At 43.4% G+C, this 130,566-nt stretch overlaps 2 protein-coding genes and 1 long non-coding RNA gene across 3 annotated transcripts; 1 reads left to right on the plus strand and 2 right to left on the minus strand.

The window, feature by feature from the left end:
• Positions 1-5,208: 5,208 nt before the first annotated feature.
• LOC130407056 (uncharacterized) lies at positions 5,209-7,487 on the minus strand. Its single transcript, XR_008904557.1, has 3 exons — positions 6,855-7,487; positions 5,811-5,889; positions 5,209-5,409 (listed from the first exon to the last, which is right to left on the minus strand). It is a non-coding gene; the product is annotated as an uncharacterized LOC130407056 (long non-coding RNA).
• Positions 7,488-18,135: 10,648 nt separating this feature from the next.
• Positions 18,136-115,599, minus strand: cacna2d3a (calcium channel, voltage-dependent, alpha 2/delta subunit 3a). Its single transcript, XM_056729754.1, is given in 36 exon segments — positions 18,136-19,304; positions 20,125-20,204; positions 20,985-21,100; positions 21,184-21,298; positions 27,951-28,006; positions 28,088-28,140; positions 28,248-28,323; positions 29,731-29,801; positions 29,936-29,998; positions 30,593-30,637; positions 30,721-30,782; positions 51,392-51,469; positions 51,616-51,737; positions 53,940-54,035; positions 54,132-54,225; positions 54,307-54,401; positions 54,480-54,525; positions 54,885-54,952; positions 55,248-55,468; positions 56,970-57,053; positions 60,156-60,230; positions 64,401-64,481; positions 64,611-64,682; positions 69,242-69,393; positions 69,638-69,716; positions 71,374-71,487; positions 71,628-71,717; positions 82,231-82,305; positions 82,613-82,763; positions 85,275-85,335; positions 86,255-86,386; positions 87,967-88,129; positions 97,861-97,920; positions 98,793-98,909; positions 115,124-115,205; positions 115,408-115,599. Coding segments are annotated over 36 exon segments (3,321 nt in total). The 5' UTR covers positions 115,491-115,599; the 3' UTR covers positions 18,136-19,211.
• On the plus strand, positions 43,983-48,081 carry LOC130407094 (leucine-rich repeat and transmembrane domain-containing protein 1). The gene is made up of 3 exons (XM_056729753.1): positions 43,983-44,110; positions 46,060-46,656; positions 47,606-48,081. Exons 1-3 carry the CDS (start codon positions 44,104-44,106, stop codon positions 48,079-48,081), a joined length of 1,080 nt encoding a protein of 359 aa, XP_056585731.1. The 5' UTR covers positions 43,983-44,103.
• Positions 115,600-130,566: the final 14,967 nt, after the last annotated feature.

Below are 130,566 nucleotides of genomic sequence, written 5' to 3' on the forward strand. Positions count from 1 at the left end.
AAAGTCCAAAACGCTGCTACATTATATACGAAAGTATTTCCCAAGACTCACAACGATAAATGTCTTATAATGTGATTAGATCGGTCTTTACAAAAAACGTAATTATTTACAATGTTATAATCGGTAATCCACAGCCCCAGGCAGTCGGTTTGCACACATGATAGTCGCATCTTGTGTCCTTTAAAGTAACCGAAGAGCAATACACCACATGAACTGTCATCTCAGATAAGGGGTGTTGTTTTTATTACTGCATTCATTATGTATGATTTAAACAGACACATTTACGAAGAAGATGTAATCATAGCGTTCAGTTTTTTGCACAGATTCGCTTTATAATGCGTCAGTTTAACGTCAAGGGGCAGAAATTACTTTTGTGATGAATGTGGTAGCGTTTTTAACTTTAATTAATTCAACCAAATATCGTCATAAACGACTATCTTCTTGAAAAACGATATATTTGATGGACTGGTGGTGAATACATTTTAGTAAACTAACGCTACAAGGATTAAAAAATAAAATTAAAAGACAATATCCGAGTCATTCTACGAAATGGGTGCCATTTGAGTCCGCAACATTTGATGAGATGCAAAAGGCACAAAAATGTCCCAAAATGTGCTTACAAAGCTTAAAGCTATTAATCTAAGTGTTCTTGTTAACATGATATATGATCAAAATATTTTTTTTAAAGAATAACATACTATTTTCTATAATTTTGCATTAGTACATAGCCATTTTCACATGTCCGTGTTGACCAACATGACATTTGCATCTAAAATAACACCAAATAAGTTGTGTATTTAAAAAAAATATATATATATTTTCAGGATATATTTGTGTCCCTTTTCACATAAGATATATTTTATTTAAAATAAATCTTCCATTCCATTTTCTACCGCTTATCCGAACTACCTCGGGTCACAGGGAGCCTGTGCCTATCTCAGGAGTCATCGCAGGATACACCCTGGATGGAGTGCCAACCCATCGCAGGGCACACGCACTCACTCATTCACTCACGCACTCACGCACTTATGATTTGTGTGCGTCCCTCAATTTGATTTACCACCCCGTCACACTAACTTGTTTTATCTATAAATAATGTACTGTGGCTTTAAATGACATCACAACGCGGAAGTGACATCATTGGAGCCTTTTTGCCGCCAAGAACAAAAACAGGTAAGTACTGTAATTCTTCTGCATTCTTTATATGTTGATTTATGATGTTAGGCAGGTTCTGTCAAGCTGAAACCAACCACCCCGGCACGCAAGATAGAGAGGGAAAACTAATTTTTATATAAATTTTTCCTTTATTAATGCAAATAAAATGATATTTCAGATAGAATACATGTATGCTAGGTGAGGAACTTGACCACATGGGAGATCTGCGGCCATTTTGGGATGATATTTACCACCCCGTCACATACCACCCCGTCACATGTTTTATTGTGACGTGGTGGTAAGGGATGTGACGGGGTGGTTCTGCTTCCCAGTTGAATGTGTGAAATCAAGGATTCTAAGATAGGCTAATCATTTTTTTTCTGTTAACTTAACCCTATTTTGTTTATTCATTCACTCACTATGACACTCAATCACTATATCACTAACTATCTCTTTCACTCACTGTCACCCACTCACTCACACATTTGCAGATAGATCTGTCTCCATCATGGCTCCATTGAGTGCTGCTGAGAAACAACGGGGATGCCGTTCACGTCGGGATGCTGATACTGAGATGAGGCAAAAATATCTAGAGAGTGAGCATCAGAGATGGAGACGGGATGTAGAGCAAGGAAAAAAGAAGAAGATTAGTGATCTAAGTGAGAGAGGCAAGCGTCAGCTGCGTAAAAAGTGGAGGAAGCAGAACAAGAAGAGAAAAGAGAGAGCAGAGACTAGGAAGCACAGTCTGAACACCTTTCCTCTGAGTCCAGATCCTGTCCAACAGCCAAAGCAGCAGTTAGGATTTTCAAGATCACGGTTGCGCTCAGTTAGGATTATAAATAAATGGACACATGTAGAGAATAAGAAGCAGCCCTATCATTGAGGAGTAAATGTTTTTATATTTGTTGTACATGACTTAAACCCCTAAGTTACCAGTAGATTTTTTTACTTTGTTTCAGGCAACATAAAGAAGGAAAGCGAATTTCGAGGAAGAACAGGGATACACTACGCAAAGAAATTGAAAAACTAAAGAAATCGCTAGAGAAGGAAAGAAAACGTGCTGACAAATACAGAAAAAGATATAAGCGCTTAAATAAGAATGACTCCCCTCGTTCAAAAATAAATGAATTAACTAAGACGGGCAGAGTAAGCTCCAAAATCAGAAAAACACTACTCTATCATGAAGCCTTGATTGAAGACATAAAGAATAAGTACAGAAGAGCAAGAAAAGAAAAAGAAAAACAACTAATAGCAAAGGTAACAGCGGGGAGGATTGTGAAGAAGTACAGGCTACAAGGTTTTGCCGAAAATGCCCTTGGATTTTCAAAGAAGCGTCGCAGTGTTCAGAGTGAAGACCTCTGTTCCACCAACAGAAATCCCACAAACAGGTTCACTGCTGCTTTCAAGTCCAAAGTCAAAACCTTCTTCACCCGAGATGACAACAGTCGGATAACGACTGGACGAAAACAAACAATTACCAAGAACAAGTTGAAGAAGCAGAAAAGGTTTCTGGCTGACACAATGAAAAATCTTCACAAAAAATTTCTCACTGAAAACACAAACAACATATCATACTCCCTTTTCTGTAAGCTTCGCCCATTTTGGGTTGTACATCCCACTCTCTCTGACCGGAACACGTGTCTGTGCAAAATCCATGAAAATCTCAGATTTGTCATTGAGAAGTTGCATAATTTGAGGCTCATAGATACTTCAGATCTCGAGAGTTTGATTAAAATGATAGCCTGTGAAACCTTCAGGAAAATGTATGTATGATGAGTGTGAGGAATGCAAAGACAAGACTGTTCAGCTCTCCAGATTTGATAGGTCAGCAAAGGTTGCATTCACTCAATGGGCAACAGAAGAGAAAGCAAGGGAAGATGCGAGGGAGGGTCCAACCACTGTCAAGATCACCGTGAAGAAAATAATGGAGGACACACAAGACAATCTTGTGGAGTTATTCCACACTCTTCTCCATAAATTTAAAAGACACACATTCAACATAAATCAACAATACTCATACTGCAGAGAGTTGAAGAAGAACCTGTCTAAAGAGGAAGCAGTGATCCACATTGACTTCTCTGAAAACTATACATGCAAATACAGCTCAGAGATCCAAGCTGTCCACTTTGGCTCCTCGCACCAACAAGCTACTCTGCACACTGGTGTTTTGTACATAGGTGGTGAAAAAGAGCCCATCTGTTTTAGCACAGTGTCACCCTCCAAACACAAAAGCCCCCCGGCTATATGGGAACACATGAATCCAGTGCTGAATTATCTACAAGGCACATACCCAGATGTGTCTGTTCTACACTTTCTGAGCGATGGACCTTGTACCCAATACAAACAGAAAGGGAATTTCTTCCTTTTCAGCACAGAGCTCGCAAGACGAGGTCTGAAAGGTGGAACGTGGAACTTTTTTGAGGCAAGCCATGGTAAGGGGGCCCCTGACGGTGTTGGGGGAACATTGAAACGAACAGCGGATAAGCTGGTGACCAACGGTCGCGACATACCCGATGCCCATGAGCTATATAAAGCGCTAAGTGAAACATCTACAACTGTTAAGTTGTTTTATGTAGCATCTGAAGCAGTTGAGCAGGCAATGGAAAAGATGCCAGGCCAGATTCCACCAGTGCCATCCACAATGAAAACCCACCAAGTGGTCACATTCACTCCAGGAGAAATCCTTTACCGGGAAATTAGCTGCATGTGTTCCACGCAAAAGCAGCTGAGATGTCAATGCTTCACCACACAGCATTTCACTTTTAATAAGCCAGCCCAAAAGGTGCCAACAGAAGCAATTGCTTGGGAAAGTCGAGATCTCATTGGGAAGTGGTGCGTGCTTAAGTATGACAGTGACCTTTATCCTGGGATCATCATGGAGACAGATGAAACGCATGCCCTGGTAAAGTGTATGCACCGTGTTGGTGTCAACAGGTTTATCTGGCCTCCAAGAGATGACTTCCTGTGGTATCTCTTTGATGATGTGCTCGAAATCATTCAAGCACCACAGCCTCCCACATAGCAGACGGACTCGGCCCGAATGTGGCCTCAGAATGGCACTGCTGGCGCACTGCTGGCACTGGCATGCAACAAGTCAGCCGAGTGTGGGCCATGTGCGGCAGTGATGGTACTGGATCCATGACGGCAAACAATAATTGGGCCGATTGTGGATGGAGGTGTTGGACCAATTGTTGATATTAGGTCTGTGGCCCAGATCAGTCTAGCAATTGTAGGCCACATTTGACATTGTGTAAATTCACAATTATTGCACGGTTACATTTAAACATGTTTTACCTTGTACATTTTGGCAACAGGTTACAGGCAGATTTGGTTAACTCCGCTCAGCCTGTTCTACTAAAATGTTGAAATATCAAGTAAAGCAGCACTCTGTCTATTAAAAGTACTTCAGGCTGATTCTTTTTTAAAGTAACCTGGCCTTAAAAAACACTTGCACATATTTTTGTCTATTTAATGCTTTGTCATACAACTAATTATTTTCGTAGGTTACATAGATTGTGGTTTTAATAGAAAAGGCTATTGGTTCATGATGGTATTTTAATGGAAACCTTAAGAATTTTTTTAGGTTCTATTGTTTTTCAGCAGGGAACAAGCTTGCAGTATAGCAGTGTGCTGAGCTATATTTAAGGTATCAGTTACAGAATAGGTTAATAAGGTATCAGTGAAGTGAAATATCATAATCAAAATAATTTCAAAATGAGTTAACGATTTAAATAAAGAGAAAAGTTTTTATTATGTTTTCACATTTTATTGTACTTTTTAGTTTTATGGCCTAAATCAAAATAAACCAACACTTGAAAATAAATCTAATTTTGGAGCAAATATATAATTAGCAAATATATAAGTATATTTGTGAAATACACATAACAATGAATAATACGCCCACAAAAATATGTTTAATAGCAAAAAAATTTTTTTACTTTGTATAACAAACATTGAGCCAATAAAAAAATATGCTAACACAATGTAAACACAAACTGCAAGACTTTGAAAAGGTAAAAGTGATGTTGTGAAAGACAAATAGAAAACAGCAGCTCATGACAAAACATTCAATTTATTGATAGACATGTGTGACTTTAAATTCAAACTCCACAAACTGTCACAGGTTCACGGTTTAGCTTAATGAAATGGTAGTAGTCAGTCTTTCAGGGAACATCAAAGAAGTCAGTGTAATGAACTGTAGGCCAACATCTGAGCTCTTGATATCTTCAGCTGGGTCTCACAGAAAAAAAAGACCTGCAAGAAAAATCAAACAATTCATACCCATTACAAATCCATTCACTCACAAACTCATGTGGCAATAATATTCAATTTATTGTACAACAACACAACAATTCTCTTTGTAAAATATTCCACCTGAATAAAATATCCAATCAGTGTGTATGGAACAAAACTGAACAACTAGTTGTTGATGACATCACGGTACACACATTGGGACATCTGGTAACATTAGCTTCTAATAATTTGAATTCCAATAGTTCCTGTAGTCACATATTGTTTTTCAGCAGCCATGTTAACAGATTAGAACATTTATACACAGCACATGTGCTAAAAAAACTTTTGAAACACACAACCGTGTCAGAGGGTTGTTGGCCAAACAACATTAGCATTTGAAGGATTTTTAATATCTTCCTCACCTACAGTGGTACAGGACAAGCACGGCATGCAAAGCAAGTGCACCAGAACACTCTGATAAAGGGGATGTTCAGACACAACCTGAAACCATTAAAGATTAGATAAGAACAATAATGTTTTTTACATTCAATCACAGTCAGAAATTATAAGAATTCAACAACACTCAAAAGACATATATGTTAAGCACAACAGTGACTGCCTCCGTTTATAGCAGTCTGAACATTTAATTACAGTGAATATAAAGTTCAACTCATGAACGCTTAAATAACTTTCAGATCTAGATATAACATACTGTTTACATCATTTGTCTCTGTTCTAATTATTTTTTGTTCTTATTTCATTACTTACTTTTTGCTGCTTGTAACGAACGAAACTGTATTACCATGCATCACATTATTGTGCGGTGTGCCCCTTTAAGAGACTGATCACGTCATTTCTGATGCGTGCTATGCGTGATAACGTTGATTGAGTTGAGCGTGAGTGAGATCCACCGTAGATGCTAAGCGTGCTCTACACTCTTTCTATACTTTTGTTTTGTTAGTTTTATTTTGTGACGCTGAGAAAGAGTAATCTCTCATGTGTGAGAGGATTGCGTTGCTTGTGTTACCTGCCATTAAATGTGCGTGATACAGCCTTTACGCCTCTAACCTCTTTCTTCCATTGACTTTGTGAGAGCTATCCTGGTCAAAGCGTTACATGCTTTTTAACAAATAAACGTTTTATTTACATATATGAGCTCATGTGTTGTTGTAAGTTTTAGTAAGATTTAGTAATTGTTTGCTATTTGCTGTAATAAACCATCGCATCTACCTCGAGCCTTGAAATAGCCAAACGCCTATCTTAAATTATGCTTTACACTTTATCGATGCTGCATGTGGCCTTTCAACATTTTCCACATCAGACAGACCGTGTGCTATCACGACAATAAATTACAAGATTATAATGCAAGAACGTTTCAAAACCCAGAACAGTATAAGAACAACAAGTTGGTTCTTATTTTATATTTTAGTATAAGGAACTGTGTAAACTCAAAACACATTGCTTACCTCAGACGAATCGGTGGCAGTTGGCAATTAAATCAAATGTGCAGTCTCTGCGCGTGCGCAGAACTCCGACTCCTCCCACCAAGTTTTCAACCAGTTTGCATCTGGATCAGTTCATCCATTGGCTGGTTAATTGTTTTGGCGCGATTTACATGATCACGACAGCTTCTCGCGTCATCTGATTGGTTGATTTGAGTCAGGTTCACGGGATACTTTGGATTCGAAAACTATATTCCCGCCCAGGATTCTTCTCGTCTCTTCTTCAACGGCTGTTTTTAGGTAAGTGTGGTCGGTGCTGTTGTTGTTAATTGGAACAATTTTCTTAAACGAGTAATTTTATCTGAATCCTCCATGTATTTTCAGAGCCAGAGTGTGTTATTTAGTGGGGTTTGAAGCAAAATTATTTGAGTAACGTAGGTTGACTGAGGATTTCTTAGAGGGTTTTGCATCTGATATTTTAATATGCAACAGGATCAATGTTTTTCTATTATTTATGCTTACAAATATTAAGATAATCAGCCTGCATAGGGGCATTTGGAACAACTAAATGTATTGATTTAAAACGTTTAACCTTTGTTTTACTATATAGTTTAAAAATGTATTACTTGTTTGTCAGGATTTATACAATATAATCATGATACATATTCATTTAAAAATGTATTCACGTGAAATAACACATACAATAATTTCAAAATGTATCTGATTATAAATGTATAAATCTCTTAATTTGTAACTGCTCAAGTGTCTGCATGTTATATACAAGTGAATGGCACTCATTAATGTCCTTTATTGTTTTAGACATCACTAATTAGGGATCCTTAAACACATTATATTCTGGAATGGCTAAACTGTTAATGAAAATCTACTTCTTAGATAATATGAGCTTTAAAATTTGTTTCCATCTTTATGATATACATCTTTGACATGGGATTATTCACTTAATATTTGACCTAATTTTTGAATTAATTTGGCAGAAGTCCTCCAATCCACCATCAGCGAGACCGAACTCCTCCAGTCCAGCTACAGATAAGCTGCTGACCCATTTCAGAGGAGGAACATTGGCCATGACCCAAAAGGACCACTAAATCCTCAACTTTTTCTTGACACTTGTAAGTGTATATTTATATCTCTAACAAAAAAAATCTTTAATAAATATGAGATTGTGTGCTTGGTTTTGTATGGATTTTAATAAGTTTTCAATAAAAAACTTATTTGCAGCTCTTCTGCTTAATATCATCAATAATCAAGAGCACTGTGCTCTGTACTAATTGTGTATAAATTGCATTAATCCTTTAAATTGTTTTTGTAAAACATGTGACCCTGCCTTTGAAAACCCAGCTGAAGTTGTTTTGGACCTAAAATCATAACATAATGTACATAACATTATGTGAAAATATAATGTTGATACATTAAATATTGACTGACTATGGCCATGTCAAAGATCTAAATCATATTGAAATGAATGACTGAAATCACACTTTGATACTCATTCTCTCAGAATTAGATTTCACAGACAGGGTCACAAATTGTTATGGACATTTAAAATGAAAGTTCTGTCTGATTTACTCACCCTCTAGTTGTTTCAAACATGTAAAAATGTCTTTATTCGGTTGAACACAAAGAGAGATATTTTGGAATAATGTTAACAACTAACAGTTCTGAAGCACCGTAGTAGGAAAAACATTTCATTTTTTGGTTCTGTTGAACACAAAAGAAGATATTTTGAGTAATTTAGGAAAACAAACAGTTCTGGGGAACTTTTGACTACATTTGACATTTTTCCTACTATGTCAGTCAATGGTGCTTCAGAACAGCTGGTTGCTAACATTATTCCAAAATATCTCTCTTTCTGTTCAACAGAACAAAGAAATGTATACATGCTTGGAACAACTACAGGCGGATTAATCCCTTTAATTATTTCTTAAGATTAAATAATGCTGTTTATAGGTTATGTTCATTTTAATTTTTATCTAAAAAAGTACATTAGGGATTGTTTAAAGTATTTAAATAATATGAATAAAAAATTGTTACACCTTTTATTGCATTTACTTAATGTGCATTATCCGTTATTTTATTTACACCATAGTTTCCACACTTAAACATTTTTTAAACGATGAACTGATTTTTTTTTTTTTAAATTACCAAAACTATATTTAATAATTATGTATGTCTTTCAGCTGCGGTGAGAAAAATTCCCTAACAAAAAAAACGGTCATATCCAGAGATGGCTTCAGCTTGCTCCGGATTGGGATGGAGGAAGAAGAGAACGGCTGAAGAGAAAGGAGATGATAAATAGCTGTGCCTCTCATTTAGAGCCTCAATAGCTTATGCGTGCGTACACATACGAAATACATTCATTTCCTTTTCATGTGCACACACGCAGTTATGTGTTATGTTGTTTATAAAGTTTAATTTTGTCTTTCTTTGGTTTATAACGTTTTCATTTAGTCCGTATTCGGTTTCATTTTTTCAGGTGTTAAGGTACTGTTCATTTAAAGTCTAAAGGTTTCCGTTTTACATAAAAATATGTTCAACACAATGTGTTCACTTTATTTTTATTTGTAAATAAAAAATGTTTATTGAAAAACAATTCAGGTATTGGAAGTTATTTTTTCACATGATTTTGGCAATCATAGGCTGTACTATGGCTAAATTTGGGGGTCTCTTTTTAAAAGCCGGCATTGATCTGGTTTACTTCTGGCTACGATACGGCACCCAGTATTAAAACCTACTCTGGGCCAGTTCAGGGCCAGTTATGGCTTATTAATTGGCGGAGGCTCGGACCAGTTGCGGCCCATATCTGGTCATGGTCTGTAATTTGGATCTGGGCCACCCTAGGGCCGTCATTCAATGTTGTATGTGGGCCGAGGGAAAAGTATTGGTGTGGGCCGGAGCTGGGCCAACACAAAATTGTTATGTGGGCTGTGACATCCCGCCACATGGAAATCCAGAGGGATGTGTGGATGCGACTCTCCCAATCACTGTAATGATGCTCTTTTTTTTAGTTTTTCAGAGCATGACCAAAGTTCTCCATTAAATGTCCAATGTTAATGTTTCCCCTCCCCCAGTTTTATAGTTTAAAGTTTAAAACAAACATATCATATAGTACCATACTTTGTCCATACCACCCTGTCACAGTGAACCACCCCGTGACATCAGTTACCACCCCGTCACGGGGTCATTTTGTTAAAAAATGTATGTAAAAGAAAAGACATTTTACATAATTTAATGTTGAATGATGTTCTTGTTGTGTGGACTAATCAAATAAATTTTACTTTATTTGTATTTTTTAAGTGTATTCGTTTTTTTAGTTCAAACAATGAGGCCATTGAAATGTCAAATTCATATTTCAAGATTAAAAAAGTAAGAATAATTATTTAAATTAAATTACAGACTTTCTATTGATGGTTTCCAAAAAAGGGACATTTTACTATTAGGAAAACGTAAGATTTTAAAAATATATTTCTTGTTTTACTACTCTAATGCCATACACATTATCTGTGACGGGGTGGTAAAAAAAGACTCTCTTGCCGGAATAAAATTGATAATATAAGGATAAGGATAAGGATTTTGTGCCTGAGGTGGGAAAATATGTTTTATTTGAGGATTAATATATATTTAAAGTTGTAAGTAAAAAAAAAAAGTTTGTCCTTAATGAAAATGTGGATAATTGCAAAGTGGAAATGGCACCCGTTTCGTAGAATGACTCATCCCTTTAAATTAAATATCACGAAAGGCCACATATGTGTGTGGATGTTTTAACATATGACCTATAAGTAACATGAAGAGAATGCAATAAATAACATCCGCATCCTATTTCTACTTTTGGAATCTGGCCCTCAAAGAAAAGCAGTTGCAGAGCCCTGATATACACATTATACACACTGATCTTGTCAATCAAACAGTACTTTATTTTTCATCGCTTCACCCAAACATCCACCAGAGGGCACAGAAACTCCAGTAATGTTCAAACAGTGTTCTGCAAAAACACAAATCAACTCAGTACTGCAGAACACATTCTGTATCTTTTATGTTTGTATTACAAATCCTTTATCTGTTTAAATGAATCTACCTGAATTTATGAACAAGTGTAGCGGGACGCAGAGATGAAAACACTGTTTGTTAATGTATTAAATGTCCACTGTAAAAGAATCAGAGCCAAACTCAAGAGTTTCTAGTGACTGATAACATCAATATTTTTACAAATGCCTCAGTTTGAGGTTTCATAAATATCTCTTTTTTAATTGTTATCAACTGACTATAAATTAAATTGAGTTATAAGGGCCACTGGTGCATTCAAAGCGCTCATGTGGTCAATTAAAAAGGACTTTCATTTTGACACTTAAAGTTAAATGCTTGAATGCGTAATGTTGTGTCTTTTTAAGTAAAACTGTGTTGGAACTCTAAGACTTTAAGACATGCTTGAATCATCCACATGTACAGCTGTATTTTCAGAATGTGTTCCTCCACACTGGTCATGAGTGTGAAATGTACTGCAGTGCCTTGAAGGAGTCATATGACTGAATTTACATCAAAAGTCTCAAAACTCAAAGTTTTGCACATGATGATTTACTCAAACTAAAAGAGAAGTCTGATCCTCGATCACGCCCCCACATCTCTACGTCAGTGTGTGGTAATGTTTGCATTACGCCACCCAAATGTACACGCAAAGCTGAAGACGTGGCTTCAGTTATCACAGCTGTGGTGCCGCTGCCACCATGTCACAGTGAAAATGCATAAGACAAAATAAAAACATAACAGTTACTTATGTAAAGCGTTCTTCTGGTCCACCCGTTGGTTTCCTTCACCTAAAAAGGTTTGAAGGCAAAACCGATGCTGGTTTTACTCTTTATGCACTAATTGTTTGTACTTGTATTTATCCTATTTATCCTATGGCATACACGCCATTCCCCTCCGACTGGGTGGTGAGGTGAACTGACAAAAGTTCCAGCCTGAGAGTTGCGTGCTCTGGGCTTTGGCACACTGTCTGGCCTCCTCTGCACTTGCATGATTTTTTTTGTCCGCTCATTTCATTATTGAATCTGACACTGCTGTTATCAGCATACTGTTTTTGTAACTGTTCAAGCGCAAAACGTCTCCGAGTGAGAGATGAACTGACAACCGGCCTCGTCCTGGAAAGTTATGGTAAGGGCCGTAACATTTCCGCCACACGCTTGAGGTATTCAGCCAATTACAACGCACTGCTCAACTGGCCAATCAGAGTACAATGCACTTTCCAAAGCGATGAGTATTGTACAAATCTATGTGTTTTAGAAGGTGGGGAATGGAGGAGCTACAATGATGTACGGTATGTGAAAAATATATTTTTTCAAACCTTAAAATGTATTACACCCAAAACACAAGTTAATCATGTTTTAATCATGTCATATGACTCCTTTAAACGTGCTGGCTTCTCATGCTTAACATGGTCAACTTGTGGAAAAACGAGTTAGACATATGACGTAGTATTTTTGATATGCTCCTCCAGGGTTCACACAGCTTTCGGAATGTTTTACCAAACATGAATTACCGTTAAGTAACAAGGGTTCTTAGTCCCTTATTGGACAATTCTCCTGGAAAAGAACGCCGACGCGTCAACAAGGGAGAGCGAAAGAAAGAACACACACACACTTCAACAAGTGAGAAAAAGAGCACACCGTCAATGTGCTTCATTTGTTACAGAAGTTCAGGTGTTTGTTTGTTCACTACATTTGAGTGATGAATTTGAGAGAAACTGTGGATACAATGCTGGTTTTGCAGATGGTTTGAAACTGATAGATGGAGCCGTCCCAGCGCTAAAAGATGCGGGACATGAACCACACACGTTAAGTCAAACTCAGTCAAATGTCTGTGTTTTGTTGGCAATCGGCGAGTACTTGCATAATGTAAAAACATGGACGTATAGTGACTCAACTGTTATGCAGGGATAATGCAATGAGATTGTGAGGAAAGAGAAGCAAGTCTCAACGCCTGGGAACCAAGCGATCTACAGGAATCTTACCCAGTGACATTGTTTCCTCACTGTTCTAATAAAATACCCTTCGGGGGTGGTAAATCATACTTTGGTGTACGTGTCGTTGCTTCGCCCGTCACAACTGGTGGAGAATGCGGGCATAGCACCGAGGCTACGAGACGTACAGAATTGAATAACCATCCTTCGTCTATTCCAGGAACCCTACCTGCTCTCTCTCTATCCCTCGTTTGGTTATCTACAACATCATGGAGGAAGTGGTCCGACGGTTGGCAGAAGTGGTGGTTAGACAGCAACGTTTCTCCGAGCAACTAGCCCAGCGGCAGGATAGTACTAATCAGGCCCTGGGAATGATGCAGGCGGCTGCCGCCGCCCAAGTGCCCTTACCGGATGCAAGAGTCGCGGCCCATAATCTGTTGACGAAACTGACGGCGCAGGATGACATCGAGGCCTACCTCCACACCTTCGAGGTGATAGCCGCGAGGGAACTGTGGAACAAGGTAGAGTGGGCGAGAATCCTGGCTCCATTTTTAACCGGCGAAGCCCATAGGCCTTACTATGCTCTATTACCACCGGCCAGCGACGATTATGAAGCCCTGAAACGGGAGATCCTCGCCAGAGTGGGATTGTCCCCGGTCAACGCAGCTCAGCAGTTCCAGCAGTGGACCTACGATGATCAAACACCCGTGAGGACCCAGGCCGCACAATTGACCCGGTTGGGACACTTATGGCTGTTGACGGGGGAACCCAACGCGCTCCAGGTGGCTGAAAGAGTAGTGGTGGATCGACCACTACGGGTGCTGCCTTGTCGATTCCGGACGGCCGTCAGTATGCGGGGTCCCACCAGCATACGGGATCTCATAGAGGCTGTAGAATTAGCCGAAGCATCAGCTGCCCGAGACGCCAAAGAGAGAGCGGTAGTGGGCCCCCGGAGGGTAATTCCAAATTGGCGACCTGCGGAGGGCACCTCGAGGCCTGTACACAGACCCAGAGCGCCAAGTCCAGTGGATGAGCCAATGCCTACAGAGCCTGGCTCCTCCGGGCCTCCGGCGTGGTTGGCCGGCTGTGCGGTGCACCAGGCGGTGCCGTCAGGAGCCACACGACGAAATGTCAGGGTGGATGGCCGCCTGGTGACAGCTACTCTAGATTCTGGCAGCTCGGTGACGCTGGTCCAACCCGGGGTAGTTCGACCCCGACCCGGAGTAAAGTCCTCCATCCCGATCACGTGTGTTCATGGGGATACCCGTCGGGTACCAGCCCAAAAAGTAACAGTGTCGGCTGGTCCTGGTTCATGGACATTGGAGATCGGGATCGTGGACGACCTACCGGTGCCAATGTTGTTGGGTCGGGACTGGCCCGGGTTCGACCAGTTGTTGGCGACCTCCGTGCAGACGGTTGGCCGTGGAGGTCGAGCCTGGAGGGGCAGGCCTCAGAGAGAGCGGAGACCCCGGCCCGTCCTAATGGCAACAGACAGTGAACCAGAGGGTGAGTGCCAGAATCCTAATGTGTTTGCTGATCTTTTTCAGCAGGTGACAAAAGGTGGCTCGTTCGGAAGGGAACAGCGGGAGGATGCCAGGCTAAGGAATTGTTGGAACCAAGTCCCAGTTGTGGATGAAGAAGAACGCCAGCCTGGCCCGCACCCACTCCCATCCCAAGCAGGGTCTGCTGTACTGTGCCGCCATGCGAAGGGGGGAGGAAAAACGGTTGCTGGTGGTACCCAAGAGCAAGACCGAGATGATCCTCGAGTTGGCACACACCCACCCCATAGCGGGTCATCTGGCGGCTGCAAACACGATACAACGGATTAGGGACCGGTTCCATTGGCCTGGCCTCGAAGCGGAGGTGAAGAGATTCTGCCAGTGTTGTCCGGTCTGCCAACAGAAATCTCCCAGCGCCCTCCCCCCAGCCCGCTGATTCCACTCCCAGTAATCGAGGTGCCCTTCGAGCGCATAGGGATGGACCTGGTAGGACCGCTGCCGAAGTCTGCCCGAGGTCACGAGTACATCTTGGTCGTCGTGGACTATGCTACAAGGTACTCAGAAGCCTTACCATTAAGGAAAGCTACAGCTAAAGCAATAGCCAAAGAACTTTTTTTGATGTACAGCCGCGTGGGTATCCCCACGGAAATACTGACTGATCAGGGAACTCCGTTTATGTCCCAGCTAATGGCGGACCTCTGCCACCTCTTCAAGGTGAAACAGCTGAGGACATCGGTGTATCATCCGCAAACGGATGGACTGGTTGAACGGTTCAACCATACCCTAAAGAGGATGCTACGTCGAGTGGTGGCAGAGGATGGGCGCGACTGGGACTTACTTCTCCCATATGTCCTGTTCGGGATCCGGGAAGTGCCCCAGGCGTCCACGGGTTTTACACCTTTTGAACACCTGTTCGGCCGACAACCACGCGGACTGTTGGATGTTGCCCGGGATGCCTGGGAACAACAGCCAGCACCACATCGTAGCATGGTAGAACATGTCCAGCAGATGCGATCCCGGATAGACAAAGTGATGCCCCTCGTGAAAGAACACCTAGTCGAGGCCCAGCGAGCCCAACAAAGGTGGTATGACCGGCCGGCCCAACCTAGAGAGTTCCAGCCAGGTGACCGGGTGTTAGTCCTGACTCCCACCGCCACATCGAAGTTCCTAGCGTCCTGGAAAGGACCATACACGGTGGTGGAAAAGGTAGGGCCGGTCAATTACCGCCTCCGCCAGCCGGGACGCAGACGGGAGGTACAGCTGTACCACATTAATCTCCTAAAACGATGGATTGCATCCCCAACTCAGATGGCGGCGTTTGCAGAGACAGAAACACCGGTGGTACAGATGGGAGAACAGCTGTCCCCGTCCAAAAACAAGACATCCAGTCCCTGGTCAGTCAGTTCAAAGATGTATTCTCAGGAAAACCCGGGCAGACTCGGATCATACAGCATGATATCGGCACACCTCCGGGGGTGGTGGTGAGACAGCGGCCTTACCGGGTACCAGAGACTCGTCGACTGGCTATAGAGGAGGAGATCAAACGGATGAAACTGCTTGGAGTTATAGAGCCCTCCCATAGCCCGTGGTCTAGCCCTATCGTAATGGTTCCCAAACCAGATGGCACTCTCCACTTCTGCAACGACTTCCGCAGGGTAAATGAAGTATCTACCTTTGACGGTTATCCAATGCCCCGGGTGGATGAGCTATTGGATCGACTCGGGAAGGCACGGTACATCACTACGTCAGACCTTACAAAAGGATATTGGCAGGTGCCCTTAAGTCCAGAAGCCCGAGAGAAGACGGCGTTCAGTACCCCCTCTGGACATTGGCAGTACACGGTATTACCGTTCGGGCTACATGGGGCACCTGCGACATTCCAGAGAATGATGGACATCTTGTTGCGACCTCACCAAGTTTATGCGGCAGCCTATATCGACGACCTTGTAATCCACTCGGGGACCTTGGACACCCATCTGGAGAGGTTGCGGAGAGTGCTAATGGATCTTAGGAAGGCCGGCTTAACGGCGAATCCTAAGAAATGTCACCTCGGACTCGCCGAAGCTAAGTACCTGGGATACAGAGTGGGCGGAGGGTTAATCCAGCCCCAGGCGACGAAGGTGGAAGCCGTCCGGAATGCTTCCCCACCCCACAACAAATCCCAGGTACGGGCCTTCCTGGGGCTACCGGGCTATTATAGGTGCTTTATACCCAACTTTTCGTCCATAGCCAGTCCCCTGACCGACCTGACACCGGATTGGGAGCAGTACTGTCCCAGATGAAGGATGGGATAGAACACCCAGTCGGATACATCAGCCGGAAGCTGACCCCAGCAGAGACACGGTACGCGACGGTGGAAAGGGAGGCCCTGGCCATTAAGTGGGCAGTCCTGGAGCTCAGATATTATCTCTTTGGGCGAAGTTTCACCTTGGTAACGGACCATGCCCCACTACAGTGGATGAGTAAGGCCAAAGATACCAACGCAAGGATTACGAGGTGGTTTCTTACGCTCCAGGACTACCACTTCACTGTGAAACATCGGGCCGGGTCCTCCCATGGCAATGCCGATGGTCTGTCGAGGATGTGGTCAGGAGGGACATCTCGATCAGGTGACAACCCCCCTCCCACCCAAAACATTTCTCCGTCTCCCCGCAGGACTAGGTCGACAATTTGGGGGGGGGAGTGTGACGAGTCACCCCTGGCGCTATCAGCGTCGCCATGGAGACGGAGGCAATCCGAGCGGCACAGCTGCCGCTCGTCACAATCAGACGCCAGCGGCTATAAAAGCCGCTGGTAGTCAAACAGAGGTGAGCAACGTCTCCATGAGGATTGGAATGCCACTGAGTCCCTATGTTCTTTTGTACCCCATAGGATCCGATATCTAGGGATTGGAAAGGAAGGATATCGCTAACCCGGAAGTAGAAGGACCCGGAAGTAAAGACTCGTAGTGCTTCAACAAGGGAGGAAAGAGAAGCAAGTCTCAACGCTTGGGAACCAAGCGATCTACAGGAATCTTACCCAGTGACATTGTTTCCTCACTGTTCTAATAAAATACCCTTCGGGGGTGGTAAATCATACTTTGGTGTACGTGTCGTTGCTTCGCCCGTCACACACCGTAAATCTTTTATAATTAATATTCATCAGTACCAATGCTTGTTTATATCTGCTATGCACTGCAATCTTAGATAGATGCCTTAAAGTGATCGATATTATACATGAAGATAGTCTGTGATATAAATTTGTCAACTGTATACTAAAAATCCATTTGTTTTAAATTCAAAATCATACAGCATTGGTCTATAATTCATTCAGCTAAAAACATCCAATTCAGCTTTAAAAATAGATAAATGTACTGTCTTCTTTCAGGAAAACAACAGCAAACTAAGTGTCCATCGGCACCTATCTTACAGAAGTAAAATTGCTGATAAGAAACATTCGTTTCGCCCTTGATGGTGAAAGCTTAGTTCACTGGTTATTCATTTAACTTTTCCGCATCACAGGCAGTGTGCACAGACCATAACAAGTAATATATTCTAGATATAGTAGCTGAATAGAAAGAATATAAAGTGAGAAAAGCAGGGGGCCTTAAATTGATCCCTGTGGCACTCCATGCCTTATGCTTTCACCTGACCACTTTATATGTAACAGGTTTTGCATTGATCCCACTGTTAGGATTTAAACATACCAGATTAACTCAGCCCATCTCATGGGTCTATTATAAAGTTCATTCTGAAATCAAGATTGTCTATTTTAACTTGTTCCTTCACTTTATTTCAAAACATATTTGTCCATTACAGGACAGCAGACAAAACAAATGACATGCAGACATACCGTGAGACAGTTTGTGAGGTTTACATATTTTCCTGTCTCGCTTTATAGAATATAGGAACACAACTGATCCAGAGAAAGAAAATCAAAGAAAATCATCTTTTGTTGCATTCTAGTCATATTTACTAAACAGTTGTTCTTTTCACGTTTCTCTGAAACACAGTTCCATTGGTTTTATAACAACTACAGTATGGTCTGCGTGTGAAGATCTGCCGTTTTTTTTGTTTGTTATAATAGAAGATATTTAATGTTTGTCATTGGTGTGCACCACTTGCATCCAGTGTACAAATGTCAGGTTGTCTTTATTCAAATATAATTCTGTGATAGTGTGCAAACAGCTATTTGACTATAGCTACACATAGAAGAAGTGGCTAATTATATTTAGAACATTATTCTGTTGAAGTAAGTTAAAATATTATTGAATATGATTTTGCTCATGCTGTCCACCTCTATCCGGATGAATAAAAATCTCAGTCAGGTGTAACATTGCGACATGTGGCCTAATGGACAGACACCTGCAATCTCTTTGTCATGTGCAGCTGGGATAAGGATATGAAAATTCCCCCTAAACTTATAGATATGCCATCACAAACATAAGAGCAAATATACAGAGAAATACAGACACACATATTGATGGTCCTGGAGCAACATTTCTATCAACGAAAGAGCTTCATTGCCTTCACTCTAACAACACAGATACACAAAAATAGAAAAATACATCATACAAATCACATTAAACCTACTTAGTTCTAAATTAATTTGCTCTCTTTGTATTTATAAAAGGAACTTTATTTCAAAAGTACACAAACTTGACTGACATCTGTACTTATAAGGCAAAGTTGTCTTAGCACATCATCCACTCACTATTTCATTGTTGCAAAATAATTAAATATTTATTATTAAAAGAATGTCATTTAATAACGAACTCACGCTTTATGAAATCTTAACATAACTAACAGAAGAAAAACAAATACTGTACGTCTTTCATTCACCAGGTGATTCTGAGTAGTCGCAGAAAAATATATACAAAAGACTTTTTGCAAGCTGCAGTCAGTCACACAGACGGGAGCAGAGATGCTTCTGTCACCTGGAGAAGATGGAGAGTATCAGGACAACAACTGTTGATGTGAGTGACGGAGTCACGGCCAGAGAACCTCCACATTCCATCGAGTTCTCCTGCAGACCAAACCAAACAAAACCATGTCCAAAATCTAAATCTAGACATGTCTGTAACATTCCGTCCAATGACATCACACACACACGTATATAAAAAATATATATCCCATAATCCAGTGCATGCAGCGTAAGGATTAGCAGAAGGAAGACAGATGAGTGTTATTTACAGAAACATTCACTGTTAACTGTCAGGTCTCGGGTCTATGCACCTGTCTGTCTCTCTCCTGCCGTTATGTACGTGACTGTTCCGAGCGGACCCTTCTGATGACGAAAAATTGCGTCATGCGGATGGCGTGTGGACAGACCATTCTTCTGCCTTTAGTCGGCGTGCGATAGCCATTTTGATGTTTCTTACCAACACGTCGTGTCTTGCCTTGTTGTCTTCGTGTTTAAAGGAATAACTCTTGTCTCATTTCTTTGGATTCCTACCTTATGTTCTGTGTTAAGACTGCTCTAGTTTAACTGCATTTTTTACTCTCGTTTTTTATTTTGCCCATGCTCGAGGTTTCTTTTATTTTGATAAGTGCCTGCTCGTGGTAGTTTCCCACCGTCTCTACGGCCCCCGTATCACCGGCCGCCAGCTCATTCACCCTTGGCCAATCCCGTTCCCTTCTCAGAGACTTCTTGCCTGTTGTTTCCCGCTACCAGCTCTCGAAACCTCACCTTGATACTGACTTTTTGTGTAGAGCACTAATAAACCTATGATTCCCTGTAGCAGAATCCCTGTTTATTCCCACCACTTGAAAGTAAACATTCATTTGAAATGATTTCCGTTGCATTAAAAACATAACCTGCTTTAAAAGGCCTGTGTGTTTCCTACCTCATGATGGAAGGGGTGGCACGTGTCCGGTCGCCTTCTGTCTTTTTGAAATATCAGTCGTTCACACTTCAGAGACTCATTATGTACAATGCAGTTAAGAAAGATCACTGACCAAGTGTCTAAATCAATCAAAAAACACACGAAAGGGTTACTACAGTACATACTGTATGTCTTAATGACATCTCATGTGTGCTTTCTCATTTAAGGGTCATGAGCTGGGCACTCAACATGACTGTGTTCTATAACATATACTGTAAAAAATTCAAAGTTTTCCAATTGTATGGTTTGTTGTTTCCTTATCATTCTGACGTCAGACGGATGAACACATGGGCACAAGACAGAGATAGCTGAAGGACTCATCCCTTTAGCCTAATCCCTTCTGAAAAAGACCAGAGGATGAGAGGTGTTCTTGCTCACGCAAAAAAGTACTGTAGTATACTATTTGAATATATATATGCTATAACAAACTTCGTCTACTTGAATGGGGAAAGGCAGATATTTCTAATATCATTGGCAAAAAACACAAATAAACAGCATACTTTCTGATTAATAATTACACATTACACGGAGCTTCCTTCGCTAGAGCGGCCATATTAAGCGTTGCATTACTCACCATTGTGACGGCAGAGGCGTGCGTTGATATTATTATCTTTGATTATAATGTTACTGCGCATCTTATGAATGTATAGGGTTCTCTTCCTGAACTAAACGCTCACAATAAAGAGACAGCCCAACCACGACAGACATTTGTATACTTCCAGAATAAAAATACTGTACTTGTTTTGTTATTGACACTTAGTTAAAATACATATATTGCTGATGTCCAGGACGTTGGCTAAATGTTTGTTTATAATAAAGGATATACATGATCTCAACGGGGTCCAGGGTGACGGGTCCAAACTCACTGCAGTCACATTCATTATCTATGACCACCATGAAAAGATTACTGCTGGGAATCTGCTGGATAACAAATGATCTGAGGGCAGTAGAGAAACAAACATCAGATCAACACAGACGCTAATGTGCGTATCCTCGTGTGTGAGTGAGTGCTGAACGTACCTAACACAGCCTTCACACTCAATGTTCCCCACAGTTTCTTTAATGGTGCGCTCGGACACGAATGCTGGATATTCCATATCGCAGGGAACCAGCATACTTCTGCCTCCTCTACGAGCTAAGAGACAGACAAACAGATAGAGAGAGATGTGTTTCCCTTTCTGTCGGTCTCTCGACGTTGTGTTGAGAACGACAGATGGGGTTCGCCCTTGAGAACCAATCAACTCTGACTACTATAGAAAAGGCCAATGAAATTTGGCGAATGCAATTTGCATGCCGGGCTCCGCCCCCGGAAATCCGGTATAAAAGGAGGCCGGCGTGCAGCATTCACTTACCTTTTGTTCTTCAGAGCCATCGCTCATCAGTACAACTCAGGATTCAATCCTCTACAACTACACGCTGGTGGTACGACGTGTTACAGCGGATCGTCCCTTCCTGCAGCGACCTTCCCCTGGGCGTCTCGGCGGTTCCGGAGGTGTTAGAGATTTTTTCTAAAAGTCCTTTTCAGGAATGACTGAGCATTCTCCAGCGCGGCATGTCCCGCTGTTCTCTTGGGTGCGGCACCCTCATCGAGGAGGGGGATGGACACGATCGCTGCATTAGGTGTCTGGGCGTCCGGCACACTGAAGCAGCGTTCGTTGACACATCTGCCTGCACTGCGGGCAGATTGTCATTCAGAAGTTGCGGTCACGGGTGGCTGTCTTCCTACGGGAACCAGCCACCATTTCGTCTGCTACCCGGGCTGTGACATCTGTGGCTACGGCCCCGATGACCACCCACGTTAGCAGCGTTAGTGATATGGGGAACTCTGCGAACGTAAACCCGCCAGCCAAGTGCTCACTGGCCGATCGCACCCCGATTCGCTCTTCTGAACGTTCCCCAACCGGCGGTGGCATACCGTCCGGATCCTCACGCACACACTCGGAAACGATGTGTGACGTAGATGAGATGTCGCTCGCAGCATCGGAGGGAGACTGGCATCCGACTCTGCCGAATCCAAACTCCACCCCCAGCGGTCGAGTTCAGAAGGAAGCAGAAGTGATGTCATCCGTGCTAACCCGGGGATACGTGGTTCCCGAGGTCGGTGCGCGGTGCAAACCGCGCCCACCCCAGGTGCCATGTTTTTCCCGGAGGTGCATGAGGAGTTGTGTAAAACTTGGAACGCTCCACTCACGGACCGTTCCAGTGAAACCAGCTCTGGCTCCCTTACTTCCCTCGATGGTGAGGCAGCCAAGGACTGCGTCGAGATCCCCCGGTTGGAACGTCCGCCTGCGGTGCACCTGTGCCGCGGACGGCTACCACCTGGGGGGGATCGACCACTCCTACCGTCCAAAGCACGTAAGACTTCGGCATCACTGGTGTCGAAAGCTTGCGATGTTGCGGGCCAGGCTGCCTCCTCTCTCTATGCCTTGGCCATCCTGCAGGTCCGCCAGGCCAGGGCGTTGAGAGGGCTCCACGAGGGTAAGGCCGACCCGGGTATAATGCAGGATCTCCGTGCCGCCGCTGACAGCGCTCTACGGGCGACTAAGGCGGCGGCACGGGCCCTGGGTCGGACGATGTCCACGGTAGTGGTCCAGGAGAGACACCCCCGGCTATACCTTGTGCAGAAGAGTGACAGCGAGGAAGTCCGCTTTCTTGATGCACTCATCTCGCAGGGTGGGTTGTTGGTAACACCGTCGAGGACTGCGCTCAGCAGTTTTTTGACGGCGAAGCAGACAGTGGCAATTAACCACATTTTTTTCACGCCGCGACTCGGCCGCCTACAGGCCTCCGAGATCTCACGTGACGTCTGCTTCCCTGCAACCCAGGACCCTTTCGACATCGGCTCCGGTTCCTGTGCCCCCACAGGTGGCACCCCGGAAGCAGAGGTCGAGGGGGAAACCTCCACCCCGTCAGCAACCTCCTCGCGAGAAGGGACACTGACGGGAAGACCCCAGGGAGAACAACATCGGGCCCGAACCTTCACAGCCACGGCTCTGATCGGTCGGTACGGGACGACTCCTGCCTCGTCACCAAAGCCGGGCCTTTGTTAGGGATTGGCGCCCACTTACTCACTGAGTTTTCTGTTCTCCCCGGGTTTACTTGCAGCCGATCGCACACTCCACTGGACTGTGCTCGGCGAACCGACCTCACACCCTGGCGAGGCGTGAGGTCGTACACATACGACAGCCGTCACCACTCTCAAACCGACAGTGCGTGCCATTGTCCCGCCAGGCAGGTAAGTAAGCGGAGCAAACCTTCCCTCCGGGGACTCCCCACGACATGGTTAGCTCCGCCAGCCGACGAACCACCCCCCGTGGGAAGGATGAAGCAGACCGTCCCCTTGGTCACCCTGTCACAGTCCCTGGGAGCTCGAGAGCTACCCACACTGTCTCGCTGGCTAATGAGGGCGGTCCGTCTTGGTTACTCGATCCAGTTCGCCAGAGACTCACCCAAGTTTCGGGGCATCATCTCTCCCTCTGTCAGAGGCAGGGACGCCTCCGTACTTCGGGTAGAGGTCACCACCCTTCTGGCAAAACAGGCATCGAGTTCGTCCCTCAAAACCAAGATGTTCAGTGGGTCACCACCCGCACTTCATCGTTCCCAAGAAAGACGGCGGGTTGCCCCCAAAGGCTGCGTACCCTGAACAGAGCACCTTCACAAGCTGCCATTCAGGGTGCTCACACAGAGGCGCGTCCTGACATCTATGAGGTGTCAGGATTGGTTCGTGGCAATCGACCTGAAGGACGCTTACTTTCATGTCTCGATCCTCCTCGACACCGGCCGTTCCCGCGGTTCGCGTGCGAGAGGCGGGCATATCAGTACAGAGTCCTCCCTTTCGGTCTGTCCCTGACCGCCCTTTCTCAATGAGAGGAGGAAGGCGAGCGGGTACTTAACTATCTCAGCGACTGGCCCATCTTGGCACACTCGCGAGATCTGTTATGTACACAAAGGGACCTGGTGCTCCGGCACCTAGGTCGATTGGGACTCCAGGTCAACCAAGAGAGGGGCAAGCTCTCCCCAGTGCAGAGCATCCTCTTTCTCGGTATGGAACTCAACTCTGTCACCATGTCGGCGCACCTGTCCGCAGTTGTGCCCAACCAGTGTTGAACTGTCTGAAATGAACATTTTAGGCAGACAGCGGTCCCCCTGAAACAATTCAGAGGCTCCTGGGACACATGGCATCCTCGCGGGTTAATACCCCTCGAGTTGATGCACATGAGACCGCTCCAACACTGGTTTCAGAGTCGAGTTCCGAGGAGAGCGTGGCACACCGGCAGCAGGCGCATGGTGATGCCGCCCTGCTGCCGACGCACCATAACCCCTAGTCTTTATGACTTTTTCGACGGACTCAGGTCCCTCTGAGCAGGTTATGAGGCAGGTCGTGGTGACGACTGAAGTCTCCCTGCAGGGGTGCGGTGTAGTGTGCAACGGGCACGCAGGTGGGGTGTTGGACGAACCCCCGCCTGCGCTGGCATATCAATTGCCAAGAGTTGTGGGCTATGCTACTTGCACTGAGCAGGCTATGGCCTCTCATGCGAGACATGCACGTGCTGTTCCGAGGACAGCACTATAGCTGTAGCGAATACAGATCGTCAGGGTGGCGTTCGCTCACAGCAGCTAAACACAACTTGCTCGACGCCTCCTCCGGTGGAGTCAACAGGTGACACTTCCCTGCAGGCCACACATCCCGGGCAAACTGAACTAGACAGCCGACGTGCTTTCTCGCCAGTTTATGCCTCGTGGAGAGTGGCGACTCCACCCCGTGCAGTCCAGCTCATTTGGAGGCTGTTCGGGTAGGCCCAGGTAAAACCTGTTCACCTCCCGTAACACCACCATTTGCCCGCTTGATAGTCCCTGCCCTCGGCACGGATATCCTTGCGCACAGCTGGCCGCGGGATGGGCGGAAGCACACCTTCCCCCCCCAGGAGCCTTCTTGTACAGACTCTGTGCAAGGTCAGGGAGCAGGAGCACCAAGTGTTATTGGTTACACCACACCGGTCTAACCGCACTTGGCTTCAGAGCCGATGCTCTGGACAGCGACTCCCCCTGAACCATTCCCCTGACAGAGGACCTGCTCTCTCAGGGGAAGGACACGTTCTGGCATCCCAGATCAGACCTCTGGAACACCCATGTCTGGTCTCTAGACGGGACGAGAAGATCCTAAGATGGCTACTCCCCCTATACGGCTGAGACCATCACCCAGGCTAGGGCCCCATCTACTAGGCGGTTACACGCCTCTAGAAGGCGCCTCTTCTCGTCCTGGTGTCTCTCTCAATGAGAAAGACCCACTGAGGTGCTAGATCAGGATTGTGTTTTCCTTCTTACGAGACTGGAGACTAACATCTCCCCTCCACACTGAATGTGTATGTAGTCGCTATTGCCACTCATCACGACTCAGTCGGTGGAAAGTTTCTAGGGCAACACGACCTGGTCACCAGGTTCCTAAGCAGCGAGAGGGCGGAATCCGCCTCATCTCCGCTCCGTACCCTCTTGGGACCCTAAGTGGTCCTGGGGAGCCTCAGGGCCCCCCAAAGAGCCCCTCGGAGGTTCCGATCTTCCTCATAGAGTAAGACGGCCCTCCTGACGGCGCTCACTTCCTTCAAGAGGGTAGGGGACCACCGAGCATCCTCCGTGTCCCCGGATTGCCTTAAACTCGGCCCTGGAAACTCTCACGTTATCTTGAGACCCAGGCCCGGATGCGTGCCCAAGAAGTTCCCACTACTCCCTCCGGGGCCAAGTGGTGAACTTGCAGGCGCTCCCCATAGGGGAGGAAGACCCAACCCGATTAGTGTTGTGTCCAGTACGTACTGGACCGCACGCAGAGCTCTGAAGCTCTGACCAGCTCCGTGTCTGTTGGAGGACAGCAGAAGGGGAAGGCTGTCTCCAAACAGAGGCTGGCGCACTGGGTCGTGGAAGGCGTTACGACGGCATTCCGATCTCAGAATCTCCCATGCCCATTGGCAGTGAGGGCTCACTCCACACGGAGTTTAGCCACCTCCTGGACACTGGCAGAAGCGCCTCTCTAGCAGACATCTGTAGAGCTGCGGGTTGGGCTATGCCCAAACACCTTCGCAAGGGTTAACAACCTTCGCGTAAACCCGGTGTCAGCCCACGTCCTGCGTGGCGACATGTAGGACTGGCATCCGGGGGGGCGTATGCCTGCGAAAGCACCTTTCCACCCTCTAACAGGTTGGGTCAGTGTGCTATTTACCTTTTCTTCTTACCCAATCACATGGCTAAGAAACTGGTACCTCACCAGCCTCCCTTCTTACCCAGACACTGGTTAAGAATAGGCATTCCATCCATCACCAAACAAGCACCCCCAGGGGGGCTGGCTGGGCAGAGCAGCCTTCCCCCTTAGGCCGGGATACCATGTGAGCTATCACAGATAGCTCTAACCGGACCTAGTGCTACCGGACGTCTGTAACACCCCCTCCGTGGGCTGTTCCGTCTGATGTATCCTCATGAGAATGGTTCCCACTCCTGGTAACCCATGAGCTTCCCCAGGTGGGCCTCCACCTCGCGGTTAACTACTCAGTCCGCACGTTCCATAGGTTCTCCTCCAAGGACGAGACCATACCTATATCCACCATATTCCTCCCCACGGGTAGGAGGTGGCCTCTGTAGCGCTTCTCTGATTAAGAGTCGCGCTTACCCGGTGTAAACTGATCCGGACGGCCTCTCGCCTATAGAGAGCTAAGGCCCCGTCCGTGAAAGTTACCGGTCAGGGCTGTACCCATCTTTCTCCAAGAAAGCTCTGGAACCCCCCGACCACCACACTGGAAGGTTACAGTCTCACAAAAGCTTCGAGATGACACGCCCAGGCTTGTTACCGTCGCTTCGCTAGAGATTGTGACGCGATACAGCGTTGTGGCGTTTTCCATAGGCAACCCCATCTGTCGTTCTCGACACAACGTCGAGAGACCGACAGAAAGGGAACGTCTTGGTTACGTATGTAACCTCAGTTCCCTGATGGAGGGAACGAGACGTTGTGTCCCTTATGCCACGAACACGTATCGTATTCTGCTGCAGTTTGAGAGGTCTCAGGCTCTTCAGAACAAAGGTAAGTGAATGCTGCACGCCGGCCTCCTTTTATACCGGATTTCCGGGGGCGGAGCCCGGCATGCAAATTGCATTCGCCAAATTTCATTGGCCTTTTCTATAGTAGTCAGAGTTGATTGGTTCTCAAGGGCGAACCCCATCTGTCGTTCTCGACACAACGTCTCGTTCCCTCCATCAGGGAACTGAGGTTACATACGTAACCAAGACGTTTTCTAACATTACTGCTAATATTGCTGTTTAAAGTGCAAAGTGGAGATTTTAGCCTCATCTAGCGGTGAGGTTGGGAATTGCAGCCAACGGCTCAGTCCACATCTCCCTTTCCAAGCACTACGGTGTCTGATTTACATATTTATGAAACACGTTCTGTAGAGTAGTATGTCTTTTAAAGGCTACTGTAGAAACAACATGAGGAATTCCATGCGAGGGGACCCGCGGTGTATGTAGTCAGAAATAGCTCATACGAAGGTCATAAAAACATAACGCTTCATTGTCTTAATTCACCTCCGAACACAGTTATTTCTGTCAATAAATGTTCCTAAAAATGACACACAGCACATTTAAGCCTGTCTCGCACTGAAGCCTGAATGACACTGGATCATGACACTGGATCCACACCGTTAGTCTGCACGCTTCTCCTCAAACGGCGAAGGCATATAGTCATTAGTTTGTAAGAGTTTGGTTATCTATTTAAATGCATCGTGAGCAGACACGTGCATGAAACAAACCTTCAGCGGTGAGGTCGGAACGCCACCAGCTGTACAGGTTGAATTCAATGAGAAGTCTGTCAAAACAACAGAAGACGGGACATGATGAACAACAGCAGGAGAAAGACGCTTGACCATTCATGACATTAGAGTCTTACATGACAAACTCTGCCAGCAGCTTCCGCACGGATGTGATGACAGCAAAGAACGGCTGCGCTCATAAGACAAGAAAAACAAATCAACAAGTGTCAATGAGAGAAAAATGTAGAAAGCAAAGTGAAATAGTTCATTGTTGACTATGAATATGAGTGCACTCACGTGTAGGAGCTTGTGTGCTGTGTCACTGATCTCACTGTGAACTCTACAGGTGGCCTGATAGTCGTACATATTCACCCTGAAAAATAACCACAACGCATACAGTCTCAACCACACCAGTCAGGATCGCCAAGAAGAAGAACCCAAGTGCAGGCAGCGGGTACAAACTCAAGACATTTTAATCAAATAAAAGACCCACCAGGGGGAAATCCAAACACTGAACAAAGACAAACTTCAAACAAATGCAAAACAAAGACTTCCCACGAGGGGGAAAAAAACGAAACTAGAAATAAGTCAGGAACAAGACAAGCTATACTGGCGATGAGTAACGCACATGACAAGACAAGCTAAACAAAACAGTATTAAATAGGGGAACTAACAGGGGGATAATAACAATAGGCATGTGTGGGGAATCAAACATTGGCGGGAAACTTAACGAGGAAACGAGATTGGCGGGGTCAAAATACGACAGGAGAGCACACGGCTATCATAACAAACAATGACTAGGCGCTTCCACACAAAACACGTGGGACTGTCATGATCCAGCCACAAGACTAGAGAACAGGGTCAGCCCGTGGCATAGGCAGTTGCCTTGGGCGCAAAATGATCACAGGGGCCCCAGACAAGAGCACAAAAGAGGCCACATGGAAACAGCCTCTTCCATCATGACGTCATTAGGATTAACTATGATTGATAATCTTAACACATTAATTATGCATGTGTAACAGAGACCAGCTAGTGTGGTCTGTGAAGGGAAACTTCACTCCCCAATTCAATAGATGTCCACAATACTTGTGTTAGATTGTGGCCTTGTGGTTAAAGAGCCTTATTCCTATTCAGAATTCATTGCATGTTTTAAGTTCAAATCCCACTCAGAGCAGCTTGCTTATGTAACCGGAACGCTCCGCACCACTCTCAGCGGGCCTCGAACCGGGTCAGTCCGGCACTCTAGAGAGGAGGCTAAAGACCGCAGTCTCTATGTCTGTCGCTAGAGAGTCCTTGAGGTCGGGAAGTGAGGTTTACATACTGCACAGCTCTACACTAGCTTGCCTCCGTTACACTTATTTAGAACCACTGATAACACTGACACATGTTGTTTTTAATTGTTTCAACTAAGTGAACTGCAAAAAGTGTTACTGTCACAGTGACTAGGTCATGTAGTTTGTAATTAGAAACATTTTTATTATAAATATTTTTTGTTATTTATTTACTTTCTATTTATGTTAATCACAAATCATGTTATATTAAAATAAATATCAATTTTGCTTAAAAAAAAAAAAAAATCTGATATTTTTATTGAAATAAAATGCTAAAAAAGCATGACAAGGTGAGGCAGGATCATGACAAACACCTTTTCACAATTACGTATTTGTATATAAACCTTCTCTCAATATCTCCAGGTCATTGAATACTACTGCTGAGGGTATTGTGCGGGTTCTGATATGATTTAGGAATAAATATTAAATGATAACTCTCATGTACCAACCTGGTAAACGATCCCATTGAAATGAGTTTGCTCATCACAGCCCCCTCGGCTTCCCCAAAGAACACCCCTGTCTGAAAGAAAGACACTAAGAACCACGAGGACACTATGCTGGACGTCCTTGAAAACAGCAAGTGTCCAACCCCTGTCAGTAAACATCACATGTATTAAACAACGCTGGGTGTTATTGCAGAAAAACATCTCTCACCAAAGACGAATCCTCACTAATGATAATGAAGCCGTTATTGTCTATTAAATAACAGCTGATGTCCTACAAAGAGGAAAAACATTTGCTTAGCATCCCTTTTACTTTCATAATCATTATTTATCTCCATTCATATTTATCAAAATAACTGCAAATTATCTTCAATAATTATAAATCTGAACTGTAATATGTGAGTTTTTAACATTACGTGTGTCATGACGTGTTAAAGGTCACATAGTCGACGGCCCTGATATATGAACAGTTTGGTTCCAATATAAGATAACTCATGTTTTTACTGTGTTCAATTGTGTTAGTTAGCTGTATTTTTTTAATTATTAAGGCTTAAATCAAAAAAGACCACCTGTACTTTGATTAATATTACTTGGAATGCACAATAAAAAACATGATTTAAGATTTTTTTTATAAAGAGGTTATCTCATTTTGGAACCAAACTCTATTTAGCATGTCAAATATCTCACAACATCGTGTTTTGTAGACGCACACTGCATGAACGAGACTAGATTTTCCTCAGATTTTGGGAATTTCTTCAAACCTGACAGGAAGTGAAATCTGATGTTCTGATAGGTTTATTTTATAATTGACATTGTTTGTGTCTGGTTTATTCCTGGTGTAAAGCAAATATACTGATACAACACTCACATCATTATCGCAGCTGATGGAACACTTGCCATCCAGAGCGGCACACTGCAACATAACCTCAACACTGTAAACATGAAGAACACAAAATCTACATTTCACATGATGATGAAGATGATGTGTGTATGAACCTGTCTGCTGGCAGTCCAGAACTTCCTCTGAAAGAACTCCATTTTCATCTGAATTCCCACAGCTGCAACACAATAAAACACAACCACAGGCTGTAGATTTGTACAGGTGTGTCCTGTTTGTGTGTTATTTACACATTTCTTTTAGGTGTCTTGGGATGTCTGTGTGCTGCTGTGCGTTAATCTGTGTGTAATAATCAGAATGTACGTGGTATATGGGTTCATATTTCTAACGCACTCTTAAAATAACCCCAAAAATATTGCGGCGCTGACTTAAGAGCAGGTTTCAGTCGGTCAGTGCCGCGGTCTTTTTCAGTAGCAACTCGCCAACAATGCGCCTGAACACACATCGCATTTTCAGACCAGCACGCCCACAGGTGCACAGATGCATGTGCTTTATCAAACAACGTGCCGCAGGATGTGAAAATGAAAAATGCGTGGGGCAGAAACTAGCAAAAATCAACATGTTTCTGTTTTTCATCTTGTTAACCAGAGCCATTGAGAGAGAGTTCTGTCAACTGAAGTCTAAAACACTGAAGCGTCACGTGATTCATGGAGCCTTCAGATAGATCCAGGAACTTATGTTTTCTCTTCAAATGCTTCATTTCTTTCATATTTTTATTCATTAAATGGCTTTCGTCTTTAAATTGGGTTGAAGTTGACCTCAGTCGGTCTGTTTAGTCGAAGCTCCATGAATAACTAGGAACATCTGGGAACTATTGAGAGGCTCCATGAACCGCCACTACTGTGAAAAAACTGTTCCATTTGAGTCAACGGAGTTGACGCGACGCTCGCTCTCAATAACTCTGTTGTAAACGTACTCTGACTCGGTCGAAAAAACAATCATTTAGTCATTTAGCAGGAGCTTTCATCCAATCTAAACTTCTAATTCAGCTAGGGCTCGTATACTCTCACTTTCATGCTCAGCCAGAGGCACAATCGAGACACAAACAAGACAAAAATGTTTAGTAAGAATGTCATTTTTTGCAGTGTGACTATTTCAATATTTTTTCGAGAAGACACAAAGGAGAACTCGATATGCTTCTCACAGACAGTTTAAGTTATTCAGCATCTCACACAACATACAAAATACTGAATTAAGTTCTCTTTCACGTCTTCTTACTCTTGAGCAGACATACCACACAAAATGATGCCAAAATGCCGATATTAGCAAGTGTCCTTGTAAAAGTAATCCATTTTGTCTTCAGTGAACGTAAAAAAAACGCACGTGTAACAGTATATTGTAGGGCAGTTGTTCTCAAACTTTTTCATTGTAAGGCCCACTTTGTGAAGAGTGCATTGCTTTGCGGCCCCCCAAATAATGACTTGTAATCTCAAATTTAGAATTTTTATTAAACCAAAAACATGTTCAGTTACACAATGCTGGAACATCAATTCTTTTGGTTGGTGTCAGGTCTCGGGTTTAACTTTCTTCTTTCTTCCTGGCAATCTCCACGCAGCTGTTTTCACTTACACTCTCGCGCACCTGTTTGTTATTTCCTCATTATCTTTCGACTCCTTATAGTCAGCCTCTGCTTTCCTTTCCATTGCCAGTGTGTTGATTCTTGCACGTTAACCACTAGTCCCCTTGTCTTGTTGTGTTTCTAATACTCTTCCCTCCAGTTGCATTGCTGGTGGTTTCTTGTACGCAGGCTGATCGTCTCGTCGCTGCCTTCCTTTTGGATTACCCGATTTGGATTACATCTGCTGTCCACTCTACTACGGTTCTGCTTAATTCCCTTGGATGACGTTCGCACCTCGCCTCGTTCAAACACTCCTACTTGGCGCGACTTCACAGAGCCTACCCTCCGAAAACCGGGTGAATAACCCACCGCTGTACGATGGTGAGCCAACACTCTGCAGAGCATTCATCACACAATGTGAGGTTATGTTTTCTCTTCAGCCCCGCACTTACGCCTCAGAGAAATCCAAGGTGGCATTCGTGGTATCTCTGCTGACGGGACGGACTCGCGAATGGGGAGCGGCCATGTGGGAGGCACAGGGTTGTTATCGGCATGACTTCCAGGACTTCAAGATGGAGATGATTAAGGTCTTCGACCGCTCAGTTTTCGGCACAGAGGCTTCTCGTCGCCTTGCGTCACTACGGCAGGGCAGAAGGTCAGTCACGGACTATTCCATTGAGTTTCGTACACTAGCTGCCACTTGCTCCTGGAATTCCGAGGCACTCATCACCTCCGGTAACCATAGGGAGGAGCTTACATTTTTTATTATTAAATCTTCTGTAGCTCCTATTATTTTGGGCCACCCGTGGCTCTCTTTAGACAATCCTGTCATCAACTGGACAGAGAACCTTATCACTGGGTGGAGCGTGTACTGTCACGCTCATTGTCTTGGTTCTGCTTATTCTGTAGTTTCTTCTTCTCTGTTGCAGGATGAAGAACTCGACCTGATTGGAGTTCCGGAGGTATATAACGGCCTGCAGGCGGTTTTTAGCAAGTCATGGGCCACGTCTCTTCCTCCTCATCGTCCTTATGACTGTGCCATTGAGCTTCTCCCAGGCACTTCTCCACGGCGTGGTCGGCTTTTCTCCTTGTCTGCCCCAGAGCGGACAGCCATGGAGAAATATTTGAGTGATTCTCTGGCCGCCGGTGTTATTCGTCCCTCCTCGTCTCCGGCCGGTGCGGGATTTTTCTTTGTGAAGAAAAAGGACGGCTCTTTGCGTCCCTGCATAGATTATCGAGGTCTGAACGACGTAACTGTTAAAAATCGGTATCCTTTGCCGCTTATGTCGTCTGCCTTTGAGTTATTGCAGGGCGCAAAGTTCTTCACAAAGCTGGATCTCCGCAACGCTTACCATCTGGTCCGGATAAGAGAGGGGGACGAATGGAAGACAGGGTTTAATACACCCACGGGGCATTTTGAATATCTGGTCATGCCTTTTGGACTTTCAAACGCCCCGGCTGTCTTCCAGGCACTCGTCAATGACGTGCTCCGTGATATGATCAATAAGTTCATATTTGTGTACCTGGATGACATTTTAATCTTCTCTTCTTCCCTCCAGGTACACATTCAGCATGTCAGACGGGTGCTTCACCGACTGCTAGAGAATCAGCTGTTCGTTAAAGCGGAGAAGTGTGAATTTCACCGCCAGTCAGTTTCGTTCTTGGGACACATCGTTTCGTCTGAGGGGATACTTATGGACCCAGAAAAGGTTAGAGCCGTCTCCAACTGGCCGACACCCGATTCCCGCAAGGCTTTACAACAGTTCCTGGGTTTCGCCAATTTTTATCGGCGTTTCATCAGGAACTTCGGGCGGGTGGCGGCCCCTCTCACTGCGTTAACTTCCACCAACGTTAAATTTGCCTGGTTGCCGGCTGCACAGGTAGCTTTTGAGGAGCTGAAGAGCAGCTTTGTTTCCTCACCCATTCTTGTTACTCCGGACCCGGCACGGCAGTTCGTGGTGGAGGTTGACGCATCTGAGGTGGGAATTGGGGCGGTTCTCTCCCAGGTTTCCCCTCATGACAATAAGTTGCATCCATGCGCTTTCTTTTCCCATCGATTGTCTCCCGCAGAACGAAACTATGATGTCGGCAATCGAGAGCTGCTGGCTGTACGCTTGGCTCTGGAGGAGTGGCGCCATTGGCTAGAGGCAACTACCATTCCTTTCATCGTGTGGACCGACCACAAGAACCTGGAATATATTCGGACCGCTAAACGGCTGAATTCCAGACAGGCTCGCTGGGCTCTCTTCTTCGGGCGCTTTGATTTCATTCTTTCCTATCGTCCGGGCTCCAAGAATGGATGCCTTGTCGCGGTGCTTTACTTCCCAGGGTGACTCATCTCCTCCCGATACCATCCTGCCTTCGGGGTGTGTGCTGGGGGGAGTCACCTGGGGAATCGAACACCGTGTCAGACGGGGCCTGAATGGAGTCGAGGTTCCCCGAGAGTGTCCGGCGAGCCTCCTTTTTGTTCATGAGTCGGTCCGCGCGGCCGTTCTCCGTTGGTGCCACTCATCCAGACTCACTTGCCATCCCGGTATCAGGAGGTCACTGGCTGTCGTCCGTCAGCGATTCTGGTGGCCGGGCATGGCGGAGGACGTCGACCGTTTCGTGAAGGCGTGCTCGGTCTGTGCCCAAAGCAAGTCACTCAACGTACCTCCTTCTGGGCTGCTCCAACCGCTTCCTGTCCCCTCCCACCCATGGTCCCATATTGCCCTGGATTTTGTGGTTGGTCTCCCTAATTCCAGTGGCAATACGGTAGTCCTTACGGTAGTGGACCGTTTATCCAAAGCGGTACACTTCCTGGCTCTCCCTAAACTTCCCTCAGCGAAGGAGACAGCCCAGACTGTCGTTGATCACGTCTTCCGGCTTCACGGTCTTCCGGAGGATGTGGTCTCTGATAGGGGGCCTCAGTTCGTTTCTTGCTTTTGGCGCGAATTCTGCCGACAGATTGGTGCTACCCCTAGTCTGTCATCGGGGTTTCACCCTCAGTCTAATGGCCAGTCTGAGCGCGCCAATCAGGAACTGGGTCGAATGCTCCGCTGCCTGGCTTCACACAACCCTTCTTCTTGGAGTCAGCAGCTTACGTGGGCTGAGTATGCTCACAACTCGTTGCCGGTATCATCTACTGGAATGTCTCCTTTTATGTGCTGCCTCGGTTACCAACCTCCTTTGTTTTCTTCCCAGGCTCCCGAAGCTGCGGTTCCCTCGGTCAAAGCGTTCATTCGCCGTTGCCGCCTTACCTGGAGAAGGGCCAGGGAGGCACTGCTACGGGCCAGGGACCGTACCAAGCGCATTGCTGACCGCCACCGGAGAGAGGCTACCAGGTACATCTGTGGACAACGGGTGTGGCTCTCTACGAGGGACCTCCCTTTGATCCAGAGGGGCTGCGGCCTGTAGCTTTTGCTAGCTGTAAGCAGACTCCTTAAGGTAGGCAATGTGCTTTTCTTTGACATGCTTCTTTCCTTTCTGTGTTGGTGCATATCCCTTGGTAAGCTCGGTCAATGGCCTTACAATAGCTGAATAATTGGCAATAAATCTGCGATAATATCCACAGAACTCAAGAAATGATCTCAGAGCCTTTAAGTTGGTTGGCTGGGGCCAATTAGTCACAGCTGCTACCTTCTCCGTTGCTACACCTTCTTTAGACACAATGTGTCCAACATACTTAACACGGGGCAAGCAGAACTGACACTTATCCAGTGACACCTTTAACCCAGCCTCTTCCAGACGATCCAAGACTTTAAGAAGTCTTTCTTCGTGTTCCTCCAACGACCTCCCAAAGACTATTACATCATCCAAATACACTAGGACTTGTAGCAGATTCATATCCCCAATGGCTTTCTCCATAAGTCGTTGAAAAGTTGCGGGAGCTCCCATGATTCCTTGTGGCATACGTTCAAATTGGTAAAAACCCAGTGGGCAGATGAAAGCAGTCTTTTCCTTGTCTTCATTGGCCATGGCTATCTGGTAATAACCACTACGCAAATCAAGGACAGAAAACCACTGACTACCTGCTAGACAGTCCAGAGCCTCATCAATCTTGGGAGTTGTGTATTGGTCTGGCACTGTTCTTGTATTAAGGGTCCTGTAATCGATACACATCCTAACAGCTCCGTTCTTCTTTCTTGCAATGACTATTGGGGATGCGTATGGACTGCGCGACTCACTGATAATACCTGCAGCATGCAGCTCTTGTAGATGCTTTCTTACATCATCTATGTCAGCGGGTGTGATCCTTCTAGAGCGCTCCCGAAAGGGTCTTGTATCAGAAAGGCGGATTGTATACTCTACTCCTTTAGCAAGTCCTACATCCCACTCATGACTGGAAAAAACATTTGTCCTTTTGCTCAGCCGTTCACGCAATCTTTCCTTCCACTCCTCTGAAATCGGCGAATCCCCGAAGTTAAACAAGCTGGGGTCAATTGTCTTGTCACACCCCTCATTCACAGACATGGGGTTTACTGGATCAGCAGGGAACAAGTGACCCATAACAGTTCCCACAGGTATGACCACCTCCTTCAGGGACTCATTCTGTACAGGCACAACAAAGTTATTGTTTTTCAGTATATCAGCTGGGACTACTACAGACTGCACCAGAACTCCTGCTGGCATTGAAGTTAGAGAGAAGGCATCCATCATCAGTATCTCATGTCCTAATGGCTCCGTTGCTTCCACTTCACCCTTTACACAGCAACTAGTCATAGGTGGGAGATGTAAAGGGTCTGAACCTGACAACTTCACAGATCCAACAGCATCATATTCCCCACCGGTGGCGTCAAGAGCCAGAGAGTAAGGTTTCACTTTAATACCCATCGTATGTGTGATATCAGTTCCAGTTGACTCTTTACACAATTGGGCCAAACGTGTGAACAAGCTGGCATTGGTGCCAAGGATCACAGGAGTCTGATCTGGGCTCTTTGGGCCAGGACAAATCAGGGCCAGTACAGAAATGGCCTCAGAGTTTCCAGTAATCTTCTCTGGGAATTCAACAGTAACCACAGCATATCCAAGGTATGGGTAGCTAGAGTCGCTCAGACCCCACACAGCTAACCCGGACACTGGGTGAATGGGGACCTCGGATAAATATTTATTGAACCAGTTTTTAAAGACTATGGTCACTTGAGAGCCACTATCTAGTAAGGCATTGCATGGATGGCCATTTATGCACAAATGTACAGTGTAGGGGGGACCTATAAGTCCTGCTGGAATCTGTTTTTCAACCTCAGCATGAACGGCACTCTTTTTTGCTGAACAGACAGTGGTGCTCGTTTCAGGCGCTGCGTGTGATCCTTTTTGTCCACTCTTCATTTTCCGATTTGACCGAATCAATTTCTGAATTACTAGATTCTTGTTTTCAGTGTTTTGGCATTTTGTTGCTATGTGCCCTTCTTCTCCACAGTGGTAACAAAAATACTCCTCGGTCTCGTTACATTGTTTGTTTTTACCAGCCGATGATTGTCTGGCAGTAGAGGCATTAAGTGTAAGGGTTGAGGTGTCAACTTTCCGACTTTCCTTGTGAGCAACTTTCTGCTGGAGACTTTTCACTTGTCTTTTCAAGGCAGCAATTTCTCCATCCCGTTGGGTGTCCCAGGAGGATCCTACAGTATCTTGATTGCTTTTATGATCTATCACTGTCTGCGATTGAGAATTGACCACCATTGTTGCAAACTGAGACTTTAACTCTTTTAATTCAGCTTTTAGGGTCAGAACTTCCTTATGCTTACCCTCCATATCCACATTAGTACAAGCCTTATGCACTCTTGCAGTCAACTTTGCACGAGAAGATTCGTATTCTTCTTCAGTACGAATTTCACTTAACAGATCCAAGAAGCTGGGTGGTTTGGTCTTCCTTTCTCGAAGTCTCAGCTGGAACAGCATCATGTCAGCATTAACCCCCCCTCGGAGCAGTTGTTCAAGACGGACTTTATCTCTGAAGTCACTGGGTATGCCCCCTCTCTGTACTACTTTATTCAGGGCATGTTCCAGCCTTCTTAGAAATTCCGATACTTTCTCCCCTGTCTGTTGCTGCAATAAACGGAAGGCAAAATAAAGATCATCACCTGACTCTGCAGATCCAAAAGCTTGCTCAAGAGCGTTTAAGTACTCTTCTGGAGTGACCTCAGCATCAGCACCACGCACAGCTTTGATTATTTCCAATGCAGGGCCTCGTACGCTTTCAATAACTCTCCTCTTCTTTTCTTTTGCAGGGTAGTCACTCTCCTCTACCATCAGCCAGGCCTGCTCTATCCAGTGTTCAAACGGTTCCTCACCAGCAGGAGTAGGTATAGTGCCAGAAAATACTCTCAATCGTCGTTAGCCTCCACTCTCACCGATTTTGCCTGTTTTTTGTAACAGATCTCCAACAGCCCGAATAATAGCATCAGGGGCGCTCCTTTCAGTAGGAGGAGGGGTCAACAAAGCTTGTACTTTTCTGCTGAATTCTCCTGAATCTGTTGCATCCACACTAGAAACAATAATGTGCCAGGGTGTTGTTCCGACAGCAGGTATTACCTCAGGGGGCAGTTGTTTGGGATCTTTTTTCTCTTTGCATTCACATAGAACTAAGAAGCTATTAAGTTTGTCTTTGTACATCCTGCCTCTTACACGCACACGTCCAAGACATTTTATGGACTCCATAGTGTCTTCAATATGTGCTGTCTCCAAATCATCAGGTATGACAATCATCAGAGCGTATTCTTCTTGTAGTGCTTCTCCCTTGCACCAACCCCTGAGCTCTTCTCTAAGCTGCTGCATTATGACCCTGTACTTTTGGTTCTCTCTATCAACTTTTCACAAGATTTTTATTTTTTACGATCCCAGCGGAGCCTCCATTTATGTAGCGCCCTACTCCCTTAATGTAAAATTGGAATGGGCCCTGGGTTCTTTAAATTTTAGATCTCTCTACTATCTGCTAGATATTAAGCTCTCTGTATTAACAAACCCTTTTTTTATTACTATGGGATACCCTCAAGTATAGCAACTGCAAATCTACAATTAAAACCACATACAATAGAATACCCAAACAGGATTTAATAAACAATGTATAACATAAATAATAAAGCAGATAAATTACAATACACGTACTTCAGCACAACCCTTGTAGTCAGTGAATACCAAAACAATACTTTGAAGGTGCACAACCCTCCTCTAACTGTTAGGAGGCTGTTAAATAAAAATAGTTATCCGTTTACATTAGCTCAGCAAGATTCAAAACCTTAATAACAGATATACACACACGTCTATTCTCTCAAATTCAACCTCATCAAGTTCCTGTAAATGTCCCAGTAGTCACTCAATGTTCAAAAAGGCAATAGAAATAATAAAGTAAATGTTGCAGGCCTGATTTGACGCTGGCGTGCGATGAGGCAGAAACAAAGTGCCGCTTCACTCCATGAGCAAACATAAACAAATGGTGGTTACCTTTGCCGAAGGAAGTGCAGGCCGTACACTTAACGAAGTATCCGCAGCACGAGAGCAACAAGGTCAAAACTCCCACAGCGGTTCCACACACATGTCCCGGAAGCCAGGGGAACCACGGAGAATCTCTGGTATATCCGGGCGCTATCTGGATAATTATCTCCCCAGAACATCCAGTAAGAGACCCGATACACTTTGGTTTTTCACTTCAGCGAACTCGAATGTCTCTCACTTCCTTCTCAGCTCCGTTTCGTAAGAAGCAGAGGCAATTACAAATGATGTTAAGATGACACGGGAGAAATTGCTATCTCCTACATCTTACATAAATGTTATACCAAAAGTTAAGCAGCTATCTTGTCGACAACCGTAAGATTGGCACCATTTTCATTACATTCCCGCATCTCTCTTGACCCCGCCCTCCAAACAGTTCAACCAATCCTGACATTCAACAGCAGGTACGTAAATTAAAGCAACAGTACAATGTCTTTATAAACTTACGCTAAACAAACTTTCTCTTCATTGTAACCACTCAAAGGAACATTGACATATTTAAACCTTGGAAACAAACAATGTATATTGAAAATAAAGGAAAATAAATAATTGTTTGTTAAAACCTCAAAGTATTAAAAGTATCGCCAAACTCAGGGCTGCATACATAAACATGTCCTATTCTCGAAAATAAAATAAATATGTTCTGGCTCTGTATTTGTTTAAAAAAGTGTGAAACGCCTCTGTGTGTCCTACTGTAACCACACATCAGGAGCAGCAGGTGACGCACATCACGCAATTAGGAAATCCTCCGGGAGGCTAGACCGACTTATTTCAGTTCGCTTCTTAGACTTTTGAGACTGCGTGCTTTGAACAACAAGTCCTCGTTTTTAAGTCCGCGACCTTAAAGGATGGAGCCCCTTAATTGGGACACAGTCGTTAAGAACGGTGTGTTTAAATGCACTTCCTCCTGAGATGCCAAATCTTAAAAAGTCCAAAATGTGCTACATTCAACACAAAAGTAATTTGGGCGGCCTATGATGAGTCTTATAATGCGATTTGATCGCTCAGTCCAAGAAACTTCATGTTATTTACAACGTTATAATCAGCAGTGCATTGCACAGCCACAGGTAATCGGTCTAGGCACGCGATAGGTCGCATTCTAAAACATGTTTTGTGCCCTTGAAAGGAGGCTAACTGTAGGAAGGGTACCAGGTGAGCAGTTGTCTCAGATAAGGGGAAAACTGTGTTTTTTCCCCCTGCATTCATTATGTATAACAGCTATATTTAGGAAAAACAGCTGTTCATCTCCCCCAGAATTAGCACTATACAAAGGATCTGCCCTATAAGTGCGTGTGACACATCAATGCGATTGGATTTACCCGATAATGTGATAATAGCGTTCAGTTTCTTGCACAGATCAATTGACTCGCTTTATAATACGCTAATTTAATGCCACAAGGGGCGGGATTACTTTTGTGTTCAATGTATTTGCATTTTTTACTTTTATTGATTTAACTTTAATTAATTCAATCAAATATCTTCATAAATATCTTCTCGAAAAAACAATAACACCCACATGTTGGGTGTACTGAAGGACTGTGGGTGAGTACATTTGTAGCAATTTTTTGGGTAAACTAGCGCATTAAGGAATATAAAATACAATTAAAAGACAAAATTACTTTTAATTTAATATCATGAAAAGTCACAAATACTGGAAACAATATTTGTGTGCATGTTTTAATACAAGGCCTATAAGTAACAGCAACAAAAACAGTAAAAAACGAAACACAATAGATAACAGAAATACAAAATAACTGAAGAAATGAGGATATGGTAAAAATAAACTGGCCAGCATCCTATTTATACTTTTGGAATCTGGCACTCAAAGTAAAGTAGTTGAAGAGCCCTGATGTAATGCAATGTACAAGTTACACCCCCCCCCTGTCGACAGTTTTGGTGGAGGACCAATGCCTTCAAACACTCCGCAGACCAGGAGTGACACCCTGGCACTCCAGACCAGACTGTGACAGACACGCGAACCAACAAAACATTACCAACAACAACCAGGGCAAACAAGCACACATAAAAATTTGGTTGGGATGAGAAAGTAAAAATAATAAACATGGAAGAGGGGATGGGGGAACAAACATGTCCATAGGGGGAAGTCCAAAGGGGGTTGGGGCTAGGTGGGGGAGTCTTAGCCCGGGGAGGCACTCGAGGGCGTGCAGTCCGGGGGGACTTGACAGGGGATGGGGAAGGCTTGTCTGCCGGCTGGACCAGACAGGGTTCCGGCTGGCACACTGGCTGAATCATTGACTGGATTGCCGGCTGCTGAACCAAATTGAATGCCGGCTGCACCGGACTGGACTCCTGCGGCTGGGCAGGACTGGATGCCGGATGAATCACCGGCTGGACTGCGGGCTGCTGAACCGGACTGGTCGCCGGCTGAAATGCCGGCTGGACTGGACTCCAGCTGCTAAAACGGACTGGACGCCAGCTGTAACGTCGGCTGAACTTGACTGGATGCCTGCTGCACCGGACTTGACGCCGGCTGGGCAGGACTGGATTCCGGCTGGAGTGCCAGCTTCCGTGCGCCCTCCATTGTCTCTTTTTTTCAGCCGGCCCACCGGGCTAGTGGCTGACTGCAAAGGGACGATGGGGGGCGTGACTAACTCCGCTCCGGAGGAGTCCAAAGGCATCCCCCAGGACACCCTCCTCCATCGCTTGGCACAGGGACTGGCAGAGCCAGAGACGGAAGGTGCTGAGTCCCCCAAGGTGAGGGTGCCCGCAACAGTTTCCAGACCGGAGAAAGTGTAGACCTGATGGCAGCCTGAAAGGAGCCTTTGGCCAGCTCCTCTCGAAGCTGCAGCCGGTACACCAACTGTGCAACAGCTGATAGACCTTCTCCTCCCACTCTGGAAAAGGTGGAGGGTCATCCATTCTGGCCACTGGGTAGGCAGGGACCAGTACCTTCGGGAATGAAAGCCTTCCTGGCCCCTGAGCCTAGTCCCACAGAGGATGATAGTGCTGGGCCGGGAACGAGCCACCTCCAGCTATTGCCTCCCACCATACCGGATTTGAGGTACACGGCCAACGGGTGGTTGGTGTGCTGTCCATTTTGCTGCCTGCAAAAAGAACCCAAGCGCAGGCAGCGATGCAAAAAACACGGCAGGATCATTATTTTCAAACTAAAATAATCTTGCTGTCAAATCACCCCCCCTAAAAAGGCGTTTAAGGACAGAAAGGTGGAGCGCAACGTTTCATATTGTCATTTTTTAACATAAACAATCGTGTTGTAAAACGGTTAGCTATATTAGCTAACATAAGCACTCGCAAACTCAACGACTGCATAGCATTCTGCTTGATCCCCATTCTAACAAGTTCCACAATGTCAAAATGCTACAGTTTACAGTTTACAGCTTAGTTTAGAGAAATGTCATATAAAAAACTGACATTTGACTAAATGATTACTGCACACATATCAGTCATTCAGTCATTCAGTGTGCCATGATCCTGCAATTGACTCATTCTACCTGCTGATGCTGAACGTCTTATGCTGAACATGTCCACTTTTGTCTAGCTTATAAAAACGTAGTTCAGATTTTTTATCCTGAACACCTTGTCAAACAGCAGTTTTAGGCATTGATTCATTGATTTATTGATTCTGATTCTGTTCTGTTTTTGTTGTAAGTCTTGTAAATCTGTAATGACAAGGAAGCAGCTTCCCACAAAAGAAAGTCAATGGAGAGGGTTGGATTGTTTTCCCCCTGGTGGTGGGCGTGGCCCAAATGCGATGTGTCTCTATTGGACAGTCAGTATAGTCCTTTCCCTTTTTTGTTGCTAATGTCATGTGGTGAGAGTTGTTGTTGTGAAGGGAAACGGAGCTTAATGTTTTTGATTACAGAAGTGCAAATGAACAAAAAAATAAGGATGTGCACGGATGAATCATATTTAATAATCCTGTGGAAAACACTTCGAATTTTTTCTCTTTGATTTCATGGGGACTTTAAGCCCGGTGTAAATCTGAGGATTGATATGACATCAGTGTTCTGTGACACGTTAAACACATGAGCTTGTGCACTGTACACAGCATTACATTTGGACTTTCAGAAGACACGATAGATGCGAGCAGCACAATGTGAGCTGCTGGAGAGGCTTAAGGCCTGTTCGTGTGTGTGTGTTCATGTGTGTGTTCGTGTGTGTGTGTTCATGTGTGTGTTCTTGTGTGTGTGGAAATGATAGGACATGCTCTGCCAGTTTTCTGCCTGCGGTCGCTCTGTGATGTCAGAGCAGTTCAAGACAACGCTGCCCATATGTGTGTGAGATGCCCTCCACAATGAGAGCGAGTGTGTATTTGTGAGCGGGTATGTGTGAGTGTGAAGATGATGAAGATATTTGCATACGTGCACACGAGTAGAGAAGGAAAACACGAGCGAAAGAGACACAGGAGAAGAAAGTGGATGTGCTGGACTCAGATCAGTAATGCTGGACGCAGTCTGCACACGCTGACACAATCATGACAGGTGAGTTTACAAACACACAAACAATACTGGGACATCCATTTGTGTTTCGTAAACAACAACAACAATAGTTTGTGCAACAGTCAATAGTCATGCAAACCATTCAGTCATGAAAGTGATGTTGTTTTCTGTGACCACATGACTACAGCAATCTTTGAGTGTTTTGATGTTGATAAACAACTGCGACAAAGTTCAAGCGGATTCATCATATGGTTTATAATTATATCCATATGTCTGTGTGATGTGTGACACTACATTAAATGTTTTTTCCACACGCTTGTGTTCATATCCAGAATAGCACTTGTTTGATGCTCAGAATGAGATGTACTTCTGATCTGTGTGCTTTACGGCAGTCGCGTGGGTCCACAATGACTGAATATAATAGAGAAGACATTCAGAGCACAGTTCTCATCAGCCTGACATTTATCTCCTTTATTTAGCAATCCTTTAGGTGTCGCCCGCACAAACATCACATTAAGAGAAGACAAATACCATAATATTCAAGTGCCATGTGCAAACCTCTTCTCTCGCTGTGATGATATGGAGAAAAAGACAGAAATGTCTGTTATCAGCCCTGCGGTGGAAATTGAAACCATATATGTACCAGCCTGCCCAAATCGGTACGGATAGGAACCATTAAACAATGAGAATGATTCTGCGCGATGGTGGAAGAGCACCTGTGATGCTTCAGCTGAACTAGAAATATTTTATTTTCATGATTTAGTGTCCGGCGCATCACAAATGTGTACAATTGGGTAGAAACATCAATTGTGATCATTATTTGTGATGTACGGGGCTCTGCAGATAACATGCAATTTTTCTTAACTGGATTGTTTCCACAATTTGTTTCAGTAATTCCTTCTCTAGTTTTAGGTGGAGACCCACCGATATATCGACCAATGATCGGTATCATGTGATAAAAGCAATTTAAACATCCTGCGAATCATAAGAGGACAGGAAAGTGCAATAAATTGTGTTCTGTATATTGGAAATCACCAGTTTGATGTTTAATATTAATAGTCATTATGTGAATTAATAACATTCAGAAAGTTAAGAAATGTTATTTTAATTTTCAGAATCATGATCACTATTGACCTAAAACAGGAAAACCAATTAGTAACACTTGATAAATTGTGGGAATGAAATGGCAAATTGTACAAATAAGGCATTATTAATGTCATGTAATGATCTTTATTCAAATGATCTTAAGACCTTTTCATTATTTTGTGCCGATTGTAAACAATAAACTTACAATAAATGTTGTAGAAAAGTAAAAAACAATTTCCTTGCAGGATTTGATATGATAACTCGTTCTATATGCCTCTAGACCCTAAACTGTCTGGTTCATACATTTGGCTGTGGTGTCTCGTCGGTGATAAGAACATCACAATCTGATCCATCTTTTCTAATCAAGTCTGAACAATGATAAAAGTCAGTCAACATCACTAACTAAAAGATCAAGATTCCCAAACTGAATGTGTTTAGGTAGGGAATGATTCCAGGTCACAGGTTCAAAGGCGCACACAGGCTGTCGATGCTTTGACTTCAATAACTCAACCACCACAAACTTTACGTTTACACATCTCATCAAATAACCCCTGAATCCCTCCAGTGTATTTATTTTACCCTCATAGATAAAGTACATGAATGTCATCTGATATGCACGACAGTGTCCAGACAACAGTCAACATCATAATGTGTTTAGCAGCTCTGCACTGACCAGTCTGAGCTTATCCACCACATGAAATATTCAAATCCTTCTGATATTACACAGACAGTTATGAAGCTGCAACCAAACACTGCTTCCAGAAACCCTTTGTACTCCTCTAAAAGAAAACAACAAGTAGCTGTGTAGACACCACAGGCATGAGTATGAAGCAGGGTGATCTGTTTGTCAAACAATGGAAGACATGGGGCGGTGGTTAACACCTACTTCTCTTACATTTCTTCAGCAGGAGTGATCTTTGTATTATTCTGCCTGGTATTACTCCAAGCCGTCTCCTCCTGTCCCAAAGAGTGCTCATGTGACGCTCACACCAAAGTGGCGGACTGCCGGGGGAAAAGTTTGTACGATGTTCCTCACAAACTCCACGAAGACACACTGGAGCTGTACCTCCAAAACAACCGCATCCGAGGCCTGGGCTCCATGTTCTTCCGAGAGACGCCGCAACTCCAGGTTCTGGACCTGGCCAACAATTCCATCTCAACACTTTCCCCCAGTGCCCTGCTGGGACTCAGAGGTCTTAAGATCCTCAGCTTGGCCAATAACTCCATCCGGGAGGTGGACCGACGTCTTCTGGTTTCCATTAGAAATCTAACTCTCTTGGACTTGTCCTATAATAGCATAGGAGGTTTACCCGCAGCATTCGCCGACAGTTTTCATCATCTCACACACCTGTCGCTCCATCACAACCGGCTGACCAAACTGGACCGCGTTCACCTGGAGGCTCTTGAAAATCTGAAAGTTCTTGGTCTGAAGGGCAATCCCTGGAGGTGTGACTGCCATCTGATAGGACTCAAGCTGTGGCTGGAAACATTTGCCTTCAAAGGTAACCACACTGCCCAATTCACAAAAGACACTGGTGACCACAAACAGGGTACTGATGATATCACACTAGTTTCATGAAAAAAAACGTTCAACACAAATATGTGTTTTGGTCCACTGGGATTCCAACCTCGAGACTCCATACAGCACTTGAGTCACAGCACATGTTACAGAGTTAAATTAAAGTGGCTTCGCTCATGTGAATATCAATTACTTTGTGGAACCCTTAGTCTTTTCATCTCATTAATCTTAGTGAGGAAAGCCTGTGGTTACACATTTGATTCAATTCTTTAATCATTATTTCATCTGGAGGTGAGGATTAAAATACACTAAATGAGGCCAGATGATGCCCCGTTGATTTTTTTGCATGAAGTTTTCCTTCAGCAAGTTTGCTTGTGCTTCAGTGATAGTGCTTTAGTTGACTCTTCAGAAAGCAAATCAAGATTTGAATGTGTGGGTCTAAATTGTGCTATCCATCAGCCCTGAACCCATACGCCAAAAACTATATTGGCCCCCAAACAACATGTGCAACAAAGATACATTTTTTACTTAGTTAAGTAGAATACAGTACAGTACACAACACTATTGAACGAGATAAGTTATCAACAGTAGAAAGGAAACAAAACCGACGATGAATAAATGTAGAAAAAACTTTGAGGAAAGCAGCCTCAGTTAGGAGGGTCAGTTCTCCTCTGACACATTACAGCTGGACTCACTGACTTTTGAGTAATAGTTCCTAATGTTTAAAATAACAGGGAGCTACTTGTATTTATTAAACAGTTAAATACCTAATTTCATGAAAACAGAACATGCAATAAAATCTTGCTGAAGAAAGATCAAAATTGGTTTTATTATAGTAAAAGTGTAATAACTGATTGATCATCATTTGTGTGATTTCTGTCACGTTCTTTACGTGGCACATTTCTTTACAATCTCAACTGTTTCTCTCTCAGGTGGAGTGGTTGACGGCATCACGTGCGTCCAGCCTCACCTCATGCAGGAGAGAGACCTCCGTCACATTCCCTACGAGGTCTTTCACGCCTGCATGATAACCAGCTACAGCTATCTGTTCGCCAACATCCACTATCTGGACAGTAAACACCGCAACCTCGGCGGACATCTTCACCCCAGCTCCAGAGCTCCGGCCGGCGGTGATTTCAACCCGCAGGGAGAGTACGCACTTCCCGACTGTGAGGCCAAGCAGAGACCCCGACCAGTCAACTACAGACACGCTATAGCCACGGTGGTCATCACGGGAGTGGTTTGTGGAATTGTGTTCCTGATGATGGTGGCGGCCGCCATCTACGGATGCGCATATGCAGCGATTAACGCGAGGTATCAGAGAGAGCTGAAGAGGAAAGCGACGGAGGCCGACAGAGAGGAGAGGAAGAGCTCTGAGAGAGATCAGGAGAAAACGCCGCCGGAGTGAACAGCGTGCAGGTCTGTTCAGCGCAGCCGCGCAGCTCTTTTAACTGCATCTACCTGACGACACATCTGGAGCTCCTGACCCATGTGTCACTCTGTCCCAGCACATGACTTTTCATAACCCATAAATAAATCAACTCACGAGAATCCGTCTTCTCCAGCGACTGCTTTGATACAGTCTTCTCTCAAAAGTAAAAGAAATATTTGTTGTTCACCACACTGACATCTAGTGTTGTTTCTGCACAGCTCTAGTCAGACCAAAGACACAAACCAACATACAAAGCGTCATGTGTGTGTTGGTGCTCAAGCTCTGAGGTATCAAATGCTTCTTTATTTTTGAAAGAAAGATAATCGCACACTGATTTATAAATGTGTGTCCATGTATGTTGTGAACACTGGTGTGTAGGTAACGGAGGCCGTTTACACTGTGATTTACAGACCTCACCTGAGCTGTGTTTAAACAAAAGCCAAAACACCCCTGCGTGTCCACATAGCCTCTATCATTCACTTCTATGTTCATGTCAGATTATATTGTCACACGCATATCTTCACAGAAGAGGATTAAACTGACCTTTCAAACACACACACACACACATACACAAAGTCCTGTTACACAACAGCGTGATGTCATCGGCGCGTCAGCCTGCATTACATCTCACACAAACGCACGTGCAGACTCACACGTGCTGTGCTGAACAGAAGACTTCCACAAGAGAGTCTTTAGTGAATTTACACAAAACCAGCGCAGAGCATTCAGGTACAGTATGAGTACAGTAGAATTATGTTCTGTATTTCTGCCGTATGTGTGTGTTCATATTCATATATAACAGTGTTTATTACTGCTCCGCATCTCAGACATAGACACCCTTTAATATATAAAATATATAAATACACAATTCAAAATATGTTGATTAGATTCAGATACATATCAAGAGATTGAGTTGATATAGTTGTGTATGTGTGACTGTGAATTATGTGCAGTAGAGGATGAAAATCTGCCTGTTCTGTTTCATTCCTCTGTCAGTTACACATGAATCATTTGTGCATGAGTGAACACGCGTGTGTGTGTGCGTCCTGGTTAACCCTGCGGTGTGTGGAGCAAATGTCCGCACAAAGACCGATATATGTTTGTAGAGTCAAAAAATCATTATTTCTATGAAAACACAAATTGTGTGTGTGTGGGTGCGTGTCCTGTGTTCATACAAACACTTCTCATATTTTCCTTCATCATTTGCTCCTGTTTTGGTTTGTTTAGTATTAGTGTGTTATTGTTTGGATAATAAAACACTTAAATATAAATATAAATATATAAATATCACGTTAATCGACCCGTCTAGTGCGATTATATCACAACGGTTTGGATTATGTGTGTATGTGTTTGTAAAGCCAGGCTCTTTAATCATTAGGATGTGCCGTTCCGTCTGAAATCAGTAACGTTACAGGTTTGAGTCGTTTATAATGTGCATTTAAAAAGCAATACCCGTCATCATTATAAATATATCTGTTATTATCATGAAAATACCTGAGAAGGCTTGAAGAACAGTGATAGAAAGATCCCCATGAGCATTTTCTGGAACTACGTGTGGAGTTGTACTTCTTCTGCAGGTCTGCAGCGCATATTCAGACTTTCTGTGCTAGAGCGCCCCCTGGCTTTCAGATGCAGCAGCATCAAACCATACTTCACTGAAGAACAGCGCAAAAATCGTAGAAATTCCAATAATTGCGTGCAGTTTATAAACGATTTATCGTGGAGCCTGTTGATATTATTAAACATTATTAAAATATTGCTCATGTTACGGTAACATTTGTTCAGTGCTGGTTTAAATACTTCACTTTTTAAAGAGTAAATATTTTGTGATTTTTTTGTGATGGTCCTTATTTGATTTGTGGAGTGTCCGAATACAAGTTTACATTCATACACGGTAAAAACACTTTCATTTTCTAATAATAGGCAGTTATTGTCACCTTACTTCTTGACTGACTCTCAGATGATTCATTCAGTGATTCATTCGTGTAATCCCCTCCTTTCTGTCAGCCTAATTTGATCTGATTGGTCAGATGGTCTAGTCTGCTGTGATTGGTCAACCGCGTGCATTGTCACAAATGGAGCATAGGTGGGCATTACACAGAGTGACGCACATCTGACCCGGAACTGAAATGAGAACGACAGACGACTCGTTCACATGATTCATGTGTTGACTCCTTTGTCCAAAGCCAATGGCTGCGTCCAAAATCACACACTGTGACAGTACATACTGAATTTGTAAAAGTTCCTACCTATCAGCCGTTAAACAGCACGTTCTTTATACTATGAGGGAGTGTAGTATGAATACATTTGGGACATACTGCGTCTGCCATGTTTTATGGTCATGACCTGTGACATTTTAACAACATCATACACGTGAGCGTTGATAAAAACATTGTTTAGTAACGAGAAATTCATTTATTGGCACTTACATTAAAAACGGATGTCCGCCTTAAAGCTTTCTGCTATATTTATTTAATTTACTTTTGAAATTTGACCGTTGCTCAGCTCCCGTGGCATCATGGGATAGAGAAGTGTCCATCCGATCCACACACATGAATCTCAGCGGAAGTAGTAAACTACTGTTTTTGGCAAACTGAGGTTTCGGACATACTATTCATGACTCATACTCATTATTACTCATATACAGTATGAAAGAAGGCGATTTAGGACACAGCCAATAAATTTGTTATTCGTTCACTTTTGGCTCAACTGCTCACTGCATGAATTGTCATTTTAAGGACCATGTAATAGTTAGTACTCTATTATATTTAAGATTAATTTACATGATTTAAGAACCTGTTTAAATAACTATGCATTTTATATTCATACTCTTATTGTATTATTGTTGTGAATATTATTTGATGTGTAAGACCGAAAAGCCTGAAAATCGACCAGCGCTGTGCGACAATAAAAGATTTTGAGAAGCAAATGAGTAGATTCATTTGGTCTTCAGCGTGTCACCGGTGGGATTTGACTGGTTTCTCACTGAAGAGAAGCAGGTTTGATCTTCAGACCTTCTGAGAAAACCAGCAGGGGGCGCCAAACCTGCAGTCTGTGTGAATCCAGATGCCTGGTTAAGTGAGGAGGAAACTATTCAGAAATAAACGTGCCGTTCTATGGATGAGATGTCAAATGAAGAAGACATGAAAATATCCCGTGTTCTACTACAGAAGTGTGTGAAAGCAGAATGACCCGTGGTAACTGTTGTGAGGTGTGTTGGTGCTCATGCTCTCTTCACAGAGACTCCACACACTCAGTGTGATTATTGTGTGTGTTGTGTAGATACCTGCGGAGATGGGTGACTCTCTCTCATCAAACAGATGAATGGCACTGCTGGCCAACAACACACTCTCATTCTCAGAACCTGAAACACACACACACTTAGAGTATAATAACAACATAGATAGAGCTATTACAGTAGTGTTTTACTGTAGTCACAATGTGTTCTTCTTGGCATTGGGTGTAACAGTGTCTTCAGGTCTGTGTTTTATTTGTTGTGTGTGTGTTCACCTGTGTTAAAGGGAAGGGAGTAGATGAAGGTCCCGGGCACCTGTTCAGCGGCTCGCTTGTACCACAATGGAAAATGATCAGCGCTGAACACCAGCTCCTTGTCCTCTGCTGTCAGCAAATCTCTTACCACACACACACACACACACACATCTGGTTTATTGTCCATAGGTGTAATGTTTTTTATACTGTACAAACTGCTCATTTTATTCCGTTACCCTAAAGATCATAGAAAACTTTTTGCATTTTTAGAGTCTTTTAAAAGTAATTATCTATAAGCTTAAATTGCGCATGGGAATCTCTATTTTAGTCCCTACAGTGACACGAGTCCCCCTGAGTTGGTGTTTATTCAGGTTTAGGTCTCCACCGGATATAAAAATTAGACCACACACACAGACACACACAGTTCACTACTGGGTGATTCTAACCAAATCTCGGTTTCAAGATGTCAAACATGACTTTCTTAAAAACAGTTGCATCAACAAATTCCCTTTATATTTATCTAAAGCAAGGTATGACATGTAAAATGCATTAAAGGCACAGTTTGTAAAATCCGCCAAAGATTTATTACTGACTGTTTAGTCAGTTGATCTGAAAACGAGTGCGTATTCTTTGTCGCGCAGCTCTCTCCATTTAGAAAATGCCACACCGATATAGATTCTAGTTTGATCTCGCTCGTTTATTTCTTCTTGTCCCAAACGCTTTACCCGTATGTCTCTGTTGACAGAACCAGCTGAAATCAGCAAAGAATAATTGTGCTCCATAACGACAAGATAGTTGCTTGATAGACGCTACAGACTAATAATTTCACATTTTTCCACAAGACTGTGTTGTAATGGTGTCTACAGCAGTTAAACTCAGTTTGGAAACTGAGAGTAACGCCAGAGACTGTGTTCTTACAGGCACAAATCATGTGAGGCACCTCAGCCTATCATATAACAGCCTCTTTCCTGCATTCCACTGAAGACCGCAGGCTGTCCGTCTAGTGTCTTTGGTTACGAGGATTTGACGCTATTGACAGGCGACTATCAGACACGATCTGTGTCACTGGATAAAATGGCGTTTTTCTCACGATTTACAAATAATTGGAAACATTTAAGATATTGAAAGTTCTCGACTGAACAAAATATATAACACTGGCCTAGTGGTTTTTGGATATTATTCTGCAAAAAAAGAAAAAAAATGTACCATTAATTTCCAGATTTTTCAAAAAAAACATCTCATCAATGTTATCATTTGAAAAAGGAATATTAGATAGCATGTTTTGTTTAAAAAAGCGAAGCCATAATGCCTAAACAAGTCTGTTTCCCTGCTTGTCATATTGGTAGATGTGTTTCTTCACATAAAATCAATCTTAATGTAAATCTTAATGTATCTTGTGCATTGTGAAATGTTATGAAGGATGAGAATATCAGTCATGGACACTTCTCATATCCACTTTTTCTTCATTTTTATTATAAATTAATATTCTGTCAATCATTTTTTTTTTGTCATTTGAGAACGTCTACTAGAACATCCAGTTGTTCTTTTTTCAGAATGTTTCATTTAAACCTGTTTACATGACAACATATGGGCAATTCCAGCGTTATGGATGTGACATAAAAAGGCTCAGAGAATGAATTTGTTGCGATTATTTTCATTATTATATCTGTTAATATTTTACTGAACCCTTGTTGATAGAGTCTAAACATCAAAAAATGTCAGTCTATGAAAATAAATTATATTTACAAAAAGGGAAATAAACACGCGTTATGGATGTGACAAAAAAAGGACGTGTTTTTTGGGAGACGATAAACTTTGTAGGATTTCTGTGAAATAAAGAGCACAATCCTGAAGCAATAATACCCAATGAATGGAGAAGAGATGCATCTTTATAGAACATCAAATAGTTTCTTTATATTCATTTTCATGTGTCCATTTATGAGGAATGGCGCTATGGATGTGACAATCCTGAAAATGGCTCTTACCTGACTATGAAGAATCATGCACTAAAAATAAAACAAATGCTTAACAAATGTGAAGAGAGATCTCACATGAGTATCTGAGCCACCAAATGTTCAAATCTGTGCTGTTAGCGGAGTAAAAACTGCTGGTAAAAACATAATTTTATTCGTGGTAAGGTCGACATTTTTATGGAATTGCCCATATAATGAACTCAGACAAATGAGGACGTGTTATGGGAATGAGAATGTCAGCAATAAAATACAGAAATAATGAATTTCTATGTTTCGTACACAATTATCTTTATAACGATCAATTTTTTTTTTCACTAGTGTATATTCATTATTGCGCTACGAGCCTGTAACTTGTGATTGTGACATACTTACTGATTGAACAGCTGGTCCGGCATCACAAAAAGGTTGACGCGTGATAGGCCGGTTCGAGTGCCAAGGAAAGCTATCTCCACCCCTTTATCAGAGTTTCTATAAGAAGCAAAGAAGACACGTGGTGAAGGAATGCTGAGGTTAAGACGTAAAAACCGATTTCACGTTGACTTCCACAGACGTCTGTTTGCTTACTCTGATTTATTGAGAGCGAGGCTGGTCCAGTAGGCCTCCAGCGGAGCGGTGACCACAGCATCAAACAGAACCTCCTGAACCAGATCCATATCACCTGTGACAACAGTCAGAAGACACACGTGACATCAAACACATGTCGCGCTGAAGCGTCGGCACGCGTCTGAGCTCAACTCACACTTGATATTCGCTTCTCCGCTAAAATATAGCTTTATGGCCTCGATCTGAGACAGATAATCATGGTCTGGATGTTCAGCCGTGCTACAGTACATCCTGAAAGTCACATACACGTGTTATATAGTGCGCCATTTCTAAAGCCACTCAGTGTGATGTCTTGAGATGATACTTCACCATTCATCTGCTAATACAACATCTGGATGCTCCAAATCATGAAGTCCTACAACAGAAGATGAAAACCATCATGATGTGATTAAAGGGACATCATTTATTCTCCTCATACGGTTGTAAACCTGACTCTTTCACATACTAAAGAAGGTATTTGGAGAAATGTCTCAGTGGTTTTGTGTTCAGACAATGAAAAGCAATGTTTGGTTCTCAACGTTATGCGTTGTTTGTGTTCTGTAGAAGAAGGTCAAACAGGGGGACGATCAATTGTCAAAACACTGGCCACAACATTTCATAGTCAACAAGAATCTAAACAAGAACAGCTCATTTCATCCATGATACCTTATTTTCTTTACAGTGCCATTCATGAGGAATTATGGGAAATAAAGAGCGAAGGTCATCCACAGTTACCTTCTTCAACAGAGATGTTTCCGCTGAAGGAATATTTGCCGTGACCTCTGGACAGTGCCACCCCTAAGCTGGACAGAAGAGAAAGAAATCACAGCGTGACCTTATACACACTAAGAGAACAATCGTGTCTGGTCAATCCTGGAGGTTTCTTTAGACAAGTATCAAATCCGGCAGCCTCATTGGTTCCAGATGACAAGACCAGTTTGTTTGATTGGTCTCACAATGACTGACGTGAATCATGACCTTTTCCACATACTAAACTCTGATGAGTGTTGGGTTGACAGCTATGACACACGTGTGCGATCTGGTATCTGACTGGGTATGACACACATGTTTGTGCAGTGACAGCTTGAGAAATCTCACCTGAAAGGAGTTCCTTTAATGTCTGTGTAGTAGTAATCGTTGTGTAAAACAAGCACGCGTTTCTGAGACACACACAAACACACAATCAGAAAAGAAGACAATGGTGCATTAAGGTGTGTTATTCGTGCGTGTGTGATGGAGTTTCTTGCCCCTTTTTCCACAGTCTTCTTCACATCCATAGAGAAGCTTCCAGTCTGTCTGTTCACCATGGCATTACGCAACTAAACAAACCAAAGCCATCAGGAATGAAAAACACTAGAGACAGTCACATAAATGACAGAAGCAGTCAAGGGAGCAGCTGATATGTTTTGATTCAAAGCCTATCCAAAAGTCTGAAGAGTAAAAGTGTGATTCAGCTGAGATGAAAATGGGCAGATTCAACCGATACGGTCTGCTTTTCAAGCCTGAATGGAAACATGAAATCACACTTATAATAAAGAACCTATTATATGGCCTCACAAACATCATCACTAAGAGACGCTCAGCTCAGTTTTTATCTGTGACCGAAGTAAAAAGAAAGCCATCGTGGAGACAAAACTGATTTTCACCTCTCTTTTATGACCAAGTCCACACGTACCTTCTTAGATAAAAAACTGCGTCTGCACAAAAATACACTATAAAGCGCTGTCAAAAGGATGCCAAACCAACAGGTGGCACTATAACCCTAACCATAAAGCCATGTTGGCCAATCAGAAGCCTGGAATCGGATGTCAAACAAAGGAGTTTGTTTGGAGTTTCTAAAAACTTCACCCTGGCAAGAGTTGGGTTTCAGTGTCCAGGTACTGCGTTTGCGTGTGAACGAACGGACAAACCGCCTAGAAAAAGCTGCAGTTTTGAAAATAGCCGTGTTGGTGTGAACAGAGCCTTCATTGAGAGAACACACTTCTTGCCATTAGAGTCACTGATGCAAACTGTTTAATGTATCCCCCCAAAAATGTGTGAGCTTTGCGTTCCAAACGGGATATATCGCCCTCCCATGAGCCCTTAAAAATGACGTTTATTGCTCCTTTTGCCATGTGAACTTTAAACTGACGCATACAATTGAGTTCTTCCCTCTAGAGTTTACACATCCAGAGCTTTCCTCCTCGAAGGGAGTTGGGCATAGGGACGATGGAACGCAGGGTTAGACATCTGACTTCCAAAATCTCAAACTGTTGGTGTGCGCAGCGCCCTCTGGTGGTACATGACAAGACAGGAAATTCACTATGGACCGTTTTGCAAGATAAAAACATCACTGGTACAGATGCACTTCCTGTTTCAGTCTTCATAAGATGCTTTTGTGTATACAGAAAATTAAAACCACTAAGATATGTACGATAAATATTAAACGTTGAAAATGTTTTTATACAGAATATGTTTTTCTAAATGTAAGTTGGTTTATTTATCATTGGTCAATAGAAACTCGCTTTACATAGCGTGAAAAGAGGGAACAGAAAAATATACAAAATAATATACGTGAAGTTTTATGATAGTACGCAGGTGATTTTCTATAGTGATGAGTAGTTGGTACAGCGTTTGTGAAGCACCAGTGCAGTCATCTTATAATTAATAAATAAACTCAAATATTGTGCGTTCAAAAACGTGTGTGTAACAAGTAAGTAACTGGGACAGTTTATGACATACTTCCCAAAAGTAAATGATTCACCGTTAACATCTAGAGTAAAAACATGGGATAACATTCTTAAACAATTGCTTTTGTACTGAATAATGAGAAAACTGTACCACGTCTTCTTTATCTTCCCACTCCACCTCTGATAGATCCACACTGCTGTAGCTGGACTTCTTCTTTTTCTTCCCGTCTTCATACTGAAAACACAAACACACACAGCAGAATAAACATATGAGCATGTGATCTGAATACAAATCATTTCTCAAACAATCTTTAAACGCTTACACACATTAATGGTCTGTAAGCTTCTTGAATGCATTCTATTTTCTGAGGAATCCACAAAAGCTAAATCCTTGCTTCTTCTTGACAGAAATCTGTGACTCATGTGTGTTAGTAAGTAAACATAACAGTCAATAAATGAATCAACTCAAGAGGATCAGTTCTGTGTCTAGTGCTTACAGTAACCAGAAATGTATCTGTGCACCTTAACAAAAGTACTGTTTGGATTACAGGGTCCATCCAATGCATACTGAGAATTCTCTACAGAAGCAGAAGACCACCAATGTTTTTCTATTATGTTTTTTTTTATACTATTATAGCTCTTACTGATTTAATGTGAAGCTAAACTCTTAATGTGGAGTGAAAAAGAAGAGTTGAAATGAACCACACATGAGAGTCAAGAGTCAGATAATGGCGCCCTCATGTGGTGTAGCTGTGATATTACCACTGAAAACACCTGATATCATTTCTTTCAAGAGGGGGGTAACATGCTATTTCATGCATTCTGACTTCTTTACAATGTTAAACGTGCTGACATCTCATGCTGAACATGGTCAACTTGTCAAAATACAACTTGAATGTATGAAGTAGTATTTCTTTGTGCGATACACTTCCCCATAACTCCTTGTTTGGAGTTCTAAAAGATGCCGGACATGAACCACACATGGTATGTCAAACTCTTTCATATGTGGTGTTTTGTTGGCAATCAGCATGTACATGCATAATGTAAAAACAGGAAGGGATCTGTCATCATTAAGTCACGCTCATGTCAGTTCATACCTGTATGAATTACTTTGTTCCGATGAACACAAAGAAAGATAATTGGAAGAATGTCATTTTCAGTTCCGGTACATCATTGACTACCATGGTGGGAAGAATTAAATGGTGGTCAAAGGTTAATTAATTCTTAAAAATATCATAATGTGTTCAAAAAAATAAAATCGTACTATTGTAGTGGATCCCAGAACAGAAAATTGCTAACATTCTTCCAAATATCCGTCTCTGTGTTCATTGGAACAAATACATGTTTACAGGTTTGAAACAACCTGAGGTTGAGCAAATGATAACAGATTTGCATTATTATGTGAAGTTCTGTCACTGTAATGTGATGATGTATTGTGTCCCGCTCCCCCTGCACACCTCCATCATCTCTCTTCTATAAATGTGATCAAACTAAACACTTTCTGAAGATACACCGTGTTCAATACTGCTCTATTGGCACTCAAGATTAATATGAGATTGACAGAAACTCTGTGTGTTACCTCATCTTTAAATAAACACTTGACTCCTCCCGTTAGCTTTAAAGACAAGCTGTTATTAACACACAGGTACACCTCCATCTTTCAATAGAAATGTCAACTGGACTTAACCGTTTGTGTGTTATGAGTTTGCTTACATTGTGTTTGTATTTTGGAAGTAAGTCAAACTGTGTATATGCAGTTTTTATAAAACTTTCCCCAAACATCACTTTTATTATCAGACCGTCCATGTGAAAGTTCTCTGCTGACGAGGGTTGGAAGTGCAAGAAGGACGACATTCAGATCTGGGTCTATTCAGTAACTATATGAGGAGCTCTGCAAACATGATCAGTCTTTGAAAATCTCAAGTAAAACCTTTTTCTCTTTCACGTTGTCAAGGCATTGTCATGACAGAATCTTCATCTAACGGCGTGACCGTTTTCTCTCTAATAAATCTGTGAAGTCAGCAGAGCAGACATGAGCTGAGACCCTGTTACCCGAGACCTGTTCTTCCAGAGGCTGAAAATAAACCTCCTTCAATCAATAGTGTGTCATGAAGTCACAGATGACATTGAGAACGACTCCAACCGGTTTAAACTCCTCTCTACGACTCGCAGGAAGAACTCTTGTTCCATCAATATGGATGTGATTATTGATATTGTGTGATATTGTCTAGTGAAAGTCTGATAACACGACAGCCGGGTTACTAATGTATAGCAGTGGTGGAACTATAAAGAGAATCTGCTGATATGAAAAAAGTATGGAAATAAATTGTTTGATAAAAAAATATTTAAACATTTAAATGAATGCACAAATAACAGATTTATTTTAAGTCCTAAACATTGAGCTTTAAAGTCCAAACATACACACAACTAAAAAACAAAAAATCATATATTGTAAATAAAGTGTGTCGGAATAAGATTATGTGAATAAATCAGTTTTGGCAAAAATGTCAGATACAAGTTTATAATTCCAAGGTAACGACCTCTATGGTTACTCTGATACTGTTATAATCAGATATATTCACTGTATATGTTCACAACACAACTGACATCGTGTAGCTTTTCATTGATCCAATGCACTGAGGACGAGCTGGACCGTCCATACCATCATCATTCTGAAGGTTTAGTTTACAGTCACATGAGACACAGAATGAGTCACGAGTGTTAAACAGCACATGAGCAAGAGCTCTGAACACTGATGAAAAATAAACGCACATGTCAACAATTATGCTTCTACATATGTTACAACTATTCACAATGTTTTGAATGGTCCACTGTGACAATATGAAACTGTCTATTTTCTATAATCATGTGTATATCGCTGCAGCTACATCTAACAGAGGTGAAGTTCAATAAACTCGACTGTAGTTCACCTATGTGTGTGTGGACTTGGTTTTTATGTGTTAGTGGAGACCTGAATGCACACCAACTCAAGGGGACCAAAATTGAGGTCCCCACGGGCACAAAAGCTTATTATTGAACAGAATGATCATTTTTAAATTCTAAAAATGCAAAATGTTTTCTCCGATCTTTAGGTTAAGGGGTTATGTTAGAGGATAACATCTACAGTTTGTACAGTATACAACTCATTACACCTATTGACTGTGTGTGTGCTTGTGTATGTGTGTGGTGTGTGTTAGGTTATTGTAAGGGTTGGGGATAATTATGTTTCTTTGAGAGGAATCCAGTGAGATCACAGGAATATTTTACAGCACAATGACACTGATTACAAGCATTCAGCCATCATCATCCTCATCATCATCATCATTCAACACATTACCAGAGGCTGCAGGTCCGGATGGGTTAGTATATATCCGTTGTTGGTGATGGCAAAAGCGTAACCGTGGATTCCCAGCTGTGAACACACAGAGAGAGAGACAGAGAGAGAGAGAGACAGAGAGAGAGAGAGAGAGAGAGAGAGAGAGAGAGAGAGAGAGAGAGAGAGAGAGAGAGAGAGAGAGAGAGAGAGAGACAGAGAGAGAGACAGAGAGAGAGACAGAGAGAGACAGAGAGACAGAGAGAGAGAGAGACAGAGAGAGAGAGAGAGAGAGAGAGAGAGAGAGAGAGAGAGAGAGAGAGAGAGAGAGAGACAGAGAGAGAGAGACAGAGAGAGAGACAGAGAGAGACAGAGAGAGAGAGAGAGACAGAGAGAGAGAGAGAGACAGAGAGAGAGAGACAGAGAGAGAGACAGAGAGAGACAGAGAGAGAGACAGAGAGAGACAGAGAGAGAGAGAGAGACAGAGAGAGAGAGAGACAGAGAGAGAGAGAGAGAGAGAGAGAGAGAGAGAGAGAGAGAGAGGTGAGAGACAGAGAGAGAGACAGAGAGAGAGAGAGACAGAGAGACAGAGAGAGAGAGAGAGAGAGAGAGAGAGAGAGAGAGAGAGAGAGAGAGAGAGAGAGAGAGAGAGAGAGAGAGAGAGAGAGAGAGAGAGAGAGAGAGAGAGAGAGAGAGAGAGAGAGAGAGAGAGAGAGAGAGAGAGAGAGAGAGAGAGAGAGAGAGAGAGAGAGAGAGAGAGAGAGAGAGAGAGAGAGAGAGAGAGAGAGAGAGCTGTGATGATAATCAGAGATAATGTCAGATATAGGTGGCACTCCATCAGTCTCTGCTTCACCAAACACAGATTTACACATTCTTGATTTTTTGATGGGCGATTCATAAGTGCATGTTTTAAAACAAACTGTTTGTCTTGATCATTTTTCAGCGCTCCACGTCTCTTTCAAATCACATCAACTTTATTATTGATTATCTATTTTAAACTTTAAACCGGTCATGTCTGAATATCCATAATTACTCTAAACTACACATCACAAGATAACAAACAACCAACAATATAAACCCTGACAGTCTTCCTCTCAGATCGTGAACCATCAGAGGCAGATTACTCAAAATGATTGTAGAAGGATGAGTTTTTATAAAAGCACGGAGACATGAGACTCTTTTTTAAAACACAATCTGATCTAACAGATTCCAGGGGTGTCATGATTCTGCTGTCATGTCATGTTAATTCTTGGTCTTGCAGCGGAGTCATGGCATAGCCTTAGGGTTTTGTGTGAGAAAGACATGGCTTTGTTTATATATTGGCTTGCCATGTGCTTTCTCGTGTCTCGTCGGTGTTTCCCCTCCTTTTGTCTCTTTAGCCTTACCTTGGTTTTTAACACCCGTCACCTGGTCCCTATTAATTATCCTGCGTGTGTTCCCCATAAATACTCCTCTTGTTTCATTGTCCTGTGTTCGGTCATTGTATGTGCGTGCGTGAGCGTGTGCGTGTTCGTGTGTGTGCGCGGGTGTGTGTGTGCATGTGTGTGTGTGTGTGCGCGTGTGCATGTGTGTGTGTGTGTGTGCGCGTGTGTGTGTGCGTGTGCGTGCGTGTGTTCGGTCATTGTATGTGCCTGTGTGCGTGCGTGCAACTGCACATTGTACTGCTGTGTATTAGATTCACTCCTTGTCAAGTAAGTCCAGTTATTGTTAGTTTACCGTTGTCTTGTCAAGTTTATATTTAGTGTCTGTTAGTTTAGTATAGTCTGTCTCTGTTCCTGTTTTTGCCTGTGTTTCCTGTTTTAACCCATCATGGATCTTTGTTCTGTGTTTTATTGTTTAATAAAATCTTCTTTTTTTACCACGTTATCCCCGCTGCCTGCATTTGGGTTCTCCCCACCATGTTTCATGACAAGGGGACTACCTCTCCTTGAACTGCCACCTTACCGTGGTGGAGGGGTTTGAGTACCCGAAAGACCCTAGGAGCTATGTTGTCTGGGGCTATATGCCCCTGGTAGGGTCTCCCAAGGCAAACAGGTCCTAGGCGACGGGTCAGACCACGAGCGGTTCAAAAAAAAAACCTATTGATGACTACAAATTCGAGGACCGTGACGTCGCCCGACATGGCGCAGCCGGGGCCCCACCCTGGAGCCAGGCCCGGGGTTGGGGCTCGTATGGGAGCGCCTGGTGGTCGGGCCTTCCCCCATGGGGTCCAGCCGGGCTCACCCCGAAGGAGAGACGTGGGGCCACCCTCCCGTGGACCCACCAACTACAGAAGGCGGCAATCCCCGAACCCGGTGGTGGACACCGGAAGTAAGGGATGCCGTCAAGCTGAAGAAGGAGTCCTATCGGGCCTGGCTGGCTCGTGGGACTCCCGAGGCAGCTGACAGGTACCGACAGGCCAAGTGGACTGCAGCCCGGATTGTTGGGGAGGCAAAACTCGGGCCTGGGAGGAGTTCGGTGAGGCCATGGAGAAAGACTATCGGTCGGCCTCGAAGAGATTCTGGCAAACCGTCAGGCGCCTCAGGAGGGGGAAGCAATGCCCTACCAAAGCTGTTTACAGTGGAGGGGGGCAGCTGTTAACCTCGACCGGGGATATCACCGGGCAGTGGAAGGAATACTTTGAGGATCTCCTCAATGTCGCCGTCACGTCTTCCATTGAGGAAGCAGAGGCTGAGGGCTCGGAGGCGGTCTCGCCCATCACCCGGGCTGAAGTCACAGAGGTAGTCAAGAAACTTCTCGGGGGCAGGGCACCGGGGGTGGATGAGATCCGCCCTGAGTACCTCAAGTCTCTGGATGTTGTGGGGCTGTCTTGGCTGACACGCCTCTGCAGCATCGCATGGCGGTCGGGGACAGTGCCCTTTGGACTGGCAGACCGGGGTGGTGGTCCCTCTTTTTAAGAAGGGGGACCGGAGGGTGTGCTCCAACTATCGGGGATCACACTTCTCAGCCTCCCCTGGAAAGTCTATGCCAGGGTACTGGAGAGGAGAATCCGGCCGATGGTAGAACCTCGGATTCAGGAGGAACAGTGTGGGTTCCGTCCTGGTTGTGGAACACTGGACCAGCTCTATACCCTCTCCAGGGTGCTGGAGGGTTCATGGGAGTTTGCCCAACCAATCCACATGTGTTTTGTGGATTTGGAGAAGACATTCGACTGTGTCCCTCGCGGCATCTTGTGGAGGGTGCTCCGGGAGTATGGGATTCAGGACCCTTTGCTAAGGGCTATCCGGTCCCTGTATGACCCGGAGCAGGAGCTTGGCAAGTCAGACTTGTTCCCGGTGCATGTTGGACTCCGGCAGGGCTGCCCTTTGTCGCCGGTTCTGTTCATAATTTTTATGGACAGAATTTCTAGGCGCAGCCAGGGGCCGGAGGGCGTCAGGTTTGGGGACCACACGATTTCATCTCTGCTCTTTGCGGATGATGTCATCGTGCTGGCCCCATCAGACCAGGACCTTCAGCATGCACTGGGACGGTTTGCAGCCGAGTGTGAAGCGGCTGGGATGAAAATCAGCACCTCCAAATCTGAGGCCATGGTTCTCAGTCGGAAAAGGGTGGCTTGCTCACTTCAGGTAGGTGGAGAGTTCCTGCCTCAAGTGGAGGAGTTCAAGTATCTGGGGGTCGAGTTCAAGTATCTGGGGGTCTTGTTCACGAGTGAGGGAAGGATGGAACGGGAGATTGACAGACGGATCGGTGCAGCTTCTGCAGTAATGCGGTCACTGTACCGGTCTGTCGTGGCGAAGAAGGAGCTGAGCCGCAAGGCGAAGCTCTCGATTTACCGGTCAATCTACGTTCTTACTCTCACCTATGGTCCTGAGCTGTGGGTCATGACCGAAAGGACAAGATCCCGGATACAGGCGGCCGAAATGAGCTTTCTCCGCAGGGTGGCCGGGCGATCCCTTAGAGATAGGGTGAGAAGCTCGGTCACTCGGGAGGAGCTCAGAGTAGATCCGCTGCTCCTCCACATCGAGAGGGGCCAGCTGAGGTGGCTCGGGCATCTTTTCCGGATGCCCCCTGGACGCCTTCCCGGGAAGGTGTTCAGGGCATGTCCCACCGGGAGAAGACCCCGGGGAAGACCTAGGACACGCTGGAGGGACTATGTCTCCCGGCTGGCCTGGGAACGCCTCAGTGTCCCCCCGGAAGAGCTGGAGGAAGTGTCTAGGGAGAGGCAAGTCTGGGCATCCCTGCTTTGACTGCTGCCCTCGCGACCCGGCCCCAGATAAGCGTAAGAAAATGGATGGATGGATGGGACTGAGAGATGTTGTGCTTGTGTACCTTGTATTTTGGGATGGCCTTCAGTATTTCAGACACTGGCACGTCTGTGCCCACCACTCCAAGAAGAATGCCCTTGTTTCTCTACAAACAATCAACATGTCAACATGTTAGACTCAAAAACAGGGCAAAAACAATCAGTGTCGTTTATGGTTCTATTGTTATATGTGTTCTTGTACAGAGTACACAATCATAAACACATCGCTCACTTACAGTCTCGTTTTTAGTGCTGAACACAGGCATGGCCACTGTTGTCATGAGGACAGGACCCTGCCTGCCCTGCAGCTGCACACTCGCATGAGAGAGAGAGATAGTATGAGAGAGTGAGATAGAGAGAGAGAGATAGTATGAGAGAGTGAGATAGAGAGAGAGAGATAGTATAAGAGAGTGAGATAGAGAGAGAGAGAGAGAGAGAGAGAGAGAGATAGAGAGAGAGAGAGAGAGAGAGAGACAGAGAGAGAGAGAGTATGAGAGAGAGAGAAAAAGAGAGAGAGAGAGAGAGAGAGAGAGAGTGAGATAGAGAGAGAGATAGTATAAGAGAGTGAGATAGAGAGAGAGAGAGATAGTATAAGAGAGTGAGATAGAGAGATAGATAGTATAAGAGAGTGAGATAGAGAGAGAGATAGTATGAGAGAGTGAGAGAGAGAGAGATAGCATGAGAGAGTGAGATAGAGAGAGAGAGATAGTATAAGAGAGTGAGATAGAGAGAGAGATAGTATGAGAGAGTGAGAGAGAGAGAGATAGCATGAGAGAGTGAGATAGAGAGAGAGAGATAGTATAAGAGAGTGAGATAGAGAGAGAGAGATAGTATGAGAGAGTGAGATAGAGAGAGAGAGATAGTATGAGAGAGTGAGAGAGAGAGAGAGAGAGAGAGATAGTATGAGAGAGTGAGATAGAGAGAGAGAGATAGTATAAGAGAGTGAGATAGAGAGAGAGAGATAGTATGAGAGAGTGAGATAGAGAGAGAGAGATAGTATGAGAGAGTGAGATAGAGAGAGAGAGATAGTATAAGAGAGTGAGAGAGAGATAGAGAGAGAGAGAGAGAGAGAGAGAGTATGAGAGAGAGAGAAAAAGAGAGAGAGAGAGAGAGAGAGAGAGTGAGATAGAGAGAGAGATAGTATAAGAGAGTGAGATAGAGAGAGAGAGATAGTATAAGAGAGTGAGATAGAGAGAGAGAGATAGTATAAGAGAGTGAGAGAAAGATAGTATAATAGAGTAAGATAGAGAGAGAGATAGTATGAGAGAGTGAGATAGAGAGATAGATAGTATAAGAGAGTGAGAGAAAGATAGTATAATAGAGTAAGATAGAGAGAGAGATAGTATGAGAGAGTGAGATGGAGAGAGATAGTATGAGAGAGAGAAATAGTATGAGAGAGTGAGAGAGAGAGAGAGAGAGGACGTAAATGGACACATGCCAGTAGATACTATGATAAGATCTGTACAGATGAAATAAATCAGAAATGATGATCCGTCTATAGCATGAACACACTCCTGCCCTGAGATGCTGCTCTATTCTGACCTCTTACTCAGTTTAAGACACACGTTCCCTTATGGTTATTATTTTCCCGACCAGAAAAGAACATTCCAGGAACATTGCAGGATGTTTTTTTATTAACTTAAATATAACATCAAGTTCAAAAGGGTTTGAAGATCATTTCATTCATGTGATCGGCAGTGAGAGTACATACACAACACAACGACATTAATAATCTACACTATGAACACGTAACATCTCAATGACATTACAGAACATATGATCATGGAAACAGTTCATAAAATCATGCACTTTTACCTTCTGAGTGTGTGGACGCTATAAAAACAAAACACAAACTGTGAGCAAACGTGTGTGTGTGTGTTAGTCAACATTATATTACATCTGAAACATCCAATTTTGTCAAGGCATTATTTATGAAGGCAATGAATTATAATCATACTGGATGAAATATACTCAAGGCTTGACAAAGCTTAGTTTAAAAGAATTTCATATGATTTTTAATAAATGTTTGCAAGTGTCTGTATCCACAATTTCAGTAAAATATACCTCAACATACTATGTGACTTTTGCAAGTTGTGGTTTGACCTTATAATATAATATAATATAATAAATTGGCGTCATTTTAATAACTTTTATAAATATAATGATTTACACTCTATTATTATTGCACATCAATTTAATGCACAACAATACTGAAGAGCAAATAGTAAAGTTAACTTCCACTATTTATAAGTATCACAAGCATCTAACTACTATTAATCTGAAAATAGCTGAATTTTCTTTGGATTGAGTAAAAAGTATTGCTGCCTTTGGCCGGCTATCAGTATAAATATAAAAAAATATATTTACATTTACATTAATGCATTTAGCAGACGCTTTTATCCAAAGCGACTTACATTGCATTATCCTATACATTTATACATAGGTATGTGCAATCCCCTGGGATCCAACCCACAACCTTGTGTTGTTAACAAACTGCTCTTACCACTGAGCTACAGGAAAGCTCAGCGGTATATTTTACTAATGTGACTATTCACTAATATCCAATGCAGGCAGCAGTAATGTGACAATTGTGGCTAATAGACCTACAGTCAGAATGTGTAACATTACAGTTGATCTCTATGTGCTGTCATATGCAGAATGTAGTTGTGTTTACTCGTGTGACTGCTTTGGTTTATTATAGGTTGATGTTTGGGGGTTAAACTGCCGCTGTGAAGCTAGTTTTGTACAACAGATTGTGCTTTGGCTATAGGCCTTCACATATAACATGTTATGGAAGCAAATAAGAGACATAATGTTTTGAAATTTAACAGCCTATGAATACTTGATTTTGAATTATTTTACTTTGGAAACCATGTATCTGAATTTATTTGTTTCGAAGTTACCTCTATGAAATTTAAATATGAAAATTCTTGATTTCCAATTTAAAAACCTGAATTTAATGCTCACAAATTCAGATACAAAAAACTTACAGAATTTCAGATAAAATACATTCAGATTGATCAAATTTGATTGCTCTTATTCAGATCTCAAATTTCAAGTTAATACTTTTCAAAGAAAACATATGTCTAATTCAACTGCTCACATTCAGATCGAAAAATTCAAGTTAAATATTCACATGGTAACATCCGGGCTACCCAGTATAGGAAAAACAGTTGAGCCCAGAGCCCGTCTGCAATTGAACCGAACCATTGAACCGAACTATTGAACCGATGTCGGGCGGCCTATCAGAGCACGTCAACCTGACTGTCTGTCATGATCCAAGAAGAGGTCAAGGCACGGATATTAAACCTGTTAAGAAGATGACATCTAGGGAAAACGAAGGCGCTCCGGTAAGTTAACTGTTTATGTACAATCAGACTCTACAGAACAAAAGTATGTTGTTGCTAATTATTTTTTGGAACTATTATTATTATTATTTTTCGACCGACGTCGGTTCGGTTCATTGGTTCGGTTCAATGGTTGGGTTCAATGGTTCGGTTCAATTGCAGACGGGCTCTGGGCTCAACTGTTTTTCCTATCCTGGGTAGCCCGGATGTCCCCATGTGAATATTTAACTTGAATTTTTCGATCTGAATTTGAGCAGTCGAATTAGACATATGTTTTCTTTGAAAAATATTAACTTGAAATTTGAGATCTGAATAAGAGCAATCAAATTTGATCAATCTGAATGTATTTTATCTGAAATTCTGTAAGTTGATTTTTTTTTGTATCTGAATTTGTGAGCATTAAATTCAGGTTTTTAAATTGGAAATCAAGAATTTTCATATTTAAATTTCATAGAGGTAAATTTGAAACAAATAAATTCAGATACATGGTTTCCAAAGTAAAATAATTCAAAATCAAGTATTCAAGTATTCAAAATATTCAAAACATTATGTCTCTTATTTGCTTCCATTCATGTGTTAATTTGTTTGCTTTTATGCTGCATCCTATAATCACACTGGCATCCTTCTTTAATACAAAATTTTGACTCTGCAAAAATTAAACTTAAGCGGCTGGCCCATGGCACAGTAAAAAAATACATTACCACCGGCCGCGGCTATGATCGCATGGTTTCTTTGGCTTATCTGCTGGTGAGTTTTATTACACGACTCGTTGAAATGCTTGATTCTGATTGGCCAGTCGCAACTTTGCAGGTTCGTTATTCCCAGTTAACAACCTCTCAAAACTAATAACACACGCTAACCCAGATGCAGCAAAGCATTTTGACGGGTTTTTTTGACAAAATAAATATTTATTTTAATAGCATATATTCCATACTTACAAATGATTAAATCAAATTGCCTGTTGGTGACATTTGAACATCGTTTCTTACCTTAAAACCAAAAGTTCTCAACAGAGTCTTCAGTAAAAATGAGCTGATAAAATTCACATTTCATGTCCAGTTTTTTTCTGATGTTGCAAGTAGCCGTGTAATAAGCAGGATAATGTTCGAGCAGCCGGATGTTATCGTGAAATAAGCCCCTTCAGTGTGAATATTTCTGCGTTAACAACCAGCTGCCGGTACATTATCCCTTACTTGCCAAATGCTTTTAAAGCTTCGCATTATATTGAAAAGTTTGTTTCCTTTTATTTGCTGACAAATGATGACAAGGTTTTGAACAGATGCTGATGTTAGGTGACCTGCTGAATGTTACTGTAGCTTGTAGAAATGTGTGTTGGTTACAGCAATGCAGATTAAACAACTCAAACCAAGCACAGGTACAGAACTCAGACAACCGCTTGCAAAGTCAAGAATAAATCACATTTCAAAGATAAATAGCCCTACAGGACAGGTTCACAGTTTTGAGCTTGATCTGCGAGCTCTGTGTGACAGAACAGATGATGTTATTTCTCTTCATCACACACATGATCACTGACTCACTGTGTTGTCGATGTAAGCCTCCGTCCACACCATGTCATGTTCTTGATCAATAACTTTGGGTCGACTGAGCACGTGCAGATACTCCATCACATTCTCCTGCACATCTGCCAGCGTGGAGATCTGCGTGAAATAACCTGCAGTAACAACACAAATGACAGCTTCAATAATACACGTGTGTGTGTGTGTGTGTGTGTGTGTGTGTTGAAGAGTAGATGAAAACAGAGGAAACATTACAAAGCATCTGACAGATCAAATCTGTGACCTCGTGCTCACTTCAGCCAATCTCCAGACTTCATCAAACAGACAACATGACACATCACAAGTGTGGATTTGGAGAGTTTGTGTTGTTCTGTGGATGAGTGTGGATGTGATATGAACCTTTGTTAGCACACGCCATCCATTTCAGATGATCAGCAAACGCAGACTCTCGTCCAATCAGGTAAGGGAATATACGCACCTGCAGCGACAGACTCCAGTTAACAGCGCATAACTGCTGACTTCACTTCATTCCCTTTCTGTTTAACCTTTAGCTTTGAGAAAATAGTGGCTACCTGAAGAACTGAAGGTATGTCGTAAAAAACAATTACATGTGGTGTGACAAAATAATACCTGATTATTGTAATAAAACAAGAAATGTTAACATATGTTAGCTGAAAGTCAGTGGTGTATAAAGTACCTAAAAGCACAGAAAATAAATAAATAGTGAAAAAGTTCAGCAAATTTGCAATTTTAAAATAGTTGTATGAATTATGGTTGTTTAATTCTCATTGGTGGATGTAACTCCTCACACACAGAGCGGGTGCAGACAGTTGTTTGTACTGTAAAGTGCTCATTTAACACATGTAAAGTGTAAGTCTCTGTGTGTCATACACAGCTGTTCTCTTGATGTTAAAGTACACGTGTATTTATTTCTCTTCTGTGTTAAATATTCTTTCCACAGTGTTTGTCTTTAATAGAAGTTTGTAGGCTTTCTGCAAGTCCCCACAAAGTTAATAAATGCCTCACAAGAGTAAGTTGACAGAGCGCCGTTTACAGTTCACTAAAGAAAAGTGTTTTGTGTCCACTTTGACTGCTGACTACCTTGAAAACATGCAAAAAGCATCTTGTTTAGTTTGAAAACAGCTGGTAAATAAAGTGTTTGTGTTATTAATAATACTTTAGAATTGGAGGACGAGGTGTCAAGAGAAAGATTCACATCTCTACTATTAATTGAAGTGTTTATTCATGTGATTTTCTATGACAGTGGTACTTGAAACAACTCATTATTAAAGGTGGTGCTTGATCTGAAGAGTTTGAGAACCACTGATATAGAACGTGCTGTTTAACGCCGATAGGTAGGAACTTATTCACTAATTCAGTACGTACTGTCACGGTGTTCCTGTCTTCCTTGTCTCGCCTTAAATGTGACTAGCTGTACTCCGATGTTATCTTGGCCATTTTTCTCAGTGTCAGTCTTTGATACATATTTTACGTGTTGGATTAGATATCTCTATGGCTGCAGCGTTCTGTTACAGGTATAGTTCACTTTTTATGCGTATGTGAGTACACTGCATGTGTAACGGAGGCAAGCTAGTGAAGAGACTGCGGTCTTTAGCCTCCTCGCTAGAGCACCCGACTCCCATGCCTGAGCGACCTGGTTCGAGGCCCGCTGAGAGCGGTGCGGAGCGTTCCGGTTACACATGTGACTCCAATTTCGTCATCAGAATAGTATGTAACCTGTATAGTCAGAATAGTATCATGTATGCTTTGTACACGCAGATCGAACATGTGCATTGAACTTCTTTGCAGTAATAACTTTAGCCACAAGGTGGCAACATTGTCCTGGAGGCATTGATTCTCAAGGCAGTCGAAGAAAAACTGCATTAACAACAGAACTTGTGCAAACTACAGCAACAATGGACTCAGTAAATGTCTGCGTTTGATGCGTTCCAGTCAAATTAAGTGTATTTGTGCAAGGCTGTGTGTCAACGAGTGTGTTAGTATAACACAAATACTTTCCACACAACAGAATGCCGGGTCTACCAAGGCTTGAGTTCACAAGGTTGAAAGTTCAACTGCACTGCAGCATGAGTTCAGCTCAGAGTTTACCAGCAGCAGAATTCTTGAATTTGTACCTTTCTGTCTGGCCAGTTGTACTTGGCAAAGACGTAATCATATGTGTCCACAGCTCCATCCGTCACTAACATGATGGCTTGACTGCATCCGCTGCCTCGGCCCGTCTCATTGAACTGAACACACGCACACAGATCAGTCATAAGGCAGAATGAGATGAAAATAACACTTGTCATTACATCATGATTAATGCTTCATCATGTAAAATAAATCTCTGAAAAGAGCTTGACTAAGCCGTGGTCACGTGTGTACTCACACTACTGAGAAGTTCAAAGGCTTCAGTCAGGGCCACATCCAGCAGACCTATACCTTTAGCAACCAGCTTATCCAGACGTCCACGGAGATGCTGTTGAGAAGCAGACACAGTGCTGATGTTAGGTGCGTGTGGACATGATTTTAGAGTAACTTCATCACCTTTAAACACCGTACACATGTCCACCATCAACAGTCTCATCCAGCGACTGCCATTACTCATCACCTACACTCATACAGAACTATCACTGGTGTGCACATTCAGTCACATAATTCAACAACCCCACACATTGGTCATTATTGTAGTAATACTTAAAGACATTTGTCATGTTTTTGGCCTTCAAATGCTCTTGTAAACAAATTGATCACATCTCAAACCTCTGTTGATACATTCTCACTCATGTTATGTTTACACATTGTGTAATAGTTGATGACGTGTTTTTGTCTTAAGTATGAAAATGTTCATCTCAACATCATGAAGTCACTGTCGAATAATACTACTATTACTTCCCATCTTACACAACTGCCTTGAGCAGAAATAAGCCTCCGAAAGACTTGTGTTTATTGTGTATTGTCTGTGTGGTCACGCAAAATATATAATGATTTAATCTGTGAACTTGTATGAGAAAACCAGGCTAAAGTCTCCAATTCTAATTTTGAGATCAGGAGCATCAAAGTTTGATCTCAAGCCTTAATTTTCTGACATGCAGAGCCGATCATGTTCTGCCTGGGACCCTCATCAAAATACTGCTAAGGGGCCCTCCTACCTGACCCATGAGCCATATAAACCTTCCCTCATCTCTCCTTTAAACAAAAAAGATTGCTCGTCTGTCAGTCAAAGAATAAGTAGAACAATACAAAACGGAATGAAGTATACACAAATATTTATTGAATGAAATAATTAACAAGTGAATATGAACATCAAAATGAATACGAAAAAATTATAAAATAAAAATATAAAAAAATAATATAAAGAATGGCTTTGGCTTTTGATTTCCTCTACAGCCTAGGAATTTCAACATCAGGGCACCAGTCTCTCTGGAACAAACTGAGAAAGTATATCAGTTAGGCAGTTATTTACAGAAATTATGAGGTTTAGAGTATGTTCTCCACATGGGTCGAACACGGCTCTAGGATCTGGCTTGTTCTCCATGGTGCTTGCCCTCGGCAATCTCCAAATGCAATCTTCAGCTGGTTCAACTTATCTAAGATGACAGTGGACAGGTTCAAGCCTGTTGTGACCTCAACATTCACAAAGCAGAAGAAGTCCTTGATCTCTGGCTTTCCCTTTAAAGCCACAATCTGCTGTCTAAGGTAATGAGCATATTTAGTTCAGCTGAGATTCTTTTTCCCTGTCAGTTATTTTTTAGGAGGTTTCCATGATCTGGCTGGCAGAGTTTGTCTGAGGTTTCTTTCAGCCGGAGACTGGGTGATTCTTCTTAAACGTGTAAGGACATGGCGCCATCTCTTTCTGTCTTCCACCAAAATAGTAATTTGTACCTGGTCAAGAGTCTATACCTGACTTAGGTGCATACCTGACTGAGTTCTCTCATATGCTGCTAACATAGGGCTGAAACATGTAAGGTGGTCCTAAGCTGGTCCGGAGCTGGTTTAGAGGACCAGTTTAGGACAAGCTTAAGACCAGCTCAAACCAGCTACCATGCTTCAGACCTACCTAAACAGCATATGCTGTTTTTTTTCAACAGGGGTTTAAGAATGCCGTTGATATTTGACGAGTCATTTACATCTTCATTCACTAGTTTGCATTCTTTTGTAGAAAAGAGCTTACAGCAAAAACATGATACAATATTCTGACATTCAGATTATGAAAGACAGCTCTTGGGAATCTTTTCCCCATTGGACAGCTGTCTCTGTAATAAGCCTGAATGAAACCCTCTTCTAGCACTACCTTACTCTATTAAGACTGGGGGCCAATCTGCTGGGTCATTTGTTGAGCAGCAACTGTTCTATTAGGGTCTGAGCTGCTTCATCATTTCATCACTTATGCATTTGACAGATGCCTTCATCCAAAGCGACTTTCATTGCATTATACTACACATTTGTTTCTAAGTATGTGCAACACCTGGGATCGAACCCATGACCTTGGTGTTGTTAATGCCATTCTCTAACCACTGAGCTACAGGAAAGCTTGTATCTGATGCTAGCTGTACATCCCTGGTAGTTCTAGTACTGACTGAGTTTCCTGTACTTCACATGGGTCTGTGTTAGTACTTGCTGTAGACAGCTGTACTGATTCTGTGCTAGTACTGTCTGATGATTTATCAGCAATGACTTAAGCATAGCACCTAATTATTATTATACCATGGTCTGTCTGAATATGTAACGGGAGGAGACACTGACTGTTTGACCATTTGTGAGGGTGGGTAAATGTCTGTCAGGTGTGAACGTGTATCCGTGAGGCTGTTACAGGTGTGGCCAATGTTACTGATGAGTCAGTGGTACAATGCGATTGGCAGATCTACTGAATATAAGGAGCAGCGTGAGGTCCTTACGAGGTGTTTTTTTTTTGTTCTGGACCGTGAGAGACGCCGTTACGAGACGAGCGTGACTGCCTCTGTGCCGGTTTCTCAGGGTATTCAACTCAACTCAACGCACGCAGTGACGACGATATCCATTGACCCCTGGTGCCGAGAGGTCCACGAGAACAATCAACGCGCGCTATCCATTTCTATTGAGGGAAGTGGGAATTCTTAATGTTCATGAAAGGCTGACGCTGATGTGTGTTATTTGGGACTGATTGGCCTTCCTTTGCCTGACAGTTTGGTATTCCAGTTCCGGGTTGCCTCGCTGATCCTCGTGTCCTGGAGATCGCCGGAGCCGGGACTTGTGCAGTTGCTGCTGTCGTCACCTCGCCGTGGGCGCTTCCCCTTTGCGCTACGAGCGACAGTGGGCTGGGTCGTGAGTGACGAGACTTTTGGTTGTGTGTGACGAAACTCTGCTTTTGAACTTAATACAACTGTGACGTTTTGCTTACGTAACCTTCTCTCGGTCTAGCGAGGTATTGGCTGCTCGCCTAGGATATATTTTCCATTGTCTTTTTATTCGAGTCTTTTTAAGGCCAACAGACTAATCAAACTAATTTGTCCTATCATGATTTCTAATGTGTGAAATTGAGGTTGAAGTGGTTACACCAGTACATTCTTAAATTTGTTTTTGAAGTGTAGATCTCACGTGTGATGGGGTGCTGTTGTATATGACTATTGGTCTGATTGGTGTGTTGATCGTTTCTTGATCGCTGTTTAGCCGGGGGGCGCCATAGTATACCATTACTCCTAGTCCTTGAATTGAAGCATCTATATCTGGGTTACCTTCAAAATGTATACAATGATATTTAGTTTTTAAACTGTTGTATAAATAAACTTTGTATTTTTATAAGACGTTGGTGTAGCCTGTTACTTGTGTATTACAAGGGTGGAATTCCTGCGTGCGCCTGAGTTGGCACTTTACATTTTTGGCGTAAGTCGGCAGGGTTTTCAATATCCCCGGTCACAGCAGGGCCAGTGAACCGGGAGGGGCCCTCAATCGCGCCCCCACAAAGGCCCTCTATGGTGGGTAAGTGCCCAGAGGTTGAAGTGTTGGTCCAGGGGCGACGGATCCCATGTATAATAGATACTGGCTCTCAAGTTACACTTTTTAGCCAATCCTTGTTCCAGCGTCATTTTAGGGAAGAATGTATTCAAGATCCCAGTCAAATATCGTGGTTGGCCTTGAGAGCTGCGAATGGCCTTCAGATTCCTTACGTGGGTTATGCAGTACTGAATTTTGACATTGGGGGTGTGGAAGTGCGTGGGAAGGGGGTAGTTATCGTAAGAGACGATTGCATTAACACGGAATATGGACTTTTAGGTATGAATGTCGTAGCAGACTGTTGGGCGGGCATCTTACAGGGTAGACACCCTGGTATGGCAGCTTTTAAATCGGTATTCTCCCCTTCTGCAGAGAAAGCATGGGATGCAGCCTTCGCCGCCTGCCAAAGGGTAAACACCTCCATGCCTGAGGTAGAGCTCCAAGGTGTGGCTAAACTCCAGCGACAACCACCTGTAGTTTTACCCCCGGGAAGTGAGATGATCGTCTGGGCCCATGTCCCACAAGCTACTAACCAGTCTAATTGCGCTGTTTTAGTTGAAGATTTGGATCACCAAGGACAGGAGTGGTGTGTGGCCAGATCGTTGAGCTGGTTGCAAGGTGGGAAGGTCCCTCTCCGCGTCTGCAATCCTAATCCATTTTCCCTAGAGTTACCACAACGGCGCCCGCTGGCTTCAGTGACCCAGGTAGATCCAAAGGATGTAAAAGGACGTTCCAGACTAGTGTTACGAAACATCGAACCCCAGTTGGTGGAAATTGATGTTATGCAGGTGGAAGACACACAGACTGAGGATCACCCAGCCCTTGCCTTGTGTGGTGAGGACCTGACCAAAAGCCAGCAAGCCCAATTGACAGCACTCTTGCGGAAGTGGTCTCACGTGTTTGCGTCCCATGACGACGACTTTGGGAAGACGGCAGTTGTTACACATCAAATCCCCACAGGCACAGCTCCACCGATTCGAGAAAGGTATCGACCGGTTCCTCCTAACCTTTACCCCGATTTGAGGACACTACTACAAGGCATGCTAGAGAGTGGCGTTGTAAAAGAGAGCTCAAGCCCATGGGCTGCCCCTGTTGTTCTAGCGAAGAAAAAGGATGGGTCGTGGAGATTCTGCGTTGATTATCGCAAGCTTAACGCAGTGACTCACAAAGACTCTTTCCCGTTGCCGCGGATAGAAGAATCCCTTACAAGCCTCACCAGGGCCCAGTGGTACTCGACTCTGGATCTGGCAAGTGGATACTGGCAGGTGGAAGTGTCACCTGCAGATCAAGAAAAGACTGCCTTTACCACCCCCTTTGGTCTATACCAGTTTGAACGCATGCCTTTTGGCCTCTGCAATGCTCCAGCCACGTTTCAGAGGTTAATGCAACGCTGTCTGGGTGCTCAGGTTTACGATTCTCTTCTCATTTACCTCGATGACGTTATTGTGTACTCTCCCAACTTCAACACCCACTTACATCATCTGGAGCAGGTTTTCGGTTGCCTCCAGGAGCATGGCCTAAAACTGCAACCTCGTAAATGCCATCTGTTCCAGAAAAAGGTGACCTACCTGGGACACGTGGTCAGTGGCCAGGGCGTAGCAACAGACCCAGAGAAAACTGCAGTCATTCGCAATTGGGCTATACCAGCAACAGTGAAACAGGTGCGTTCGTTCCTGGGGTTTGCAGGCTATTACCGGAGATTTATCCCTGCTTTCTCCAAGGTAGCTGCCCCCCTCAACCAGCTCCTGCAGGGAAATGCCCACCGCCCCTCCTCAGCCATCCAATGGACCCCTGAATGCCAGATCGCTTTTGAGTCACTTAAACAGGCTCTCCTAAGTGCTCCTATACTAGCCTATGCTGATTTTCAACTTCCATTTAAGCTATACACAGACGCAAGTTTGAATGGCCTTGGAGCTGTCCTTGCCCAAGTCCAGGAGGGCAGGGAGAGGGTTATAGCCTATGCCAGCCGTAGCCTTCATCCCTCAGAGCGCAATGACCAAAACTATAGCTCCTTTAAGTTAGAGCGGCTGGCTTTGAAATGGGCCATCACCGAGAAGTTTAAGGACTATTTGTGGGGGGCTCAGGTTACAGTGTTCACTGATAACAACCCTTTAGTCCATCTGGACACTGCAAAACTGGGGGCGACGGAACAGAGATGGGTAGCTCAGCTAGCCAATTATTCCTACGAAGTCCGTTACCGACCCGGAACCGCTAATAGGAATGCAGATGTGCTTTCTCGAATACCAGGGGAGACAGCTGAGATTGTAGTGCATGCAGCACGGAGCGCTACAACCCCACAGTCACCCGAGAGAGTGGGACGATGGGAGCGCCAGCAGAAGGATGACCCTGACCTGCAGCAGTTACACACATGGAAAACACAAGGTGAGCCCCCGCTAATAAATAATCCTTCTACTTTGTCTCTACAGCTCCGTTGCTTGCTGAGGGAGTGGGACCGGCTGGAATTTCACAATGGGGCCCTTGTCAGACTTGTCACTGAGCCGGACACTGGAGTCCCAGTGCGACAAATCATTGTGCCAGTGGTTCAAGCCCGACAAGTGTGGGAAGAATACCACAAAGCTGCAGGTCATGCAGGTGACGACAAAATGATCTCGCTATTGCGGAGGAGGTTCTTCTGGGTGGGGATGAGCACAAATGCCAGAACGTGGGCGGCCGAATGTCTTAATTGTGTAGTAAGCAAACGAGGAGGAGCACCAAGTGCACCATTGTGCCCCATATCGCCCAGTTACCCCTTTGAAATCGTGGCAATAGATTATCTGTCCCTTGGAAGGCCTTTTGACACTTTCCCATATATCCTGGTGGTTACAGATTTGTTCTCCCGCTATGCGTTGGCCGTCCCCACTAGAGACCAGTCTGCTCCCATTACCGCAAAGGCTCTATGGACAGCACTTATTCTTCCATTTGGCTGCCCAGAGCGTATTCTTAGTGACCAAGGGGGAGCTTTTGAGTCAGATCTGATGAACCAGCTTTGCGCAGTGTATGGCTGCAAGAAAAGTCGCACTACGCCATACCATCCACAAGGAAATGGAGCATGTGAACGGTTTAACCGTACCCTCCTTTCCCTCCTGAGCACCATGGATGCGGACTTGCACGCTAAATGGCCTAGCCAGTTGCCAGCTCTGCTGCAAGCATATAATAACACTACTCACTCAAGCACCGGGATGACCCCTCATTATGTGCTTTTTGGCCGCCATGCCAGACTGCCAGTGGACGTACTCCATGAAGTCGCAACGCCACAATACCGGGATAATGTAGAAGGTTGGGTTGCGAATCACCATCGAACTCTCCTGCAAGCCTATGCCACCGTACGTAACAACGTTGAACGTCGCCAGCAGTGGAACCAAACTAGCTACAATAGGCGTGCTAGAACCTTGCCACTGTTACCGGGGGAAAGAGTACTCCTAAGGAACTTCCGCCGTAGAGCCAAAGGGAAACTAGCTCCTCAATGGCTCCCTACACCCTTTGTGGTGGTGGCCCAGCCACGCAAGGATCAACCCGTCTTTAGCATTCGGCCCGAGACAAAGGAGGGTCCCATCCGAACGATTCACCGCAATAACTTGCGGCCATGCCCTGGGGACCAACAAGCGACCTACCGCAAGGAAGAGGGTCGTTCTAGTGAGAATCGGTGCCCCAACCGAAGTAGCCTCGGACAACACTGGCCCTTTGTTTCTCTAGCTCGACTCCCTCTTGTCCCTCAACACCAGACTGACACTCCAAGTCCTCATTGTGAGCCAGTGGACTTAGCAACTAGTACTTCCCTTACTCGTGCACCAGCCACACAAGCCCATGAAGCCCCGGGGCCTGACCCAGAAATGTTGCCTCTGGCTGAGCCTGACCCAGTAATGTTACTCCCGGTAGTTATAGGCCACGACCCAGCCCTGGAGTGTGGTGCAGCTATTAACAACCAGGGTTCTCGTCGGTATCCCCTACGTGCTAATCGTGGCACAATACCTGCGCGCTACAAACCCTAAATGCCTGGCTACTCAATGGCATTGTCCGCTTGACTCTTAAGGACTATGTTCGGGACGACCATTATTAAAGGCGGGGGGAAATGTAACGGGAGGAGACACTGACTGTTTGACCATTTGTGAGGGTGGGTAAATGTCTGTCAGGTGTGAACGTGTATCCGTGAGGCTGTTACAGGTGTGGCCAATGTTACTGATGAGTCAGTGGTACAATGCGATTGGCAGATCTACTGAATATAAGGAGCAGCGTGAGGTCCTTACGAGGTGTTTTTTTTTTGTTCTGGACCGTGAGAGACGCCGTTACGAGACGAGCGTGACTGCCTCTGTGCCGGTTTCTCAGGGTATTCAACTCAACTCAACGCACGCAGTGACGACGATATCCATTGACCCCTGGTGCCGAGAGGTCCACGAGAACAATCAACGCGCGCTATCCATTTCTATTGAGGGAAGTGGGAATTCTTAATGTTCATGAAAGGCTGACGCTGATGTGTGTTATTTGGGACTGATTGGCCTTCCTTTGCCTGACAGTTTGGTATTCCAGTTCCGGGTTGCCTCGCTGATCCTCGTGTCCTGGAGATCGCCGGAGCCGGGACTTGTGCAGTTGCTGCTGTCGTCACCTCGCCGTGGGCGCTTCCCCTTTGCGCTACGAGCGACAGTGGGCTGGGTCGTGAGTGACGAGACTTTTGGTTGTGTGTGACGAAACTCTGCTTTTGAACTTAATACAACTGTGACGTTTTGCTTACGTAACCTTCTCTCGGTCTAGCGAGGTATTGGCTGCTCGCCTAGGATATATTTTCCATTGTCTTTTTATTCGAGTCTTTTTAAGGCCAACAGACTAATCAAACTAATTTGTCCTATCATGATTTCTAATGTGTGAAATTGAGGTTGAAGTGGTTACACCAGTACATTCTTAAATTTGTTTTTGAAGTGTAGATCTCACGTGTGATGGGGTGCTGTTGTATATGACTATTGGTCTGATTGGTGTGTTGATCGTTTCTTGATCGCTGTTTAGCCGGGGGGCGCCATAGTATACCATTACTCCTAGTCCTTGAATTGAAGCATCTATATCTGGGTTACCTTCAAAATGTATACAATGATATTTAGTTTTTAAACTGTTGTATAAATAAACTTTGTATTTTTATAAGACGTTGGTGTAGCCTGTTACTTGTGTATTACAAGGGTGGAATTCCTGCGTGCGCCTGAGTTGGCACTTTACAAATACTCAGTTCAGTTAGTTTGATTACATTTGAAATGAAAAGACAAAATAACTCTAATTTTCACGTGTTTAATCAAAAATTACACTGTAAACATCCATAAAAGCGGGTCAATCCACAGGGATATCCCTTACTTAATGCACAGTCAGTTTGATCCCAATTTGAAATGAATGCGCTGCCTATATTGTAGTCTAGTCTAATCATAAAACACAGACGTATACTGTACGCACAGACCGGACATTTATTACGCTGCCAGTGCTCACTGAAACAGCAGTGAAAATGTTGTTAACGTTGCCCAGGACTGAGACTAAAAAACGTCTCTCAGCAATCTGTCAGTCTCATCCGTTGGCGATTGTGTTCCGGACAGATCCCCTTACGTTCATTCTTCTTCTTTCTTTTGAATGGCAGATTGTTGTCCTGAGCACATCCTGCCACCTACAGTACTGCTCTTCATATATCCATTAAAGAATCGCTTTACTCTTCAGCAATGAAGGAGTTCATCATGATTTTTGTTTTTGACCTGGACTCTCGCAGCTTAACTAGGCAGAGACACGCACAGTGCAGGTGATTCACACACATCTCTCTGGCTCTAAAATAAATGCTATAATTCACTCAAATGAATGCAATCCTATGGCTCTACTTTATCACTGTGTTGCATTTAAAGAGGATGGAGTGCTAGAACTAATCAGGATTTGGTGTCACTAGTTACTAAATTACTAAACAGGAAAACTGAGCTACAGCTTGGTAAGAGCATTGCGTTAACAGCACAAGGTTGTGGGTTCGATCCCAGGGGATTGCAAATACCTATGTAAAATGTATAGGATAAAGCAATGTAAGTCCCTTTGGATAAAAGCATCTGCCAAATGTCTAAATGTAAATATAAATGTAAATGATTTGTTACTGTAATGGCATTACTTTTCCCTTGAAAAAGTAAAGCAAGAGATTACTCTAATTTTTTCTGTACTATAATAACAGTTATTTCTAATGTAATTAAATTAAATACCATGTGTAATATATGTGTGTGCAATAGTGGAATTGACATCGAAATTCAGAGTCTAACTTTAAAATCTGTGCTTTAATCTGTAATTCTCACATTTGTAATATTTTGATCAGTTAATGAAACTACTTTAAATATAATTTATTTGAATGAATTAAAAGAGTTAAAAGAGAGTTTCATGTCTATCCTTGAATCAATTCTACTCAAGGTTGATGTAGGATATAGAAAGTCATTAAATACTTTTTGGAGAGAGTCATTTGTACAGTAATCTAATTACACTATTGAATATGTTATTAGTAACTAGTAACTCATTACTTTTTCAGAGTATCTTGCCCAACACTGGAACCAAATAGCTGTAAATAATGAAAATAACTGTTAATTTAACCCGTCTGATCAAAAATTGTACTGTTAACATCAATAACAGCTTTAACTTGTTTTAAACTTGGCAAATGTCCATGGTATTAGCAGGATAATCCATGGCTAGCCATGCATTAAAGGATTTGAATTCACGACGTGGAGGCGAAGAACTGGTGATGCCTCTGCGAACTGTGATTTTGTGTAGAAAACAACAAAGACTGGCTTTAGCTGGGTTTTCACAGACTGGGTGACATATTATTTATTAAAAAGGCAACTTCCAGTTCTCCTACGGCAGACACTTCCCTTTTCCTTCTTCGCCGCCAGTTTATCTGAAAGTTACGGTTTTGCCTGTTTGACACACTGTATGGAAACACATTTATTCACAAATGTTTTATGTGATACATAACAGGACGTTAGTTAACTTCGTAAAGAGAAATTCATACACTTCCAAACATGATGTGCACTTACATTTTTGTTGCCGATGTCGGCTTGAACCAGAGTTCCATTCAGACAGGGTTCCACATACTGCAGCTCTTCATTATACTGTCACACAAACACACAAACATCTGCAGTCATACATGTTAAGATGGCAGACATACACCAGTCTGGTGAGAAGTTAAACTCAAAACATGAGTCAAAAGTTTAGCTTTATACTAGTGCAGACGTTCACATGACCTGCTTTCTGAAACACGTGAACAATAAACACTTCCTAGCAACAACCCTGTAGTGCAGTGCTTCTGAATTCAGTCCTGAACATCACTTTCTCATGTATTTTCTGCCTGACTGTTTAGTGCTTACAGTCACGAAATGTTGCCGACTTCTGGCTTTATATAAACAGTGATGAACTTACAGCAATAATGTTAAAGAAGTCATCATCGCCCAGTGTATCCAGTATGGAGGAGACAGTCTGCCTGGCTATAGTCAGTCTCAGACCCTTCATACTGCCGCTCACATCCACTAAAATCACCACATCTTTAGGTGATGTCGCAGCCTGGATATACCTGTACACAATCACATACAGAACTGGATCTTCAGAAATGATCATATACTCACTCTCATGCCATTCCAACCAGATCTGACTCACAAATGTATTAAATAATAATATCCTTATCATTTGATTGAACAAATAGTCATTTTCTTCTTTAAAGAGAGATGATGTAAATGTCAAGTGCTACATGCCTTATATCCAGGGCCGCGTTATCCTAATGGGCAACATGGGGTGTATCCCAGGGCCCTGAACACTAGGGGGCCCCCGAGACCATTCTCTTTTGAGTTTGAAAACATAGTTTTGATCGAGGCAATTATGTGAACGCTACGTAGAGAGAGCATCGTTGTCACACACCCAAATTAAGAGTCAAAGCGGACACGCAGTACATAAAGGACATCCTCGTCACCTGTCGAATGAATATATGACAGCATTTGAAGAAATCTGGGGTACTGGGTACTGGGGCTTTTTAACCCATTTAAAAGGCATTCCCTATGAAGTGATGCACACAGCCTGTCAGAGTCCTGTTAGAAAATATATTCGATGATAAACATTTTTAGCTTATTGCATTTTGCGGCTCAGTGACCAATGACCTCTCGCCTATAAATGTAATGCTTATCCTTAAAGAACTCAAGACTGAACTGTTTGACCGAAACGTCAAGTGAGAACGACATTTTGAATCTGATTGATTTTAAGGATCTAATTGAGGAATTCTATTTGAAGAAGAGCAGAAAGAAGCTATTTTAGTGGTGAGTGATATGCAATTCATTTTACTTGCTGAGCTGTTTCTGATTTGTACGAATATTACTCGACAATTATGTTTAATTTATGTACATCATTTTTAGTTATTTAGGCGATTATGACGTGTTTGCTTTGTGTTTGTTTATTTTAATTTCACGAGTGTAACGAGCGCGTCTTTACATGATGTTTGTTTGATAGCACATTTGGTTGATCTGGTTGGTCCTCTGTTTTCTGGGGCCTGCACGGTTTTCAGCGAGTGGGACTTTCTGGGTTGCAGATGCAGAGCTCTCCCTCTTCCTCGTGGTTGTTTGCCCGGTGGCTTTTGGTCGGGGTCACTGAGTGCAGCTATGACACGTCAGAGGGGATCTGGCCCTCCCTGCTGAGTCTGGTTTCTCCCTAGGTTTTCTCCATTAATCAATCATTGGAGTTTGGGTTTCTCGCCACAGAAGGGCAGTGTTGGCCTGCTCACCAGGAGACTGCATTTATTTAATTATTATAATGATCTTGCTCGTTCTATAAACATCATGCACTGTGCTGTGTTTTACCTTTTCTGTTTTTCCTGTTTGCTCCTGTAAAGCTGCTTTGGAACAATGCACATTGTGAAAAGCGCTATATAAATAAACTTGAATTGAATTGAATCTATCCTTTGTATATTACCGGCATATACAGTAACTGGGGAGGGGGCCCAAAGCTGCGTTAGCCCAGGGCCCTGAGAAGGCTTAACACGACACTGCTCATATCTCAACCCAGTCTCAGGCAGAAATTTGTAATGGTGTTCATGGACACAAATTTCCTCCTTTTTTTGTGTCAGTCAGAACAACTTTTAATACACAGTCTGCGCTTATAAAGTATGTACATTTATTTATATTTATAACCTGGTATTAAAAGAGGTCGTACATTTTATAGGTGGTGGCTTAGCAACTCCTTACCTCACCATCATGCTGATTGACACAAAAAAGGGGGAAATTCGTGTCTGTGAACGCAAATGAATAGATTGCAGTTCATGACACTGAGCATGTTTAAATGCACAGTCTTACAAAGATTATGCTTAATAAGCTGATATATGTAATGTTATTTAAACAAGTAAAATGGTTTTCTTTTATCAGGGAAAGGTCATAAACGGTTTAAGCAAAAAAATTGATTGTCAGAGGTAGTTTTTTGCCCATTACTCTGATTTCACGTTGCATGTAAACGCCTTTACCAGTTTTCTCTCAGTTGTGTTTATGTGTGCATGTCTGAAAGCACAGTATTAAAAGTCCCAAAGGGAAGTAATAATAAAATAAACGAATAAAAGTCCCCCCTGGGATCATGCAGTTGATGTAGAAATGTCAAAATGAAGAAATATTGTTGCATATGCAGGTACTGTGGACATGAGAAGAGATATAAAATACAGCTTCTGAATGTTTTCCGATCCATTTTTAATGACTAAACAGACTATCGACCATGACGTCACTACATGCCAGAAACCTGTCAATCTCAGACTTCCATGTAAAGGCGGTTTTCTGTGTAGCCAGTTTATTACTATGCATGTAAACACATGAGAACATCTTTCTTCTTAAGCTGATTTTTGATAGATATCTGTTTATTTTGTGCATGCTTACCCACTCAATGTCACAAATTCCCTTGAGACTTTGTTGTAAATCTGTCATTTTTTAATTTGCAGATGAACCCCCCATTTTGATTTCATTTAAACAACAGGCCAAACCCCTCAAGTCATTTTAGTTGATGTTACACACCCTCCTACAGCTTAAGAGTTAAATTTATTTTCTGTAGACCAAACACTTACCATTTCCGATTTCGACAGTCGAATTCTATAACCCCGTGATCATCTGGTGTCCATTTTATTCCTGTGAGGTTACAGAAGATATATATGTAATAATGTTATGCGTAGTTAGGCACATTTTTTACAAATGTTCTTTCAATTAAGTATTTTGTAAGAGTTTATTTCATTTTTATTAAAAAAGCAGTGGCCCTTCTATGGTTATAGTCATTAATGTTCAACTGTCAATGTTTTACATTTGTCTCTCAGTTTAGATATTTGGTTAAAATAGCTTTAAATGTACTATTTAGCCTTAACCATGGACATTTCAATGTTTTATAGATAACACACATAATAAATATGACTAAAATGATTAAAAAAACGTAAGTAAATGACTAAGTGCATTTCTCCAGATCTTCCCTTACAGAAAACCCACATGAATTTCCCACATGACAATAACCCAAGTCAAATTATTGGACAGACTCATCAACAACAACACAGGGATATTTCAGGGATGCCTCACACAAAAATATAAATTCTGTCATCATTTACTCAGCCTTGAGTTATTCTATATCTATGTCATTTTTTTGTTTGAACACAGAGAAAGATATTTGCAAGAATGCTTGTTACCAAACAGTTTTTGGCCGCCATTGACTCCCATAGTTGGAAAAAATACAACTGTGGTCAAAAGTGCTCCAGAAAGGTTTGCTGTCCTACATTCTTTAAAAGATCTTCTTTTGTGTTCAACAGAACAAAGACATTTTTAAAGCAATTCTTCCTACTATGGGAGTCAATGATATCCCAGAACTGTTAGTTATAAGCATTCTTCTAAATATCTTTCTCTGTGTTCGTCAGAATAAAGACATTTATACCGATTTTGAACAAGTCAAAGGCGAGTAAATGATGTCAGAATTTACATTTTTGGGTGAACTGTCCCTTTAATGCACACACCAGAGTAACTATTGACCCACACTCCACACGGGACGGGTATTGATTTAATATCTTACCTGGATACTGTCTGAAGAAACCCTTTGCGCTACCAAAGTACTGCCAAATAAGAGATGGGTCTTGCTGAAAGTTGTCAACAAACACTTCATTGAGTGCCTCTGACCAGTACACACCATTCACAATCGCTGAGTCTGCAACAGAAAAACACAAACATGCTTCTGATGAACTTCTTCACACTGATCCCAGATCTGATCATTGTTCACAAGCTCCTTGTGATGTTTCTTCAGTATTAAGTTGCCCTGGATCATCTGTCTGCCAAAATAAATACATGTTCATGTAAGACGGAGGTTATTTACAGAGTTTTTCAGTCTGTAGAGCGGAGCAAAGCAGAGGATAAGATATGTAGGTAAGGTATGATCTAAGACACTTTCCCATCAGCTGTAGAATGTTATGTCGATGTTCTCCGTGCATCACACTCCAGAGAAAATATGCAACTTTAAATCCATGAACATTCATGATGCTGATGTCATTAAAATTTGTATTGTAATCTAAGACATGTTAAGATTGTGGATGCAATCAGAAGTGACAGACGGCAAGAGAACGTCAAATAAAATAATTATTTGTCAAATTAGTCCTTATCTGATTGGCACATTTATCAGAGGTATCTGTGGTTATTAATGTCACTTTCAATTGTAAAGGCTGTAAAATGATTCATTAATGTGCTGTGGTTTTTAATAGAAAGCAAAATATAATTGAATAGACATTAAACATGTTCTCAGTGTTTATTAAGTAATATAAGTTTTGTCTAAATATTCTTTATTATTCAGACATTTCCTTTAGTAACAGATTGAAAGGTAAATGATTCCTCCCAAACACATTTTCCCAACTCAGGAATAAAATCATTATTCATTTTGCTCATTCTCCAGGCAAGAGAGCCTTTCTTGTAACACCCTGTTATGGACAATATGTACTTCTTTAAAGGGGTCACATGGCATGAACACGTGTTTTTCTGTGTCTTTGGGGTGTAATAAGTTGCCCATGTGTGTATTTGACATTTATTAAATGAAATTACAAATGAAAGTGTGTGAACAAGAGTCATTTTATGTAAAAGTGAATGCTCACACAGACCTGTCTGTAACCACACCCCCACAAATCTACATCAGTTGGTGGTCTGATGTGACTAAGACCGCCCAAATGTGTACTCAAGTAAGGTGGTGTACCTGTCAGTACAATTGAAGAGGAACCTGATGTTCCTAATATGGTCAGAGGCGTTACATTTCCCTCACACGCTTGCAGTTTTCCACCAATCACTACACACTGGTGAACTGGCCAATTAGAGCACACCTCGCTTTCATGTCATGAGCTTTGTTAAAAATCTGTGTGTTTCAGAGAAGCGGAGCAAAGAGGAGATACAAACATGCACGGGATGTGGAAAATACAGCGTTTATGAACCTTTAATCCTGTTTACACATTGAGTTACATCTAAAAACTAAATAAGACCCCTTTAAAGTAGGACCCTTTTATTACATTGATTTTTTAATTTAATCTATTTTTATTCTTTGATTAATTTTTTTAATTTGTGGTAGAATGCGGTGGTGACTCCTGTAAATGAGTGAAGTGTGTGTACAGAACAGGATTAAGCACTAAAGTGAAGTAACAACCGAATTGAGCTGCAGTGTGTACATGGCCACAGAGTGAGCATTTTATTATTTATTATTTGTGACAAACACATTCACAAAGTTAACATGAGGTGATGTGAAGCCGTTTGTACCTTTGTTGTACATGTTTGTGGGCACCTGCACAACACTGAGACTGAGATTGACTGACAGATTATTGAAATGTTCGTTGGGCTGCAGGATGAATTCTCCACCCAAATCCACACTGTTGCCCTCCTCATCCAGCTCATTGATCAACACAGCATTGAAGTATTCGTACTGTAAGGAAAAAAGACAGAAAATGTTATAGTGAACGGCCCACAACATGATTTGTTTATTAGAAAACAAGATTCAGATGTTTGGTGCAAGATAACATCGTAACAATCGTGACAATCCAGATGAGGAATAAATGAGCGCGGCAGCACAGACTGAAAGAGAAGAGAAACTGCAGGAGTCTGAGGAGAACAGCAGGAGGAAAAACTCTCTCGGGATCAGTAGGCCTACGGACAATTTACTGTATGCACAAACACAAACACACAACCACAGGGATTTAAAAAATGCATTATACACACTTCAGCATTGACACAGACGACACTGTTAATGTGGCTTTATATTTTTAGATCTGTGCTGTTAATAAATCATTCATCTGTATTATATTTAGATCTGCGTCGTCCTCTGTGAGATTCCTCTCTGTAGGCGTTTTAAAAGCATCTGTGGACGGAGACCCACAACTAAACTGAACCGCTTCATTTCTATGTAAGTAATAGCCATGAATACGCTGAAATAAATCAGCTTGTGTTCATCGATACAAAGTGAAGTGTAATGTTGTGTAAAGGATCTGAGGATGCTCAGGTGACTGTGGCCCGGTGGACATGATGTGCTCAGGAAACACTCTTCAGCAGATCTGTAGACAGTGAAACAAGGCCTGATCTTTCTGATATCTTTTCATGTGAGTGGACATGATGTCTGTGATGAACTCAGAGAAAGTCAGCTGGCAGTTAACGGTGTTACATGTGTAGCGTCTGATGTCGTGTCCAAACTCATGTGTGTCACATGGATGAAAAGAGAAGAATCTGAGTGTCGTCGACATAATAGCGGTCCAACACTCTTAAAAATAGAGGTGCATCAAAATGCCATAAAAAGATAACCTTTTTTGTCTACATGGTTCCATAAGAAACCTTTAACATCCGAAGAACCTTTATGTTCCACAAATAATGCCAGGCCTCATCCCGCTGCGCAGAGCATATTGTTTATATTGTGTTTATGGTTCCCTTTCTGTCGGTCTCTCAGTGTTGTGTCGAGAACGACAGATGGGGTTCGCCCTTGAGAACCAATCAACTCTGACTACTATAGAAAAGGCCAATGAAATTTGGCGAATGAAATTTGCATGCCGGGCTCCGCCCCCGGATATCCGGTATAAAGGGAAGCCGGCGTGCAGCATTCATTTACCTTTTGTTCTTCAGAGCCTTCGCTCATGACTACGAACAGAACGAATTCAATGAATTCTTCTTCTACATTGCCGGATCTAGGACGTGTTAAAGCGAATCCTCCCTACCTGCAGCGACCTTCCCCTGGGCGTCTCGCCGGTTCCGGAGGTGTTAAGAGATTTTTTCTCAAAAAGTCCTTTTCAGGACTGACTGAGCATTGTCCAGCGCAGCATGTCCCGCTGTTCTCTTGGGTGCGGCACCCTCACCGAGGAGGGGGATGGACACGATCGCTCTGTTAGGCGTCTGGGTGCTGTGCTGTGGGCCAGGCTGCCTCCTCTCTCCACGCCATGGCCATCCTGCAGGTCCACCAGGCCAAGGCGTTGAGAGAGCTCCACGAGGGTAAGGCAGACCCAGGTATAATGCAGGATCTCTGTGCCGCCATTGACCTTGCTCTACGGGCGTCCAAGATGACGGCATGGGCCCTGGGTCAGACGATGTCCACACTGGTGGTCCAGGAGAGACACCTCTAGCTCAACCTTGCGAAGATGAGTGACACCGAGAAAGTTCGCTTTCTCGATGCACCCATCTCGCAGGGTGGGCTGTTTGGTGACACCGTCGAGAACTTCGCACAGCAGACGGAGGCTATAAGCCATATCCTACCGCGCCTCGACTCGGCCGCCCACAGGCCTCAGAGTTCTCGCGCAACGTCTGCTTCCCAGCAGCCCAGGGCCCCTTCGACATCCACTCCGGTTCCTGTGCACCCCCAGGCTACACCCCAGAAGAGGAAGTTGAAAGGGAAACCTTTTCACCCCGTCAGCAACCTTCCAGGACGAAGTGACCCTGACGGGAAGACCCCGGGAGAAATACAGCAGGCCCTCACAGATCCACCTCTGACCGGTCGGTATGGGACAGTTCCTGCTGATGACGCCCTGCTGCAGACGCACCATAACCCCCTGGTCTTCCATGACCTTTCGACAAACTAAGGTCCCTCTGGGCAGGTTACGAGGCAAGTCGTGGTGACGACGGATGCCTCCCTGTAGGGGTGCGGTGCAGTGTGTAACGAGCACGCATTCGCGTGGCGTTGGACGAACCCCCGCCTGCGCTGGCATATCAATTGTCAAGAGTTGTGGGCTGTCTTACTTGCACCGAGCAGGCTGCGGCCTCTCGTGCAGGACAAGCACGTGCTGGTCCGAGGACAGCACTGCAGCTGTGGCGTACATCAAATCGTCAGGGTGACGTACGCTCACGGCAGCTTACACGACTTGCTCAAAGCCTCCTCCGGTGGAGTCAACAGGTGACCCGATCCCTGCGGGCCACACACATCCCGGGTAAACTGAACCAGACAGCCGACCCGCTTTCTCGTCAGTATATGCCTCGCGGAGAGGGGCGACTCGACCCCCGCGCAGTCCAGCTAATTTGGATGCTGTTCGGGTAGGCCCAGGTAAACCTGTTCGCCTCCCACAACACCACCATTGCCGCTTTCACTAAACTCAACTTTATTTATATAGCGCTTTTTACAATTTTCTTTGTTACAAAGCAGCTGTACATGAGACACATTGAATACAAGAAAAACAACTAAAGTCATATACCTGTAAAAACAAGAAAAAGGTGAAAACACAAAAGACAGACATACAAATGCTCCACACACACAATATGCATACATTCTTACACACATTGACATAGACACACACACACACACACACACACACTCGCACAGTGAAAGCACACATTTGAAATAAAGGGGAGAGAACCACAGGTCAAATATTAAATGGACTATACAGTAAATTCTTATATTTGCAATATTAATTATGTCTAAATTCTAAAGCAGCCCCCCCGGCCAGGCAAACAGTGCAAAACAATATGCAAATGATGGCGAGGAACCCAAAACTCCAATCGAGAAAAAAACCCTCAGAAGAACCCAGGCCCAACCAGGGGATTCCAGTTCCTCTCTGGCAAAAGCTGCTGCCTCTGCACAAGCTCAACAGTGCTTGCACAACAAGGCTAAATATAAAATACATAAATTTACTAATAAGGTAAATTATAGATTTAAGATTATCATTAACAATCTAATAGCATTTGAAGTGTTGTAGAAAAATCGTGTCAAGTTGCCGCGTCCTTTATCCAGCTCTATCATCTCAGCTCTTGTCAGGTCACCGCTTCCCATTCTCATGTCTGCCATCAAGTCTGGGCATGAACTGCATCCTGCGGTAACCTTGGAACAAAAAAGCCAAGACTGGCTGAGAGTAGAGTACTGTTCTGCACTCTTTGATGGAACAAGTACATCATTTGTTGTTGGATGTGTTCCTGGTTCCGGTTGATCTAACTAATGCAGCCTAAATCCTCTGAGGATTAATATTATGGAAGTGTAGTGTATGCAAGATTAAAAAGATGAGTCTTTAGTCTAGATTTAAACTGACAGAGTGTGTCTGCCTCCCGGACAGTGCAGGGAAGAATATTCCAAAGTTTAGGCGCTAGATAAGAAAAGGATCTACCACCTGCACTTGATTTTGAAATTCTAGGTATTACCAACTGACAGGACGCCTGAGAGCGTAATGTACGTGGAGGTCTATAATACAATAGAAGTTCATTCAAATACTGCGGCACTAGACCATGTAGGGCTTTATAGGTAATAAGCAGGATCTTAAAGTTAATGCGATGCTTTATAGGTAACCAGTGCAAGGTTGACAGAACCGGGGTTATATGCTCATACTTTTTTGTACGTGTAAGAACTAGTGCTGCCGCATTTTGAACCAGTTACAGTTTTTGTAATAGGCCTGCAGGGCAACCACCTAGAAGTGCATTACAGTAATCTAGTCTTGATATCACGAATGCATGAATTAATTTCTCTGCATCTGACAGTGACTGCATATGACGTACTTTAGATATATTCTTAAAATGGAAAAATGCAATTTTACAGGTGGCTCTCAAATGACAGATTACTATCGAATACAACGCCAAGATTCTTAGCTAACGACGAGGATTTTATGGAGTATCCGTCAATAGTTAAGCAGTATTCTTGGTTGTCACGTATGGCGGTTTTTTGTCATGGGCTTTCAGGTAAGACATGGTAGGAGAACCCAATTGCAGGCACAGGACAGACGTGAAGGGGTTAAACGGATATTTATTATACAAAAAACAAGTTGAGCCTTTAAAATAGCATAATGAACAACGCGCCACGCGCCACTGACTTTAGACTAGGTTTTTTCTGGTCAGTGGCGCAATTGTTTAATGGAACAGCAAAATAGCACCAGGGATTGTTTGCGCCGGAACACGCCTCCTTTTTTGCGCTGAACCGCCCAGGGAGCGCAAGTTCATTCACTAGTTTAGCGATGTGATTCTGTGGAGGGAAAAGCACGCTTTGCGCGGGTGCAAAATAGGAATGACACATGCGTCGGTGTACAAAGTCAATTGCGCTGGGTGCAAGATAGGGCCCACAGTGTGTTAAGTTCAAATACGGGAAGTGGTCTCATATTATTTATTACTTTCTGTTTAAAGAAAAAGATAAAGAGAGATCTTAATCCAAAACAATTTAATGAGGTTTAGAGAGGCATTGACGCAGTGGAAAACTCTAAGTATTAATGCAGTCTAACAAATATTCTGAGGAAAGTAACAAGCGAACTGAAGAATTTCAGAAATGAGGAAATCAGAAATTAACATTAAAGACACTTGAATCCAGTAAGTCAATAACTTATAACATTAATACTTTTCCTAAGAAGAACACATTACTATTCAAAGGTATATAGAAAGAGTACATTTATCAATGTAGGGGAAGGTAAGTAGTTCATAATGCTGTATTATATAGCACTGGTAAATGGCGGCCACATGAAAATAAAAGACAATCAAGTGAATCAACAGTTGAAATTAGAAAACATCAAAAACACAAATGTTCAAATGTGTTGAAATCGATGCTTCGTTTGAAATGATTCCATAAAATGGTAAAATATGGTAAAATATTCCTTTGCTTCAGGACAGCGACAGAGGAACATAAGATGTTACTGCAGAAACACAAACCAGCTTTGAAGACAAAAACATAAAACTACAATATCAAAGCATTACAAGACAGAAAGAGCACTGCCCTACAGGACAGAAACACAACAACATAATTTCATCAGAAAGCACAAGCAGGAAGAAACTAAAGAGACTTTTAATGTGTGAGCTGTTAAACACTGTGTAGAGCCATCAAAACACTAAACCCCACAACCTACGAATCCCAGCCGAACAAAATATATCAACAGTTTATAAAGCCATGTAAATTGCGTATTTTGCGAGTCCGACTCTCTAAACATTAGGCCACGACTCCCCCAAAGATGTCCCAATTTGTAGGCATCCATTTAATAATTTTATTAAATATAAATATTTACACTCTACAATGTACAACAATACTTTATTTACCTCGCTGTGTGGAAACGGAAAGGAGTTTAATTTATACAGATGGAATTGAATAATTTAGGGATTCCTCCAGTGGAATGGATTTGACTAACAGCGCTCTGAAAAGTGAACCACATATTGTATGCGCTAAATGAGAGATGTCTCCAGTATCATTGGTCCCACTGACATACAATGGTTCTGGAGTCCATGCTTATAATGATGTTATTATTATAATGGAATTATCATTTGCAAAGCCGGCTTCTCAGCTGTTCCATGGCCAGGTGTGTGTTATTCCCTTACTATCCCAATTACAATGAGCAGATAAAAGGTCCTGAGATCATTTCAAGTGTGCTATTTGCATTTGGAATCTGTTGCTGTCAACTGTCAAGATGAGATCCAAAGAGCTGTCACTATCAATGAAGTCATTAGGCTGAAAAAACAAAACAAACCCATCAGAGAGATAGAAAAAACATTAGGCGTGGCCAAAACAACTGTTTGGAACATTCTTAAAAAGAAGGAACGCACCGATGAGCTCTGCAACACCAAAAGACCCCGAAGACCACAGAAAACAACTGTGGTGGATGACTGAAGAATTCTTTCCCTGGTGAAGAAGACGAACTTCACAACAGTTGGGCAGATCAAGAACACTCTCCAGGAGGAAGGTGTATGTGTGTCAAAGTCAACAATCAAGAGAAGACTTCACCAGAGTGAATACAGAGGGTTCACCACAAGATGTAAACCATTGGTGAGCCTCAAAAACAGGAAGGCCGGATTAGAGTTTGCCTAGCGACATCTAAAAAAGCCTTCACAGTTCTGGAACAACATCCTATGGACAGATGAGACCAAGATCAACTTGTACCAGAGTGATGGGAAGAGAAGAGTATGAAGAAGGAAAGAAACTGCTCATGATCCTAAGCATACCACCTCATCAGTGAAGCATGGTGGTGGTAGTGTCATGGCGTGGGCATGTTTGGCTGCCAGAGGAACTGGTTCTCTTGTATTTATTGATGATGTGACTGCTGACAAAAGCAGCAGGATGAATTCTGAAGTGTTTCTGCCAATATTATCTGCTCATATTCAGCCAAATGCTTCAGAACTCATTGGACGGCGCTTCACAGTGCAGATGGACAATAACCCAAAGCATACTGCAAAAGCAACCAAAGAGTTTTTGAAGGGAAAGAAGTGGACTGTTATGCAATGGCCAAGTCAATAACCTGACCTGAATCCGATTGAGCATGCATTGCACTTGCTGAAGACAAAACTGAAGTGAAAATGCCCCAAGAACAAGCAGGAACTGAAGACGGTTGCAGTAGAGGCCTGGCAGAGCATCACCAGGGATGAAACCAGCGTCTGGTGATGTCTATGTGTTCCAGACTTCAGACTGTAATTGACTGCAAAGGATTTGCAACCAAGTATTAAAAAGTGAAAGTTTAATTTATGATTATTATTCTGTCCCATTACTTTTGGTCCATTAACAAGTGGGAGGCACATATGTGTAACCCCAACATCTAATTAGGGATGAGGAGTACTCAACAAAGCACAATCCACAGTCTGTTTCTCTGCACAAATGTATTTATTCAACAATAATAAGAATAACTCAAGGATAAATGTAATGGGCAAAGAAACTGAGTTAAACAAAAACGACAAGACACTTTTGAACACCTACAGAGCATGGGGCCCACCAGTTATATCACATAGAGAATACTCCACCAATAAGTGCACACTCACACTACATCACAAGAGAAAGCAAAGGTTCACTTCAAATTCCAGACAACGGTAATCACCCAAAATCAAAATCACAACACCTATATACGTTCACCTTGGCGGAGTAATTCACATGGCATACACAAGCGAGAACCCCACAGTTCGTGGGTCCACAATGGATAGAAAACAAACAAACAAAACAAAACAAACAAAGTAAGAAAGTAAAGATCCAAAAATAACTCAAATCACGTTGCCATAAAGGACCCGGTTTAACATTTGGATCATACCAAGATACCCATTAAGCCATCATAATCTCTGGTAAAGAAAACAAGAAAAGTAAACGGCAATCATGCATTCTCTGCAAAAGAAGAAACACAATGTATAATTGCCATATAAAAAGTTACTATAATTAAAAGCATTTACAATCAAGTATAAAACAAATTAAACTATCAAACGTTTAAACTTAATCCACGAATTTAGTACGGATTAATACCTGCATTTACATGCTTAAATCTCTGAGGCACCCAAAGTATGCTGATCCAAACAGGCACTAAAACAAGAGGCAGATATAAATATAAAAACCAAGCAAACTCGCAATAGCAAAAAGGATTGGACTAAAATTACCATTGATGCTCTAAAATAGGTCTGCTTTATTCTTTGAAGCAACAAACAACATTTTCTGATGGGGCACTCACCAATTCAGTTCTGTTAATCGATGATTTTATCATCAGCTCTTACACAGCCTTAAGTACCCACACCACATGGTGCTTCAAAGAGGAAGTCCCTAAAATTGGACTTTTATAATAATCTGACCTGTGGGATTTGTAGTTCATCTCATTTGTAGTCCCTATATCTTTTACCCCATTACATATGCAAACTGTTGTAATTCCCACACCATTCACCTGATTTGGATGTAAATACCCTCAAATTAAAGCTGACAGTCTGCAGTTAAAGCACACCTTGTTCGTTTCATTTAAAATCCATTGTGGTGGTGTATAGAGCCTAAAATGTTAGAATTGTGTCGATGTCCCAATATTTATGGACCTGACTGTACATCATCTCAATTGTTTTCTTCAAGACTGGTCCTCACTTCTTCAAATCAGTTACATATGAAGCTAGACTGGTCTCACTGAAATCTGAAAGTAAGACTGATTACTTCTCACTTATTGCTAGTCAGAGTGATTAGTCTTTGAGACGCTGTTTTAATTTAGTGACTATGTTTATGCGACTGGGCCCAGATGACTTCACAAAACAGAGACTACACTGAACTAACAGATGTTAACATACACTTACTGACTGTGATCTGTACCTGCCGTCAGAAATAAGACAAATCTGACCCACAATCCTCTCTACCTCACGGCACAGTCGTGAAAATCACGTTCACTGTCTGGAAACACAGAATTCATCTGTAACTCGTCAGTTAAAGAGAAAACCCCCATCAGGACTTCTCCAAAGTTTATATTTATGGGTGAAACAAGAACTAGTTTTGTATTTTTTCTAAATGAAGGACGAGATATGTTGATCTCTGTAGACAGCATTTCACATGTTTCTCTGTGATATCTCACATTTAATGTTACAAACTCTGTCCATCTGAAAAGAAAAACATGTAGAGGTTTAGTGGACAGTCAGTCTGTGTATTATGTTTCCACTGTCCGGATCACGCTTGATGGCAATATCAAAAGGGTTGAATGTACGGTTTTAATCTGTACACGAGTATAAACGCCCTATAGGACCACGTGAAGATCAGTCCAAGAGTGCATAGCATAGCCCTAACAGACCTTTATTTGACTTGACACTTTGTAAATAATAAAGGAGGTTTGAGGGTTTCTCTGTGAAATGAGCAAACAATTTTAGTAAATAGAGTCTGGAATAAACTCTAAATTCATTTCTTCAAATCCCGTCCTGTCCTCTCTGAGATGCTTCTGCTTAACTTCTAGTTTCCGTACATTTGTGAGTGTGAAATCAAGCGGCTACGATCCGCTGCATGTCATTTTTCTGCACGCTTATTCCCATCCGGATTGGCGAGAGCGACAGCGGCAGGCGCAGAGAAAGAGCCGGAACAGATTATGAAGGCGAGGAAGAGCTCTGTTATGAGCAGATAAGAACACGCCGAGTCTCTCTCTCTCTCTTTCTCTCTTCTGTGAGCCAAAACCCAACAAACAGCCGGAAAGCAGGAGAGCGAGCACACCCTCCCTGAGGACTGCACTCCTTATTTCCTTCTAAATGTTTGACTTCACCGTATCATCTCCACAGAAAAACTGACTTCTGAAGACACGTTCAGAGCTAACTCACAATATTTCCTTCACACTACAATCCCCTGCAGGATCTTCAGAGCTCAGATGAGTAAACTCATACACTTTAACAATTTAAATCTGTCATCTGTATAATATGAGCAGTGGCGTCGCTAAGGTTTCTGGGTCCCCCGCTAGATGTTACTGATCATCATCGATGAAATCACTGTTGCCCTTGTGACCAGATGTGGTTACTACGGTAACTGATGTTGCTTCTCACCTGTAGCTCAGGATCCTCTTCATGATTCAGGTGAGCCTCCTCCGCTGCCTCCACCAGCCGCTGATGACAGAAACAGACAGAGAGCTTTTTAAGGATTTACTTGACATCTGATGCTTTGGAAAGGAAAGCGGGCAATGATTTATCACTCGTCGTCTGAACACAGAAGGAAAGTTTGCTCTTCGGTTTATTAAAACATTCGAGGTGGCACGTTCAATTCATCTCCATTAAAGTTTAATTGAATCGATTTAAAACTCCAATGTAATGCTTCATTGCGTCATCATTCAGAGGTGTTTTCAGTGTGTGCTATTCCATCTGTCACACGTATTTTAATTTTTAATTAAATGTTCTTTATGACTATTGACGCATTGAAAAGAAAATTACGAAAATCTGCTAATCCTCAAATCCTTATTAGGTCGCAGTTCATGACTTCTTTGTACGTTGGGCACAACAACACCGCCATTATTCAAAAGAGGACACATGGGAGATTAAAGTGAAAAGCCAGAATTAAAACGATAAGCAAAACTAGTTGCAAAGACTTAAGTCTAGGTAAATACATTGGGATTTCTTTGCATGAAGTATTTTAATGAAGTAAACATGTCGCAGGCCATGCTGAGGTCTGAAGACACAATTCAGCAGCTAGTCTGACGGTGATCTAACTATATAACTTTAGTTTGACATAAAGTGATCACATCCCAAAACAATCTAGTAAAGAATACAGTCTAACACGGTTTATCTGTCAGAACATAAAATAAGAGATCTTTGTGTTCTTTTTGTGTTTGTCGTCACACATGGATGGTGTGGCGAGGCTGAGTTCAGTTTTATTCTGTGTGCTCATTTGTTTGGAGATGAGTGAGGCTGGTGTGATCGCAGGAAATATTTCCTTCTTGAAGTGATCGCGTCATGAATTGAATAGTAGGAAATAAGACAGTTACCTGAATGGCTTGGGACTTTTTGTTGAACATGTCCTCCATGTCCTCAGCGAGTCTCTTCACAAGCTTCAGTCCATCAATCTCTTCCACCCTCACTGACTTCTCAAACTCTTTATACTTCTGCAGAATTAAAAAATAATCAGACAATGACAATGCTTCTCTGTCACTTTATTTACTGTGATGAAAATACAGACATCAGTGTTGCGATGAAATTGTGAAATGTGCAAACACCCTGTGAGTCAGATCTCTGTTATTAACTCCAAAGAGGGTGAGTAATGATGACATATTTTTCATTTTTGGATGAACTATCCCTTAAAGAATTGAATTTATTTACAAAAATAACATCATTAGACTTAAGAATAAGTGTGAGGCTCTACGGTGTTTCTCAGGTCTTGATGATTTAAGAGTGTTAGATATAAATCCTCCAGCAGTAACAGAGGCAGTAGAGAGAATACACACTACAATAAACACACAGTGTGTTGATAAAATAATACACACTTGATCATCAGGATATTCTGATTGAATCAGTGTTTGCAACATTAGTCTTTTCTTTTTTCACAGCTGCGAGTGCAATACTGTGAATGCATGCACTTATTTGTAATTTTATTTTTGCACATAATGCATAGTGAATCTCGCCATCTGTTTTGAAGATAAATTGCAGGTTATTTACATTTACATACAGTGGTATGCAAAAGTTTACACACGCCTTGCAGAATCCGGAAAAGCTGAAAACTTTTGGAAAAATAAGAGGATGTTGGAAAATGAATGTTTAATTTTAATTTAGTCCTGCCCTGAGCAAATTATTTCACTAAAGAAATGTTAACATAAAGTTCACACTAAAGAATAATAACAGAATTACAAAAAATAGCCCAGTGCAAATGTTTAGATGCCCTTGATTCTTAATACTGTGTGAAGTTACCTAAAGAATCAATGACAGTTTTTATGTTTACCATTTCAGAGGTTTGAATGGTGTTGACTTCATGAGCAGCACTGAATGTTTCTATCTATTGTAATAGTTGTGTTTGAGTCTCTTGATGGTCCTCAATGTAAACAGATGAATCTCTACATCATACAGTTACTGCTGGACATGAGTCAAATATACAGAAATGCTGAGAAAGCAAAGATTGTGGAGGACCTGGGTGATTGTTTTGAAGATCAGTGGACAGTCATGTAAACTTTTGCACTGGGGTATTTTGAGAAATTCTGTTATTATTCTTTAGTGTGAACTTTATGTTAACATTTCTTTAGTGAAATAACTTGCTCAGGGCAGAACTAAATTAAAAATAAAGCTTCATTTTCAAAAATCCTCTTATTTTCCAAAAGTTTCAGCTTTTTCCTCATTCTGCAAGGGGTGTGTAAACTTTTGGATACCACTGTACTTATCTTTACATGGACTGAAGTCAAATGATGTTAAACTGTGTAAATTGTGTTTCCCAACAAATCAAACAGCTTCACTTATAATTAATCATTATCAAAATCATCCTGTTGTGAATCAAGGGGAGGGAAGCAGAGTTTTCAACACTGATTTTAGGTAAAAAAATAAATGAAGAGTTTGCTTCCACAATGACATAACTTTAAAATTTTTTTAAAAAACATGTTTTTTATTGTGCATTCCAATTAATATCAGTCAAACTGCAGTTGGTTTATTATATCCATAATAACTAAAAAATACAGCAAAATTTTTAAAACACAATATCATAAATAACATGATTTTCTTTATTTTTTAACTCATTTTGGAACCAAACTCTTCATTTATAGATAGATAGATAGATAGATAGATAGATAGATAGATAGATCACGTTAAAAGCATTAAAAATCATTGCAATACTGTCTATATCCAGTCATAAAAGAATAGTGCTACATTGCTAAGCGCTTCACCTGTGCAGGGTCACTACTTGGCTGAGAGATTGACATCATTGTAAACACTTTAGTAAAACATTTATTCATCCTTAACAGCATCTTTCAGATGTGGACTCAGTTTTCAGCCTGTTGAGAAATGTGGATTTGTAAAACATGTCTCGGATTTGCTAGAGTTTCATAATGAAGTGCTTATCATCCAAATCATTTGTTACGTTAACTCTAAACAAATAAAAAAGAAATGTTTACTCTACAACTTCTCACGCCTGATTGGTTGATTTTGAAAGGCCTGCAGCAACTATTTGTCATGATTTGCGTGGCAAGACATGGCGTGGGAACCCAATTGCAGGCAGACACAGACGGTAAAGGTGGTAACAAAGATTTATTTAACAATAAACAAGACTAAACAAACACGCAAAACAAAACCCACGAGGGGGTAAAACAAGACAGGAATATATATACTTTAACAACAAACACTGACTAACTAAACTATAAAACAAACACTGGACTAACAACACACTTACACTGACTAAACTAGACTTACTTAGAACCAACAGCAACAACAGCGAACAACTTCATACAAGGAACGAGGTATCAACAGGTACAAGGACATGAACATGTACAGCATACAATGCACGAGCACAGGAGAAAGGAAACATGAGGACTCTTCATAGGGGAGACAGACAAAGGATCGTTAACGAGAAACAGGTGCTGGGGATTAGCACTAAGGAGAGGCTGACGAGGAACGGGATGTAGGGAACAATGACGAGACACGAGAAAGAATCATTCAATCTCACATAAAACCATAGGTTATGCCATGACTCCACCTAAATAACACAAATAAACATGACATGATAGTGGAATCATGACACTATTTAACAACCATTAGCCAACACTCAAAGTGTTCATGTTATATGCCATCAAACATCTGCTTGACAGTAACAGCTGTCCTGACACTCAATCCAAAGCCCTTAGGCCATCGGTAAATCATGATACTTTTGATTATTCATTGCATTCATATTTCATACCAATTCACGAGTTCACCTATGCAGATAATAAAGGTTAGCAGAAGTGTAAAAGGTATGCGTGTTTGGCGTGCTGTCTCGGGAGCGGGCTCCGAGCTCGCCGGTTCCTTCCGAACCCGGAACACTCCCCCCGCTAGGGTGAGTGTCCCAAGCTCGGAAACGGCCCGAACCCAGAGTAAACCCCCCAAGGGCGTAGAATTAAACAGCAGACGGACAGCGCATACCCCCCAAAGGCGAGGCTAGACGCTGCGTGGTGTGACTGCTGCGGCGGAGCACGAGGAAGAAGCACGGGCCCCTGTGGGGGCGGTCGCTACTGAGATACTGGCTTCGGAAATGTGACTTGGAGGAATTGGATAGTGGTTGTGACGACTGCGGCAGAGCACAGGAGGAAGCACGGGCCTCTGCGGGGGCGGTCGCTGCGGCGATACTGGCTTCGGGAAGGTGACTTGGAAGAATTGGATAGTGGTTGTGACTGCTGCGGCAGAGCACGAGGAAGAAGCACGGGCCTCTGCGGGGGCGGTCGCTGCGGCGATACTGGCTTCGGGAAGGTGGCTGGGAGGAATTGGATAGAGGTTGTGACTGCTGCGGCAGAGCACGAGGAAGAAGCACGGGCCTCTGCGGGGGCGGTCGCTGCGGCGATACTGGCTTCGGGAAGGTGGCTGGGAGGAATTGGATAGAGGTTGTGACTGCTGCGGCAGAGCACGAGGAAGAAGCACGGGCCCCTGCGAGGGCGGTCGCTGCGGCGATACTGGCTTCGGGAAGGTGACTGGGAGGGATTGGAAAGTGGTTGTGACTGCTGCGGCAGAGCACGAGGAAGAAGCACGGGCCCCTGCGAGGGCGGTCGCTGCGGCGATACTGGCTTCGGGAAGGTGACTGGGAGGGATTGGAAAGTGGTTGTGACTGCTGCGGCAGGGCACAGGAGGAAGCACGGGCCTCTGCGGGGGCGGTCGCTGCGGCGATACTGGCTTCGGGAAGGTGACTTGGAAGAATTGGATAGTGGTTGTGACTGCTGCGGCAGAGCACGAGGAAGAAGCACGGGCCTCTGCGGGGGCGGTCACTGCGGCGATACTGGCTTCAGGAAGGTGGCTGGGAGGAATTGGATAGAGATTGTGACTGCTGTGGCAGAGCACGAGGAAGAAGCACGGGCCTCTGCGGGGGCGGTCGCTGCGGCGATACTGGCTTCGGGAAGGTGGCTGGGAGGAATTGGATAGAGGTTGTGACTGCTGCGGCAGAGCACGAGGAAGAAGCACGGGCCTCTGCGGGGGTGGTCGCTGCGGCGATACTGGCTTCGGGAAGGTGGCTGGGAGGAATTGGATAGAGGTTGTGACTGCTGCGGCAGAGCACGAGGAAGAAGCACGGGCCTCTGCGGGGGCGGTCGCTGCGGCGATACTGGCTTCGGGAAGGTGGCTGGGAGGAATTGGATAGAGGTTGTGACTGCTGCGGCAGAGCACGAGGAAGAAGCACGGGCCCCTGCGAGGGCGGTCGCTGCGGCGATACTGGCTTCGGGAAGGTGACTTGGAAGAATTGGATAGTGGTTGTGACTGCTGCGGCAGAGCACGAGGAAGAAGCACGGGCCTCTGCGGGGGCGGTCACTGCGGCGATACTGGCTTCAGGAAGGTGGCTGGGAGGAATTGGATAGAGATTGTGACTGCTGCGGCAGAGCACGAGGAAGAAGCACGGGCCTCTGCGGGGGCGGTCGCTGCGGCGATACTGGCTTCGGGAAGGTGGCTGGGAGGAATTGGATAGAGGTTGTGACTGCTGCGGCAGAGCACGAGGAAGAAGCACGGGCCTCTGCGGGGGTGGTCGCTGCGGCGATACTGGCTTCGGGAAGGTGGCTGGGAGGAATTGGATAGAGGTTGTGACTGCTGCGGCAGAGCACGAGGAAGAAGCACGGGCCCCTGCGAGGGCGGTCGCTGCGGCGATACTGGCTTCGGGAAGGTGACTGGGAGGGATTGGAAAGTGGTTGTGACTGCTGCGGCAGGGCACAGGAGGAAGCACGTGCCCCTGAGGGGGCGGTCGCTGCGGCGATACTGGCTTCTGTAGAATTGGTGTCTGCGGCGGCAGAGCATGAGTTGGCTGCGGGAGAGTATTAGAAAGCATTGGCCCCTGAGGCTTCTGATGAAATGCATTTGCTGCGTTGGATCGTTGGGGGGAAACAGGGCTCTGGCCGAACTGAGGGTGGCTGGGGATTTCTTAGTTGATATTTAAATGAGTCTGGTGATGAGTGACCGGTGGGCTTCTCTGATGAGGGCACGGTCAGACCTGATGTAAGTCTTGAATGCTTCAGATGACCAGCGTCCGAGCGCTTGAATCTGACGTTGTGAAAGGCCCTTTTGTGCGGCTGTAGTAGCTGCGCCAATGCGGAAGGAATGACTGGAGAAATGATCTGCTGGGATGCCGGAGTGGAGCAAAACTGACTTCAGGTGTTTTGGGAACCAGAAGCATGTGGCGGGTAGGTTTGAATCGTCTACAAAGAGCGGTTCGGATGGTGATTTGACTTGAGATCTTCTAAAACAGAGGTAGGCTACGAGGGTTTGGTATGGCTGGAGTGGAGTTTGAAGATTGAAGATGTAGATAAAATGTCCTCTTCTGGCTCGATCTTTCTTGCTTTGCTTGATGAGTCGAGCGCTGATAGATCTGAAAAGTTGGGATGGATTGTGGGATCGTAATTTGCCGTGGTGGGGATTTCAGAACATCTGAGAAATCCAAAGAAAGCCATGAACATGAACATGGCATCTAGCGTGCGTGCTGTATGTTTGGAGTGGTATCCTCTGCGAAGGGTTGTAATACATTTGCTCAAAATTTCTAGAGTGATGGGTTGTCTAGCATCTGGGAGAGCGGGTCGGGTTCTCTGGATGCCTTTTATGAGCATGGAAGCTTGAGAGCTGGCTATGACTGGGGAAGGGGCATTGAAAATTAATTTATGGAAAAATTGGATTCCGCTCAAGTATCCTTTGATTGAGCTTGCTTGGAGATTTTTGATGGTACTTAGGAAGGAGATAAATGATGTGATGGAGAGGAGAGAGAAATCTGGGAAGGGGAGGTTATAGATGTGGTGAAATACTTTGAAGTTTCTCCAGGCTTTGAGATAATGCTGTATGGTCCTGGGGGAGACAGCTTGAATGATGGCGTCGAGTGAAACGTCCAGCATGGCTTTTAAAGGGTGATTTAGATGAAGATCAATTCTGAATATGGAGGTACAGGTGTTGGATAGAGGTCCGCATCCGGCGCCAGCTGCCTGAATTTCTGCTAGAATCTGTGTCCTGATGTTGCTGGACACTGGAGGCGGTTCCAGGACGGGGGCATTGATGGGCACCGGCATAGGGGCTGCTGAGGCCAATGAAAATTGAGGGCGGGCCTGAGGCAGAGCGAGGAGGGAGGGAATTGCGGCCGCTGGAGCAGCTGATGGAGGCTGCCTCACGTTAGCGGCGCCATCCGGGCGGTGGCTTTAAGGAGGGAGGGAAGACCGAAGCCCTGGGGGAGGTAAGGAACACTTTGAGTCGGGGTCTGTATCGCTAATGGAGGCAGCCTCACAATCGTGGTTGACATTGGCGCCGCTACTCAACCTGTTAGAGGGTGGAAAGGTGCTTTCGCAGGCATACGCCCCCCCCGGATGCCAGTCCTACATGTCGCCACGCAGGACGTGGGCTGACACCGGGTTTACGCGAAGGTTGTTAACCCTTGCGAAGGTGTTTGGGCGTAGCCCAACCCGCAGCTCTACAGATGTCTGATAGAGAGGCGCTTCTGCCAGTGCCCAGGAGGTGGCAAAACTACATGTGGAGTGAGCCCTCTCTGCCAATGGGCATGCGAGATTCCGAGATCGGAATGCCGTCGTAACGGCGTTCACGACCCAGTGTGCCAGCCTCTGTTTTGAGACAGCCTTCCCCTTCTGCTGTCCTCCAACAGACACTGAGCTGGTCAGAGCTTCAGAGCTCTGCGTGCGGTCCAGCACGTCCTGGACACAACACTGATCGGGTTGGGTCTTCCTCCCCTATGGGGAGCGTCTGCAAGTTCACCACTTGGCCCCGGAGGGAGTAGTGGGAACCTCTTGGGCACGCATCCGGGCCTGGGTCTCAAGATAACGTGAGAGTTTCCAGGGCCGAATTTAAGGCAATCCGGAGACACGGAGGATGCTCGGTGGTCCCCTACCCTCTTGAAGGAATTGAGCGCCGTCAGGAGGGCCGTCTTACACTGTTAGGAAGATCGGAACCTCCGAGGGGCTCTTGGGGGGCACTGAGGCTCCCCAGGACCAGTTAGGGTCCCAAGAGGGTATGGAGCGGAGATGAGGCGGATTCCGCCCTCTCGCGCCCCTTAGAAACCTGGTGACCAGGTCGTGTTGCCCTAGAAACTTTCCACCGACTGAGTCGTGATGAGTGGCAATAGCGACTACATACACATTCAGTGTGGAGGGGAGATGTTAGTCTCCAGTCTCGTAAGAAGGAAAACACAATCCTGATCTAGCACCTCAGTGGGTCTTTCTCATTGAGAGAGACACCAGGACGAGAAGAGGCGCCTTCTAGAGGCGTGTAACCGCCTAGTAGATGGGGCCCTAGCCTGGGTGATGGTCTCTGCCATAGAGAGGGAGTAGCCATCTCAGGATCTTCTCGTCCCATCTAGAGACCAGACATGGGTGTTCCAGAGGTCTGATCTGGGATGCCAGAACGTGTCCCTCCCCTGACAGAGCAATGGTTCAGGGGGAGTCGCTGTCCAGAGCATCAGCTCTGAAGCCATGTGCGGTTAGACCGGTGTGGTGTAACCAATAACACTTGGTGCTCCTGCTCCCTGACCTTGCACAGCGTCTGTCCCGGGGTGTGTGTGGCCCGCAGGGAACGGGTCACCTGTTGACTCCACCGGAGGAGGCGTCGAGCAAGTTGTGTTAGCTGCTGTGAGCGAACGCCACCCTGACGATCTGTGTACGCTATAGCTGTAGTGCTGTCCTTGGACCAGCACATGTTTGTCTTGCACGAGAGGCCGTAGCCTGCTCAGTGCAAGTAGCACAGCCCACAACTCTTGGCAATTGATATGCCAGCGCAGGCGTGGGTTCGTCCAACGCCCCTCCTGCGTGCCCGTTACACACTGCACCGCACCCCTGCAGGGAGACGTCAGTCGTCACCACGACCTGTCTCATAACCTGCCCAGAGGGACCTGAGTCCGTTGAAAAAGTCATGGAAGACTTGGGGTTATGGTGTGTCGGAAGCAGGGCGTCATCACCATGCGCCTGCTGCCGGTGTGCCACGCTCTCCTCGGAACTCGACTCTGAAACCAGTGTTGGAGCGGTCTCATGTGCATCAACCCGAGGGGTATTAACCCGCGAGGACGCCATGTGTCCCAGGAGCCTCTGAATTATTTCAGGGGGACAGCTGTCTGCCTAAAATGTTCATTTCAGACAGTTCAACACTGGTTGGGTGCATACTGGGGACCTGGAGTCCCAATCGATCTAGTTGCCGGAGCACCAGGTCCCTTTGTGTGCATAACAGATCTCACGAGTGTGCCAAGATAGCCATAATTTGGCTAATTGCCACGGTCTGCTTCACCGTCAAAAACTGCTGAGCGCAGTCCTCGACTATGTTACCAATAACCCACCCTTCGAGATGAGTGCATCAAGAAAGCGGACTTCCTTGGTGTCACTCTTCTGCACAAGGTATAGCCGGGGGTGTCTCTCCTGGACCACTACCGTGGACATTGTCCGACCCAGGGCCCGCGCCGCCACCTTAGTCGCCCGTAGAGCGCTGTCAGTGGCGGCACGGAGATCCTGCATTATACCAGGGTCGGCCTTACGCTCGTGAAGCTCTCTCCACGCCCTGGCCTGGCGGACCTGCAGGATGGCCATGGCATAGAGAGAGGAGGCAGCCTGGCCCGCGGCAGTGTAAGGCTTCGACACCAGTGATGCCGAAGTCCTATACGCTTTGGACGGTAGGCGTGGCCGATTCCCCCAAAGAGGTAGCCGCCCGCGGCACAGGTGCACCGCAGGCGCCTGTTCCACCCGGGGGATCTCGACGTAGCCTTTGGCTGCCCCACCAACGAGGGAAGTAAGGGAGCCGGAGCTGGTTTCACTGGAACGGTCCGTGAGTGGAGCGCTCCAAGTATTACACAGCTCCTGATGCACCTCCGGGAAAAACATGGCACTCCGACCTCAGGAACCACGCATCCCCGGGTTAGCATGGATGACATCACTTCTGCTTCCTCCTGAACTCGACCGCTGGGGGTGGAGCTTGGATTCGTCAGAGTCGGGTGCCAGTCTCCCTCCGATGCTGCGAGCGGCATCTCATCTACGTCACACATTGTTTCCGAGTATGTGCATGAGGATCCGGACGGTATGCCACCGCCGGTTGGGGAACGTTTAGAAGAGCGATCAGGGTGCAATCGGCCCGTGAGCACTTAGCTGGCGGGTTTACGTTCGCAGAGTTCCCCATATCACTAACGCTCCTACGTGGGTGGTCATCAGGGCCGTAGCCACAGATGTCACAGCCCAGGTAGCAGACGAAATGGTGGCTGGTTCCCGTAGGAAGACAGCCTCCCGTGACCGCAACTTCTGAATGACAATGAATGACTGTCCGCAGTGCGGGCAGATGTGTAAACGAACGCTGCTTCAGCGTGCTGGACGCCCAGACGCCTAACGCAGCAATCGTGTCCATCCCCCTTCTCGATGAGGGTGCCGCACCCAAGAGAACAGCGGGACATGCCGCGCTGTAGAATGCTCAGTCAGTCCTGAAAATTACTTTTTTAGAAAAAATCTCTAACACCTCCGGAATCGCCGAGACGCCCAGGGGAAGGTCGCTGCAGGTAAGGACGATCCGCTGCAACACGTCGTAGATCCGGCAATGTAGAAGAAGAAGAATTCATTGAATTCGTTCTGTTCGTAGTCATGAGCGAAGGCTCTGAAGAACAAAAGGTAAATGAATGCTGCACGCCGGCATACTTTTATACCGGATATCCGGGGCGGAGCCCGGCATGCAAATTCAACGTCGAGAGACCGACAGAAAGGGAACTAAGATTTCATCAGCAGTTTGTCTGGGTCCACAGTAGAAACAACACCATGAATTCAATGCGAGGGGACCCACATTGTGTGTAGATAGAAATATCTCATTCTAAGGTAATAAAAACATAACGCTTCTTTGTGTAAGCTCTTTACTGAAGACATTGTTATATATACTATATTGCATTTCTGTCAAAAGATCCTCCAAAAAATTACACACTGGACCTTTAAATCTACCTCAGAAAGATTTTTTCCACACCAATGAGTTCCACCTGAGGTTTTCTTGCTGGCTTATTTCTTGCAGAAGTTTTTAAGAACATTTCATACATATGGTGAATTATGTTTGATTATAAACGGTATATTATCTATCTGTGACCGAATAAAAATGCTTAAAAATGGTTTCGTAGTCCATAGTCCTATAATGTAGTTAGAAGAATGTTTCTATCTGTATACTGGTACTGTATACTGTCATGATCCTGCCTCACTTTGTAAAGCTTTTCTAGCCTTGTGGCTGGATCATGACAGTCCCACATGTTTTGTGTGGAAGCGCATGGTATTGTTTGCTATTATGGCCATGTACTCTCCTGTCATGTTTTGACCCCACTCGTTTCCTCGTTTAGCTTCTCGCCAGTGTTTGATTCCCCACACCCGCCTTTGTAGATGTTCTTACTGTACATCATGTCCTGGTTCCCGAATCTCTAGTTTTGTCAAGTTTTTGAAGAGTGATTAGTTAAGTTGATCCTGTCTCTCTTGTTTTTACCCCCTTTGTTTTGAAGTTCTCTGTTCTGTTCTCGTTTGCCCCATCATGGGTATTTATGTTTTGATTGTGTTTTGTACCCGCTGCCTGCATTTGGGTTCTCCTTCCTAGAGTCCGTGACAGTATACTGTATGGTCATCCAGTGATAAAGAGATAAAGTGTTCTAACATGATCTAAAAAAGCATCAATGAAACAGAGGTGGACTCTGAATCTCATTTTGAAATGACACTAAATACTGAAATATTAATATTCCTCTTCTTCCTCCATGTTTTTAGTCTGGGTTCTGTGGAGCATAAGTTGACTTATGAAACTGTGGCTTGCTTTTGTTTTTTTTTTCAAAGTCACTTTGGGTGCTAAATGGTTTCTGAATGATGTCATGGTTGTTACAGTTAATGACCTCTTATTGAAGCTGTTTCAGCTCAGAAAACTGAATGAGTTCACTTGAATGTAATTGTTATTTGTGTATTGTGCTCTTGACAGAGAATACAGGCTGGGTGAGATTGGGAACTGATAATAGAGGATACTGATACAGCAGAGCACAGGGGTACGTTTCATTAGCTGAACTATTTTTAACTGGGCACAACATCTCTAAAATACAACCCTTGTGACACCAGACACTTTAAATACAGTGGGACCACAGACATCCATGACTCATGTGTGCATAGACAAACAGTTGAACATGTATTATGTTTGGTGTTTTCAGTTCAACATTCAATAATATATGAGAAACACATTTTTGCCCATATGCATAAAACCTCATCAAGAGAATCTGAAAGTGGACTGAAACATTTAGAATCAAACACTTTTTTGCATAATTCCTCCTTGCATCTCATAAGCCCATTCTTGTATTCAGCAAGAAACCAATAATTAAAAGATAATTGCTATGCGAAACTTCTGTACATAAGAGAAATATTCCCACAACATACCCCGATATACACAGATGGACCTGAATCTGAAAAGCAGGCAGCAGCAGCTTGTGTGTGAGGATATACGCATGCATCCCTGACCAAAGGTCACTTTTCACTGCAGACGTAATGTTCTCTTCTGACAATCGCTGGGATCAAGTCATGAATACATCCGAATACAATGTTTGTTAAACTCCTGTCTCCTGAGATCAGATTTTGAAGGAAGCATAGACGTATCATTTAGCAGTAGCTGCTAGCGCCTTTGCTGCCACTAGCATGACGACAAGTAAACAAATGAATAAATATTTTTTTAACCAGTTAACCATTACAGAATTGCTAGTTTGTATGGTGTTTAGGGTATTATTCCAACAGGATTTAATGAGGTTCTATTGGTTCCCATCTGCCAGAGAACATCCCACCAATAGAATCCATCACACACCAGTAGACCAACCCAGTCTAAAGGCAGTTTGTGGCATAGACACGAAATTTGGAATCTATTCATTTGTATTCGTGGACACGAATATTGCTATTTTAATGTTGTGTTAGTGAGCACAACATTTTTTTGATGTCACTGAGCACGACTTTCAAAACACAGACTGCGGAACCTGATATCAAAAGAATTTTGTCTAACCAACACCTTACTTCACCCCAAACCCTAAGACCACAGCCGCGAAGGCTAAATTAGCTAAAAACGTGAGTTTCACGAGGTGGTAAAGCGATGATAATTGACTCCCCTAACCCCACCCCTAAACCTGATGTCACAGAGGAAAAGTCAAAACATACCAATGAGATCGTAGGAACAAGAAATTTGCACGAATGAGCCACCTTATAAATAGCTATGAATTCCACATATTCATTACACATATGAAAGATATTGCATATTAAAATACTTAAATTAGATTGAAAGTCGTGCTGGGTGACATGAAAAAAGGGGAAAATGTGTGTCAGTGAACACAAATGAATAGACTGTGTTGAGTAGACATCATTATAGTTTCCATTTAAACCAATATAATTCCCATTACAACCATTAAATTAATGAAATATTCTATTGTTTTTGGGAGAGCTCAATTGTTTTTTTCTCCAGCATATTGCTTTAAATCACATTGTGTTGCATCGATTGGAAATTGGAGCGCATCGTAGTAGGGGTGAATGGTATTAGATCGCATCAGGAGCTGCCTCATACGTCTTTTGTATGTATCTTATTGTTGCCTTTACATCGAGATGCGTATCCAATCGGCCTCAGTCAAGGAGATGCACATCTCTAGTCATTATGAATCATTGACTCAAACTGTTAAAAAAGCAGATCCAATCAGGAACTCATCACCGCTGTGTGCAGTTCTGCTCTGTTTACAATGATTTTAATTTGCAAAGTAGAAAACGATTGACAACATGCCATTTATTAATATCCCTAAAGTTTTTTTGCTCCTTTCAAACATAAACTTGATTGTTTTCTTAACTTTCATAAAATCTTTTCAAGTTTTCCTGTGTCTCAGTGGTTAAGAGCAGGGCGTTAGCATCTCCAAGGTCATGGGTTTGATTCCAGGACATTGCACATAATCAGTAACAGATGTATGGTATAATGCACTGTAAGTGTCTTAAGCCACTTTTAAGCCACATTTATATGTTTATATGAGGATATTTCGATTAGTGGTGGGCCGTTAACGGCGTTGCTGCCGTTAATCTATTCTCAAAGTTGGGTTGGGAGCTGGGTCTATACTACGCAAGCTATGATGACTTTCACTTTGATATTTTAGCGCGGATGTATATCTAGCTGAATTGCGTTGTACCGGGCGAGAATGAGATTTTTCAACCCGCCTGATTCGCGCAATTCGCGTCATTCGCACCTCCTCATCATCTCATGACCAGGGCTTCATTTGCGCCGCAAGTAGGTCTATCGCGTCTTTGCATTGACTTAACATGTAAATCACTCGCGCTTGACGCGCCATTCGCGTTTGGTCTGAACACAACATAACGTTGCTGTGAAATTACCACATCAAACGTGACGTGCTAAGATGGATGCAGCTATGAAGCCGCCGGGTTTGCTTCAGGGAAACACATTTTTTAAGAAGCTTCCCAATGGAAACATCGACAAGACTAAGGTTGTTTGCACCTTGTGCAATGCGGAATTGGTTTAAAAAAACACTTTCTCTCAACAGGTAGTGGTCTAGCTTTAGTTGAAACCAGTAACTTTGTATTGAGATCTAATGTATTATGGCTCCTGTATGACATATCGCTTGTTGCTCCCTCACTCTTTGTAAGTCGCTTTGGATAAAAGCGTCTGCTAAATGACTAAATGTAAATGTACTGTAGGAGCTCTTCCAGTCTCAAGTACCACCTAAACGCAAATCATCCCTTAGCTAATGCGGAAGTAAACACAAGTACATCTTATGGAACATAATTTATTTTCATCACCAATTATCATAGTAGAACAGCTTTCTCAAGCAGTTTGTGATGCATTTTGGAAACAGGAGATGAGCCCCTGGTCTAATGCGCCACCTGGCTTGAGAAACCCGTTCTCAAAGACTTACTTTTAGTCATTATTTGGGTAGCACACATATTCTGAATGCCTTCGGAATTCAAATGAGCCATTTTAATCTAGATTAATCTATGCCCACCACTAATTTCGATATTTGTACAAGAATGCAATACAAAAATGTTTTACATTTGAAATATCACTCCTATTGTTCAATTCTTCCCCATGTAGTAAACTATAATGTCATTCACCATATGGACAAGGTTTGTCAAAGCATCTCGCTCTCTGTCCCACTCACAGCAGGAGTCTGATCTGTATGAAGCTTTAGAAGGTCCTAAACACATGACACGTTCCACACTGTACACACCGCACACCCGCTTTCTATCACATCAAACACAAATATCACCTCCTGAACTCACTGACTCACATTCAGACATGCCTTTGATTGACATGAAGATTATCACAGTGGCTAATATTTCATTTCCACACACAAACAGTCAAGATTTATTATCTAAAATAAAGGTATTGTGTAAAATATAAGAGAATGTGTGTATTGATCAGTGGAGAGCTCTCTCTCTCTCTCTCTCTCTCTCTCATTCCCAGTAACATACTGAAGAGTCTCCGCTGATTTAACCTTGAAATGGGAGATATTTCCAATACATTGACAGCGTGAGCTTCAAGAGAAGAGAAAGTGAAGAGGGGGAGGCAGAAGCTGAAACACATTATGAAACGTAAAAATCCAGCGTATGTTGAACATAGAATATGGACATGAGAGTAGACGGGTCCAGAAGAACATTAATGAAGACACGAGTGGGACCGGATGAAGAACACAGACAGACACACTGAGACGTTGCTTGTGTGGAAATGATCTGATGTGTGTTTAATTTTTCCTTAGTTTCCTCCAGTTTCTGATCTCTGCTCTGTCAAAGCAGTATTGTGTCTCAACATAAACATTTGATCTAGCAATGAGGAAAATCTTCACAGTTAACAGACAAAAAAAATATTTGGAGGAATGTTAGCGACTGACATTTCTGGTACTGTTTGCTTTTCTAAATTCTTAAAAATATCTATTTTGTGTTCAAAAGAACAAATAAAATGATACAATATTTTTCTACTTTGGTGGTCAACGATGTCACAGAAATGTCACTTGGTAAAAATCTTTATATATCTTTCTCTGTGTTCATCAGAACAAAGACTTTCATACAGATTGTGAACGACGTGAGGGTGAGTAAATGATGACAGAATTCTCATTTTTTGGTGAACTGTCCCTTTAACAAATAAACTGTGTGATTCAATAACTGTAGAACTGTACATGAAGCTTGTAAACGTGTTTGTTAATTGTTGCAGATATATTTATTTCTTTACTAATTTATAACGTATGCAGATACAGTTCACCCCCAAAAAAGTATTTATTTTCTAACACGCATTTGTAAATCTGTATGTTACTCTTTATTTTCAAAAGAAGATAATTTGAGAAATGTCTCAGTGGCTTTATGTTCATACAACGGATGTCAACGGGGTTTAGTGTTGTCTGATTATCCACATTCTACAAAATAACTTCTTTTGTGTTCTGAAAATGAAAAAGTGATATACGGGTGAAGCATTTCTTTAAATTCATATTCAAATATATTCTAGATTGTTTTATTTCAGGTAAAGTGACCGCACAAGCCAAACGCCTCTGAAATGTGACTAAGTGCTGTTTCACAATTGATAATGGCCACTTCACTCTCAGATCCAAAGCACAAGTGTTTCTCTCTCTGCACACATTTACTACACACACACACAACACTCTTATTCTGCAGTATTCTCTACACAAACACACACGCAACCATCTTGTTCAATGTTTTACACGACTAGTTGGAGTCTTTTCACATAAAAGTTAGAATGAGGCAAAGATATAACTGATTTTATACAATACACACATCTCATCTCTTCAGAAATCCACTGCTCAGAGAGTTTTCATGTCCCGTGGCTCTTAAAGCACTTCTGATGGGATGAGGTCACAACACAATGGAGAAGCGAGCCAGTACATCTGTGGTGTAGCCGGAGGGCACACTTACACCCGTTCACCCTATTACTCTACATCCCCATCTCTAACCTCTCAGCAGGCAGACAGAGGGTCTTTCTTCTCTTAATCGGACCCTCGGGCTCTCTCATCCTCTTAACATGCCAACACATGCCACATCACCATCCACCGCGTCCCATCACAGCATGAAATCACGGATGTGTTAGACAGCGGTAATGTGAAATACTGCCACAGTTTCATGCTTCAAAGCTGACGGCACAGTCAGGTGAAGTTTAGTTGTAGTGCTGTTGATTGTTAAAGCAGATGTGAGTTTACCTTCTGAAGCAATTGAGAGCCAGAATACTTGGCTGCGATGGACTTGATCTCACCACCAAACGCTGAAGACCAAAGTTTTACACTGGAAAAGAAGAAAGGATTCCAAAATGTACAATTCCTCACCATACATGGCTGTTTTGATGACATTATCATTTTTACTCTTTCTAAACAAGAATTTCAGCGATTGTAAATAGTTCTGTGTGAACTAGTATGAAAAGGTTATGTATAAGCACATGAGAAATGAGAGGATGATGATGTTTGTATAAAGCGAAAGATCTACTCACAGAGACGGAGGAATGCCTGAATGAGATCCAGAGGTGTTGTGTGTAATCCACAGCAGAAGATAATAACCCAAAACACTCTTCATGTTTCTAATGATGACGAGATGATGATCCTCAAACTCACCTCACATGTATTCACACAGCACCAGCTGTATTCTCCGCTTATACTGCAGCTTTACTCCATCACATGAAATAAGCTGTCTCCTCTCTTCTCTCTCTCTCTCTCTCTCTCTCTCTCTCTCTCTCTCTCTCTGTATCGTGTCGATGAGAGGATGCTGCTGTGAAATGGAGTACAAGCACATGCTTCTACAGAGAACAGCTCCACATGATTTCACAAAAAAACCTAAAAAAACACATCCCATGTGTTAATCAACATGTCTGAATTGTTTTTAATAAAGCTATGTTTGATTTATGTGAAATGTTAAAAGAACTATGATTTGACCATATTAATGCATGATGATCATTGTGCCGCACATTTATTTCATGTCCTCTTTATAAAAAACTATATTCATCAGTTACTTTTTGAGCCAAAAAAAGAAGTCTCCGGACTGCAGGGACCAGAGAGAAAAGTGCAAGTTTAGCAAATCCACAGCCAGAGATGAATTATTTATAGACTGGATCACAGAACTTCAAAAATGCATGAAGAGTGAGGGAGATTTAGGAGATGCAAGGTTAAACTTATCATGTTGAAGCAAATGAACTTTCACTCAATTTCACACGTTACATGCAAACAACACCATTACTACTTACAAATGACTGACGTGAAAGACCACACAAGAAGACTGAATACTTTTATTTGCATAAATTAATTCTGTTTCCTAATGAATGCTGTAGCAAATATGATATTTTGTGGGATTTATGCATGTTTAACCCTATTACATGTGTACAATGAAAAATGTCAAACTTATTACAGAGATATCTATACATTTCTTAATTTGTGGCTCCATCTAGTGGACATGATTCTTACTTCATCTCATTGACATGATATCTGCATGATCATTTTGATTTGCTGAGGAAATATTTTTTTCAAACCCTTACCCAAATGACGCGAGGGACTCTTCAGTGAATAATCAAGCCGTGGTGTTGCCTCTCACAATTTACTGTATTTTGATCAATGGAATCACTCAATTCTGGCTCTGTATAGCTATAAAAGAAGTGATCTGTGGATGAACGAGGGATGTCTGTGTGTTTTTGAGGAAATAATCATGTTAATATGAAGAATACAAAGACAGTCTAAAAAAGGAAAATGTTATAAATATTTAATGTTCATTATTGTTTTTTTCTTAACAAGAAGGACCCCAACCTTAAGAGGAGCTGGTTCAATTTGTTATCATCTTTAAAATGAAGATAAGAGGAGGATGATAAATATACACGAGAGTGGTTGCAGTGGAGAGCAGGTGCAGAAGCTATAACCAGGTCAAACAGCATCATAAGGACCAGAAAAGATTGTACAGTAAACTGCTTCAGATATAATAGACAGTAACGAACACTCGGATAAAGTCTTTGAACATGACTAAACCAGAGGTCATGTAGCAGCGGCAGACACATGACAGCTCCAGCACAGATTACAGAGAGGCTACAAGACACCTGTAAACGACTTTGAACATGAGATTGACGATGAGGGGTTAAATGTGTTCAAAATGAGAAGAAAACATCACACAATGTGCAGTATAGGGTGAATTTCATCATATAGAGAAAGGTTCAGTGTCCAGGGGCCGGTGTCATAAACTGCTTAGAATAGTCTTAGAAGTAAGTCAACAATTTGTTTTCTGCAAGACAGGTCACAACTTCTTTAAATCAGTAACTGAATATAATAAGGCAGATTGTTCTCATTGAAATCTGAAGAAATTGCTAGTCAATGAGACTTGTCTTAAATTAGCGGTTAAGTTTATGCAACTGCGCCCAGGTATAGACAAGGTTATGTTTTGCTGTTAAAGAGCACACTTCATTTAAAGAGTGTGAATTCAGTAAGATCAGCCATTTGGTTGTTTTCATCTACGTTCCAAGGCTCCCCTCTTGTGGCTGATAATGGTACTGCAGTTTCATCAGAGTAGTCATGACCGAAATATCTTTGTTCTGATGAACACAGAGAGATATTTGGAAGAATGCTTATAGTTAGACAGATGTTTTCCCCCATTGACTCCCATTGTAGGAAAAAAAACAACGGCAGTGAAAAGTGCCCCAGAACTGTTTGCTGTACATTCTTCAAAATATCTTATTTTGTGTTCAATACAATAAAGTAAATTTTTCCTACTATGGAAGTTTGATAGAATTTTAATTTTAACACATGTGGTTCACACTTCTAAATTGACTGAATGGCTTGTAAATTTCATATCAAATTAAAATGTTGATTCTATTTTTATATTAGAAACATGTAAACTGGAGAAACAGGTGAAAATAACAGAAAAGATGCTGTGTGTCAGACTTAAATATACTGCAAAGAAAAGAAGTTCATATTCATTTTTAAGCATTATCACATTAATATGTGTACATGTTTTTAGGAATGGAAAGGTTTTATGTGATAACAGTGTTACTTTTTCCGGTTTTTTCCGTCTCATTCAGTTTTAAGCCAACAATCATATATTTGAGTAAAAGGGAAAAGTCTTGTATTTTTTAAAATGTGTTTTGTTCAATGGAAAAAGAGTCAGACGGGTTCAATTGAAGGAGATGAAGATGAGCAAAAAATGTTTGAATCAAACACAAAACTCAACTGAAGATAAAGTAAAAGCATTTGACTTCTGCGTGGCGTCATCACGCGTTCTGACGCGACTCTCGCTCATGATTGGCTGATTAGCATCTTAATTACGTAAGCACGGCGTCTTAACCACCTCGCGCGTTCAAACAGATGATATCGGTGTAAAAGTTTCTGTCAGTGACCAGTTCACTCCTCGAGTTTGTATCTTCGCGTTAATACGATTGATGATCTGAGTTCGCTGTCTGATCTGTGTCAGATCTCACATCAGTTCACGGTTTTTGATCTGTTGAAGAGTTCAGAGCAGCGCGCGACTTCACATCTGTTCAGAAAACATCTCGCGCGCAGCAGATGCGAAAGCAATAAACACGAGTTTTTATTGACGTTAAGTGTCTAAACTTCACACAAACGCATATAAAGTCTTTTAAATGTATTATCAATACAGCCCAGTCACAATATTTGACGATTACTTTATCGCGGCCGAAGGACAATACATGTTTATTTATAACTTTACAGCACGTTTAAAAAACAACAGTTTATTATAAAAACACATAACAATAATCAGACTATAAAATGCGTCAATCGAGGAAAATTAAACATTATTGTTAGAGTTAGACGGATGTTATATCAACCGGTAGGACCTCCAATAACTTAATAGCAACAAAAACACTATCATTGAGCTGAAAGAGTTAAATTGAGGACGAAATGCCATCGGTTAAAATCATCTTTCATTTAGTTTATTTTGTGTTATTGTAATGTGAATCAAACTTAAAACATGAGTTTAGATGGATGTCAATGATGCTGTATAACCATTAACAAAATATTAATAGCCATATCGTTTTTGGCCGATAATTTGTCATTTTTTTATGTTATTGGTATCACCCAATAATACAAATAAGGCGATATATTATAGCCGATAAATCATAAATCATTTCCTCTGGTTAAATTTCTTCTGCTGCAGGCTGCTCACAGTTAAAACCCAGTACAGTTCTGTCTTTCTGTCGTGATCATTCACTCTCTACTTTTCACAAAACATAGTTGATGTACTGTAGTATGGAGATATTTATGAACATGTATATTATAGTAACAAAAGCATATTATTTGAATCAGACTGCTGTCTGAATGCTTCTGTCTTGAGACCTATCAAGATGAAGCTATCAAGAACATTTGTCTTGGTAGCTCTGGAAGAACATCTGTAAATGTTTTTTTAATAAAAAAATATACCAGAAAAATGTGAAAGTTAAAAAATCGTTAACCAGTGTAAAGTAGGCTATGTACATGATTTTCAGGGGGGAAAAGAGAACTAACTGTTACCTTATTTTCTGCAGTGAATGTTTTCAAATACAAGCAGGTATACACTTTTTGCCTTTGTTTCAGTCTTAGGGAATTTTATATTAATATTTAGATACTGTATATCTAAACGGCCATATAGTGGTTGTCGGCCAATGTTAAAGAATTATCTGTTATCGGCCAAAATTTACAGATCGCTGCATCCCTAGACAAAATGTTCAGCTCTGAATTATTGACAATATTATCATATGTGTAGTATTAACACAAAATCTACACTCCCGGTTATTATTGTCATGATTACTGGAAAACTGCTTTGCAAAAGTGAAGTCGATGTGAATCTGTCAGTGAATTGTGTTTTTTATTTTGCAGAGAAAATGATTCAGAGCAAGTTCAGAAGTTTCAGGCCCGTCAGCGTCAATAAACAACAAACATATTCTGGTCAAGTTTGGCATTTTCATTTGAAAACCTTTTATTGCTTTAGTGAATGGAAATGTGCATCAAGCATCTTCTTGAAAACAATATTTTTCAGGTGTTGATTAATTTTGTCCACCTATACCCCCTGGGAGGAGCTCCATCACAGAAAGTGTCATGGAGTTCTGTGGCCGTTTCAAGCCATTTGCCACTACAGAGCGAAGAGGATTTGCCCCAACAGAGAGAAGAGGATTTTCCACTACAGAGCGAAGAGGATTTGCCCCTACAGAGAGAAGAGGATTTGCCACTACAGAGCGAAGAGGATTTGCCCCTACAGAGCGAAAATGATTTTTCCCTACAGAGAGAAGAGGATTTGCCCCTACAGAGAGAACAGGATTTGCCCCTTCAGAGCGTAGAGGATTTGCCCCTTCATAGCGAAGAGGATTGCCACTACAGAGAGAAGAGGATTTGCCCCTTCAGAGCGAAGAGGATATGCCCCTTCAGAGAGAAGAGGATTTGCCCCTTCAGAGCGTAGAGGATATGACCCTTCAGAGAGAAGAGGATTTGCCCCTTCAGAGCGTAGAGGATATGCCCCTTCAGAGAGAAGAGGATTTGCCCCTTCAGAGCGAAGAGGATTTGCCCCTTCAGAGCGTAGAGGATATGCCCCTTCAAGAGCGTAGAGGATATGCCCCTTCAGAGCGAAGAGGATTTGCCACTACAGAGAGAAGAGGATTTGCCCCTTCAGAGCGAAGAGGATTTGCCCCTTCAGAGCGTAGAGGATATGCCCCTTCAGAGCGTAGAGGATATGCCCCTTCAGAGCGAAGAGGATTTGCCACTACAGAGAGAAGAGGATTTGCCCCTTCAGAGCGTAGAGGATATGCCCCTTCAGAGCGTAGAGGATATGCCCCTTCAGAGCGAAGAGGATTTGCCACTACAGAGCGTAGAGGATATGCCCCTTCAGAGCGAAGAGGATTTGCCACTACAGAGCGTAGAGGATATGCCCCTTCAGAGAGAAGAGGATTTGCCACTACAGAGAGAAGAGGGTTTGCCCCTTCAGAGCGTAGAGGATATGCCCCTTCAGAGCGTAGAGGATATGCCACTACAGAGAGAAGAGGATATGCCCCTTCAGAGCGAAGAAGATTTGCCACTACATAGAGAAGAGGATTTGCCCCTTCAGAGCGAAGAGGATTTGCCACTACAGAGAGAAGAGGGTTTGCCCCTTCAGAGCGTAGAGGATATGCCCCTTCAGAGCGTAGAGGATATGCCACTACAGAGAGAAGAGGATTTGCCCCTTCAGAGCGAAGAGGATTTGCCACTACAGAGAGAAGAGGATTTGCCACTACAGAGAGAAGAGGATTTGCCCCTTCAGAGCGAAGAGGATTTGCCACTACAGAGAGAAGAGGATATGCCCCTTCAGAGCGAAGAGGATTTGCCACTACAGAGAGAAGAGGATTTGCCCCTTCAGAGCGAAGAGGATTTGCCACTACAGAGCGAAGAGGATTTGCCACTACAGAGAGAAGAGGATTTGCCCCTTCAGAGCGTAGAGGATATGCCCCTTCAAGAGCGTAGAGGATATGCCCCTTCAGAGCGAAGAGGATTTGCCACTACAGAGAGAAGAGGATTTGCCACTACAGAGCGAAGAGGATTTGCCACTACAGAGAGAAGAGGATATGCCCCTTCAGAGCGAAGAGGATTTGCCACTACAGAGAGAAGAGGATATGCCCCTTCAGAGCGAAGAGGATTTGCCACTACAGAGAGAAGAGGATTTGCCCCTTCAGAGCGAAGAGGATTTGCCACTACAGAGCGAAGAGGATTTGCCCCTTCAGAGCGAAGAGGATTTGCCACTACAGAGCGAAGAGGATTTGCCCCTTCAGAGCGAAGAGGATTTGCCACTACAGAGAGAAGAGGATTTGCCCCTTCAGAGCGAAGAGGATTTGCCACTACAGAGAGAAGAGGATTTGCCCCTTCAGAGCGAAGAGGATTTCCCCCTTCAGAGCGAAGAGGATATGCCCCTACAGAGCGTAGAGGATATGCCCCTTCAGAGCGAAGAGGATTTGCCACTACAGAGAGAAGAGGATATGCCCCTTCAGAGCGAAGAGGATTTGCCACTACAGAGAGAAGAGGATTTGCCCCTTCAGAGCGAAGAGGATTTGCCACTACAGAGCGAAGAGGATTTGCCCCTTCAGAGCGAAGAGGATTTGCCACTACAGAGAGAAGAGGATTTGCCCCTTCAGAGCGAAGAGGATTTGCCACTACAGAGAGAAGAGGATTTGCCCCTTCAGAGCGAAGAGGATTTGCCACTGCTACAAACAATGACTGCCTGCAGGTGTTTAAGAAATATTAAAGACCATGCACTCGCTCACAATATCATGAATATGTTGTGTGATGTTCAAGAGGCTGAGCAGGTAAATGTGGCTTCCTACACCTGTGTGATATCAGCTACACCACACCTCAAAGTCAGCTGGAGCACCAGGCCCAGTTAAAGTCATCCTCCACCTCTCTCATTATTGGGATGATCATTGATGCTAGTAGATGTAGAACTCTGCCTTTGCGAAACATCTGTTTACATGTTGTTTGTTAACTCTGTGATAATGCATCAAGTTAAGAGTTATGTGTGAACGCTTCAAATCTTTTCTTTGACACAACAGCACACTTATTGTGAATGTGCTTTCAGTCACTTTGACTTCTCATATGAGCATGATTTGATATGTGATACCAAGTTTAGTTTTTTTGCTGAAGAAGCAACCCTTTATACAGCTTTGTGACAGTTTGCTTCCAGTATGGTTTCTTCTTAATTTTTGTTTATTCAAAACAAGGGTAGCACTTTACAGTAAGGTGTGATTTGTTAACCGTAGTAAATGTAGGAACCAACATGAACTGCCAATGAACAATATCATTTTTCTGCATTTATTAACCCTTGTTAAAGTGATAGTTCACCCAAAACTCACCCTCAGATTGTTTCAAACCTGTACACATTCCTTTATTCTGCTGAAAACAAAGGAAGATATTTGGAAGAATGTCAGTAACCGAGCAGGTCCCCCGTTGACTCCCATAGTTTTTATTTTCCCTGCTATAGCAGTAATTTTGGGATGAGATCTGCTCGTTTACACAGAAGTACATTTTTTGGGTGAACATGTTAGTTCATGTCTGAACAGTTATTCATGTTAGTTCATGGGGCATTTACTCAGGGACAATGTTTGATTTTAATCATCTTTTAGTTAAAGCTGTAATGAACATGAACTAAGATCAACAAATAGCACCCTTTTTTAAAGTGTTAACCCTAAAATGTTTTGACTAGTTTTCTTTATATTTAGGGAAAAGGCAATGTGTTTAACTTCTGCTGTTAGTGTTCAGTTAGATGAGTGTTCTGAAGACTATTTGGTGAGGTATTTTATTTCAAATAAAATTAGTTCTACCATTGAAATTGGTGATAATTCCTTCACCATAACATGTCATAGGCATATAGTCCACTGCTTGCCAGTGATTTATTTGTTTATTTTTATTAGAAGAATGGTCCAAGAATCAAGGAAGTTTATCTTTTTTCATCTTTTCTTGGTTAGGTGAGGCTGGGCTATGATCATAATAATACATAATCCCCATTGAGGCACTTTTGTGCTATAATATAATAAATAACTGAAAAATAGAAACATATTAAATCTTAATTAATAGAGGCAAAAAATTACAGTTTGATTACTTTTCAAAAATGTTCAACCATAGTTGTAAAAAACTGTTCTGAGCTGTGGTGTTATGTGGTCACATTTTCTAGACCTTGTCAGAAGTCTGGCAGCTGCATTCTGAACTATCTGTAGTTTGTTTATTGTTGATACGGGACGACCACTGAGTCCTGCTTTACAATAATCAAGTCTTGAAGTCATATATGCATGAACCAGTGTATCTGCATCAGAAATACACAGAATATTACTCAATTTGGCAATGTTTCTAAGATGGAAGAAGTCTGTTTTGTGACGATTGAGATGTGGTTTTCAAAAGACAGATTGCTGACAAAGGTCTTCAACTATATTTCTGAGGCAACAGTCCATGCGTCTATCTGCAAATTGTAGTCGTGCCGAACGACGTCTTGTGCCGAACGACTTCTTGTGGTGCCATCCCATAAAGGTAAAAAAATCTCTCTCGCGCACCTTCTCCGGATCTGTTCCACCTATGTGGAATGATCTGCCCACTGCTACAAGATCTGCAGATTCTGTTGCCATCTTTAAGAAACGTCTGAAAACACATCTCTTCCGCCAACATCTGACTGATCTGTTCTGACTCTTTTCTTCTCTACTCTTTTCTTCTCTACTCTAAAAAAAAAAAAAAAAAAACTTGTATGAATGAATGGTTCCGTATACTGTGTTAGGCTATATGAGACTAGTCTTCTTTTTGATTGCACTTATGCTGTCCTAATTGCTTCCATTATCTACCCCACTTGTAAATCGCTTTGGAAAAAAGCGTCTGCTAAATGACTAAATGTAAATGTAAATGTAGTCTGAAATATTCTGCTTACAGGTATTTGGTCTGATAAGTAATATCTCTGTTTTATTTGAATATATCAGAAGAGAATGATTAGTCATCTAATGATTTATGTCCTGAACGCACTCTTCAGTTTTGTTATTTTTTAGGTTTCGTCGTCTAGATGATGTGTATAACTGAGTTCCCTTTCTGTCGGTCTCTCGACGTTGTGTCGAGAACGACAGATGGGGTTCGCCCTTGAGAACCTATCAACTCTGACTACTAAGAAAAGGCCAATGAAATTTGGCGAATGAAATTTGCATGCCGGGCTCCGCCCCCGGAAATCCGGTATAAAAGGAAGCCGGCGTGCATCATTCATCACCTTTTTGTTCTTCAGAGCCATCGACTCATGAGTACAACTCCAGATATTCCATATCTACCTACTACAACTGCTTACACTGCCGGATCTACGACCTTCCAGCGGATCATCCCTCCTGCAGCGATCTTCCCCTGGGTGTCTCGGCGGTTCCAGTGGTGTCAGAGCTATTTCCACACTCCTTTTCAGGACTTAATCCTCTACAGCGTGGCATGTCCCGCTGTTCTCTTGGGTGCGGTACCCTCATCGAGGAGGGGGATGGGCACGAGCGCTGTGTCAGGTGTCTGGGCGTCCAGCACGCCGAAGCAGCGTTAGTGGACACATCTTGCCCGCACTGCAGGCAGATGGTCATGCAAAAGTTGCGGTCACGGTTGGCTGTCTTCTTTCGGGAACCAGCAAACATTTCGTCTGCTACCCGTGCTGTGACATTTGTGGCTAAGGCCCGGATTTCCGACCCGGTTAGCAAAGTTAGTGATCTGGGGATTCCTGCGGACGTAAACCCGCCAGCCAAGCGCTCACGGGCCGCCCGCACCCCAGCACGCTCTTTTGACCATTCCCCGTCCGGCGGTGGCACACCGTCCGGGTCCTCCTCTGCGCATTCGGAAACGGAGCGCAAAGCTGATGAGATGTCTATCGCAGCATCGGAGGGAGAGATGCCGACATCCGACTGTGAAGACTCCGGGCTCCCCCCCCGGGGGGCAGAGCTCAGGAGGAAGCAGAAGTCGAGATGTCGGCCATGCTAACCCGGGCTGCCGCGAGCATTGGGCTGCAGTGTACGCCATTTCCCCTCCCCCCGCGACACCACCCATTGTCCGCTTTGGTACGCCCTGACCGAGGCCCCCCTCGGCATGGATGCCCTGGCGCACAGCTGGCAACGAGACAAGCGGAAGTACGCCTTCCCCCCAGTGAGCCTCCTTGCACAGACCCTGGTCAAGGTCAGGGAAGAGGAGCAACAGGTGTTACTGGTTGCACCCTACTGGCCCAACCGCACTTGGTTCTCGGAGCTGATGCTCTTGACAACAACTCCCCCCTGGCCCATTCCCCTGACAGAGGACCTGCTTTCTCAGGGGATGGGCACGTTCTGGCATCCCAGACCAGACCTCTGGAACCTCCATGTCTGGTCTCTGGACGGGACGAGGAGATCCTGAGTAGGTTACACCCCTCTGTGGCTGAAACCATCATACAGGCCAGGGCGCCATCCACTAGGCGGTTATACGCCTATAAATGGCGCCTCTTCTCATCCTGGTGTCTCTCCCAAGGAGAAAACCCAAAGAGATGCTCGGTCGGGATCGTGCTTTCCTTTCTACAACAGAGACTGGAGACCAACCTCCCCCACCGAGGGTTGTTCCGTCTGCCATACCCTCATGACTATGGTTCCCACACTTGGTAACCCATGAGCTTCCCCAGGTGGACCTCCACCTCGCGGTTAACTACCCAGTCCGCACGTTCCATGCGTTCTCCTCCTAGGACGAGACCATACTTCTCCCACCGTATTCCTCCCCACGGGTAGGAGGTGGCCTCTGCAGCGCTTCTCTGATTAAGAGTTGCGCTTTCCCGGTGTAAACCGTCCAGACGGCCTCTCGCCCGTAGAGAGCTAAGGCCCCGTCCGTGATAGGTTACCATCTTTCTACGGAAAGCTCTGGAACCCCCCGACCACCACACTGGAAGGTTACAAGTTTCACGTAAGCTTCAAGCTGACACGCCCAGGCTTGTTACCGTCGCTTCGCTGAGATTGTGACACGATACAGCGTTTGTGGCGTTTTCCATAGATAACCCCATCTGTCGTTCCCGACACAACGTCGAGAGACCGACAGAAAGGGAACGTCTTGGTTACGTCTGTAACCTCAGTTCCCTGATGGAGGGAACGAGACGTTGTGTCCCTTATGCCACAAACCTGTATCGTTTCTGTTGCAGTTGTGAGAGGCTCTCAGGCTCTTCAGAACAAGAGGTGATGAATGATGCACGCCGGCTTCGTTTTATAACGGATTTCCGGGGGCGGAGCCCGGCATGCAAATTTCATTCGCCAAATTTCATTGGCCTTTTCTTAGTAGTCAGAGTTGATAGGTTCTCAAGGGCGAACCTCATCTGTCGTTCTCGACACAACGTCTCGTTCCCTCCATCAGGGAACTGAGGTTACAGACGTAACCAAGACGTTTCTATCTGTTCAGTAGTCAAGTCTTGAGGTCACAAACGCATGAATAAGCTTCTCTGCGTCAGCAACACAAAATATTTCATAATTTGGCAACATTTCTAAGGTGGAAGAAGGCTGTTTTTGTGACATTTGAGATGTGATTTTTAAATGAAAGGTTGCTGTCTATTATAATGCCTAGGTCTTTAACTGTATGTATGTTGTCAAGGGGCAGCAGGTATATGGAGAATAGCAAGGGTCCTAAAATGGATCCCTGAGGTAATCCATATTTTACTTGAATAAGATTTGACGATTTCCCATTTAAATGGACAAATTGATATCTGTCTGATAAGTAAGACTGAACCATTGTAGTGCCTGTCGCTGAATACCCGTATAATTGTGTAAATTGTCCAAAAGTATGTTATGGTCTACAGCTTTCCTGTAGCTCAGTGGTAAGAGCATTGCGTTAACAATGCAAGGTTGTGGGTTCGATTGTGGGTTGTGGGTTCGACCCTATCTAGGATTAACCCACGCAAGGCTGCGGGTCCTGACAAGATACCTGGCCGTGTACTGAAAGACTGCGCTGCACAGCTGACAGATGTCCTAACAGATATCTTCAACACCTCGTTGAGCCAGGCAGTCGTCCCCACATGTCTCAAATCCACAACAATCATACCAGTGCCAAAGCAATCAACAGTGTCGTGTCTAAATGACTATCGCCCCATAGCACTGACTCCAATCATTATGAAGTGCTTTGAGAGCCTAGTCATGCATAACATCAAGACCAGCCTCCCCAACACACTCGATCCGCTCCAGTTTGCATACCGTCCAAACCACTCTACAGATGATGCAATCTCCTCCACCCTCCACCTGGCTCTTACCCACCTAGAAAATAAAGACTCTTATGTTAGGATGCTGTTCATTGACTTAAGCTCAGCATTCAACACAATTATCCCACAAAAGCTCATAAATAAACTTAACTTGCTGGGCCTAAAAAACTCCCTCTGTAATTGGATCCTGGACTTTCTAACCGAAAGACCTCAGTCCGTCCATGTCGGCCACAACACCTCGAGCTCTACCACACTGAGCACAGGTGCACCACAAGGCTGTGTGCTCAGCCCGCTGCTCTTCACGCTGCTGACCCACGACTGCACTGCCAAGTTCAGCTCAAACCACATCATCAAGTTTGCTGATGACACAACAGTGGTAGGCCTAATCAGCAAAAATGATGAAACCCACTACAGAGAGGAAGTGGCACAGCTGGCTAAATGGTGTGGGATTAACAACCTGTCCCTCAATGTGAGTAAGACAAAGGAGCTTGTGATGTACTTCAGGAGAAACTCTGTTGATCACCCCCAACTGACCATCGGCAGTTCACCTGTGGAGAGAGTCAGCAGCACCAAATTCCTGGGGGTGCACATCACAGATGATCTCACCTGGACAACCAATACGATGTCACTCTCCAAGAAGGCAAAACAGCGCATTCACTTTCTCCGCCGGCTGAAAAGAGCAAGTCTCCCTCCACTCATCCTCACCACTTTCTACAGGGCAACCCTTGAGAGCGTGCTGACCAGCTGCGTCACTGTCTGGTATGGAAACTGTACTGCAGAAGACCGCAAGACCCTCCAGCGGACAGTGAACACAGCAGCAAATATCATGGGTGCCCCTCTCCCCTCCATCCTGGACATCTTCTTCACACGACGCTCCAGCAAAACCAACAGCATCGTGAAGGACCCCACCCACCCTTCCCACAGTCTCTTCCAGCTCCTACCATCAGGAAGACGTTACCGGAGTATCAGAGCCCGTTCTACCAGACTTCTCAACAGCTTTTGCCCCCAAGCTGTAAGAGCCCTGAACTCAAAACACCCCGCCCCTCTCTGGTCCCCCCATACCCTACCTCCCGTAAGATGGACCATCACACCCCCCCCCTCCTCTCTATGCGCACTAGACACTTTTCACACACTGCTGTGTGAACACAATCTCACAAAAAACTCAGGAATATTTGTTTGCTCATGCATTACAAATTTTCCTGCACTATTCCCCAGCCAAGCTGCTTGATGCACAATGTTCTCTTGCACATGTACTGTATTCATCTTAATCGTTTGTATAGTCTGTATTCTTTTTTAAATTATGTATAGGAAAAGCATTTTTATATAGTATAGTTTGTATTTTTTGTTTATTTATAGGTAAACACTTTTTTACAAATAGTATATTTACTGTCAAACTATCAGTAGGATAGTTATGTATGCCTGTATATATGTAGCACCATGGTCCTGTGAGGCACGACATTTCGTTCCACTGTATGTCCCCACATGTAGCGGAATGACAATAAAGCTCAAACTGAACTGAACTGATCCCAGGGGATTGCAAATACTTATGTAAAATGTATAGGATAAAGCAATGTAAGTCGCTTTGGATAAAAGCATCTGCCAAATGCCTAAATGTAAATGTAATGTAAATGAAGCACAGCACTAAGATCAAGCAGGACAAGGAGTGAGATGTTACCTTTATCTGATGCTGTCAGCAGATCGTTTGTAATTTTAACTATAAATAAGTCCTACTTAAGTTTTTGTAGTAACATCAATCAATCTGAATCAAAATAGTAATTTCATGAAATATCAATGTACACTACATAGCTCTGGTACTCCCTGGCTGTTTATAAACTGAAATCTATAAATACACTTAACCTCTTAAGTTCTGTTAAGTTAAAATTGTAGAAACAATTGGGAGACAGCGTAATCATTTCTTTGTAACAAGAAACTATACATTTCAAGTAAAATACTTCAGTAAACCACTTTGACACTGTTCTGCTACAGAATAAACTGAAAACTTTACTACCACTGAGCTAACAGTAGTCATGTTTTGTGTGAAAGCATCAACAAACGTTTTATGTATGTTCATGGGGGAAGAAGACAAGTCTTACACGGCTGCGTTTAAAGAAATCAGTTTTAATATAAAAAACAAATAGATTTTGACATTTTAGGATGAAGTCAAAAGTTAAAAGATTTGTAGAAGATTTATTTAGTGGCAAGTTAACTAAATAATTAATCCACGAGAAAAAAAACAATACAATGATTACAATTTTTTTTATATATTAATCAGAAAAATATGATTTACATTTAGTACACACTCTTAATATTGCAGTGTAATGTAGTTGTACAGTAAGACGGGTAAATTTATGGAGCGAATTTAGTCTCATTAATTATTCACACATTAAACATGATGTATACTTGCGTAGTCAGTTTCACATGCGTGAAACCTAATTCAGCTGCATAAATTATATATATATACATTCACAAAAACAATACACATGCGTAAAATATAATTATTTTCTCATAAAGTACGTTTCACAAAAGCTAAATACATTTCATAGACGTACAACTGTGCACAAATATTTCTAAAATTTAAAATGCACAAGTTTATCATGGGATGTGACTGTGCAAATCGTCCCTCACATGTGAATCGGCTTGGATTTGTGTTTATTTTGAGACTCTCTTGGCAGCGCCGTCCCTCCCACTTGAGTTCACATCCTGTTAAGCCAATCGGTTTAACCTTACCATTCAACCAATCATAACCGTGGAGAGCACCTTTTGCAGAGTTTGACTCACTTTGGCTTTGGCACATTGGCTGTTTTGCCAATTTAGTGATTTTTCAGTCCCCTCAAGCGTGATATTTTCCAAAAAGCAACCAATCATAACGATGGAGAGCACAGGACTCAATGAGCACTAGTTTTAGCACTAAAGGCTCGTTTGTACAGCTTCGCTCCTTTACTCTCTGAGCTGTGATGCTGTATTATAGGCCAGAATTCACGAAAAT

The sequence above is a fragment of the Triplophysa dalaica genome, chromosome 18 (assembly GCF_015846415.1).
Source record: "Triplophysa dalaica isolate WHDGS20190420 chromosome 18, ASM1584641v1, whole genome shotgun sequence".
Taxonomy (NCBI): domain Eukaryota; kingdom Metazoa; phylum Chordata; class Actinopteri; order Cypriniformes; family Nemacheilidae; genus Triplophysa; species Triplophysa dalaica.

What these genes read in the sequence shown, in the direction of transcription:
- LOC130407094 (XM_056729753.1), top strand. An exon ending in GGAAACATTTGCCTTCAAAG is followed by an intron (nt 46,657 to 47,605) that starts GTAACCACACTG and finishes TTTCTCTCTCAG; the next exon opens with GTGGAGTGGTTGACGGCATC.